Source organism: Enhydra lutris, unplaced genomic scaffold, assembly GCF_002288905.1.
Source record: "Enhydra lutris kenyoni isolate GAN:26980312 unplaced genomic scaffold, ASM228890v2 scaffoldscaffold40, whole genome shotgun sequence".
NCBI classification, from domain to species: Eukaryota; Metazoa; Chordata; class Mammalia; order Carnivora; family Mustelidae; genus Enhydra; species Enhydra lutris.
Window position 1 is genome coordinate 10,692,300 of NW_019154124.1, and position 144,179 is coordinate 10,836,478.

General features: G+C 35.4%; 1 protein-coding gene across 2 annotated transcripts; it reads right to left on the bottom strand.

The window, feature by feature from the left end:
* Nucleotides 1-44,335: 44,335 nt before the first annotated feature.
* Nucleotides 44,336-119,956, bottom strand: LOC111155271 (hepatocyte growth factor). Of its 2 annotated transcripts, none has more exons than XM_022515396.1 (18): nucleotides 119,658-119,956; nucleotides 112,746-112,911; nucleotides 108,442-108,554; nucleotides 106,837-106,951; nucleotides 101,262-101,404; nucleotides 95,329-95,449; nucleotides 93,858-93,976; nucleotides 78,770-78,944; nucleotides 76,083-76,210; nucleotides 71,559-71,661; nucleotides 66,968-67,101; nucleotides 61,704-61,742; nucleotides 60,419-60,515; nucleotides 57,557-57,631; nucleotides 56,633-56,779; nucleotides 56,017-56,123; nucleotides 55,786-55,931; nucleotides 44,336-45,664 (listed from the first exon to the last, which is right to left on the bottom strand). In XM_022515396.1, the coding sequence occupies exons 1-18, from the start codon at nucleotides 119,743-119,745 to the stop codon at nucleotides 45,488-45,490; spliced, it is 2,193 nt and encodes a 730-aa protein (XP_022371104.1). In that variant the 5' UTR covers nucleotides 119,746-119,956; the 3' UTR covers nucleotides 44,336-45,487. The 2 variants fall into 2 exon arrangements, with proteins under 2 accessions (XP_022371104.1, XP_022371105.1); XM_022515397.1 differs by having other exon boundaries at nucleotides 45,488-45,664; nucleotides 101,262-101,389; nucleotides 119,658-119,906.
* Between the last annotated feature and the right edge of the window lie 24,223 nt (nucleotides 119,957-144,179).

Sequence of the window (144,179 nt, forward strand, 5' to 3'; positions counted from 1 at the left end):
ATTGTTAGATCTTCTTGTTGGACAATTCCTTTGAATATGATATAGTGTCCTTCCTCATCTCTTATTATAGTCTTTGGCTTAAAATCTAATTGATCTGATATAAGGATTGCCACTCCTGCTTTTTTCTGATGTCCATTAGCATGGTAAATTCTTTTCCACCCCCTCACTTTAAATCTGGAGGTGTCTTCAGGTTTAAGATGAGTTTCTTGTAGGCAACATATAGATGGGTTTTGTTTTTTTATCCATTCTGATACCCTGTGTCTTTTGATTGGGGCATTTAGCCCATTAACATTCAGGGTAAGTATTGAGAGATATGAATTTAGTGCCATTGTATTGCCTGTAAGGTGACTGTTATTGTATATTGTCTCTGTTCCTTTCTGATCTACTACTTTTAGGGTCTCTCTTTGCTTAGAGGACCCCTTTCAATATTTCCTGTAGAGCTGGTTTGGTATTTGCAAATTCTTTCAGTTTTTGTTTGTCCTGGAAGCTTTTAATCTCTCCTTCTATTTTCAATGATAGCCTAGCTGGATATAGTATTCTTGGCTGCATGTTTTTCTCGTTTAGTACTCTGAATATATCATGCCAGCTCTTTCTGGCCTGCCAGGTCTCTGTGGATAAGTCTGCTGCCAATCTAATATTTTTACCGTTGTATGTTACAGACTTCTTTTCCCGGGCTGCTTTCAGGATCTTCTCTTTGTCACTAAGACTTGTAAAATTTACTATTAGGTGACGGGGTGTGGACCTATTCTTATTGATCTTGAGGGGGGTTCTCTGAACCTCCTGGATTTTGATGCTTGTTCCCTTTGCCATATTGGGGAAATTCTCCCCAATAATTCTCTCCAATATACCTTCTGCTCCCCTCTCAGTTTCCTCTTCTTCTGGAATCCCAATTATTCTAATGTTGTTTCGTCTTATGGTGTCACTTATCTCTCGAATTCTCCCCTCGTGGTCCAGTAGCTGTTTGTCCCTCTTTTGCTCAGCTTCTTTATTCTCTGTCATTTGGTCTTCTATATCGCTAATTCTTTCTTCTGCCTCATTTCTCCTAGCAGTGAGAGCCTCCATTTTTTATTGCACCTCATTAATAGCTTTTTTGATTTCAACTTGGTTAGATTTTAGTTCTTTTATTTCTCCAGAAAGGGCTTTTATATCTCCCGAGAGGGTTGCTTTAGTATCTTCCATGCCTTTTTCGAGCCCGGCTAGAACCTTGAGAATCGTCATTCTAAACTCTATATCTGACATATTACCAATGTCTGTATTGATTAGGTCCCTAGCCTTTGGTACGGCCTCTTGTTCTTTTTTTTGTGGTGAATTTTTCCGCCTTGTCATTTTGTCCAGGTAAGAGTATATGAAGGAGCAAGTAAAATACCAAAAGGGTGGCAACAACCCCAGGAAAATATGCTTTAGCCAAATCAGAAGAGATCCCAAGTCGTGAGGGGGGAGAAAGGGGATAAAAAGAGGATCAGAAAGAAGAAAAAAAAAAGAAAAAAAAAAAAAAAGAAAGAAACAATTAAAAAAAGAAAACCAATAAAGAAAAAATATAAAAAGGAAAAAAAGAATATATATATTAGATAAACTAGTTAAAAAACGTTAAAAAAGGAAAGGGTAAAAGTTAAAAAAATTTAGCAGAAGAAGAAAAATAAATTGAAAAAGAGAAAAAAAATTAAATTAACTGCAAGGCTAAAGAATCATGGGGAGAAAGCCATGAGTTCCGTGCTTTGCTTTCTCCTCCTTTGGAATTCCGCTGCTCTCCTTGGTATTGAAACTGCACTCCTTGGTAGTTGAACTTGGTCCTGGCTGGGTTTCTTGATCTTTTGGGGGAGGGGCCTGTTGTAGTGATTCTCAAGTGTCTTTGCCCTGGTTGGAGTTGCACCGCCCTTACCCATGCGGTCTGAGTAATCCGCTCGGGTTTGCTTTCGGGAGCTTTTGTTCCCTGAGCGCTTTCCGTAGAGTTCCGGAGGGCGGGAATGAAGATGGCGGCCTCCCGGTCTCCGGCCCGGAGAGGCTGAGAGCCCGGGGCCCCACTCCTCAGTGCGCCCTCAGGGAACAGTGCCGATTTACTCCCGTCACCGAGCTGACCGAGCCTGCGACTGGTTCAAGGTAACCCCGAGCTTAGAGCTCACTCCTTGGCTCTGTCTCTGTAGCCGGCTTCCCTGTTCTAATACCTGTAAGCTCTGCGACACTCAGACACCCCCGATCCTTCTGTGACCCTGCGGGACCTGAGGCCACGCTGACCCTGCGTGGGCTTCACCCCGGTTAAGCCTCTGGAGCGATGTCCCTCAGCGGAACAGACTTTTAAAAGTCCCGATTTTGTGCTCCGTTGCTCCGCCGCTTGCCGGGAGCCGGCCCCTCCCCCCGCGGTCTATCTTCCCGTCGCTTTGGATTCACTTCTCCGCCAGTCCTACCTTTCCGAAAGTGGTTGATTTTCTGTTTCCAGAGTTGCTGTTCTTCTTCTCTTCGATCTCCCGTTGGATTTGTAGGTGTTTGCAATCTTTAGATAAGCTATCTAGCTGATCTCCCGCTAACTGAAGTAGTCTCAGCCTGCTACTTCTCCGCCATCTTGACTCCTCCCCCGGGAAACTGTTTTCTAAACATCTTCTCTGCCTTCCTGTGAATGACTTTCCCTCCTTTGTAATCCCAAACCTCTACCTTTTTCTTTAATTCAGTATGTTAAATAAGCCTCAATTACCTGACTGCCCTTTGAGTCTTCCTATCTCATATGGGCTCTGCCATATGTAATTTTAGTCATGTTTCTCCTATGAATCTGTCTTATGTCAATTTAATTATTAGAGCAGCCAAAAGAACGTAGAAGGGAGGAAGGAAAAAATGTTTCCACCTCTACACAAGCTAATTTATTTCACTAATACTATATCCAAAAGGAAGATCGTATATACTTGGATATTGACTTTTAAAGTTCAAGTCTTTTTTTTTCCCTTAATTTTGTGTCTCATCATAGTTCCCAAGCAGATTTTAGCTATAAGTACAGTTATTGGCAATAATATATTAAGATTAATTGCTTATATTAGACACCAGAAGATTTTGTAACCCTGACCCACATACCAATTAGCTGAAAACTCTGGAAAAAAAGAAAAGAAAAAAAAGGTCAAAGAAAAGAAAGGATATATTTCAACTAATTAATAAATTAAAAGTTAAGGATTATTGAATAAATTATATGACACACTAATCTGAATAATTTTGCCATTCTAATGGCAAGGGGTGTGGGAGCAAGGATATCCTGTCTCCTTCAAGGTCCTTCTATGTGAACTAAGAATCAAATTGACATGAGACAAATTAATAGAAGAAAATCAAATTTAAAAGTGTATTTATGGGGAATCAACACAGGCATGGAAATTCTAAAGACCCTCAGGCAAAATGAGGCATGTATGTTATCCCAAACTAAGGAGTAGGGAGTAGGGCCTGGGACTTCAGAGAAAAGGAATGCAGTTCACAGAACAATAAGAGCATATGTTTGTTAATTAGATGTTTGCCCTGCTGTACAGATGGGTCACTCAGATAAAATTTATCTCTGCTAATAACACTTATTGTGGGAAAGTCCCCAATTTAGATTCTTTTATGCTGTGAAGGGAGGAGCAAAAGTTCTTTGTGTCCGAAGGGTTTCAGTTCCTGTCAACTCAGAATAACCTTCATACCCACATGGCCCATTTGGGGACAGCCTGCCCTTGGCCTCTATACTAAATAGGAATGAAATCAACATTAGCTAGTAATACCTTGACATTTTTAGCATGGTAATGTAGATACACCATTAATCATATGCCACTATGTCTTCACTTTGGGACATCATGCTGTTACCCAATGATCTATCACAGCTGCTTACTCAGGAAATGATTGGGTAAGCCCTAGCACACTGCCCTGGCCAACTACTCCATCCTGGGGAATCCTGAGGGAGCTGGACAAATCAAAATCTTAGCTCCTGGCTGGTTCTGCCAACATCGTTGCCAAACAAACTTGGATAAACTCATCACAAGAGAAGCCAATAACTCAAGAGACCAGGGTTTGGAAAAAAGAAAGAGAGAAATTTATTTTGGGTGTCACCAGCTGGAGGAGACATCAGGCTCAAACCTTAACAACCGACCTCTCTGCCAGCAAAATGGCTACCTAGAGTTTTATAGGAGGAGGTTCAGAGGGGTACATGGAAGAGAGCAGACAGAGAGCAGGTGATCATGGGTGGGGGTTGGTATGTGTTCCATCCATGATCACGGGCAGGGAAAGGAATATGTGGGATATGGTCTTATAGGCATTCCATTTCTATTAGGGCTTTTCTGGCCTAACTGTTGGAATGGTCCCATCATTATAATACATCTTTGTCAAGGTGTCAAGAAAGTGCAGTAAGAAATAAGCACAATTAGTTAAATTGTCTTGTCTATTTCTGGTTTTAACTGTTGGGGCTCGCTGATAACTCTTTGTCATATCATTATTATATACTCTGTTATTGGCCCTGAACCTAGGTCAATTACTGATTGGAAAGTAATATCCCAATACGAGAGTGCCCTGCGTCTGGGGACCAGCATTAACTTGGAGTCTGGTTGAAAGCACTCAAAAAGAGCAAAGGATCGTGGGGGGAAATTGTGGGAATCGGGCAGTTAGGGACAGGGGCTTAAGTCCCCAGACCCAGGACAGCCTCCCCTGGCGCTGAGCCAGAGAGAGTGCGGTGGAGAAATCAGGTCTTGCTCCCTGAGCTGCCAGTGCGCCGGAGAACGCATGGGGTCCGGCTTCTGTGAGGGGCTGGGGGCCTCACCAGATGGCAGAACGCCGTGGGGTGCTACAGAGCCTGAGATGCGCGGACCCCACACCCTCCCCTGAGAGAGGTATGCACAGGTGCCAGCCCAATGCTCTCAGACCCGGAAAGACCAGGCACTCCCAGCCCGGGCCAGCAGGAAAATCTCAGTATGCGATTGCTGCTTGGAACCTCTCTGGCAGTCTGGAGCTGCCCAGACAGCCGCCAGTGCCATGGTTTTGGGTACAAGCAGGAGATCCTGCATCCCCAGGGACCGCAACTCAGAACCTGCTCTGCCAGCAGCTCTGCAGCACCCACAAGGGAGCAGACTGAGGCTTCTCTCTGAGAGGGAGGTCGGGGTGCAGTTTGCTTTCCTCTAAACCTCCAAAAACCATCAAAAGCTGTCAAGGCGAGAGAGAAAAAAACAACAAACGAACAAACAAACATAAAAACCTCCAGAGAACAAAAGCCTGAAAAACCAGTTTCCCCTTGAGGGGGGTGGGAGGACTTAACTCAGGGAACATCATTGACTGAAAACCCACGTGGCAGGCCCCTCCCCCAGAAAACCAACCAGGAAAGAAAAAAAAAAAAGATGACAAGAGAACAATCACCACTACTTCATAGATACAACTTTTATTTTTAACTCGTTCCCACTATTCTGGTTCATTTTTTTTATATATAGATAATTTTTTAACCTATTTACCATCACAGTGAGATGTCCAGTACATCAAATTCCATAGTAACCTTCTAACCTGAACTTTTTGATACATACACCCATGTTTTTCTTTTGCTTTTCTATTTTTTTAATTTTTTTTTTAATTTTAGTTTAGTTTAGTCTAGTTTATTCTTTTTTATTTCTATTTTCTAATATTCATATAGAGTTAAACTTCAAGGTAACCCCCTCTCCCCAATCAGTGCTACCCCTATAGGTAAACCAATTTTTAATCCCCCTTTATCTCGGGAAAGTTGAGTCCTTTAACAAAGATATCAAGATACATCCAGGAAGAATCAAAATAACCTTCCTCACCCACACTGAGAATTTATAACCACTCTCCCATCTTTTTCTTCTGCCAGTGTTTCTGTGTATTTGTGTTTGTCCTGATAGTATATAAATCTTATAATTGGGGTTCTTTTTGATGAGGTTCTTCCTTTTTTTGCTTATATATATATATATTTTTTTTTTCTCTTGCCATATACTTTTATCAGTCTTTTTGTTTGTCTGTTTTTGTTTGTATACTTCATAAATCTTACCTTGGGGCCCATTTGGGCTGAGCCTTCTCTTTTATCTTCCCTTTTTTTCCTGTCTCTCTCTCTCTCTCTCTCTCTCTCTTTTTCTTTTTCTTTTCTTTTTTCTCTCTTTTGGGTGGGGAATCCTGGCTCAGAAGAGTTCCAGAGTGCACCTTGACAGCACCACAGTCGATACATCCAGCTACATCCGTTCAGTCATCTCTCACCAAAATGACTAGAAGGAGGAATGCCGAACAGAAGAAAAAAATACAGAGGATGGGCCTTCTGCAACAGAGCTAATGGCTATTGACATAGACAATATGTTGGAAAGGGAATTCAGGCTAACAATTATCCAGGCAATAGCTAGGTTGGAGAAAGCCATGGATGACCAAACGGAATTGATTAGGGCAGAACTGAAAGCCACCAGGGATGATGTTCACAATGTTAGGTCAGAACTGAAAGTCACCAGGGATGATGTTCAAAATGCTCTCAATGAGTTCCAATCTAATCTAAATTCTCTAAAAGCTAGGGTAACTGAGACAGAAGATAGAATTAGTGATCTGGAGGACAAACAGATAGAGAGAAAGGATCAGGAGGAAGCCTGGGACAAACAGCTTAGAAGCCATGAAAACAGAATCAGGGAAATAAATGATGCCATGAAACGTTCCAATGTCAGAATTACTGGAATCCCTGAAGGGGAGGAGAAAGAAAGAAGTCTAGAAGATATAGTGGAACAAGTTGTCCATGAAAATTTTCCCAATCTCACGAATGGAACCAGCGTTCATGTACTAGAGGCAGAACGGTTTCCCCCCAAGATTATAGATTCTTGAAAGTCCTCGAGACACCTAATAGTAAGAATGAAGAATTATAATTGCAGGCAGACCCTCTTGAAAGCAGCCAGGACAAAGAAGCTCCTTACGTACAGAGGAAAGCCCATCAGAATAATGTCAGACCTATCCACAGAGACCTGGCAAGCCAGAAAGGGCTGGCAAGATATATTCAGGGCACTAAATGAGAAGAACATGCAGCCAAGAATACTTTATCCAGCAAGACTGACATTCAAAATGGATGGAGAGATAAAGAGTTTCCAAGACCAGCAAGGCTTAAAGGACTATGCAATCACCAAGCCGACACTGCAGGAAATATTAAGGGGGGTTCTATAAAAGAGAAAAAATCCTAAAAATATCATTGAACAGAAAGATAGAGACAATCTACAGAAAGAAAGACTTCAAAGGTAACATGATGTCAATAAAAATGTATCTATCAATAATCATGTGACTGGCCTAAATGCGCCCATAAAATGACACAGGGTTGCAGATTGGATAAAACGACAGGACCCATCCATATGTTGTCTACAAGAGACCCATTTTGAACCTAAAGATACACCCAGACTGAAAGTGAAGGGATGGAGAAGCATCTTTCATGCCAATGGGCCTCAAAAGAAGGCCGGGGTAGCGATTCTCAATCAGATAAATTAGATTTTACACTAAAGACTGTAGTCAGAGATACAGAAGGACACTACATAATTCTTAAAGGGACTATCTACCAAGATGATCTAACAATTGTAAATATCTATGCCCCCAATATGGGAGCAGCCAATTACATAAGAAAACTGTTAATCAAGATAAAGAGTCAAATTGATATGAATACATTAATAGTAGGAGATCTTAACATGCCTCTCTCAGTAATAGATCATTGAAGCAGAAAATCAATAAAGAAACAAGAGCATTGAATGACACATTGGACCAGATGGACCTCATAGATATATACAGAACATTCCACCCTAAAACAACAGAATACTCATTCTTCTCAAGTGCACATGGAACCTTCTCAAGAATAGACCACATACTGGGTCACAAATCAGGACTCAACTGATACCAAAAGACTGACATTATTCCCTGCATATTCTCAGATCACAATGCTCTGAAACTGGAGCTCAATCACAAGGAAAAGTTCAGAAGGAACTCAAACACCTGGAAGCTAAAGACCACCTTGCTTAAGAATGCTTGGATCAACCAGGAGATCAAAGAACTTAAACAATTCATGGAAACCAACGAGAATGAAGACACTTTGGTCTAAAACCTATGGGATACAGCAAAGGCAGTCCTAAGGGGGAAATACATAGCCATCCAAGCCTCCCTCAAAAAAATTGAAAAATCCAGAATACACCAGCTGTCTCTACACCTTAAAGAGCTGGAGAACCAACAACAAATCAAACCAACTCCACACATAAGAAGGGAAATAATCGAGATTAGAGCAGAGATCAATGAAGTAGAAACCAGAGATACAGTAGAATGTATCAATAAAACTGGAAGCTGGTTTTTTGAAAGAATCAATAAGATCGATAAACCATTGGCCACACTAATCCAAAAGAAAGGAGAGAAAGCCCAAAATAATAAAATTATTAATGAAAAGGGAGAGATTACAACGAACACCAAGGAAGTAGAAACAATCATCAGAAGTTATTATCAACAGTTATATGGCAATAAGCTAAGCAACCTAGATGAAATGGATGCATTCCTAGAAAACTATAAAATCCCAAAATTGAACCAGGAAAAAATTGACAACCTGAATAAACCGATATCTAGTAACGAGATTGAAGCAATGATCAAAAACCTCCCAAAAAACAAGAGCCCAGGACCTGACGGATTCCCTGGGGAATTCTACCAAACTTTCAAAGAAGAAATAACACCTATTCTCCTGAAGCTGTTTCAAAAAATTGAAGCAGAAGGAAAACTTCCAGACTCTTTTTATGAAGCCAGCATTACCCTGATCCCCAAACCAGACAAAGACCCTACCAAAAAGGAGAATTTCAGACCAATATCACTGATGAATATGGATGCTAAGATTCTCAACAAGATCCTAGCAAACAGGATCCAACAGTACATTAAAAAGATTATCCACCATGACCAGGTGGAATTCATCCCTGGATTACAAGGATGGTTCAACATTCACAAATCAATCAGTGTGATAGAACAAATCAATAAGAGAAGAGAGAAGAACCACATGGTCCTCTGAATTGATGCAGAAAAAGCATTTGACAAAATCCAGCATCCGTTCCTGATTAAAATGCTTCAAAGTATAGGGATAGAGGGAACATTCCTGAACTTCATAAAATCTATCTATGAAAGACCCACAGCAAATATCATCTTCAACGGGAAAAAGCTTGCAGCCTTCCCTTTGAGATCAGGAATGCGACAAGGATGCCCACTCTCACCACTCTTGTTCAACATAGTATTAGAAGTCCTAGCAACAGCAATCAGACAACAAAGAGAAATAAAAGGTATCCAAATTGGCAATGAAGAAGTCAAACTCTCTCTCTTCGCAGATGACATGATTCTTTATATGGAAAACCCAAAAGACTCCACCCCCAAACTACTAGAACTCATACAGCAATTCAGTAACGTGGCAGGATACAAAGTCAATGTACAGAAATCGGTGGCTTTCTTATACAGTAACAATGAAAATACAGAAAGGGAAATTAGAGAATCGATTCCATTTACTATAGCACCAAGAACCATAAGATACCTGGGAATAAACCTAACCAAAGAGGTAAAGGATCTGTACTCAAGGAACTACAGAACACTCATGAAAGAAATTGAAGAAGACACAAAAAGATGGAAGACCATTCCATGCTCTTGGATCAGAAGAATAAACATTGTTAAAATGTCTATACTGCCTAGAGCAATCTATACTTTTAATGCCATTCTGATCAAAATTCCACCAGTATTTTTCAAAGAGCTGGAGCAAATAATCCTAAAATTTGTATGGAATCAGAAGAGAATTGCTAAGGAAATGTTGAAAAACAAAAATAAAACTGGCGGCATCATGTTACCTGATTTCAAGCTTTACTACAAAGCTGTGATCACCAAGACAGTATGGTACTGGCATAAAAACAGACACATAGACCAATGGAACAGAGTAGAGAGCCCAGACATGGACTCTCAACTCTATGGTCAAATAATCTTTGACAAAACAGGAAAAAATATACAGTGGAAAAAAGACAGTCTCTTCAATAAATGGTGCTGGGAAAACTGGACAGCTATATGTAGAAGAATGAAACTCGAACATTCTCTTACACCTTACACAAAGATAAACTCGAAATGGATAAAAGACCTCAATGTGAGACAGGAATACATCAGAATCCTAGAGGAGAACATAGGCAGTAACCTCTTTGATACCAGCCACAGCAACTTCTTTCAAGATATGTCTCCAAAGGCAAAGGAAACAAAAGGGAAAATGAACTTTTGGGACTTCGTCAAGATCAAAAGCTTCTGTACAGCAAAGGAAACAGTCAGGAAAACAAAGAGACAATCCTGATATCCAGGATCTATAAAGAACTCCTCAAACTCAACACACACAAAACAGATAATCATATCAAAAAATGGGCAGAAGGTATGAATAGACACTTCTCCAATGAATATATACAAATGGCTATCAGACACATGAAAAAATGTTCATCATCACTAGCCATCAGGGAGATTCAAATTAAAACCACATTGAGATACCACCTTACACCAGTTAGAATGGCCAAAAATAGGAATCAACATGTGTTGGAGAGGATGTGGACACTGTTGGTGGGAATGCAAGTTGGTGCAGCCACTTTGGAGAACAGTGTGGAGATTCCTCAAGAAATTAAAAATAGAGCTTCCCTATGACCCTGCAATTGCACTACTGGGTATTTCCCCCAAAGATACAGATGTAGTGAAAAGAAGGGCCATCTGTACCCCAATGTTTATAGCAGCAATGGCCACAGTCACCAAACTGTGGAAAGAACCAAGATGCCCTTCAATGGACGAATGGATAAGGAAGATAGATGTGGTACATATACACTATGGAGTATTATGCCTCTATCAGAAAGGATAAATACCCAACTTTTGTAGCAACATGGACGGGACTGGAAGAGATTATGCTGAGTGAAATAAGTCAAGCAGAGAGAGTCAATTATCTTATGGTTTCACTTATTTGTGGAGCATAACAAATAGCATGGAGGACATAGGGAGATGGAGAGGAGAAGGGAGTTGAGGGAAACTGGAAGGGGAGGTGAACCATGAGAGACTATGGACTCTGAAAAACAACCTGAGGGTCTTGAAGGGGCGGGGGGTGGGAGGTTGGGGGAACAAGGTGGTGGGTATTAGGGAGGGCATGTATTGCATGGAGCACTGGGTGTGGTGCAAAAACAATGAATACTGTTATGCTGAAAAGAAATTAAAAAAAAAGTCTGCCATGATTGAATAGTAGTAGCTGATGAATTTGCATCCTATTCCCCTTTCTAAGTATGTCTCTTGTTTTCTGGACTCTAGATGACCAGGCAGCAGTCTACTTGGATCTTATTGGATGCATTTTCCCCTTGGAAAAGTTTCCCCAAAATGTTTTTTGTTCAACAGTATTTGTTTAGATCTTAAAATATTGTGAGGAATGAAACTCATTACTACAAGGATTTAGAGAATAGTATGCCTTACTTTAAGCTATGTTTTCTTTATTAGAACACTTAGAACAAATTCTTTTCTGGTTTTGGCATCAAGAAAGCTCTGTCTCTTCTGAGTAATTTTTGAGACTAAACTATATGTCTACCTATATGTTCCTCTTTGAGTTGTTAGGAAGCTTTAAAAAATGGCTTCGTCCATTTATCAAGCTATTATACGTCTGAGGCAGAGTTTTGTATATGTTTTATGTTGGTCTCAGCTATTGGCTAGGAATGCCTGGGGCACTCACTTGGGCCTGTACTGCTTGTGGTGAGTCCCCACAGACAGTTCTCAAACAAAAGACAATGTTATGGCTAGACCTGCCCTTGTGGTTCGTATTACTCTTACAAGATGGACTTCAGCAATAACCATCACAGAACTTTGAAAAAAGTTTTATTACTCACAAATTTTGGAGGGTGCACGGTACACTAAGTGTCACACAGTAGAATGTCATGGATAGAAATTGAGAGGCTTTGACCTGGAATTCTGCTTTTATTGGGGTCAAGGGTGGGGTGCTTAGGATTTTGTGGGTTTACTTTTTAATTGGTGAATTTAAAATCCAAGAACAAGAATTATAATGTGGGAATGGGAAAGTGGGGGTCACTCAAGGGGTAAATTATCTAGGTCATCCAAGGCTTTCTGAAAGGGACTTCATGGGTGTGGTGGCCTGGTTTTTTATCTAGTTGTATAGCTGGCAGTGTATTTATTTGAGATGGATGCCTTTGAAATGGATGCCTCTGCAATCAAAAGCTTAATGTCAAGCACTTTACATTATTATCAAAACAGCTCATTGTCACATTTTTTTTTAAAGATTTTATCCATTTATTTGACAGAGATCACAAGCAGGCAGAGAGGCAGGCAGAGAGAGAGAGAGAGAGAGAGAGGAGGAAGCAGGCTCCCTGACAGGCAGAGAGCCCAACGTGGGGCTTGATCCCAGGACCCTGAGATCATGACCTGAGCCGAAAGCAGAGGCTTTAACCCACTGAGCCACCCAGGCGCCCCTCATTGTCACATTTATACTACATTACACCAACCTCATCTTTGCTAAGAGTTAATGTCGTCCTCATTTTCTTCCTTTGTTCTTTCTCATACATTCTCCCCCTACCGCCTTGGGGGTAGGGGGTCGCTCCAAGGGGCGATATCACAGATATAGTCTCCATCATAGGAGTAGTGCTCATAGAAATTGCCTCACCCCAATTACAATGGCAGCAATGGCCTGGAGAAAGCTGCCAGATAGAGCAGAGTCCTCAGAAGGCCCTGGTGAGGAGAGAAGACATAGAAACCTCGGTGATTTAGTCTTTCCTGGAGTCCAACCTGGGGGAAAAGTGAGAGAGAGAAAGAGAGAGAGATGGAGTCCAAACAGAGCCAGTGTGTGAGAGGGGCAGGAGGCTTGGGGACCTTCAGCTTCTGGGCTGGGGCTTTGGGGGGCTTTCAGCTTCTGGGCTGGGTTTCAACCTCTGCCCTTCCCTGAATTCATCCAGTAGATGCTACATTGTTTCTTATAAATAAACATAATGACTCCAGCCAGCTCAGCCAGTCTGGCAGCTAGAAGCTGGATGCGCCTGTGTGGGGCTCTCACAGAGATCCATTATAACCTCCCCTTGCTCTGTTCTTCAGAGGGGGCCTGACCCCAGCAGACTGCACTTCCCAGCCTTACTGTGTTCAACCTGTGGGAGGCACTTTTGGAAGACTAGCTGGAGTCCAGAGGATGAAAGAAGCCCCATGTCTCTCTTTCTCCAGTCATGTTCTAGTGACCTTTCTTCCCTGTGGCCCTGGTTCCTGCCAGACTGACCTACGATGGGTCTAGCTCCTGTAATAAGAGTCCAGTCCTTACATCCCACTAACACAGCCTTATCACATATTCTTTCATTTGAGGATGGCAGCTGCTTCCCACTGTTGCTAATTTCTGTGTTGCCTCACTGTACCCTATTTGGCCACTTTTTTGGGTTATCACCTGCATAAACAATTTCTTCTTTTAAATTTACTTTATTAAAACATGATTAGAGCAATTTCAATTTTCCTGATAGACCCCAATAATTATCTTGCTGAATTTGTTGTATTTCCATATAAGGTAACTTAAATCCTGTTGGAACACAGCAGAATCTGGATAGATAGGGAGAGAGGAGAGAGGAAGATGGGCAGTACTGGAAGGAGATGGGGTAATGGTGGGGGGAACAGAGAGACAGAGACAGGGACGAGGTATTTTACACTTGGTTATACATAGATTCCTATGGTATAATTGTTTTCAGACATGCATTATTAAGACTGCAATTCATTCAGGTTTTTAAATTCATTTTTGTTTTCTTCATATTCTTTATGAGTTTGTTGTGAAAGAATGTTAAGAAATCTAACTCATGAAAAGAGTAACTGTTTTTGCGTGATTCTGAAAGTAGCTGCAATCTTATAATACTTTCCATTTCTCATTTGGATTTATTTTCAGCATTCTTCAGTCTTGCCTAAAATAACATTTCTTGCTTACATACTCTTACACTTTGAATCAATTCAAAAATTATGTGCAAAATCTGAGTTTTTCAAAGAAAGACACACTTGTTTCTTTTTAATGTCATTAATATTAATCATTCCTAGAAGTTCCTGATATTAACATGTGGGGAGTATAATGGAGATATTATAAATCTGTTTAACCTTAGAGCAACCTAACAGCTGTCTTGTTCCATATGTACTCCAGACATTTTTTTTCCGAATTCTTTAATGAGACATACTTGTATTATTATATATACATGATTTTAATGCTTTGTTAGGAGTTTACATTTTTTAATTTTTCTTTTTTTAACATTCCTTTCTGACATGCCATATGTCAAGAAATAACATGTGATATGTGAGTTGTAACTCTTCAGTAGCAGATGTACGTCCATCGGAGACCTTGGGTTTCCTTTTGTTAAATATTTACGTGACATTCACACCACAAACTGCCTGTCTCAACAGGCAGCACTGATTTTTTTTTCTCCACACAAATCTTTATATAATAAATATATTGACAAAGGCAGCTACTCTCCATTTGCTAAATAATAATTATCAAACTAAAAATCGGCAGTTATTACAAATTATAATTTTAAACTTTTGAGACAAAGACTCTCACCTCTTTTAAAGCAAGGCTGAAGTTTTGCAGATTACTATTTAATAATTATGGTATGTAATTGCAATGCAGAATTTCTTTCTTTTTTCACAATGCATGAATTTCTCTTATCTCAGTTTACTCATGATGTATACTCCACATCTTCCACTAAGATTTTGGAAGGTATAAAATTAAGTATACAGGAAAAGGGAAAATGAAATTAAAGTAAGTTTAAGACTACAGATAAAGGAGTTGTCAAGCCCTAGAAAAATGAAGTACCAATATTAAATGATAATTAATTGTTATACATTTCTTGAAAATTAAGTCCAAAGAAAGCGAATACTGTATCATTCACAAAGTATACTAATTCACATGTATATATATATATTTTTTTTCCCCAGAATTCAACTGGGAATTTACCTTCTATGATATTTAAAAATAGAGTACAAAATATCTTTAACTACAACAAAGTTATCTTAAAATTAATTTTAATTATTCCAGTGATACCTATTTAACTTACATAGTTAAATTTTCCAGAAGATAGAATCACTGCTTTAATGGAAATTCTTCCACTTAATAGAAATTCTATGAAGTGGAGGGTATGATACTAAATCAACATAGAAGACTAAGACATAAGGTCCAGACACTTTACTTTTTTTATGTACTTTTACTTAATACTGGAACAGAACTTGGAAAATGTAGTAAATAGATAGTTAAAATGTCCATTAGGCTGTCCTCAAATGTCAGTGTCTTAAAAGAGCCTCTGGCAGGTATTGGACGGCAGTCAAGACATGATTGAATTCTCTAATAATTATATTTCATTTAGATATGTTGCTAATGTGAAATTAATATGCTATATGTAACAGAGGCAAGGGAGAGAAGGTCATTGTTCTACTTTAAATTTTTAAGAATTAGATTTTTAATCTCAAAGATAATTCAAAATTGTTGCTGCATTCAGTGTCAGTAGTTGGATGTAAGTTTGTACTCAGTTAAGAGCTTTGGATCTTCTCAAGTGCTATGAGAAAATGTCAGAAGTATGAACTTTAAACCACGGAAGATACGACAGTGTGAAACAAAAAATTAGGGAAGTGTTAGTAGCTCTGTATATAACTCACAAAATGTCTAAATTATACAAAGAAGTTTATCAGGCCATGATGAATTTAACCGTAAAGCTGAAAGAGTTTTGGTGCTATCATTTAAAGTCTATTGATTTTAATGTTGGAGAACACATACAGAATACAACCATTTTTTATTTTGTGGAATTGATACTGAGATGCCTTTGTAGGCATCCATCAGTCATCAAGCCCATTCTCAACATAAATCCAGTAGCAAAGGGCTGTTAAGTATGAATGATAATGTTTTATTTTGTATTTTTCATGGAGGAAAGGCATTTATTCAATGCACTAAAGTATCAATTATAGATTAAATAGTAAAAAGATAGGAAATAGCCATTTGACAGTCATTTAAAGTTGGGTTTTTATCTGGGTATAACTGATACAGTAGTATAAGCATAGAAGATAACTAGTTAGGATTAAAAGAATAAATAAAAATTTGTACAGAGGGAGGAGAAAAGAATAAGAAAATTAATATCAATGTTTAAAGAATCATATTGCTCAATTGTCCTATGTTAGCTAACTCAGGAGTCTAGTTCAAGGAATTTCTGGGTGTTACAACTATTCAGAAGATAACAATTAGTTTGTAACATTTCCAAGAGTAGTTATGGTTTATATCCAAGGAATTACATAGTAACTGATAAAAAGTACCTTTTTCTATCAAGCTTTAACTTTGAACTGGCTTGAAGGACTAAGAGTATGTTGGCCAATCCACTGGGTTGGATGAAACTCCTTTTTAAACTAACTATATTTACTTATAATTTACTTGCAGTCCACTTCCAGTTTTTCTCTCCCAAGATCTATTCGTGATAAAGTAATATGTGTACTTTTAATGCCTACTGAGAGTGTGATTATTCAAAGTATGGAGGCAAAATCTTAAGAAAAACCAAATCTCTGTGTTTTGGGAGAGATGCCACAATTTAAGGAGGAGAATTACTTTAACAGCTTCAGTATTTGTGGTAGTAAATCTTAAAGACTTCTCTTTAAGGAATGATTCTAGCATTCTTTTTCTCACATAAATTTAATTGTCTTACAGTCAGCTTTCAGTTACTTCTGGCCAATCCTACTGGATCAGAGTGCCCTACTACTTCACTTCTATCTCTTGTCACTAATAATTTGGTTTGGAACAATCATAACTACGAATGCACAGTTGGGCCAAGAAAAATATTTCATAATTTTTAAGTAGTGGTGTTACTTAAATTCATATATTGTGTGTTTACTTCTATTCTCTGAAAAGTGGGACCACAACTAAAGTACAATACTAGCTGCAAACTCTTATTGAAGGATTGTAGTCTAAAGAACAAAAGTGAGGCAAACTGATAAATTTAACCACATCAACTATGAGAAAGATTGGCTAGGAGGTGAAGCAGCTAAGTTTACACAAGAAAACCACTAAAGTTAAAGTTAGAGGTTATTTTAAGGTAAACACATACACAGTGCAGAATCCTCACATTACAAATTTCTAGAAAAATGTAACTCTAATTCTAAAGTCAGTTCTGAAGTTAATTAAAGATAAAATCTATGCTTTTAAGCCAAAGGTGAAAGAGTTTGAAAGTACTACAGGAATTTGGAAGTCAAGTGATTTCTAGTCTCTGAAACGACAGAAAAATGATTCCTAGGTATAGGCATACCTCATCTTATTGTGATTTACTTTATTGTACTTCTCAGATACTGTGTTTTTTTAAACAAACAACACTGCATGGAGCTAGTCTGTCAGTGCTGTTTTTCCAATAACATTTTTTCACTTCGTGTCTCAGTGTCACATTTTGATAATTTGGGCAATAGTTCAAGTTTTTTCATTATTATTATAATATTTGTTATGGTAATTGGTGATCATATCTTTGGGGTTATTATAGCAATTGCTTTGGGGTGTCATGAACTGTGCCCATATAAGATGGTGAACTTAATCTATAAATGTTGTGTGTGTTCTGACTGTGCCCCTAATTAGCCATTTCCCCCCTCTGCTTTGACCTTCCTAATTTCTGAAGTACAACAATATTGTAATTAGGCCAATTAATAACCTTATAACGATCTCTAACTCTTCAAGTGAAAGGAAGACTTATACATCTTTCACTTTAAATAAAAAACTAGAACTTATTAACCTTATTAAGGAAGGCATGTCAAAAGCTGAGAGAGGCCAAAAGCTAGGTCTCTTCAACCAAATCAAACAGTGAGCCAAGTAGTGAATAGTTCTTGAAAGAAATTAAAAGTGCTACTGCAGGGAACACACAAACACTAAGGAAAGAAAACAGCATTACTGCTGACATGGAGAAAGTTTTAGTGGTCTGGATAGAAGATCAAACCAGCCATAATATTCTCTTAAGACAAAGCCTAACCCAGAACAAGTTCCTAACTCTCCTCAATTCTTTGAAGGCCAAGAGAGGTGAGGAAGCTGCAAAAGAAGTGTTTGAAGCTAACAAAGGTTGGTTCAGGAGATTTAAGAAAAGAAGCCATCTCCACAATATAAAAGTGCAAGGTGAATCAGGAAGTGCTGATGTATAAGCTGCAGCAAGTTATCCAGAAGAGCTAGCTAAGGTAATTAATGAAGGTGGTTATATTGAAAAACAAATTTTCAATGGAGATGAAAAGTCCTCTAATGGAAAAAGGCACCATCTAGTTCTTTCATAGCTAGAGAGGACAAGTCAATGCCTGGCTTCAAAGGTTTGAAGAACAGGCTGACTCTCTCATGAGGGACTAATGTAGCTGGTAACGAACACTGAAGCTAGTGCCTATTGACCATTCTGAAAATCCTAGGGCCCTTAAGAATTTCATTAAATCTGCCTGTGTTCTGTCAGTGAAACAATAAATTTGGATGACAGCACCATTGTTTGCAACTTGATTTACTGAATATTTTAAGCCCACTATTGACACCTCTCTCTCAGAAAAAAGACGCCATTCAAAATATGATGGCTCATTGACAATGCAGCTGGTCACCCAAGAGCTCTGATGGAGATATACAGCAAGATTAATGTTGTTTTCATGCCTACTAATACAACGTCCATTCTGGAGTGCATGGATCAAGAGGTAATTTTGACTTTCACTTTGTATTATTTAAGAAATACATTTTGTAAGGCTCTGGCTGCTATACATAATGATTCTGCTAATGGTTGAAATAAACTGAAAATCTTCTGGAGAGAACTCATCATTTTGGAAGCCATTAAGAACGTTCATGATTTGTGGGTCAAAATATCAACACGAACAGGAGTTTGGAAGAAGTTGATTCCAACTTTCATGGGTGACTTTGATGGGTTCAAGACCTCAGTAAAAGAAGTAACTTCATATGTGGCAGAAACAACTGGAGAAGTAAGATCAGAAGTGGAACCTGGAGATGTTAATGAATGGCCGCAATCTCATGATAAAATTTCCATGGATGAGAAGTTGCTTCTTAGGGATGAACAAAGAATGACATCTTTGATTTGAGATGACATCTACTCCTGGTTAAGATGCTATGAGGATTGTTGTAATGACAACAACGGATTTTGAAAATTACAAAAACTTAGTGGATAAAGTAGCAGGAAGATTTGAGAAGATTGAACCCAATTTTGAAAGAAGTTTTAGTATGGGACAAGTGCTATCAAACAGCATCCCATACTACAGAGAAACCATTTGTGAAAGGAAGAGTCAATTCATGTGGCAAACTTCGTTGTCTTATTTTGAGAAATTGCCACATTTACCATAACATTCAGCAACCACCACCCTAAGCAGTCAATAGCCATCAACATCAAGGCAAAAAGATTTCAACTTGCTGAAAGCTCACATACATGATGGTTAGCATTTTTTAGTAATAAAGTATTCTTAAATTAAGGTATGTACATTTTTTAGACAAAATGCTATTATACAGAAGAGTATACTATAGACATAACTTTTATATGCTATGGAAAACCAAAAAATTCTTTTGACTCACTTTCTTATGGTATAGAACTGAACCTGCAATACGTTCATATATGCCTGTTAATACAGGCATATATGGTTTAAGGCAATTTAGCTTAATTTACCACTTGATCTTAATATGACTTAGTTAATATATATACATATATGTTTTTTTAATTTATTTCTGAAGAAAAATAACTTTTGTTCAACTATGGTAATGTTCTCTTTTGTCTTGACAAAGAAAAAGAAAAGAAGGAAGAAGCAGATCAGGAGGGAGGGAGGAAGAAGGAAAGAAATTTGTTGTGTTAATGAAACAACTTGAAAACATACTGGATTTCATTATATATCAGCCTAGTATTTGTGCAAATGAAAAATTTGTTGCTAAAATATCTCAAAAGGTAAACACAAGAATGAAGGAAAGGAGAGGAGAGGAGAGGAGAGGAGAAGGAAGGAAAGGAAAGGAGAGGAGAGGAGAAGGCAGAAGAGGAAAGGAAATAAGTCAATTTGTGCCTGCAATTCAATCAGGAAAATCAGAGCAGTGAGCTAATTAGAGCCAAGGATAACAAATTGAAATGACAATCTTAAAATTTAAGATATACACTTCTGGCCCTCCTAATGCAGAAATATTTGTTTATTTGCTGCCTTCATCACTGTTAAGATTTATCTTTTTCTCTTCTTCCTTGGGTTTCTTTTTTTCTTTTTTGCAGCCCTTCTGAAAGGAAACAGATACTCCACTCTTGAATTGCCTTCCTCCAAGGAGTCAAAATACACTCTAAGAACTTTCTGGGGGAGCTCCTGTTTGCTGGAACATAAATTAAAATCCAGCAAATGGATTTATCAATTGTTACAAAAATTTTTTTAAAAAGATGCTTATAAGCTTAATAGCCACAACAACATTAGCAACACTTCTTTGATCATAATAATAGCATAAACTGGACATTATTGCAATAACCATCTTAGTTCCAAAGCCAAAGAGCTTAATAAAATGGCCTTATACTTACAACAGATAAATGTGCCTTATAGCTGCATTTACACTTGATTGAAAGCTACATTGAATTATATGCCATTCTTTGGAGAGAATTTTACTTTTAGATTTATTTTTTGGAAAAAATCAAACAGCTGCTTTTAGTTTAAATTGTTTACTCTTGCTAAAAGCGATGGCAGTCCAGAAACATTTTTCTATCAAAGTTTATCTGCACTTGTTAAAGTTTAGATAAGAGACTGCCAGATTTTCTGCTTCAAAAGAGATAAGAACAAATGTAACCACAGACACTGCTCATTTATCACTAGTGTGTATGGTTTTACAGAACAAAGTAAAAATGTGTCTATCTCCACTAAGAAACAGGATACATTTGAATTACACCAAGAAGGAAACATCAGATATTTAATTTCAAAAGATAGTGGCACAGTTTTTGTACAAGAGGAGAGAATAATTCATAACTAATAAAATAATGAATTTTTAAAGATAAAGTTGATAAATTAGTTTTGAACTTCATTACACTCAGGTGTTTTTTAAAGGTTTTTGAAGAAGACAGTGTTTTAAAACAGTCATTTATTTTTAGTCTATTGCTGAGGATTAAAGCATAATGATTTTTTTGACAGAAGAAGATTGCAGATTTGTTGATATCTACATAGTATCCTTTTTCTCAGCCACTAACATTTACATACACTTAAATAAATTACCGAGAATTATTAATTATTAGAGACAAAATAATTCTTGGTAATTATTGTGTAGATGGTATAGTCTAGCCGTGATGTTAAGCACAGAGGATTAAAAGACAACAAATAAAGAATTCCAGAGGGAGGAGATGTCTTTAAAAAAATACAATTAATCAGAATGTAGTAAGGTAGGGATTATGGCAGAAAAATAAGTGATCAATTTATAGATAAGGCAACATTCATGGAAAGAAAGACATTGAATCTGGGACTTGGAAAATAACCAGGACTATACCAAATAAAGAATGAAAAAAGGAAAGGTATTCTGTTTAAGGGACATAATCAAAGGCACTGAATCATAAAAAGATATTAAGAGTTTGGGGACAAAATATAATGTGACTTTTACCAGGTGCTGAAATGGTCTGGTGGGAAACAATGTAGGAGATAGAGATTTGGGCCCGCTAATGAAGTTAGTTTAACTGAATCTTTGGCAGTATAGCACGGTAAATTTCTGTCATGGCAAATAGGCCACTATGGCTCAAATATCTATCTCAACAAATTGAGAAGAGTTTTTCACATCACATCATACCAAAAAGTTTGTATTTAACTTTAGTCAAAGAAAGAATACTGAATTTAAGCTAGGAAATAACACAATGAGATCTGTCATTGGGAAATTTCTATGATACTGTAGAGTATAAGAATGTGAAGGAATTGAATTGCACAAGACCAAGGGCACATTAATTTGGCCTTCCTCCCCCTTTAGTAAAATCACATTTTGCTTTTTTTCTGATTCTGGGAGCAAGGAGCATCCTAACCTACCTTGGCTGTTTTAATTATAGTATCCTTCATCTCTGGCTATGGTGAAAGGGCCAGCGATAGGTACAGATGCCTTGCAGAAGAAATTTGGATTTCCCCCCAGATTATTATTATTCTTATTCTTTTATCAGTTGCTGCTAGGAAAGAATTTACTTTCATTGTAAAGACAAAGCTACTTGCAACCTTAGAACCAGTCCCTGTGGGAAGAGCTACCTGAGAATTATAGATTGAAGCTGAAGAGAGGAAGAGAAGGACTCATTCCCAGTAGAGTTATATCTTCATAGCCAGTCTTCTCTGAAAACAGCCCCATCCCATTTCTCAACTTTATGTATGTAACTATAGCAGATCGAGTGTGAAAATGGCACCCATTCTTCCTCTGCCTTTACCTGTGCCCTTTGCAATGTGAATTTTCAGTCCTTTTCATTAAGAAGTGAGTCTATTTCTCCATCTTTGAACTGGGATAACCTTGTGACTTGCTTTGGCCAACAGAATGAGGTGGAAGGGACTGTGTGCCAGTTTTGAGCCTGGGCCTCAAGAGATATAGGGCAAGTTGTTCTCTTACAACCTTGCCATTCCTGTTAGAACAAACCCAGGCCAATCTGCTAAAGGTTGAGAGTCCACGTGGAGAAGAGCTGTGTCAACCTAGCCAGTTGATAACCCATCTGCCCCCCCCCAGCTCAGACTCACAAGCTAGCCTAGCCAAACCCAATTCCTATCAATAGAATTACTTGCCTAACTCAGAGTTGAGAGCAAAATACATTAGTGTTATATTCCCAATGAGATTTTATGATTGTTTCTGATACAGCATTATTGTCGCAGTACATAATTAATACAATAAGCTAATAAATGTTCCCTTTTTGAATAAGTTAACTGAATTTGAGATTCTGACATGACTAAATTGGACCCTAATATAACTGGTTAAGAAGGCACTTTAATACCTAGAAGAGAGTTCAAGCCTAAAAATCTATGGAGTATACAAGGCATTAATATTAAAAATCAGTCTGTGCAAGTTGGGCAGCCATTTTGGAAAACAGTGTGGATGTTCCTCAAAAAAATTTAAAATAGCACTACCCAGTGACCCAGCAATTGCACTACCGGGTATTTACCCCAAAGATACTGATGTAATGAAAAGAAGGGCCATATGCACCCCAGTGTTCCTAGCAGCAATGTCCACAATAGTCAAACTGTGGACAGAGCCAAGATGCCCTTCAAAGACAAATGGATAAAGAAGATGTGGTGTGTATATACTATGAAGTATTATGCCTCCATCAGAAAGAATGAGTACCCAACTTTTGTATCAACATGGACGGGACTGGAAGAGATTATGCTGAGTGAAATAAGTCAAGCAGAGAGAGTCAATGATCACATAGTTTCACTTACTTGTGGAGCATAAGCAATAACACGGAGGACATTAGGAGAAAGAAAGGAAAGGTAAAGTGGGGGAAATTGGAGGGGGAGATGAACCATGAGAGACTGTGGACTCTGAGAAACAAACTGAGGGTTTTGGAGGAGAGGAGGATGGAGGGTTAGGTGAGCCCTTGGTGGGTATTAAGGAGGGCATGTATTGCATGGAGCACTGGGTCCATAAACAATGAATCTTGGAACACTGAAAAAAATTAAATTAAATTAAAATAAATTCAAGCCTATTCATTCAGAATGAAAAAAATAAAAATTAAAAAAATAAAGTAACTAACTTTATTTTTGTGATTGATTCTTCCATGCCATGTGAAATAATCCTCTGTACTACTAGTGGCACAAGAACAACTTGGAAAAGAATACCATCCATCATTATAAGTGTAACAAAACAGAAAAGATAAACACTAAGAGAATCACCAAGGCCTGGAACTAATTGGGTAATGGTGGTAAAATTAATTAACTTTATGTTGGACACTTTGTATACCCTGAACACAGTTGCAAGCACTTCACCCTATAAGGATTTTATTACTGTCCCCATTTTATGGAATTATATATGGGAAATAATGTATAGAATGTAATAGGTTGATAGTCAGTTTTCTCATACTATTGGTTTTCTCTAAAGACTCAGGTGGATAAAATTTAAAAACCAAGATTATTATGAATAAGCCAACATTTATTAGGCACTTGTGTATTATTATTGGATGTTTTAATGGGATTTTGATGGTATTTACTGATATTAAGTCTAGGCAGAAAGAAATAACCATATTTCTCCTGCTCCTAAAAACTAACCTCTTGTCTTCCACGACTATGTGCATTTCCCTGTGGAATTATTCTTAGTGAATGGCAACAAAGTGAGGATTAAAGTGTCCATTGAGACAGGATTCCATAATCTCAAGGGAGAGCTCTGGTGAAACTGAGCTGGAATATATAGTTTGGGCTTACATTCTACCTTCTGCCCACCTATCTCCCCGCCACCCCCATTGGTAAGTAAATATTGGTTATCTATGCTTTGAAAAGTACTAGAATTACAAGATTGAACATAAACCTCTCTACCTCCTGGAGTTTATATTTTTTTGTTAGAAGAGAGACAATTAACAATTAAGTTAGATTTTTAGTCTGTTGGATGATCATAAGTAGTAAGTGGAAATAAATAAAGCAGGGAAAAACAATAGGGAAAGCCGGAAAGATGGAAATACAGTTTGTAATAGCATGGGCAAGAAAAGGTCTCATCAAGAGCTTTGTACTTTAACAAAGACCTGAAATCATTAAATAACTGAAGTAAAAGCATTCTTTGTAGAGGTAGGCTGAGAACTGGAAGGCTCAGCTAGGATCTTAACCTGCAAAGAGGAAGAGGGAGAGAAAGATCGAAACAATGACAACCAACCTTTAAATTATAGTGAGTCCATTTGCTGGATATTGTGGTTTGTGATAATTTGAGCTCTGATCAGTCAGACCAGCAACAAGCTCTTCATTGAAGAAAGCCAGGGATGGGTTTAACAGAGGAAGGCATGGCATGAGAAAAGGGCAAAAGTTCTCCCCAATGCTAGTCTTCAATTATTGATAGTGAATAGAGGATCTTTGTACAAATAACTCAAGTGCGTGCCAGATCATCTTCAAAGGATTGCTTTTTCAAGCTGACTTCACTGTGTTATCATCATGTATGCATCTACTTCACTCAATTCATTGCTGAAATAAACCCAATACTGTGCTTAGATACAACAGCTGGTTTCTAAGTCATTATGGAATAATTGGACATTTAAACATCATAATAATATAACTAATCGCTATTTTGTTAGAGCTCACTCATTTAAATGAAACTTATTTTTAATGAAGGATTGACTTTCAGTTTAAGAAATCAGTATTTCATTGGAAAAAAAATTTTATGATATTATAAACACAAATCCAAAGTAAAGTTTCTCATCAGTGGGAGGCAAACTCCAAATACAAGATATTATTGAAAGGAATTTCTTGTATCTCCCGCTGGAAAGACTTTGCTTCTAAAATCATAAGAAATGGATGCTTATAAAAATTAATCAAAAGACCCTCAAATTTCAGTGAAATCCAGTAAAAGAGACACCAGCATGACTTTCCAATGTTAACTTTACCAGAAAGACAAGTTTATAAATAGGTAAGGTGTGGCTATCATGAAGCTACAGCAGGTTCTTGTGCCTTTAAAGAAAGGTCAGAGGAGTCTTCCACCCATCTTCTTGTGGCTAAGAAAGCAGTACACATGATTTGGACCTAAAATTGTGGTAAACTCTGGCAATATCTGTTGGCTTCTTTGAACTGTTGTACAGTGAAAAGAGATGTCTATCTTACATTCTCACCTTCTTCATATCTAGAGGGGAAGAGGCCACAAAAGTGAAAAGGTTTAGACCATGATTAGTATTATCCATAAGATACAAAAATACCCTCCCTTCAAAGATGCAGATTTACATTAAATCTGATCAACATTCTCTTTATAGGTTTGGTAACTAATTCTGTGGTCAGTGTTAGACAGTGGGGGAGACAACCTGAAGCCTTAAACCCAAATCTTACTTTCCAAAAGTTTGTGTTCTAGTGGAAATATAAACATAATTGTACTATAATATGATACTATGATATGTATCGTGGTAAAGGCATGTCCAAATTACTTTAACAGATCATAGTAGAAAGTGATTACTCTTTGAGGAAGTTTAGGAGGGCTTTCCAGAGGTGGTGACAATTTAATGGGATGTGAATGTGAATATGAATTCAACGTTTGTAGAAAAGAGGTGGGGTAGCATCTGAGAAAACATGCAAAGTTGTGAAACAATGTGTCTGGTTTGAATGAAAATTAGGTCAGCATAATAGTCGTATTGGGAAGCAGGGTCAAAAGAGTTTGGCTCTTAAACATTGTTGATGATTTAAGACTAGATCCTTTAGAGAATTTGAAGCCATTGTGGTACTTAAGTAGGATTACTAAATTTTATTTTTAGAAAGATTAATTTTGGAGCAACGTAAAACAAATATAAGTGACATTAAATGGTATAATGGAAAGAATAAAGGAAACGTATTTATGGAGCCATGCTCAAATACTTTGGCAACCATTTATCACCCTTACTTTTTAATCATTAGAACCACTTTTCCCTCCATTTGGTAAAATGGTAGTATATCATTGCATGTCATATAATCATCTATCATCATATCAATTTTGTACAATGACAACATATCTAACTTGAGTGATAGCTGGACAAGGTTCATATGGTAGGTATCCAAAAAATATTTTACCACCAATGGTTTTATTCACAGGATTACAAAGATAAAGAATAATGTACATTTTTATACATTTAAAGTTCCTACTATTGACTCTGGCACATATGACACAAATTTTTCATTTCCCTTTCTTTTTATGTTTAAATGGAAATAAGTGTTTATTAATGTTAGTTTTATAAGAAAAGGCAAAAAAAAAAAATCTCATTTTGAAAGTGCCATAAGGAAATCTTAGGGATTAAGCAGTGTGATTTTTTTTAAATGACAAAAATAAAGTTATGTGATGTCCATTCACACCAAAAATAATAGTTTTCAAATGGAATGCTGACCTCTGTATGGACCACTGAAATATAGAATGGCTTCAGATATGATGGAGAGAAATGGCCTATAAAGATGATCATGGAAAGATGCACATGACATAGTGTTGAACATGCAAAACAGATTACAAAATAATATGTACAGGCTGATCAAATTTTAGAAACAAATATATATTATTATAAATAGAATCCTATTTGAAAGATCTATGCCAGACCATTGATATTTCTATGATGATGTGTTATTTTCAATTTTAGCTTATAGTGTTATATTGTTTGGCATTCTTTGCATTTTTCATAGCTATAGGCATGTGTTACATTTTTATTATGAACACAAAACTTCGCGATGCATACACACATACACCCCTCAACAAGCTATTTGTTTATTGTGCACCAAGATAATACACGAAAGATAGTATTAAAGAACAAAATACCAGTTCCTTCTATGCAGTGACCTAGCTCACAAAAACCCAAAGTGGAAGTGGTGGCTCTACGTTCATGAAGATAAAGCTGACGTTGAGAAAGTCCAGGCGAGGGTAATTGAAGAGACACACAGAGGTATGCCTCCACTCACGTGTGGTTACTGACTACCAACGCTGCTGCCGTGCACTGACAGCAATCTGTGACGCTCTCAGTTAAGTAAATAAAGATAAATCTCACCCTTTATTCTACGCAGAATGAGAAGCAAAGGTAGTCAGGGACTGAGGTGATAGATAGCATAAAGCTAAACTTCAGTATATGGCACCTACAGCCGCTCAGAGACTTTTTGGAGAATCCAGCTAGAATTAAGAAAGTTCGTGTCATTTTCAAGTGATAAATTGGAAATAGAAGATTTTGAAATGGCTTAATATGGAGTCATAAAAATTTTTATTCTACGTCACACAAAAAACGTTGGCAATGGTAAAGGGAAAAGTGCTATTTTTCATGTAGAGGAGAACACAGATTTTCTCTTCTAAACACTTCGTGAACATTTTGCATTTGTATATATTATGTTTTCTACTTAGATACACCCAAGAGTGAGAGAGAACATTTGGAAAAATACAAACTCAAATTACCTGCCAATCCAATACTTCATGTTTAATTTATTTTCTCCCGCAACTGAATCTTGTCCTTCTAGGTTCAACCATAACACTGTCTGCCAAACCCATTACCCCTATTTTTATCTGTGTTAAATGTGGGTACATGCATATACAATTTAGTAAAGGAACAAGAATAATTTAAAATCACTTGTCTATCATCTTATCATTATAGATGCTGCCATTTTATTTTATTGCCATTCTACAGTTTACTTTCTCACTTTTATTTTCACAGTAAGCACAAGTATTTTATATGTAACCTCAGCAATGTAACATGTTTTAAAGGCAATAAAATGTATCTGAGTTTGTACTATACATCACTGTAAAGCTGGATATCTACATTTTGTAGTGTTTAAATATTATAAAATTACTTTGATAAACATAGTTGCATTTATTTCCTCTGTAATGTAATTATTTCCTTACACTAGGTGAATTAGACTTCTTGGTCACAATCTCAAGAATCAGTTATAATACTTGTAATAAATGAATTCCTGATACCACTTACCCTGCCCTAAACCAGACTTGCTTATAGAGTAAGTGGCAGGTCAACTGTAATCAACATGTCTTCATTTGAAGTGTTGGCCAGGGTGCCTGGGTGGCTCAGTGGGTTAAGCCTCTGCCTTCGGCTCAGGTCATGATCTCAGGGTCCTGGGATCGAGTCCTGCATCGGGCTCTCTGCTTGGCAGGGAGCCTTCTTCCTCCTCTCTGCCTGCCTCTCTGCATACTTGTGATCTCTCTCTGTCAAATAAATAAATAAAATCTTTAAAAAACAAAAAAACGAAGTGCCGGCCAGTCTTAATTTTAATTTTGGCTCTTATGCGGAAGTAACATTTTTTTCTCACTCCATAGAATCATTTTTTTCTATCTCTATTGTCATAGGATCTTAATGCATATTGTGTGCTGGTACTTACTGACCCTCATGTAGGAATTGTAGTGTATCTTAGTTGTAATCCTCAGAAGCATAATTCTATTAATCAAGATAGGCTAGGTATAGTAATGTCATGGTAATAAACAACATGAATATCCTAGTGATTTCTCAGACAAAAGCTTTATTTCTTTTTACCCCACATATCTACTGCTATTGGAGAGGGCATGGAAAAGGCCATTTTCAGAGCTAGACAGACTAATATCTAAAATCTAGCTACTCTTGGAAGCCAAAGCAGAAGAAAGTGTTCCTGTTATACTCTATGAAGAAACTAAAATATATGAAGCCAGAAAACCAACTACTAGTGATGCTCTGATGACACTTAAATTTTCATATGTAGTTGATGGAAGTTTAAATTCATGCAACCCTATTTTAAAGGCAATTTGATTATATGTGTAAAGAGCTTCAGAAATAGTCATCTCGGTAATCCAGTAATTCCTTTTCTGGGGCTTTATTTTTTCCTCAAAGATTTTATTTATTTTTTGACAGAGAGAGACAGTGAGAGAGGGAACACAAGCAGGGGGAGTGGGAGAGGGAGAAGCAGGCTCCCTGCTGGGCAGGGAGTCCGATGTGGGGCTCCATCCCAGAACCCTGACATCATGACCTGAACCAAGGCAGATGCTTAATGACTGAGCTTCCCAGGTGCCCTGGGGCTTTAAATAAATGGAGATTTCAACCTGTTTGGTGGATCTGTTTGCTTCAATGAAATAGTTGGAACTTTTCTTCCCCAAATTGGGAAAGTATCTTTTAAATGGTATGATTTAAATTTTGTTATATGAAGTATATGAAATTTATTCAAGGAGTCCAAAGGACTGTCAAAGACACAGACAGTGATTATGGTCGGTTATGTTATTACTCACGAATGTTCCCTCCCCCTCCCTGAGGAAGGATTACACTGTCTGTCTCACAGATGCAGACTTGGCCACATGACACACACTCATCAATGAACTAAATGCAGAAGTGATATGTGTTGCCTCTGGGCAGCAACTTTCAGTCCTTTCTGCAGTGACGACTGGCCGTGGTCCAGACTAAGGCTTTTCTATCAAGCTGAGTAAGCAGAGCTTCCTAGTACATTTAGAAAAGAAAAATCAAATAGAACAAACCTCCTAACCAAGGCCTACAAAGCTCTCCATATACACTCAGGCTCCTGTCTACCTCTGAACCTCATCTTCTACTACTCTTCAAACCTTCCTCTAGACACCAAACCTCTTCATCACTTTCTTTCACCAAAGCAGGGGCCACTCCATGTCTTTTATTTGCACGTCCCTCCCCATGGAGCGTGTTTTGTTTTTTTTTTTCACCCTTGTTATGTTTTCCGTCTCTACTCAAATATGATCTTTAGGAAGATGTCTTCCCTGATCATAGATCTAAAACCTCAGGTTATTCTTCTGAATTATCTCCCTACTCTTTTATTTTCATTCCTAAAACAACTGTTTTTTTATTTTTAGAATTCCTTTACTTGTTTACTGCCTTATTATTCACTGCTGTGTTCTTAGTGCTTAGAAAAGTACCTGACATGTAACATCTGTTCAGTAAATACATGCAGGTTAAATTAATTAACAAATATTATAACTTCGAGAATGGCCAAGTTTTACATTCTTACATTAATGGTTTGTTGTCTTGCTGCAAGGAATTTCCATAAATATCAATAAGCAGAAAATGAATTAACTCCTTGAATTATATATTTGAAAACCGGGAAGACAGAACATACAAATACAGCAAAAACACTAGTATAGGGGCGCCTGGGTGGCTCAGTGGGTTAAAGCCTCTGCCTTCGGCTCAGGTCATGATCCCGGGGTCCTGGGACCGAGCCCCGCATCGGGCTCTCTGCTCATTGGGGAGCCTGCTTCCTCCTCTCTCTCTGCCTGCCTCTCTGCCTACTTGCGATATCTCTCTCTGTCAAATAAATAAATAAAATCTTTAAAAAAAACAAAAAAAAACCACTAGTGTATCTATCATTATAGATATTTAGCTATTTCATCCTGATATTTTAAAGAATGTGAATAAAGTACTTGTCATGGCAAAGCAAAATAAAAAATCTGTGGTAAAGAGCACAAGTTAGATGCAGTTCTTTAATAGTTATCACCACACCTGGTATTTAACATTCCATTAATTTTTAGGTAACAGGAAGATATACAGATTGTTCTGAAGATGAAATTAGAAATCTATACTCATTTCTTAGTATAGTGGCATATAGAAAGCCCTCAAAAATATTAACTGTTATGTATTATCTTTAATAAATATGTTTTAAATTTTGGGTATATAACACACCATTATGTAGAAGTAGATTAACTAATAAATATTTTCCAAATAAAATGTCTACTTAAAAACGAAAAAGTAGACATTACGTTAGATATACACTTTAACTTAAGAATTTGGCCATTGTAAAATAAAACCCCCTTTCTCATAAGTACATAGAATCCATATAGGAAATTCCCATGGAATAATCAGGCTTTAGCATTTTTAGTGTTTTTTTTTAATGTACTGCATTCTTTATCACAAGAATATAAATATGTTAATTTAAATTGAAACATTAGTAGAATATGCTTAAAATGTACTATTCCACTTTCTGCCCTGCATAAAATCCAGCTCTTTCATAACTATCAGTATATCTTCAAATCACGAACATTACTTAAAATATTCATGATGAGATAAATATAATTTTGTCTTCCTAATTTTAACAAAATATTGTTTTGATTTTTTCCTGTCTTCTTTAAAACTCATTGATTCATTGTACATTTTCTTCTCACAAAGTATACAAAATTGGTTACAATAAAAGTATACATGACAATAGGTAAAATACATTTAAGCATAGGGAAGGAGGAAGAAGAAATGACAGAGGGCCCCCCTCCCTTTAGTAACGCTTCCTGGGAGAGCCTTGGCCGTAATTTGGTCACATGGCAAACTGCGCTGAAAGGGTCCCTGGGATACATGGCCTCTTAGGCTCTACGTGCCCAGCTAAATACTGGGGATTTTATAACTAAGGAGAAAGTGGGGAATGGATTTGGGGGAACACTAGCAAACTCTGTGATAAAGGCGATTTATACCTCTGTGGAAAATATTTAAGTCTTTTTTCCCTTCGTACTATTCACAATTGTTCACAACTTTAAGGAAAATACTTAGCACGTAACGTTGCACTGTCCTTTCAATATAATGCTACTATCACTAGGTGAGTTATAGAATTATATCAATACTTGCTTTAAGTACGTATTGTAATAAGACTAGTTTGTTATCTCCCCACACTGTTGCTACAAGGAAAATAGGTTCTTTAAGGATATCCCTCTAAAAACAGATGGAACAGATCTAGAGCAGTGTTTTGCTCCCAGACAATCAGGCTGGCAGGAACTGAACAAGAACGTGGGATCCAGCCAGCCAGCTGGTTGGGATAAAGGCCAAAAAGAGGTTACACCTAGGGTCAAACTCAAAAACTTAAGTAGGATATAGCAAAGAATGGAGATGGGAGGCAGAACCATTTCAGGAAGACAGAACATCCCTAACAAAGTTATCAAGGCAAGAGACAAAGGAACAAATGAAAAGAAACAAACAATGAAACAAATCACTGTTATTTCAAGCAGCTAACATGGTATTTCTTTGTCTGAAGCACAGTTAGTGAAGAGGGAAGAGGTATTCAGTGAGCTCTGAGGTCACTAAGAGGCTTGGGGTCTGTATTCTGGCAGATGGAGAGCCAAATAATGACTGGAGGTGTGGGCTGCATGTTTCATATGTGTCTTTTCTGTAGATCACTGAAACAGCACAGACCATGATGGTTTCAAGGAGAACCAAAGTGGATTTAGCAGTTTAGGATACTGAATCAGTCGAGGAATATAACGAGGGCTTCACCCAGGGAAAGAGGTTAAAAAAGGAAGAGGAATGATGATTTTCAAAGCATAAATAGGCCCCCAAATCCGAGGACCCAGCTGTCTGGGCTGAGAAGTGAGAGAAGGATGGGATGGATCACTGCTCTCACTCTAGTTTCAGTCCTTTCCAGATAGTGCTGCCACCACTGGAATACAAAACAAAAACTATTAGAGGCAAATCAGTTTAAAGGGAAACCACATGACCTGGCTTTGGAAGAAATTATTTGAAATACCTATTGGACATCCGGGTAGAGAGAGGCATATGGGTGTTTGTCTTTTTGAGTAAAACCCAGGAGAGAATTTTGGACTCTAGATACACTAAACTCAAAGCATAACACTGTAAGAAAGTTCCAAAAAATTCAATTGACTTAAATGCATGTAACATTATTGTGCAGCTAATAAAAACAGTTTCTTTTTCAGTTTGTCTTTAAGAAGAAATCCACAAAAGTCAGCTTTATGCAACTGTATACTTTTAACTACATGCTAAAAAGATAAAACTTTAAATGAGCAGAGACCACATAACAACCCTGCCTCTTCCCCATCAGAACCATTCGTGAAAGAAAGACGCTACAGTTTCCAGACAGGATCATTGGACTAAGGTGGGTTTTTTATTATGTTTTTAGACATGTAAATATCCTGAGAGCGCTCATAATATTCCAAGGTACATAGAGACAGCGTTTAAAGATTCAAACTGATGGATGTAGATGGCTGAGTAATATACAGGTCATGTGTTTAATATCAGGAACTGTAAATACTCTTTAATAAGCTTTAATCCCAACGTGTAACCCCAAATTTGGGAAAATTAGAGCTACAGTTTCAAAATTGCACAATCACAGTTGAGGAATTGTAAGCAATTCTAGTCTTCAGCAGATCCAATGTTCTAAAGCTATTTTGAAAAACAGAATCATCTCTGGGTCAGGAGCTCTTGCAGATTGCTGAATTGGTTAGCTCCAGCAGGTTTATTTCCCCACAGGTTGAGAAGGCTGGTCCTAACATCGTTCCATTTTTGCGAGAAAATTAATCCTCCAACTTGTCCTTAGAAGGCTTCTTCCCAGTCAGGGATGGGGTCGGATCACAAACTACAGAGGGGAAGGAAGCCAAATGACATCTCCTTGGCTCGCTCCTTATGGAAAAGTCTGCTAGATCTCTACCTGGGATTGGCTTTCTCTGCCAGGCCTTTGTCCACATCCCTTTAGGCTATAAAGTAAACTGGACCTCACTTCTGCTTGGGCAACATTTTAAGTTTTTTGGTTTTTTTTAACTATTCTTGTATAATTCTTTTTAAGTACTACTGTTCTTTTGAGGTTTTGACTCTTACGTTCTTTACATGTATGATCTCAGTTTAAAAATAAGAAATAATAAAACCAAGGTGTTGAATTAAAAAAAGGAATAGATTTTGTTTCCAGGACTAGTTCTGCCTCTAGCTGTGTGACCATGGACAAGTCATTTGTCTCATCCAATTTTCTTTTTTTTTTTCCTTCTGTAAATCAAGTAGGTGATTTTTAGCATGTCTTTGAAACTTTCAAAACCTTTGATTTCATGTAATATAATGCAAAAAATAAATAGGTAAATCACATTTTTTTTTTTTTCTGGGACTGAAGTGGCCCTATGTAAAAGATTATAATAATGGCCTTGGAAGGTGTTTCCCTCTTTCATAAAACACCCTCGAGTATCTGCAATAAAGGGCAGGCACCATTACTTTTTTCTTTGCTTCAGAATAAATTCTGGGATTGTCTCACCCTTTATGGGCCCCCTTTGAATTCTTACCATGCTATATGTTTTTCTAAATTTCTTACTATTTCTATCTCACAAGCTTGTTGCTTTCCTTTGTCAATAGCTATATCCCTCTCTCCCGCCGAAGATAAAGAATCTTCCCCTTCTAAACTAGCCCCTTCACCTTCCTAACCTTCAGTTCCATAGTAATTAATATTACAAGCAACTCATACTTTAGCTAGTCATATTTGAAGGTGAGGAGGCCATGGTCCTATAGTTGATGCCTCACAGAACTCTGGGCCAGGCGTACTTGAAAAACAGTTTGACCTCTGAATAGCTTCTTGTTCATATCCTGCACAGATGATGGCAACGTTTTCTTGTTTAAATAAGAGTTTCCCTGTTTCCTCTACTTTTCAGGAAAATAATTAAATTAAATGTTCATTCAACAGAATGGAAGGAAAGGGTCAAGCAGATTTAATATAAAAATATGCCCAAGTACGTTCTTATTACAAATTATTTGAAAACTTCCTTTTCTCTAGAATGGATAGAGTTATAAAACTTGTCTATGTAACAATGTAATGATGATTAAATGACATAAAACAGAGCCTGGCAAAAAGAAAGCACTGAATAAGCATTATGTATTATTATTATTAGATCATCTTCAAATATAATTAAAAACTTACAATGATAAAACATCAGTCTTGCACTAGCAAAAAAAATAACCTTTATAATTTCATCTTAAAAAATTGCTAGTGTCTCACCATTTGAGAAGTTATGTTATTCTCTTGATAATAAATGTATAAACCTCTCTCAATCTACTAAAAGTGTCATAAGTTTCTTGGGAATGCGAGAAAGAAGGAGCAGGATTTAGAAGATTAGGAACCTGGAAAAATTGAACAAAGAAAGGGGAAGATGAAAGAAAGTAACTCTAAACTTAAACAATTAGTAATGCAATGATGGAAGTATTCAAAAAATAGAAAGATAATATTCACATTGCCAGGATATAAGACTACAACAATATAGAGGATTAAGGAAAGATGAGCCAAAAAGCTCAACCAAATCTTGCTGTATGTTCCAGAAGCTCTTTGCACTTCTCAGTTACCACTTCCACGTTCTTGTTTTGTGCTTGTCTCCCACACTTGTCTGTATTTATAATGAGGGTAGGGACCAAGTTTTATTTATTCACTACCACATTTCCAGTACCTAGCACAATCATAGTAAGTGATTAATAAATATTTGCTCACATAAAACAAAAGTGTATGACAAAAGCCGGTAGAAACCACCTTCCCAACACTACCATGGAAAGAATTTGAAGATATTACTATTTCAGTAGTGAATAAAATTGAGAGATTGTATATATCATTATATTTTGGAATTGAACAGAGAGGGGGACAAAAGAATCTTGTAAGCAGATAATTATTGATAATTACTGATACATCCATGTAACAAATATTTACCATGTAGGGTTTAACCAGTACTAAAGAGAAACGTGTGAAGAATCTAGACCTAGCCCATGTTCTCATGGAACTTACTGTCTGACAGGATAGGTAGATAGATAGATAGATAGATAGATAGATAGATATTTGATTAACTGAGGTAAATGTTCTGAAATAGAAGTGTATCATACTTTCAAATGTGCAGTGTGTAACTGGGTCAGGAGAGTGGGTGGGGGGACAATTGGTGACATTTAAGCTGAAGGATGAAATAGGCATTAGTCAGCTTGGGGAGGAGGCAATTCCAGGCAGAAAGAACAGCAGATGCAAAGCCTTCAAGGAAGGAAAGATACTAACCTAGTCTTAGGATGGAAAAAGTCTGAAATAGCATAAGTGTAGTGGGCAAAAGGAAAAGAAGTGATGGATGAGTTGAACAGTTGAACAGTCAAGGATAGTCCATATGGGTATCAGTAGGCCAATGGGAAATCACTGAGGGATTTTAAGCACTAGAATGACATAGCTCTATTTTAAAACATGTATTTTAGAAACTGAATAGAAGATGGTTTGGAGCATATATGAAGAATTGTTTTCATATTATTGTAGTAATAAAGGCAAAGGAGAATTGTGGCTTGGGTCAGGGAAGAGCCACTGGAAATGAAGACATGTGAATGCTGTAGCATACATTCAGGAAATAAAATCTATCTCTTGGAATGTGTTTGGATATAGACAGGGAGAAATAGGTAAAAGGTAAATAGGTAAAAACTAACTTTCTGGATTCTGGTTTGGGTAAACCAGAATAACGTGCTTTTTATAGAGTAGAATATTGAAGGAGGGAAGGGATTGATGTTTAGTTTTGGATACATTTGGTTTAGACGGTGACAGCACATCCAAGCAGTGCTGTCAAGGAGATGGTTAAGGTCTTGCCTTTGTAACTCCATCTGGTGCTCCAGTTCTTTCTATTTAGCTGCCATGCCAAAGTTCCGGCCAAGTTCACCTGTAAGTTTTGGCAATGGAAAGATGCTGAAGCCCTTGAAGCTGAGAAGAGCGTTATAATGCATTAGAGAGGGGGAATTAATACAGAGAAAGCTTTGTTTTTCTCTGTTACTTTGAATCACAGTTAAGATATAATTGATGAAGGCAGCAAATAAAAAAGGGATGGAGAAAATGAAAGAATAAAAACAGAATATTGACTGTGAATGCCAATGATCTATGCTCAGACTCTGTGTTTATTTATTTTAGGATGAGTCATTACACTTGGTGATTATGAGTGGATCTGGGAAATGCAGATAGTTATGACTAAAAAGGAAAGAAGGTAATAAAGAATAATGTTTTAGATCTTTTTGTTGACTTTACTTTTGGGTCACGTAAAGACCCCCAGAAAACTTCCCCACAGCTCCTTCTTTTCCCTTCCCTTTCCCCTTTTCATTTTCTTTTCTTTTACAAACTTTACTCATCTTTTTCCTCCTTAGCTCTCCCATTTCCAACTGGAAATTTCAGCTGATGAGGGGACATTGTGAGGGCTAGTAACACGTGAAAATATTACAATTTTTTTTTTTTTTTTAGTTTTGAGAGGGTGAAGTATCACCTTCATATTTTTGTGTCATCAGCTTTGTTTTTATGTTAACAATATTCTTTTAGATCTTTTTTTTTTAGATTTTATTTATTTATTAAATAGAGAGCGAGAGAGTACAGGCAGGGGAGCAGTAGAGGGAAAGGGAGAAGCAGAGTCCCTGCTGAGCACAGAGATGGAGGTGGGGCTCCATCCCAGGACCCTGGGATCATGACCCAAGCTGAAGGCAGATGCTTACCCATCTGGACCACCAGGCACCTGTTATATTAATAATATTATATGAGAGGTCAAATAGATGGAATAAGTCAGGAAAAATATGCCTTAACTTTTCCTAAGTGTCTGAATTTTACTCAAATTGAGTATAGAAAAGCAAAAATTTGCCAAAGGAAAGATTGCTGGGAGATTTTTCTTTAGAAAAGAAAAATCGTTGTAGATTATGAAAGACAATAGAAATCTCAAACTATATAGTTACCACTGACTCCTATTCGGAAAATAAATACATTAATCAAGTTTTCCTGGACATTATTTAGCAAATCTGTTGTGCTAAATGTGTAACTGTTGTCTACATAATTTTTTTTAATTTTATTTATGTGTCAGAGAGAGAGAGAGCATGAGAGAGCACAAGCAGAGTGACAGGCTCCCGGGTGAGCAAGGAGCCGGATGCGGGACTCGACCCCAGGACGCTGGGATCATGACCGGAGCTGAAGGCAGCTGCTTAACCAACTGAGCCACCCAGGTGTCCCTGTCACCTACATAATTTTAAGGGGATTCTGAGGTACAGCAGATTTGAAGAATACGCCATACCATGCTCTCTCATGAAGCTTCAAAATACCTATGATCATCCAAAGGTCCTTGAGAACTCTGCAACAAAGTATCCCAGCATCTCTAAAAGTTATTCAAGCCCCATTTTGTCTCCATTACAGCTTTAAAGTGTCCTGCAAAACAGTATTCCAAGAGACCAGTTTGGGTAAAGCTTACCTGAGTCATTGAAGATTTTAAGAAATATCCAGAGTAAGAGCTTCCATGAGTTCATGAATGAGAAGGTTCTGCTTAGTACATAAACTACCTGACTGAAACATCAATCTTATTTCCCTAAATTCTTACTCTCTTAACTGGAAGGACTCTTTAAACAACCAAAGTGCACCTTTTCCTCTCTCCTCTAAAGATTCTTAATCACTTTTATCATTTCATAGTATCAAATTTTCATTATTTTTCTTTTATAGACTATAAAGTCTGTTTTAGGGTATAGTCCTATCTTCTAAACTATCGCTGCATTTGAATTTTAGCCACTTTAAAAAAATCAGAGTCCTGAAAACTGGACAATATCTTTGTAAAGCTTCAAAAATATATGAAAAATATGAAAATCCATCTGCCTTTTCCTTACTTCATTTCATTGTACTGTGTTCTCCAAGTTGATTTCTCTCCATTAGGAAAATTCATCAAATGAAAACCTTTTGTTAATTAAGTAACAATATTGTGAAACTTCTTGATGCATAGCAGATGGCATATTTGCACATATGTAATAAGTAGATTATTGTTGCCTCAGAATATTTTTGCAATCATTGATACAATCCTTTCCCCCTCAATGTTATGACATCGATGCTCTGTGGAAGAAACTCAGATGCAGAAACATTCACGGACATAATCAAAACTGTATCAGGCTGTATGAAGTAAACACCTCCATTCATTAGCAAGCTACAATCTACTTCTCCATTTTTACTTTTAATGACCACATTTACAAATATAAAGGTATAATACTCTTCAGATTTAACAACTCCTCTTTTTTCCAACTGTGTGCTCTGGTGTGTAAAATACAATAGACCATTGAAAAATAGTCCCACTTACTAATTCAAATCTAAATATGAAACCCTAAAATTCTTAATCCTTACTGAGATTTGCCTAATTTTTACAAAAATTGCACATCTCTGTGTAATACTGATAAACCTTCAAAAAAAGGGTGGTTTATAGAATACTAATAATTGTAAAATATCCATAGAGTATCATAGCAGGTGAACCACTGTGCAAAATAAAGAATATACAAATATTAATAACAAGACATTGCTTATGTCTCCGAGCAGCTCAAACTGGGTGGAGGCAGTTTGCACGTTAAAAACAAAACCGAATAGGGACGCCTGGGTGGCTCAGTCAGTTAAGCCGCTGCCTTTGGCTTGGGCCATGGTCCCAGGGTCCTGGGAGAGAGTCCCACATTGGGCTCCTTGCTCTGCAGGGAGCCTGCTTCTCTCTCCTCCTCTGTCTGCCACTCTGCCTGCTTATGCGTGCGCTCACTCTCTCTCTCTCTCTCTCTCTGACAAATAAATAAATAAAATCTTTAAAAACAAAACAGAATAAAACAAAACAAAACAAAATAAATCTCATGCAGTCATAGGAAGACTCTGATAACAAATGGAAAGGAACCATCAGCAAACCCAGCCTAGAGCTGGAAAAGTAATGACTTCTAGATAAAAGGTGTTGAGGATGGATTCCCAAGAGAAATTATGTGACATTTAAAGGCTGAGGGTATTAAAGAGAAGCTTGGTATTCACAAGGAATGTTTGAACACAGGCATGACGTTTACTCTTTTTTAAAGATTTTATTTATTTATTTGGGGGGGGTGGGCACAAGCAGGGTGAGTGGCAGAGGGAGAGGGAGAAGCAGGCTCCATACTGAGCAGGGAGCCCTTCCTGGGACTGGATCCCAGATCCCTGGGATCATGACCTGAGTTAAAGATAGAGGCTTAACTTACTGAGCCACCCAGGTGTCCCATGGCATGAAGTTTAAAAGTGAAGACATTTATGAAGTGAAATAAAATAATGAAAATAAAATGACTGGTGTTCAGGAGTATTTGAGAGAAATGAGGGCCCAAAGTCAGTTTGGAATTAGCTATTAGGTCAGACTGATAGGTTTTGTTTTGTTTTGATGTTCTTCTCTATCTTTTTTAAAAGCATAAAATAATATATATATAATCTATAATCACACACTTCTTTTGAATTATTTCCTTTGCTCAGCATTTTCTGTCTTGCTTAGATGTGCTTCAGGCAATAACATATTCTTCATAGGACTATAAACTTTAACCAAATTACTACAAATATTCTTTTTATATTGAAGTTACTTTTAAATTTTGGCTCTCCTAAGCAACACATGCAGTTGAGATATTTGTAAATATAAAGAACCAGATAGATAGATAGATAGATAGATATAGACTGTGTAGTATAACACTTTTAATCTGGATTTTAATGAAAGGGTTTCAATTTGGTAAAATGACATAGAAAGCACTTTTAGGGTTGTATAGATTAAGGCTGGTGCCTGTGTCAGAAAATAGTGAAATAGAATAGCAATGAAACTTCTGGACTAAAACTTTGAGGGAATGCAAACTTAGTTGATTCTATTCAGGACTTTGACAAATGGGGTAATTAAAGCATTACAATTTATAAGAATAAATAAATAAACTATAATAAGAAACCAACAAAAATATTGTCTAAGTTTTATTTATTAGACCCCATATTTACCTAGCTTGCTCTTTCATGCCTGCTCAAATACCATCTCTTAGAGAACCTTTCCTGGAGTATTCGACTTAAAACAGCAGACTATATGTTTAGAATGGAATAGAGTCCTTTAAAAAAAGAAGAAAAAGAGAAAATTTAGAAAAATCATCAATATATGTATTTAAAAATTCTTTGATACTGCTACCAGAAATATAGATACCATAACTGAATAAATGCATTTATTCTACTTAGATAATAATCATTAGGAAGAGAAGATACTATCAAAGGTCTAGAGTTAGATATATTAATCATCAACCGAGATAGGTATCTATGCCAGAAAATTAATAGTGCAACTTTTTTGGGGAAGAGACAATATAACTTGAAATAATCAATAGTGTTATAGAGTTCTGTTGGGTTAGATCAATTAATAATTTGTTCTTCCAAGCTTGCTTTCAATTTGAATTAGGTGAGTCTGTTGGATTCACATTTATTCTGAATTTAATGATTATTTTAAAGAGGTATAGATTGATTAATTGATTAATTGGATCATTTACAATTACTTTTGTGATACATAGTGGTAATGGTAAGGGAATTTAGATGATCCTTCATGACAATATTTTGCCTATATTAGCAAGTTATATCACAGCACCATTCTAGCAAATACGAAAAGAACTAAATAATTGTATATTACAGTGGGAGAAATCAAAGTGCATGGAGATTAATGGTTTAGCGAAGACCACTGATAATGCCATGGATAGAAGCTGGAAAAAAATAATGGCTATTTGTCTTAGTTCTAGTATTTCTTGCAACAAAGTATATGTAATTTCTGTCAGTATGATCCTTGTTGTTTTCTGCATTAAGTCCTAGAGCAGATTCAAACATGTCCATGTAGATAACTTTAATAAGAGAAAGGAAGCATTTTGATAAAATATTTTTATTATTATTAATAACAATAATATAATCATGGTTATAAAAATAGCAACTTTATTAACTACAGAAACTTTATATACAAGTCATAACCACAGTGTTCCCTTTTTGGGTAAGCATCCAGCTATACCACTCTATAGGCAGCTTATCAATTTCCTATTTACACCAAGACAAACAGTCATAACATCCACAGTATTCCATTTTCAGTTTCCTAAAGACAGAAACTTTCTGTGCAAATGGAAATGAACCTACTTAAATTTACACTGTCAAGGTTTGGGGGACCAGAAAATTTTAACTTTTTTTTTGTATTAGTAAATTCTTAGTATGAAACTCAGTTGAACATTGAAGGAGAACTTCTTTTTGAACTTCATTGTGTAAAGTATTTACACATAGACTATGTCTTTTTATTCAAGTTAACTTTATCATTCAAATGAGTTTGTCTATAAATATGGGGTAAAATTAAATGTGATATGTGGAAACTTGATTTACTATCAATTTAAATTTTTTTAGTATGAGAGTTTATTAAAATTCTTTACCTCATGATTTCTATATTGCAGTACTAGTATCTCTTTTAAAAAAGAAAGAAAATATTTAAAAACAAGAACAAAATGCTGACAACAGTTTCTTACTTCTTGACAGTGCTTTTTTTTTTTTTTTTTTTTTCCCTAAGAGAATGTTGTGGCTATAACATTCACTTTGTATAGTACCATTGGTACCAACAAGAAATATTCACAGGAATAAGTGAAATACAATTTTGCTATCACATGCCATTATTGTTTATTTTTCTTGCCTTCCAGTGTCTCACATTTCCCATAGTTTGAAACACTTAGATAGCAAGCAAGAGCCTATTAATGCTAGAGACTGACTCAATATAAACCATTTTACTGAGGACCTGCCCACAGCAAATAGGTAAAACTCATTACATATTTTACAATAAAATTAAAGAAGTATACAAAAGGATTATCATCCCTTCTGCACGGCAGAGGCATTATGACAAATATTTTAATTTTATGTTACTATTCCTGGCAGACATAAGAAAATGTCCACAATTACAACAGCACATAACCATTATTCAAACAGCCCAAACAAAAAATAACATTGAAACTTCTAGATTAAAAGATCTGTTTGTCCATTACTCAAAATACAATGGATTTTGGATAAGTTGTAGTTTTCATTTCTTGTCATTTATTAAGAAAAGAATGATCAGGAAATAGTATTTTTCTCCAGAGAAAAATGACATGATTATTCATTGTCTTACCACCTAAAATTGCATGGATCTTGTTCATCTTGCTTTTACTGTCAAGTGTACTGATCTCCTCTTATTACAAAGGGAACTTTTCAAAGCTAGGACTGCTTTGTGCACCATGTCTGATGTTTTATTGGTGGTATGTTTTAATAAAATGAAATAAATGGAAAACATTTATAAAATGGAAATAGAATGGAAAACATTGAGTTCAAAATATCTAAAAAGTTAGCTGCATCTTGTATCTATTCCTATTTCTCTTTCCATGGAAATTTAGAAAAAAGACAAGAAAGAAATATCTTAAAATGTGAGTATTTAGATATATTAGAATTTCATAAATGTTTTACAAATATCATTAATATATGATTTAATCAAATTTTACCATTTCGAGAAAAAAACTGAAAAGTTCTTTAATTTGGGGACAATATACCTTTGAAATTTCTAGTGTTTTTATTAAAATGATATATCACATAAGGAAAGAAAAATATAATCAAAGAAGATAATGTGGACTGACCACTTTTTAGATCTTTCTTTACTTTCACTGTTTCTTGATATCAAAACATATTTTATTATAATATGTTCAATTTGTATGGCACAATTTGGATAGATATTCTGGATTTGAATAGTTATTTCTGGATTTGCTCTGCTGTACTCTCTGGACTAAACTTTCAAGTAAATTTAAGAGCGTTTTACTCAAGATTGAACAGTGTCCTATGAAGCGTTGAGCATTGTTTGGATCTCTGGTCTTAATTGATATCATTCAAGAGAAACAAATTAGAAAAATGGGAATACTGGATTGGAATCACTCAAAAAATTATTTTTAAATTTGTACAAGGTGATTTTGTGAAAATTCACAGCCTATCCTATTAGACCTTGTCTCATTTCTTGACAAATACAGGATTTTTAGTTGATCATGCCAAATACAATAACAAATATGATATTTTTGCATTATGAGACAATACAAAATTTGAACGAATATTCCCCTTGGCATTTGAAAGATTTATGTAAAATGAAATAAGATAAAATGGAGAAATTTTCATAAAATATTTCATTCTGCAGATTAACTCCCCTTTAGAAAATAATTGAAGTCAGTTTAGACAAGCTAGTTCCTTTCCTTTCCTTTTACATTTTTTTTTTCCTTTACTTGAGTGAAGTTTCATTAGGCTAAAAAACTTTTAGGTTGAGATATGTATCCTGTTTTTTTTCTTCAATATATACTTTAATTCCTAGTTTGATGAAAGTCTATTTACAAATCTTTGGAAACATGGAAATTTTCCTCTGAAATAATTTTTAAAAATTTAAAGAAGATGAGCTACAAGCCAATCACAGCAGCAAGTCTTAGAATTAACCTACTTAAGTACTTTTTTAAGCTTCAGTTAGACAATTACCTAAGAATAATAAGGAAAATACTTTAGGAAAGTAGATCTAAAAATATTTTGCATAAATAAGGGTCCCTAAATTTAAAAGAAAGAAATAATACTAATACACATAACCCTCTTCCCTTTAAGAATTAGAAACTACACAATGACTAGGATGATAAATACAGTTAAACACATAGATTAGGTGTTACTTAACTTTGTGGGTCATGCCCACACCTTAAATGTCAACCAGTAGAGAGGTCATCTGCAGATTACATATACAGAATGAGTTGGTCACTTCTTTCTTTCTCCTTTCCTTGAAATTTCTACTGGTCTTTATAAATTTCTCTTTTTCTCTTAAGGAAAAACTACAGGAACACACTTTCAGAATATTTAGAGGTTACATTAGATATACCATGATTTGAACTCTAGTGCATGCACATGTGTACCCAGGTCTGCATAGTTGGGCACATGATTTTGTAGGAAGCATATGGACCAGTATTAGAGGGTACACAGTGAAGAGAAATGAATGAAATATAATGTATGACATATGAAAGGTAATATAATTTAATATAGAGTTACAAGTTAAGGACAAAGGTATAAATTGTCTTCGTGAGGTTAAAATAATGTTTAACTTACAGTTTATTCATAAACTAACCTTGGAAAGCAGCGTAGAGAGATTAATTGAACTTTTCCATAAATCTTTTATCATCTAGCAATTATACCTTTGCAGTTTTTAATCCATTCAAGTATCTTCAGGAGATATGTTACTACACTTGCATGTACCTTAATTCACTTCAACATTTACAAAATAACACTGACAAACAAAACAACAGAAAACACCCATAAATATTAATGAGTATCTTAACAAACATGACACTCAAGTAGTTGTCTTAGGATTGCTTTAAGTGACATTTTAATTCCATGTTCTCCGAAATCTTCATGTAAAATAGAATTCTATTGATTGAAGCTTCAGACAAAATTCCATCAGCTATGACTGTGGTATCTTATAAGTTAATATAATTTTGTGTATCCATTTTGCATAATATGCTACTCGGACAAAAATGCCAGGACGATTTGGAATGGCACATCCACGACCAGGAACAATGACACCAAGAACCATTCTCATTTTATGTTGTTCACAAACAAGTGGGCCACCATAATCTCCCTAGGAAGAAGACATGCAACAATAAAAACAACCAAAAAGTATTATTCTAGAAATAAAAATTAATAGTTCATTAATATTTCCTATACAGATTTAGATCTCAAATATACACATATACAAAAAAGGAATAGCTGCAACTGAGATATGAAGACATAAATAGATGTACTAGGCCATTGGTCATCTTTTTATTGAATTACCCAAGTCAGACTGAGAGAAGTACAGAAGTTCAAAGTGTTCTGTCATGTGGAGTATTCCTTTAATAATGACTTATCTAGGGGCACCTAATGGCTCAGTGGGTTAAGCCTCTGCCTTCAGCTCAGGTCATGATCTCAGGGTCCTGGGATCGAGTCCCACATCGGGCTCTCTGCTTGGCGGGGAGCCTGCTTCCTCCTCTCTCTCTCTCTCTGCCTGCTTCTCTGTTTCTCTGCCTACTTGTGATCTTTCTCTGTCAAATAAATAAAAATTTAACAAAAAAAAAAAAAAAAAGAATGACTTCTCTAGGGGTGCCTGGGTTGGCTCTTGATTTCAGCTCAGGTTGTGATCTCAGGGTCATGGGATCAAGCCCCACATCAGTCTCCACACTCAGCATGGAGTCTGCTTGTACCTCTCCCTTTGCTTCTCCTCCTGCTTGCACACACACACTCTCTCTCTCTTTCTCAATTTAGTTAATTAATTATTTAAAATACATAAAAAAGAATGACTTGTCTTATACAAAATATCCACTCATCTTTTTTTTTTAATTTTATTTTTTATAAACATATAATATATTTTTATCCCCAGGGGTACAGGTCTGTGAATCGCCAGGTTTACACACTTCACAGCACTCACATTAGCACATACCCTCCCCAATGTCCATAACCCCACCCCCCCCTCCCTCCCCGCCTTCCCCCGAGCAACCCTCAGTTTGTTTTGTGAGATTAAGAGTCACTTATGGTTTGTCTCCCTCCCAATCCACTCATCTTTTAAAATGTTTTTTCTTTGTTGAATGCAGATACATTAACACAAAATAAAAGATAGCTATTTATAAGGTAGGCTTTATATTTATTTTTATTTTCCTCTGATGTTCAAAATATGTTCAATATAGACAATTTAGAAAATGCAAAAAATATAAGAACTTTTGTACTCCACCTATAATCATACAGTTTTAACTATTAAATTGCATCAAAATTTCCCTTATTCTGAAGCTTTTTGCTTTCCTTCCTTTAATCTTGTCCCCAAAAAATTTTTAGAAAATTAAATATAAATCATAATTGATAAAATAATTCTATTTACTGTTTGGAAATTATGTTTGGGGGCATAAGGAAAGAATATTCCTGAATTTACTGTTGTATTTGTAGTTAACGTAATTATATTTATGTATTTTTTTTGTCTCATACCCCCTTTTGTAGAAGGTAGCTCCTAATTTCATGACATTTTTTTATATGGTTACCTTGTTTTATCATCACACACAGATAGACGATAGATGAAATATGAATAGATTGATAGATTGATTTGTGTGTATATTTTTATAAACATGTATACACTAATGCATATTATTATATATAATCATTACAAATACGCTGCATCATTTTCATGCACCATGTAGCCTTCTAAGATTGCAGTGACTGACTTTTGGCATCCTTTTGTGAAGAAGAGTGTTTGAGACAACCTTAATTTTCTCCTAACAGTGATGTGATCAATGAAAATGAAACTACTATAGGATTTACTTCTGTAACACATGTAAAGAAGAGCACTATCAGGACGCCTGGGTGGCTCAGTGGGTTAAGCCTCTGCTTTTGGCTCAGGTCATGATCTCAGGGTCCTAGAATCGAGTCCTGCATAGGGCTCTCTGCTCAGCAGGGAGCCTGCCCCACCCCTGCCTGCATCTCTGCCTACTTGTGATCTCTGTCTGTCAAATAAATAAATGAAATCTTAAAAAAAAAAAAGAAGAGCATTGTCAACATTGTATGATGGGGAAATCAAGATGGGGGTGTAACAGGAAATAAAACAGTAAGGGAAAATAAGTTATTCTAAGAGACATATAAATTATGACACATAAGTTAATAAATCTGATTTAAAAAAAAATACAGCAATGATTACTGATACAAACTCTTTAAAGCAATTCACTTTGGCAGACTTTCACCAAATGTGATCCTATTGCTATTATACAAACATCTGGGAGGTCTTCTTCAAGTGTTTAGATTTCAGTGGCTTCAAGGATTATATTACCTTTTAAATATAAGTGATTAAAAAAACATAAATGCATTTTTGAGAAGTGGCAGAATCAATTTAAAATTATCTTGCCAGTATGGATAAAAATAACGAATACATGATACTGCAATAAATAATTCAATGCTAAAGTTAGAAATCTAACAATGTATAAATGATAAATCATATTGTAGGCTATTCCTGATGATCAGTTGTCAAAGCATTTTTAGTAATGACAGTAGGACTGGATAAGTGCATAGATTCTTAAATGATCTTAAAGATTGGGTTGAGCTCAAAGCTTTGTATTTAAAGGGCTCTTAGTGTAAGTAGGTAGCTAAGTAAGAAATCAATCAATTAATCAATCATTCTTCCAGCAAATTTTCAGTTCTAATAATGAATGAAGTAATACTGATTTACTGGGAAAACATCATACCTGAAAGTGGTTATACACAATCTGTTTCTAACTACGTCATTTTATTTATTTTTTTTTCAAAGATTTATTTATTTGACAGAGAGAGATCGCAAGTAGGCAGAGCGGCAGGCAGAGAGAGAAAGGGAAGCAGGCTCCCTGCTGAGCAGAGAGCCCGATGTGGGGCTCGATCCCAGGACCCTGAGATCATGACCCGAGCCGAAGGCAGAGGTTTAACCCACTGAGCCATCCAGGTGACCCCTAACTATGTCATTTTAAAGCAGTTTTTAAGACTCTTTAACTTATGAAATGTATTTTTTTCAGGAATAGAATCTCAGACCAATATATATAGCACATGCATGGAAATACGTATTTATGCTCCATATTTATTTTCCTACATGTCAAAAGAGATTTCACTTTTTATTGAACTCATTCCATATCTTATCTCACATAGTATTCCCCAACTCCAAAGCTCCTAGGCTTGGAGACTGTGTCTCTTATATTCAAAATACATCTAATCACTCCAATCAAAAGACATAAGGTGACAGAATGGATAAAAAAGCAAGACCCTTGTGTATGCTGCCTAGAGGAGAATCATATTAGACCTAAAGACATATGGAGATTGGAAATAAATGGATGGAAAAGCATTTATCATGCAAATGGAAGTGAAAAGAAAGCCAGGGATAGGAATACTTATATCATACAAAATAGACTTTAAAACAAAGACTGTAACAAGAGATAAAGAAGGACACTATATAACCATACAGGGATGAATCCAATAAGAAGATAGAACAATTGCATGGAGCACTGGGTGCTCCATTCATACAAACAATGAATCATGAAACACTAAATCAAAAACAAAGGAGGTACTGTATGGTGTCTAACAAAGCATCATAAAAAATTGTAGATTTTTATGTACCTAACATGGGAGCACCCTAATACATAAAGCAGCTAATAACAAACATAAAGGAAGTAATTTATAGTAATGCAACAATAGTAGGAAAACTTTAAGACTCCACTTACATCAATGGATAAATCATCCAAACAGAACATCAACAAAGAAACAGTGGCTTTGAATGATACAATGGACCAGATGGATTTTACAGATATATTCAGAAAATTTCATTCTAAAACAGCAGAAGTCAATTGCACATGTGACATTCTCCAGAATAGATCACATATAAGGCCACAAGGCAAGTCTCAACAAATTCAAAAAGATTGAAGTTGTATCATGCATCTTTTCCAACCACAACACTATAAAACTAGAAATCAACCACAAGAAAAAAATCTGGGAAGACCACAAATATATTTAGGTTAAATAACATGCTGCTAAACAACCAAAAAATCAAAGATGAAATTAAAAAAAAACAAACATGGAGACAAATGAATATGAAAACACAGTGGTCAAAAATCTTTGGGATGCAGCAGAAGCTGTTACAAAAGGGAAATTTATAGCAATCCAGGCCTACTTCATGAAGCAAGAAAAATCTCAAGTAAACAACCTAACCTTATACCTAAAGGAGCTATACAAAGAGTAAACAAAACCCAGACCCAAGGAATTATAAAGGTTAGGGGAGAAAAAAAAAATAGAAACTAAGCACACAATAGAGCAGATCAATGAAACTAGAAGCTGGATCTTTGGAAAGACTAACAAAATCAATGAATCTTTAGCCAGACTCATCATAGAGAAAGAGAGACAGAAGGAAGACTCAAATAAAATCAGAAATGAAGAGGAGATATAACATCTGACAATACAGAAATACAATTATAAGAGAATATTACAAAAAATTATATGCCAACAAATTGGACAACCTAGAAGAAATGGATAAATTCCTAGAAACATATAAATTTCCAAAACTGAATCAGGAGAAACTAGAAAATTTGAAAACAGACCAATTACCACCAATGAAATTAAATCAGTAATAAAAAAAAACTCTCAACAAACAAAAGTCTGGGACCAGAAGGCTTCTCAGGTGAATTCCACCAAACATTTAAAAAAGAATTAATATTTATTCTCAAACAATTCCAACAAATAGAAGAGGAAGAAAAGCTTTCAAATTCATTCTATGAAGTCAGCATTACCTTGATATCAAAACCAGATAAAGATGCTACAGAAAAAGAGTACAGGCCAATATCTCTGATGAACATAGATGCAGAAATCCTCATCAAAGTATTAACAAACCAAACCCAACAATACATTTAAAAATCATTCACCATGACAGATTTATTCCTGGGATATAAGAGTGATTCAATATTTGCAAATCAATCAACATAATACATCATATGAATAAGAGAATGGATAAAAACCATGATTATTTCAATAGATACAGAAAAAGCATTTGACAAAGTACAACATCTATTCATGATTTTTTAAAAAAACCTTCCACAAAATGGGTTTGGTAGGAACCTGCCTCAACATCATAAAGGCTATCTATGAAAAATCCATAGCTATTATCATCCTCACTGGGGAAAAACTGAAGCTTTTCCTATATTGTTGGGAACAAGACAGGGATGTCCCCTCTCACCACTGTTACTTAACATAGTACTGGAAGTCCTAGCCACAGCAATCAGACACAAGAAAGAAAAAGGCATCCAAATAAGCAAGGAAGCAGTCAAATTTTCACTATTCGCAGATGATGTGATATTCTACATAGAAAACCCTAAAAACTCCACTAAGAAACTACTAGATCTGATAAATGAATTTAGTGAGGTCACAGGATACAAAATCAATGTATAGAGATCTAATGCCGAAGAGGTTACTGCCTATGTTCTCCTCTAGGATTTTGATGGATTCCTGTCTCATGTTGACACCTTTCATCCATTGTGAGTCTGTCTTTGTGTATGGTATAAGAGAATGGTCGAGTTTCATTCTTCTATACATAGCTGTCCAATTTTCCCACCACCATTTATTGGAGAGACTGTCTTTTTTCTGCTGGATATTTTTTTCCTGCTTTGTCAAAGATTATTTGACCATAGAGTTGAGGGTCCATATCTGGTGTCTCTACCCTGTTCCATTAGTCTATGTGTCTGTTTTTTTTGCTAGTACCATGATGTCTTGGTGATCACAGCTTTGTAGTAAAGCTTGAAATCAGGCAACATGATGCCCCCAGCTTTATTTTTCTTCTTCAACATTTTCTTAGCAATTTGGGGTCTCTTCTGGTTCCATACAAATTTTAGGATTGTTTGTTCCAGCACTTTGAGAAATGCCAGTGGAATTTTCATCGGGATGGCATCGAAGGTATAGATTGCTCTGGGCAGTATAGACGTTTTAACAATGTTTATTCTTCCAATCCATGAACATGGAATGTTTTTCCATTCTTTGTGTCTTCTTTGAATTCTTTCATGGTGTTTTGTAGCTCCTCCTTTACCTCTTTGGTTAGGTTTATTCCCAGGTATCTTATGGTTCTTGATGCTATAGTAAATGGAATCCATTCTCTAATTTCCCTTTCTATATTTTCATTGTTAGTGTATAAGAAAGCAACTGATTTCTATGCATTGATTTTGTATCCTGCCACATTACTGCCACACTCATTGCTTTATGAGTTCTAGTAGTTTGGGAGTGGTTTCTTTTGGGTTTTCCATATAAAGTACCATGTCATCAGCGAAGAGAGAGTTTGACTTCTTCTTTGCCAAATTGAATACCTTTTATTTCTTTTGTTGTCTGATTGCTGTTGCTAGGACTTCTAGTAGTATGTTGAACAACAGTGGCGAGAGTAGGGATCCTTGTCATGTTCCTGATCTCAAAGGGAAGACTGTCAGCTTTTCCCCATTGAGAATGATATTCACTGTGGGGTTTTCATAGATGGATTTTATGAAGCTGAGGAATCTTCCCTCTATCCCTATACTTTGAAGCATTTTAATCAGGAAAGAGTGCTATATTTTGTCATTTTGGGACTTCATCAAGATAAAAAGCTTCTGCACAGAAAAGGAAACAGTCAGCAAAACAGAGGCAACCCACAGAATGGGAGAAGATGTTTGCGAATGACACTACAGACAAAGGGCTGATATCCAAGATCTATAAAGAACTCCTCAAATTCAACACACACAGAATAGATAATCATGTCAAAAAATGGGCAGAAGACATGAACAGACACTTCTCCAAAGAAGACATAAAAATGGCTAGCAGACACATGAAAATATGTTCACCATCATTAGCCATCAGGGAAATTTAAATCAAAACCACACTGAGATACCACCTTACACCAGTTAGAATGGCAAAGATTAACAAGACAGGAAGCAACAACTGTTGGAGAGGATGTGGAGGAAGGGGAACCCTCTTACACTGTTTGTGGGAATACAAGCTGGTGCAGCCACTTTGGAAAACAGTGGAGATTCCTTAAGAAATTAAAAATAGAGCTACCCTATGACCCTGCAATTGCATTACTGGGTATTTACCCCAACGATACAGATGTAGTGAAAAGAAGGGCCATCTGTACCCCCATGTTCATAGCAGCAATAGCCACAGTCACCAAACTGTGGAAAGAACCAAGATGCCCTTCAACAGACGACTGGATAAAGAAGATATGGTCTACGTATACAATGGAATATAACACAGCTATCAGAAAGGATGAATACTCAACTTTTGTATCAACATGGATGGGACTGGAGGAGATTATGTTGAGTGAAATAAGTCAAGCAGTGAAAGTCAATTATCATATGGTTTCACTTACTTGTGGAACATAAGGAATAACATGGAGGTTATTAGGAGAAGGAAAGGAAAAGTGAAGTGGGGAAAATCGGAGGGGGAGATGAACCATAAGAGACTGTGGACTCTGAGAAACAAACTGAGGGTTTTGGAGGAGAGGGGGATGGGGGGTTAGGTGAGCCCTTGGTGGGTATTATGGAGGGCACATATTGCATGGAGTACTGGGTGTGGTACATAAACAATGAATCTTGGAACACTGAAAAAATAAAATTAAATTTAAAAAAAAGAAATCTAATGCATTTCCATATACAAATAATGAAGTAGCAGAAAGAGAAATTAAGAAAACAATCCCATTTACGATTGCACCAAAGATAATGAAATACCTAGAAATTAACTTAACCAAGGTAGTGAAAGACCTGTGTTCTGAAAACTGTAAAACAATGACGAAAGAAATTGAAGATAACTCAAAGAAAGGGAATGACAGTCCATGTTCATGGACTGAGAGAACAAATATTGTTAAAATGTCCATGCTACACAGAGCAATCTACAGATTTAATGCAATCCCTATCAAAATACCAACACCATTTTTCACAGAACTAGAAAAAACAACCAATCGAATTTGTATGGAACCACAAAATACCCTGAATGGGCAAAACAATTGAAAAAGAAGAATGAAACTGGAGGTATCACAATCCTAGATTTTAAGATATACTACAAAGCTGTCATAATCAAAACTGTATGGTACTGGCAAACAACAGACACATAGATCAATGGAATGAAATAGAAAATTCAGAAATAAACCCACAATTATATAGTCAATTAAACTTCGGCAAAGGAGGAAAGAAGATGTAATGGGAAAACGACAGTCTCTTCAACAAATGGTGTTTGGAAAACTGACTACAGGCAAAAGAATGAAACTGGACCACTTTTTACACCATACACAAAAATAAATTCAAAATGGATTAAGGACATAAATGTGAGACTTGAAAGCACTAAAATCATAGAAGAGAGCACAGGCAATAATTTCTCTGAAATAAGCCATAAGTCATTTTTTCTAGCTATGTCTCTTGAGGTAAGGGAAACAAAAGCAAAATATAAATTACTGGGACTACATCAAACATCAAAATAAAAAGCCTTTGCACAGTGAAAGAAACAGTCAACAAACTAAAAGGCTACCTAATGAATGGGAGAGAATATTTGCAAATGACATATCTGATGAAGGGTTAACACCCAAAATATATAAAGCTTATATAAATCAACACCCAAAAAATAAATAATCCAATTGAAAAATGGTCAGAAGATAAGAAAAAACATTTCTTCAAAAATACACAGATGGCCAAGAGACACATGAAAAGATGCTCAACATCACTTAACATCAGGGAAATGCAGATCAAAACCACAAGATATTATCTCATACCTGTTAGAATGACTAAAATTAAAAACACTAGAAACAGCAAGTATTGGCCAGGATGTGGAAAAACAAGGAAACCTCTTGCCCTATTGGTGGGAATGCCAACTGGTATAACTACTGTGAAAGACAGTAGGGAGGTTCCTCAAAAAATTAAAAATAGAACTACTGTATGATCCAGTAATTCCACTACAAGGTATTCACTCTAGAAATATGAAAACAGTAATTCAAAAAGGTATATGCACCCCTGTTTATTGTAGCATTACTTACAATAGCCAAATTATGGAAGCAGCTCAAGTGTCCATCAATAGACAAATGGATAATGAAGATCTGATACACACACACACACACACACACACACACACACACAGAAATATTACTCAGCCATAAAAAAGAAAGAAATCTTACTTTGCAGCAACAAGGATGAATCTAGAGTATAATGCTAAGTGAAATAAGTGAGTCAGAGAAAGACAAATACCATATAATTTCACTCATATGTACAATTTAGGAAACACAACAAAGAAAAAAAGACAAACCAAAAAACAAAACAAAACAAAACAAAAACACCCAGAATCTTAACAATAGAGAGCATACTGATGGTTACCAGAGTAGAGGGAGGTGAAATAGGTGAAGGGGATTAAGATTACATGATGAGCCTTGAGTAATGTGTTGAATTTTTGAATCACTATATTGTATAGCATAAACTGATATAACACTTAATGTTAACCATAATGGAATTAAAATTTTGAATAAAAATGTAAAAAAAAAGTTCTCAACTTCAGAAATAATTTTAAAAGCACAAAATGTGCATAAAATAACATAGATACAATTTAAAATATTAAAAAAACATGTAGAATAATGGTTTAACAGCTTGTCTATGTAAAATAAAATTTGGAATACTGCCAAGTTGAAAAAAACAGTTGCCTAACAAATGAAAATGTTCAAGCTCTTAAAGTCACCAACTTCGACCTTTTGGTTTTTTAAAATAGAATTCGTTTAAACCACACACACGCACAAGCGCACACACACTGGCTTAACCAAAAACACATTTAAAAGTTTAAAACCAGACATAGAGTTCATTTAGGCAGAATTTGGGAAGATCTGATAACTTTAGAAAACATTAGAAAAATGCAAGCTATTGTATCAAACTGCATATTGGATACTTTTTTTTTTTTTCATATTGGATACTTTTAATTTGAACAGCTTTCCCCTAGAGTTCTGGTTGTATTAGTTTATTGCCTTTCTGAGAGACCAATATCATTACAGCTTGCCGATAATGAAATATGGATTTTCTTACTGTTTATTTAAAATAAGTGTACAAGGATAACGAAGGGAGTTATCTTTCCCAAATTCTCTTTATTAGTAGAGAATGATTTTTATTTGAGAAAAGTGGACCAAACACACACACAAAAGAAACATAAGTAGCTATGATATTTATTATATACTTCTTAATTTTTAAAAAATGCTCTTTTTACCTCACATGGTCCCGAGGCAATGTTTTCAGCTCCAGCACATATTTCAGATTCATTCAGAGTCACCTTCCCTTGATGGTATTGGCTGCATTTCTCATTTCCCATAATATAGAGATGTGCTACTCGTAACAGACCATCAAAGCTGATGGCTAGAATGGGATAAAAAATGTACAGTTAGAATTGTTTTAAATAAAATAAGTATGATATTGCCTTATCCTTTTAAAAATAGCTTACATCCAGTATACCCCCAGCCATAAACACTGCAAGTGGTTTTTTCAGGAATGGTGCATCCATAATTAGGTAAATCGATTGTACTAACAAAATCATCCAGGACAGCAGGCCTGAAAATAGAAAATACAATGGTAAATATCTTTGATTGAATTCAACACAAGATTAACAAATTAAAATTTGGTGTTAATTTTTAATATGAGATTAAGAGAGAATAAACAGTCTTATTTCTTAAGAAAAAGAGAATGTCTAATATACAATGTATGTAGTAGAGGTAAGAGTAGGTAGCAGAGAAATGAGTCACTTCCTTGCTAATATTACTTGCTAAATGGTAACTGCATTTTTTATTCATTATTTTAACTATTAAAGTTATCAAATGATTATTCACTAAGTTTTGATTTTAGAGCAGGCTGATCAGACTGTTGGTCAAACTTCATTTATTAATTTTTGAAAATTTTGAAGATGACTCTCTTTTTCTCTATACACACACACACACACACAGGACATATGACAAGCTTTTATAATATGTTTACATAAAAGAGAGAATAGCCACATAGCTGAAGAAAAAGCTTCACGAATTCCACTGTAGCTTAAAAATGCAAAACAGTCTCAAGCAACTAACCTAGCAAGCTTCAGTAATACCAGATCTGATCCTTCAGGCCCGTATACCAGCTGGGAAACATTTAGAACCTGTTTGCGTTTCTCATCTCCTTTTCCATGGACATCATGAATCCCAAGCCAAGCTTCATAATCTTTCAAGTCTTTGTTTCTAAGTAAAAAATTAAAATGTAAAATATAATTTTAAACTGGGTGATATTGTTCACACATATTATTATTTCAGTTTATAAGGGCAGATAAATAACCTAAATTTAAAATTTGAATCAAAGCATAATAAAGAGCAACACATTTGTTATGGAGATTCTGAATGCTACAAGCACACAGAAGCAAAAAGAGCCTTTAAACTGCTCAATTTTGAAACAGCTATTTAAGAAAAAAGAAAACCTTTTGATTAGGCTTAAGAGTAAATCATATTTGAAAAATTTTCAGGTAAAGCACATTACATGAATTATAATTTTCTGCAGATTTTCCTTCTTAACTTGGTATATGTTTGATTTGTCAATTAGGATTAAAAATTTATACTAACAAAATCAGTGACCTTGATGAGAATCAGGAAGTGAGCTAACAAATGCTCCCTCCCTAACTTTCCTTAGGCTAATTCTCATTAAAAATTATTCCCAGGATGTCTGCCTACCCATACAGCATGCAAGGAAGAAGTTGAGGAAAAGTTATTTACATAATTCTAGCAAAATTAACCCCCAAATGAGAGTAATGCCAATTGTGGAAAGAATGGAGCAGGAGTATCCAGTCGTAAATATCCATTACATCAAAGGAGGCTTTGTAAACTAAATCTAAAGAAAGAAATTAATTTATTCATCCCTTGTGGCTGAATCTGTTACATGAATACACATTCTAAGCCTGAAAGCTAAATGGAAGCCCGACATATTTTTAAGTGCTCAAAACAAATATTGGTTTCAGAAACACTTACCGAGAAGGGAAACATTGTCTTGCGGTAAGAATCCAACTTTCCTTTATCAATGATCCTCCACAGATATGTTTATTTCTATGAGAAACAGAAAAGAGAAACAAGTAACATCTGTGTGGAAAGGGTGCCTGCCAATTAATGCAAAACCTATGGCTCTGTTTGTTAAAAAATAAGTGCATTTGGGAGAAAAATGTAGAAATTAACTCAACTAGAATAAAGTGAGTAATCCTTTGACTGAAAGGATGATATTTGTGATTGTAGCATTAGCATTTTTTTATAATGTGATTACGATTTTAGGAAATCAACTTTATTTTTGTATAAGGAGCCCTGTCACTACACACCAACATCCATTTCCAACACGCACGTTCACATGTGTGTGTCTCTATCCTTGGGAGAGCAAGTATGTACTACAAAAATAGAATAGTTAGGGGTGCCTGGGTGGCTCAGTTGGTTAAGCAACTGCCTTCGGCTCAGGTCATGATCCTGGAGTCCTGGGATCGAGTCCCACATCGGACTCCCTGCTCAGTGGGGAGTCTGCTTCTCCCGCTGATCTCTCTCTCCTCTCATGCTCTCTCTCTCTCTCTCTCTCAAATAAATAAAACAAAATCATTTAAAAAAAAAATAGAATAGTTAGAATAAACAAAAAAAAATCACAAAAGAACAACAAAAACAACATGGTTTTAAATTCAGTGTCTGATTATAAAAATGCGAATCTGAGTTTTTACATAAACTATGAAAACTATCTGATGGTAGCAATACATATTTATACACTATTCCCTTCTTAATTACCATTATTTATTTTTGATACATTAACTTAGAACATCGCTGAGTTTGAGTAAATTTGTTCAGCTTAAAAGAAGCAATATAAAATTTCGTTTATAAAATTAAAGCAATTTTGTAAATGTATCATCTAGGAAATTATAAAATATTTGTAGAGAATATAAAATACTAGTACATTTGTTTGATCATATCCTAAATCTGTAGATGTATTATTTTTTGGCAGAGAAATGGAAAAAGCACAACTTTTCACAATTTTACATTTCCAAAGAGTACAGATGTTCAGTGCTTCAGAGGGTAATAGAAGTTTCCCAGACTAAGACCACAATTATTTACGGCCTGTACCACAGAGGAGGATGAGATTATATATCGAGTTTTAATTTCTGTTCCTCTCAGTAAGTGTTTTGGAAGAATAACTAACCAGCTGTTTTTACTGAGGACTTGGATTTAAAAGAAAAATATACTTATCTAAAAGTTTATACTACTCTAATCTGATGTAAAAGAGTTTCACCTGCTCCTCAAAGGATGGAGACTTCCAAAGGAGTATTCTTATACATTCTCCCGTGGGTAATAAAAAATTTAGAAGTATATGCTTTTTTTTTTTTTTTCCCTAGAGTCATGAGATTTGCAAAGAATCACTTATTCATTCAGATATATGGATTCCTGGAACATTTTCTTTCACAAATAAAATGAAACACTCTTCCCCCAAAGTTGGCAGCTTTCATTAAATCTTTATATTTCATAACTGGCTGTAATATTCTGGTGAGTTTCACAATTCTGTTTCAGTACTACACACCTAGGACAGCTACACCATAATTACCGACATAAATATTTGTAAAATTTGATGGGTTTCTCCTTGCAAGAAGCATATATTAAAAGAAGTTTAGACCATCTTCTACCTGGTGTCTAAAGTCTTATGTATGTTTATATAAAAGGATATAAACTCCGTGCTTCTTAAGAATTGGCTTATTCATAAAATCCAAAATTTCAAGTTGTCTTTATTCTAAAGGTCACTGTGGAGTTTAATTGTAGCAAAAGATGTACTTTCTTTCTCTACTCTAGGAAGTTAGAGGTAAAGGAACAAAAAGGGTCACCAAATAGAGCAGATATTTGAGTTAGTATTTGAAGAATGAGAAGGCTTTTGCAGGCACAAAATATGGAGAAAGAAAGCTACAACATTTAGTGGGAACAATAGCTTAAAGGTTTGGAGGGAAAAACATGGGGTATCTTTAAAACAAGGGATAATGTGGTTTGAATTCAGGTGTATTTGGGGTTAAGTTGTATGATGAGTTTGCAGTAGAGACAGAAACAAAGATACTTTAACATTCTGATTACTATATGGCGTAATATATGTAGTATATAGGAATTTGTAAGATCAGATTTTAACTTAACTCCTATTTTCAATATTTAATTCTTCAAACATAATTACTAATCTTAATTTTTGTATAGGAATATATTGTGCAAAGTGATATTACTGAGAACATATCTTTGATTCTCAAGAGCATTGAGACATAGACAACGAGAATTTTTTTATCCATACTGAACAGTATAATAGCAGGGCTAGTCAACTATCAATATAGGTTGATATACCATACTATCAGTATAGCATGTCATTTTTTAAAAAATGATAAAATATTCTAGAACTTAAAATTATTGTTATTTTCATTTGAATTACAATGAAAAAATAGAAATTAAAAGCAAATGTAAAATTTCTGGTACGATTATGCATGAGTGTGTTAGAAAGTCAAGTCATAATATCCTAGATTAGGAGAAATAATTACATGTGTATTACAACTATTACAGTGATATTAAGGTATAAGTAGTTTCTCTGTGTAGTTGTGTTTTCTCAAACACTCTGAAGCATCACTTGTAATCAGAGACAGTGTCATCACATATGGGACCTCATGAACATTTAAAAAGGCACTATCTCTGAAGGCACATATTGTAAAATCCAGGGATGTTCAGCAAGCAGAATGTGGTCAGTCTCTTCTTGTGTCCCACTCAAATGGGTGCTTACAACCATCTTGTTGGAAATATGACTTTTGCAAATAATCCAAACACATACGATTTGTGTCTATTAATAATTACCTGTATTTCAAACTAACCATCCATCCTACATTAGTTCGCGTTGGAATTCCATTTACAACTCGTAATTGCTTTGTTTTGGCACAAGATATTACAGGATCTAAAAAGAGGACCAAAGATAAATAACATTTTAATAAAACATTTTGAAATAATCAATGCCTCTCAGTTTCTTAAAAGCAATGGTAATTAAAGAAATGTAACTACTGTAATTTTGTCAGTACATTTGGGGGGAAAGAAGGTAAGTATTAAGACTGGAGTGTCAAAGCAGGCCTAAAATGTTTGCTATGCTTATCTAAGGAGACAAGCAACATAGAAAAATGAATTAACTCTAGGTATTTCCACAGTGACAATGATTTTGCTCACCAAGCACTGAGTATAGGCTCTTCAAGACTAACACTAATTGTATTTCTTTCACAAATCTCAATATAAAATGAAACAATTGTATTTACAACAGTTATTTCTAAATGTCAGTGGAAATCAATAGTCTCAATAAAAAAAGTATTTATTTTTTTATTACTCCTGAATTTTTATGTTAAGAATATAGAGCCATTTTGAAACAGCTTACCAACATTGTATTTACTGAAATTATATCCAGATGACATAATTGTTATGTCCAAATCATTATATCCAAATGACACAATACCAAATTCTTTGGAGTCAACTTTTTCCTGACCCTCCTCCATATTCCTTGCCTTATCCTTTCTACTCCTGTGCATGGTCTAAAATTTCCATTTGTTTCTTCAGCCTGGGACACAGGAGGTGGTCTCTTAAGTCAAAACACTTGAGTATCTGCCTTCGGCTCAAGAAGTATGTGAAAATCAAAAACAAGCAGCTCCAAAGATTTTCTTAAATTGAGGATTCACTGAACCTCTCAGTTTGTATCATCTTTTACCTAGTGGATCATTTAAAGAGCCTTAAAGATAAAGTAGGATAGACACCCTAAATAATTTTCCGACCTTCTGATTTTATTCTTTCTAACTTTAGCATCCTGATTTAATTTAAAGGATGGTGAAAATCCATTACATACATTTTGTCCAAAATGACAAACAAGAGAAATGCTCTTTTCAAAGTTAAATATAACATCCTATATTTTCTGAGAATTGAATTTTGATATTCAGTATGTAGTTGCCTTTGTAACCTCTTTTACAGAAAAATTAATAAAAACAAATAGATTAACTTATTTTTAGGATAGAAGTTAATATAGTGCAATTTTTCCATGAAGAAAATTATGACATCATTTCTGACACATAGAGAGTCAAATAAACTATAATTTTAAAAGATTACTTACGGTCTAAATTGACTATTGTAGGTGTGGTATCACCTTCACCTATAAAAATAAATTTATACACATATATGTTTCTGTTATATAGAGACATACATATACATACATGTAAATACACAAACATACATATTTCTGTTATATAGAACCAAAACTATATATTGAAATGCAGATGTTTGCTTGGGTCATTTGTACAGATTTACTGTAATTTGGGCACCTTTTATTTTTTCTGAAAATTACTTTTATTTTTTAATATGGTTGAAGATAATTGAAACATCATGTTTCAGAAAACTCTTCAAGAATTCTAGAAGGTAGAAATCAATGTCACTAATGGAAAAAGAGGCATAACAAAATATAATTATGTTTCATTAGAATATTTAAAAGATTGTTTTTTCCATACTGTAATAACAATGTATGAAAAAGGAGAACTAAAACCTCATAACTTACTACTTTTTCATAACCTCCCTACTGGGGTTTAATGGCTGCAAAGAGAAAAGCTTGGAAGATGCTAGGATTAGAAAATACTTATGCAATAATGAATGAGGCATAGGACATTTCCTGTAGTTTAATGTCTGTCTGTTCAGAATTGATGGTATAGAGTTTAGTCAGGCACTGTTTAGACCCAGCTGGTTGTTAATCCCTGGAAATGCCCTGAGCTCAAATAAACCAGCAACAAAACAATAATGGCATATGGATTCATTTGTAATACATGCAAATTTGATTGTTATTTATGGGGAATCTCATGAGAATTAATACATGCGAAAGAGCTTTTATTTATGTTCACCTTCCAGATCTAGATATTTTAAATGAATAAATGTAAAGGAAAACATATAAATTTCATCATTTCCCTTTCCCTTTAGCGTAGCCTGGGGGAGGGTTCTGTCTTAGAGTCAGCAGAGGTCAGTGTTTCAGCTCATACTACAAATTAGGATTGAGGCCAACTATGGTCATTAAAACATCAAGGATATTGGTTTTTCCATTCAAATCAATTACTTAAAATTCTAATATTAAAAACTAGATATTTATTCCTTCTGGTATTGTGATGAAGAAGACTAGACTTCTCCTTAATTGTATATCAGGTTTTCTATTTCTAAACATCAAATTAATAGGTCAACAAAATATTTCATTATTATAATTTACTACAGTATTTAAATTTAAAAAATATATAGATATTGTATATTTGGGAATTTGATAATTTATAGTTATTTTATACTTAGATATTTTTCCTTTAAACCAATATTTCTTATACTTTAGAATAAGCTGAAATATCACTTGGAATCAGATTTCTAGAGATTCTGATTTGGTGGCTAGATTATGAGTTTTTAAAAACATTTTAGGTTCTTCTTTTGCACACTTTGAGCCAAACTTTGGGAAACTGCACTCTAGGACTTTGCCATTTTACCATCAAATACTATTCTTACTTCTTTTTGCCCCACCGCAGTACTAAAATCTGAAATTTATATATCATATATATATTTATCATGTATATGTCATATATATATGATACAAATCTTCAGTATTGATTCAATTTAAATTTGAAGGGAAACATATCAATAATAAAACTTTTACCTGTAGAAGTGTAGGTAAATGTGTGTGTCTGTGTGTGTGTGTGTGGGTGGGTGTTTATATGGCCTCAGAACCAAATATGAGTTCTTACTAAAAAAAACTTCCTTTAATGTATTCTGAAAGTTTCAAACAAATTCAGAACATTATGGACATCACAAATTTCTCCAGGCAGGTATCTATGTTCCCATTTTCATTACATATTTTAATGTGAATATATATTTGTTAAATTATTATAGTTACATAAATGTCTCTACACTGAGAACTAACCAAAGGAAAAAAATATTGTTTCTATTGCTGTATATTTAGCATATTCTAATATGGGGCTTTGCACACAATAGCCACTCAATTTAAAATTATTAATAAATGAATAATAATGCAAACTGAAATGAAAGTTAAGTTGTCCAAGGCAATTACAGTGAGAGAACTGAAATTCTTAACCAGGAAGTTGAAGTTGAAGCTCTTAACCACTACACTCTAAGTATTTAATACTGAGTATTTTTCCAAGATCTACAAAGTGTGTATGTGTATAGATTAATATATAGGCATTTCTATAATTTTATTTTTACATATCTGATAATCTTTAAAATGTATGCTAAGTAATACTCTGTAAGCATTTTTTTAAAAGAAATAAAAACTTTTATATGTTTTATAATACAAATGTATAGTGTGAAAATGATTTAGACAGCCTCTACAGTTAAATAAATAAGAACTCAAATCTTCTAAAGATAAATTTTATTAGCCTTTCACCAGCAGGAAAGTGTAAATAAATCCTGGCTATAAATATTATTTAGAAAAATGACAGTATAAAAATATTTATTGAAATTAATGTTCAGAATATATTGAAATAAAAATGAGTTATCTGTAATAACATTTAATCATATGCTAGTGACACTCTGAAGTCTTCCAATAGCACATTACTAACTTTTAATTTTAAAATGTTAGTTGAAAGTATGTTTTGAAAACATTTAAATTATTAGAGTCCTTTGTCAGATTTATAAACCAAATCACAGTTTGATTCTACAAGAGCATTTTTCTGTGTCTACATGCAATAGAACTGTCTTAGAAATTGGAAGGGGAGGTGAACAATGAAAGACTATGGACTCTGAAAAACAATCTGAAGGGTTTGAAGAGGTGGGAGGGTGGGAGGTTGGGAGAACCAGGTGGTGGGTATTAGAGAGGGCACGGATTGCATGGAGCACTGGGTGTGGTACAAAAACAATGAATACTGTTATGCTGAAAATAAATAAAAAAATGATTAAAAAAAAAGAACTGTCTTAGAAGACTGACTTTTTTTCCTTCTTCCTAGACCATTGGATATTTTATTAGCCTCCATTATTCTTAATCATAGATTAAGATTCACAACTCACAAAAAGGTACCATCAGGTAAAGCTAATATTTATAAAAAACAATCATTTAATCATTAAAAAGATATATGTCCCAGAGAGGTAGTAACTTTGCTTTGTAGTGTTAAAACTAGAAATATATCTTTTAAAGAAGAACATTTTCAGGACCTATGCAAACCCTAATATGAGAAAAATAGAAAATTAGGAACACATGAATTATTGAAAGGCTATGATTACAGCTGATGGAATAAAATAATAGTATGATATGCTATTTCTTTCCAAACCTATAAGGTGTTTATTTACCATTATATAAATAACTTATTTCTTCAAAATAGGTTGGGAATTTCTGAGTCTTAATTATAGCCATACTAGATGAAGGTCATATTTAAGAAGTTTGCCTTTCTATGCTAAATTTTCATGAAACAGGACTACTGTTTCCACTTAAGGTGAGAAATTACCTCTTTAATTTGCCATAAATTATGTGTTTGTATTTCATGTTTTAAAGCAAACACCATTTCTTCAATCTAATCTTTTTAAAATCGGTACTTCTGTTCCTATTGTCTAGGTACTTGCTACTAGCTTTTCTCACACGAAAAACATTCTTTTAATTTTATTAATAAACATTCTTTTAGTTTTATTTATTTAGTTGGTTTTTAAAATTTTAATCCCAGTATAGTTAACATACAGTGTTACTATACTAGTTTCAGGTGTACAATATAGTGATTCAACAGTTGTATTCATTACTCAGTGCTCATCAAAATAAGTGTACTCCTTAATCCCCATCACCTATTTCACTCATCCTCCCCATCCACGAAGAGAAACATTCCTAAATAGGAATCCTATTGAACTTATGCAAATATGTCCTTTTTAGACAGGAGATAGTTTAACATAGTGTTTAAAGATGTTTGTTATAGGGGCACCTGGGTGATTCAGTAGTTAAGCATCTGCCTTGGGCTCAGGTCATGATCCCAGGGTGCTGGTTTTGAGCTCCACATCAGGCTGCCTGCCTTCAAGGAGCCTGCTTCTCTCTCTCCCACACCCCCTGCCTGTGTTCCCTCTCTTGATCTCTCTCTCTCTGTCAAATAAATAAATAAATAAATAAAATCTTTTAAAAAGGTATTTTTGTTATAAACACAGAGCATGAGATATGTAATCTAGTAAAATGATCTTTCGCTACTGACACAGCTTTCTAATAAGCCTTTTTCACTCAATATCATACAGAGGATATACTCCCATCTCAATATATATTATTCAGTGGTACTCATTGGGGATGACTTTGTTCCCCAGGGGGACTCTTGGCAATGTCTGAAGATAGTTTTTGGTTCTCATGACTGGAGGCAGGGGTGGTTTAATTGACACCTAGTGGGTAAAGGCCAGGGACACAACCAAATATTTCATAGTGCATAGGACAGCTTCCTACACCAAAGACTCCTGCAGTACAAAATATCAGTAGTGCCGATGTTGAAAAATCCTGAGACATTTCTCAAAATTGACTTTCAGACAAGCTTTCCAATTCACAAAGTAGCACAGTATTGAAAGATTCTGACTATCCAGAACTTCAGTAATATTGGGCATTAACTATTCTTTTCTTATTTGCCAACCTGATTGGTGAAAATGACCTTATGCTACTAAAATTTCACTTTTTCTTACTATTAAGCTTTAATGTATTTTATTTGTTTATTAATTATACTTATTCTTGAAGATTTATTTTCTTCATTTTTCTCCTAAATTATCTCATTTTTTCTTATTAATATTTAGGAGCTCTTTAAATGAGGCATATCAGATATATATATTTTATGTATCTTTTACTTTACACACTGATACTCTTTTAAAAAATCATCTTCAAAAGAAATCATCTTTGACTCAGAGATATGGATGGGATATTCTAGGCTCTTTGGTCTTTGGCTAATGCACTGAGAAGAAAGCGAAAACAACAGTATCTCAGGTCTGTCGATGGGTCTGTTACTGGGTGGGGGCTTTGTTAGAGCTCTGCTATAGCTTGAACAGTTAGTATTGGGAGGGGTGTCTTTTCTGGTGCAGTCATATTAAAATGATGGCCATTTATTGCTTCTGGATTTCAAATGAGGATCGTCTGAGGAGGAAAATCTTCTTTAAAAGGTCAGCAGAATGTCTCCTTGTCTACAGGAGAGATGAAGAAAGGGGCGCACATGCATGCGTGTGTGTGTGTGTGTGTGTGTGTGTGTGTGTGTGTTGTTGTTGTTGTTGTTGTTGTCTGGAATGCATCCCCACTTTAGGATTGATTCCAACCCTCCTATATTTCCTCCTCTGAATGAGGTATCAATTTAAAGGAGATTCAGAGTATTTAAAATATTTCACCTGAAGAAGGTCATTAAAAATACTCACAACGAGAAATAGGACAATAATCCCATGGAATGAGAGGATTTCCTGTGTAACACCAGGGACCATGGGCATCATCATCAGGATTCCGACAGTAATTCTTATTCAGCTTACTAGCATCTGGTTCCCAAAAGATATGCCTGCATAAACAACACACTCTAAACATCACAAGATGCTCACTGCGTCCAACAGAAACAAACTGTCACCAAGAAGATAAAATCCTAGCACATAACTTTCATTATAGATACAACACAAGCTTCTATTTGGTGTGAATTTTGGTTATATTATTTTAGACTTATTTTGTTGTTCTTCCAGCTTGGAAGCATATTCTCTACTCAGAATTATGAAATAAGGCTACAAAATTTGCATAGATAAAATGATGAAATATTTTGTGATTTTGCTTCTATTTAATAAGTATAGTGGCAAGGTGAAAACCAACATCCCTATGCATAGAAATGGAGAAACACTGCCAGAGAAAGAGCAGATGACAAAGAAGATCAAGGTCATAAAATACATAGAAAATGCAAGCTATTGCAAAATCATTTTTCATGTTTCAAAAACATAAAAAGCATTACTAGCAAAATCATGACAGGACAGAAAGATACACTAAAAATTAATAATAGTGTGCTAATGAAATAATTAAAATCTAAACTTTCAGTGATTATATAGTTACAATATGTGAGTTTTTGACAGTTAACTGAGTAACAGTTTCTCACTTTACATCTTAAATAAGTTTATTACAAAAGGAAAGCAAAAATACTCTTATTTTATTAGATCATGCACAGTCATAAAGTATCAGTATTTATTTTGATAAGATTAATAAAGCCAAATTCCAAATGGCCATCCTGACCAAGTCATGAAAACTACACAAGTAACTGAATTGTTTTGGATTATTAATTATGACCATGCTTGAATGTAACTAATGGGTCATTTAAAAACTGGAAAGAGCTTAGTCAGGTAAAGTTGGACTATCTTTCCAAACTCAGGTTCATTTCCTAGACCAATAACAACAGCAAACACAAATAGGACTTACTATGTGCCAGATTCTATTTTATGTGATTTACATATATAACCATAGACCAGCCTAATGAGACTGGCTCTAAGATTATGCTAATTTATATTTGATGAACTAGAAATCCACAGAAAACAATTTTTCTGAAATCACATGGCCTATAAGCAGTGGAGCAGAGGTTTGAACAAATGGCTCTTTCCAGAATCAGTGTTCAAACCACCATTCTGTACAATGTCCTTACCCAATTGCAGTTTATTCTTAAACCAAAATGGTACCATGAGACTTAACCATTCATCAATTCACTGCAAATTGTTTTCAAATGACTTTCAACTATTTCCGAATGTCCAACCCAAATTCCATGAATTAAGAGTTATAACTATGAGTTCCCTAAATAAATATGTAATGTATTTCCAATTGTATGTTGATAATGTTTAAAAGGGGACTCTGAGATGTTTAAGAAATCTTTATTTGTTGTCCTTACTAATTTGTGAGGTGTAAATTCTTCTGCCATAAAAATATCAAGTTTCTAATGTCCAAATCTTCAGAGATTTCTGAAGGCAGAGTCAGTATAATCGTCTCTCACAAATTCATAAGAGCTAGAGCCACCAAATAGCAGTGTTGAAATTAACATTCAATCTTCATCATGCTAATTTTCACTTAAAATTCTGTAATGATCTTAACGCTTAAGATAAAATCCAAAGTTCTTAACACAGCTTACAAGGCTGTATATGGTCTTGCTACTGCAGAGTTCCTTTTCTATGGACATTAACCAAATTACACTATCTTTCTCCCCCCACCCCAAAAAAAAGATGGGGGTTGGTGGGGAGCAGAGGGAGAGGGAGACAGAGAATCTTAAGCAGGTTGCATGCCCACTGCAGAGCCCAGCACTGGGCTTGAGCTCACGACCCCGAAATCATGACCTTAGCCAAAATCGAGAGAGATGCTTAACCATCTGAGCCACCCAGGTGCCTCCAAAACACATATTTAAATAAAAAGACAAATGACAAATGACAAATTTGTTTTAGTGATGAAAAATAAGCAGAAGATAAGAAATAGGTGATGGGGCGCCTGGGTGGCTCAGTGGGTTAAATCCTCTGCCTTCAGTTCAGGTCATGATCCCAGGGTTCTGGGATAGAGCCCCGCATCCGGCTCTCTGCTCAGCGGGGAGCCTGCTTCCTCCTCTCTCTCTCTCTGCCTGTTTCTCTGCCTGCTTGTGATCTCTGTTTGTCAAAAATCTTAAGGAAGGAAAGAAGGAAAGAAAGAAGAAAGAAAGAAAGAAAGGAAGGAAGGAAGAAAGAAAGAAAGAAAGAAAGAAAGAGAAAGAAAGAAAGAAATAGGTGCCAAGAGCGCTTTCATTATATGTGAATTTAAGCATAATTTCCATGTGTTTGAAGGGAATTTATATATACATTTTTTTTTGAAATCTCAACGTGTTTTGTTCATTAGTTAAGTTTTTTGGTCCTTAACCTTTTCGTTTCCAGAATTTTTGTATATTAAAAATATTTTCTTTTTATCTATAACATACCTGTTTTTTTCAACCTTACCAAAATTATTTCTGATTTTCAAACAATTCAATCTTTGGGCTTTGGAGCAAGCTACTTTTTCTGCCTTACGTATGCTCCTTCCACACTTCCTTTGACAAACTTCTACTTAACACATATGTTCTAATTAATTTCTCTTTCTCTAGGAAGCCTTCCTGACCATCTAAGTCTAGACACTTATTTGCACTCTCATAGCATAAAATATGCTATTTTTCATGATTTTTATAATATGGTATGGATATTTGCTGTTGGCTGGCATTCTGGAGTGTGAGATCCATGAGGTTAGAATTCTCCATATCTTTGAACTCCTAGAGCTGCAGTGTCCAAAACAGTAGCTACTAGCCACATGTGGCTACTGAAACATTGGTATGTGGCTAGCCCAAATAGAGAGGCACTCTAATTTGGTTATTTTGTTTTAGACTTATTTTGGTGTTCTTGCAGTTTGGAAGCATATTCTCTACTCAGGATTATGAAATAGAGCTACAAAATTACCATAGATAAAATGATGAAAAGTTTTGTGATTTTTATTTCTATTTAATAATTAAAATGGAATTATAGTAGAATTACATTCTAATGAACAGTTACAGTACTATTTATAATTATGCATACTAGATCTTGAAGACTTAATATGAAAACATGTAAAAAACTCTAACAATTTTCATATTGAATACATATTGAAATGAAAATGCTTTTTGAGACAGTTAATTAATAAGAAATATTATCTAAAATAGTCTTGCCTATTCATTTGTACTCCTTTAAATGTAGCTATTAGAAAACAAAAGTGTACATTCAACTTACATATGTGAAATCTGTATTTATGTTGGAGAGCACTGCTTTAGAACTATCACTGTTTATAAAGTAAATTAATTGAAACCGTATCATCCACTAGTAAGTACATTTTGGAAGAGAATAAAGTTAAAATTAAAGTATGACTAGAGGCAAAATAACTCAACCTCTCGGAGCCCTTAAATTCTTTTTCACACAAACAGAAATATCTTCTATGTAGGATTGTGATGGCCAAATAAGATAATAACTCACATATAGCAACATGGCATAAGTGCTTGATCATATGATACTAACCTTTTTCCTTCTATTCTACTGCATAATCTATTCTGGGATTTTGGAAAAATTCAGTTTTTTGTCACGAGTATGTCTCAGACATTTTTAGTAATTTCAAACACGCTAGCACTATTGCTAGGTGGAATGGCAGACATATTTTTCTCTGAATATGTCCAATGTCAAAATCTCTAATTCTCTGAAATATATAATTTTTTTCAATTACATATAATACCTTTCTTTAGTTGTAGAAAAATTTAATTACGTCAAAATAAAGCTATACCAGGAAACCTGTTTCTATAAGTTTTTAATAGTTAAGTGGATATTTAAGGTATATATGTCCATGAAGATGGTCACTTACTAATTTTTCATGAACTGATGTTAATAATTATGAGAACACAATCATATAATGTACTATTTGAAATACTAGATATGCCACTTAATTTGCACTGTCTTATCAAGTTATACAGTTGTTTTTTCAACATGACCATATCATCCTTGAAGGTGAAGCCAAAATGTATGCCCATTTTTTATTAATGTCTCCCATGGGCACCTACCACAGAACACATCGTAAACATTCAATAAAAATGTTCTAGATTGAATTGCTTATTTAAAAGTTTGGGGGCACCTGGGTGGCTCAGTCAGTTAAGTGGCTGACTCTTGATGTCAACTCAGGTCATGATCTCCAGGTCAGGCTCCCAGTGGGGAGTTTACTTTAGGATTCTCTCTCTCCTTCTGCCCCTCTCGCCTCCCTGCTTTCTCTCTCACACTCTCTCTTTCCCATAAATAAATAAATCTTTATAAAGAAAAAAGGTTGTTACATGAAGGGAATACACTAAGTTGAGTTGCACAGAAAAACAAATCTAATGTTTTTATTAGCTTACTATAATGTATAAGAGAAATGAAAGAAATGGCAACTTGCATATCTGAATATACTATCTGCTATTATCACTACATATTATGTATTGAAAGAAAGATATTTACACACCTGTGTAAGTCTTCCATGTTCTTCTCCCACATCGAACATGTTAGTCCAGATCGGGTTTTGGATAAATTGCCCATGTAATTTTTGCCATTCCCACGATAACAATCTAAACATAAAATATATGAAAAGGACTAGTGAATACAAGGAAGTATAGAACAAAAACATTTATTACAAGCATGCAAATTCATGAAAGTCAACATAAAAGTTGACAACACACTCTGTACAAATCAAAGATACTCAAATATTTCAGATTAAAGTGTCTTTATTTTCAGCCAAATTTCTTCTTCCTTAAATAAGGGTTTATGGATTTCATTACAGATTTTTAAAATAATCAAAGAAAAAATTAATGAGTGGCCCTTAGGGATACCAAAGAAATGGGAATTTTTAGAATGACATATATATTTCCCAACATTTTCTTTGGAAAACTTTTCTCCACAGAAAAGTCACAAGAATGATACAATGAACACTCATATACTCGTCACATTTACTGTGTTTGGGTTTTTTTCTTTCACGAGATTAACATTCTGAGTCACCCAAGCCAGCTGTTTTACAAGTGCCCTTTAATTCCATTTTGTCTGATTATTCTCTCATGATCAAAATCAAGTTAAGGACAGGATTGGGGCATAAAAGATAGATTGTCCTTTTCAGAGCATTTTATCTCTTGACATCTGATATTAGTTTGTTCCATTGTTGGTGGTGAGTTTGATAACTTGGTTAAAGGATGTAAAGGAAAATTGTTGGGACTTCTGAGACTGAGTAAGTATCTTCGTTCCGAAGAAATTTTCATAAAATGGCTTAAGCATACTGTGATTACTTTTGCATGAATTAGTCATTACTAGGCTGGTTTTAAAATAGTTGTTTTTTGGGCATCTGGGTGGCTCAGTGGGTTAAGCCTCTGTCTTTGGCTCAGGTCATGATTTCAGGGTCCTGGGATAGAGCACTGAATTGGGCTCTCTGCTCAGCGGGGAGCCTGCTTCCCCCTCTCTCTCTCTGCCTGCCTCTCTGCCTACTTGTGATCTCTGTCTGTCAAATAAATAAATAAAATCTTTTAAAAAAAGTTGTTTTCCAACTTCCTACATTTCTTTATTGATTATCATTTTTCTGCAAATAAGAGTTTTTCCTTCTCTTCTACTCCTTCCGTGTAAGTATTCTATTACTACCACTGGTGCTCCTGGAGCCACTGCTGCTACTACTACTAATAGTAGTGCCTGCAGTAGAAGTGGGACTATGCACAGAGACTCTTATGGCCTCTTTGTACTTGGCATGAGAAATAATCTATTCCTGTTGCTCATTCTGTTGCTCAAAGTTATTCCAAAGTTAGCTGATGGAAGCCACTTTAAACTCTGACTTCTGTGCCTTTTACTGTGTCCCATGTGGTTTTTTCACTTTTTTTTTAATGAGTAATTTATGTTTTATTAAACATTGATAGAAGTGTCCATATTCCTAATTTTAAAATAACATGAAAAAGAAGTCAAGTTCTTCCAAACATATTGAGTTGCAGTTCTATATTTAAAAAGAAACACTGTTCCAAATTTTAAATTAATAACACATATTTAAAAAGTGACTACCTATTAAACATTCCTGATTTTTATATGACTGAGGACTGTAGATTTGGGCATAAAATGTTATCTACAAATATACATCAAGAGTATTTCTGTTTTAAACTTGGTAAACCGGACTCCTGGGTGGCTCTGTCGATTACACATCTGCCTTTGGCTCAGGCCATGATCCTGGGGTCCTAGGACTGAACCCCACGTCAGGCTCCCCTCTAAAACCCTCAGTTTGTTTTTCAAAGTCCACAGTCTTTCACGGTTCGTCTCCCCCTCCAATTTCCCCCAATTCACTTTTCCTTTCCTTCTCCATGCCCTGTTGTCCTCTATGCCCTTTTATTTGAATAAAGGCTATGATATATATATTTTTTTCCTTCTTAGTAAAGTTTTTATTTTAGACTAGATTTAATTTATAGGAAAGTTGTAAGTTGGTACAGAGAGTTCTCATATACCACACAGTTTTCCCTACTTTTAATATTTAATGATATTAAAATGATAGATTTTTTGTAACTATTGAGCCATACTGATGCATTATTAACCGAAGACAATAGTTTGGCCTTCATGGTCTCAGAAATATCTTTAGTTGTTAACCTAATATCCTTTTTTGTATTCTAGGATTCCACATTTTACATTATATTTAGTTGTCATGTTTGCTAAGGCACTTCTAAATGTTGCAGTTTTTAGACTTGCTTATTTGATGACCTTGTCACTTTTGAGGACAATTGGTCAAGTATATTTTTTTAACATTTTTAAAAAGATTTATTTATTTAAGGAGGCAGGGGCAGAGGGAGAAAAAGAATCTCAAGCAGACTCCCCCAAAGGGCACAAAGACTGACATGGAGCTTGATCCAACTATCTCATGACCTTGAGATCATGACCTGAGCCAAAATCAAGAGAGGGATGTTTAACCAACTGAGCCCCCCAGGCACCCCAGGCAAGTTTGTTTTGTGGGGTTTTTGTTTTGTTTTGTTTTGTTTTGTTTAATGTCCATTGGTTGGGTTTGTCTGATGTTTATCTCATGATTAGATATGGGCTATAGGTGTTTAAGAGGAAGACATGAGGTTTCTTTTAGCACTTCTTTACTCGATAGTTAAAGATATTCCAGCCTCATCTTGTTCTTTTCTTGTCCCAGGCCTCCTGGAATCATCAGTGTCTCCAAGAGACCTTTATTTGTTTTACAGTTGAAAAGTAAGCAGAAGATAAGAAATAGATGCCAAGGGTGCTTTTGTTATATGTGAATTTAAACATAATTTCCATGTGTTTGAAGGGAATTTATATATACTTTTTTTTTTTTTTTTTTTTTTTTTTTTTTTTTTTTTTTTTTTATTTTTTTTATTTTTTTTTTTTTTTTTTCCTTTTTTTTTTAGTTTCCAGAATTTTTATATATTAAAAATATTTTCTTGGGGTGCCTGGGTGGCTTAGTGGGTTAAAGCCTCTGCCTTCGGCTCAGGTCATGATCTCAGGTCCTGGGATCGAGCCCCGCATCGGGCTCTCTGCTCAGTAGGGCACCTGCTTCCCTTCCTCTCTCTCTGCCTGCCTCTCTGCCTACTTGTGATCTCTGTCAAATAAATAAATAAAATCTTAAAAAAATAAAAAAAAAAACATTGGTTTCAACTTTATTTCCAACCAACCTTTAAAATCTGCCAAAGAACAGTGAAATTAACTGAAAAGGGACTCAACCTCTCTTCCCTCTACAACTTTTAACAGTTGCTCATGAAAAATGGCACTGCAGAAAAAGTTAAAGGATGGAAGAAGTATGTATAGAATAATAAATCTATGAAATGGAGCTTTAAATTTGGCTTGGGCTTTTTAGGATGATTTGTGACTAACCATGACCATCATAATTAAATTTATGGCCAAGAATATGATTATTTAAAAATCATAACCCTCAATTCATTATATACTAATAAATGCCCAGATTCCAACATCATCATTAACCTTTGACAAATGATTTCTTTTTTAAACCTATCTCAATCTACTTTTCTCTACTGCTGCTCCCTGAAACAATGATCTTCAATGGCATCTATGTTTCCCAGTACAATGGTGATTTATCCCAAACCCCACTGCTATACATTATCTCCACTGCTGACCCCCAGGTCCACATCACTCTCCTCTCTTTCCTGAATTACTGAAACAGCCACACAATGAATTCTCCTGTTTGGGAGAAGTTGTCAAAAGTTCAAAAATTATGGCTGTTTTCCATAATGCACCCAGAGTCATCCTGTTAAAACTTAAACCAAACAGATCATCTAATTTATCTTTTCGGAACCATACAATAGAGTCCCTTCTCTTTCAGAATAAAAATGTAAATCCTTCCAATTCCTCTAAGGCGTATGCGATTTTAGTCCAACTCTTCTCTAACCACATCCCCTGTGACTCTACCCCTTGCTCTGTACCGGCCACAGTGATGTGACTCTAACCCTTGCTCTGTACCGGCCACAGCGATGTGCTTGCTATCTCTTTACCTTTCAAGCACTGTCCCATCTCATGCCATTTGCATTTGCAAGTTTCCTCTACCTCAAATGCTGTTTACATGCTGCTTCTTCCAGATCCTCCTTAAGTATTCCCTTGGTATGTCAGATCTTCCCCATACCATTAAAATATGAAATAACACCCTGTCCTCTAACCCTGGGGCATTTTTCTCTCTGGCACTTATCACAAACTAACTCATTCCCACTTCTATTTTGCTTGTTTTGTTCCTGTTTTCTGTTTGCTGGAGTTTCTGGCGTTCCACAGGAGTCAGAGAATTTTGTTGTGTTTACTAGTATATCCCCAGTGTCTAAAACAGAGTCTGACACTAGTATAAGCTCAAATAAATAAGTGAGTGTTGAGCAAAAGAATGTATAAAAGAAATGCAACTTCAGACTTGGTGATTTTGTTTGAGAACTAGCAAAACTAGTGCAACAAGAAGTAGGTCTCTCTTGAGGCATTTCCCCTGAATTTAATCGTGCCCACCCTGCAAAATGTCAGCTATTACCTTGTCCACTTGACACATCACATTTTGGAATTTGGGAGCAGTAGCCAACTCGGATGTTTGGATCAGTGGTAAAACACCAGGGTGACTCAGCCCCATCTGGATTTCGGCAATAATTTTCTCTTAGGTCCCTATTGAGAATAAGCATGTTAATGTAAATTGCCAGACTTCTTATAAATGGTAAGTTAGCGCTATTAAATTTCTAGAATCCCAGAATGCATGCATGTTTATAAATAGAGTTCTAAGTTTTAGATTTAGGATAGTTACAACAATTTAGAATTCAGCATACACAACTGACATTGCCCACATTACTGAAATAAAGGCTGTCAGATGTCAGTATTCTCTTCATTGCACAGGCCTGGAGTTCCACACAAACACTATTGCTTCATGAAAGGGAAAAAATAGTACCACTTCATTTTTCTCACTCATTCTCAACACTCAGACTCTCAACTATTACAATTTTTAAAAACTGGCCTATTATTTATTATGTTTTCACGGCCCATATATAATGTAGAAACAACATCTATCTCTCTTTGCTGAAGAAAGGCTATTATGAATAACTGTTAACTATTCTCATTTAAAAATGGGAGTTCTACTTATCCAACATTTGATACAAAAAACCACAATAGCTATTTCTTCCTTGAATTCTGTACTTTTTTTTTACTTAATTTGCTGCATAGATTTCTCTGCCTTACAAAGTATTTCTTTATTGATTCACAAAAGTTATTTGAAATCTTTATAAATATTTCTATAAAATGAAGGCCTTTATAATACAGAAAACTTAACTGTAGAATAAATTGTCAATGTAGTAAATGTACATCCTTTATTTTAGCAGTGATTTAATTAACACTGAAACTTTTCAACAAGGAAAGAGTCTATACTAATATTCTCTATATGTAAAAGAATTTTACCTTAACATAGGGTTCACATTAAATAAAATGTGAACTTCATTATTTACTCTTCTGAAAAGTGTTCTTTAATTTGAAACAAGCGTGGGTTTTCTCCTCATAGACCCCTGCCTAGTAATTTAACAAAATCAATATTCAATATATTAGAAACTGCCTTATATATATCACTTAGGTCCAATAAGAAGTACTACAATTTTATTAATACCCAAGTTCACCATTAGAAATGGAGAAATTTTTTAAGGAAGAAACTTGGGTTTTGCTGTAAAATCAACAAGTTAAGAGGTTATCTAGTCAAAATAGGTGCTGACACAAACTGTGTTATTTAAGATTATGAGAACAGTGATTGCCAATAGTTACAGCCACTGGACAGCAAGTGTTCATAGTAACAACTCATATTAAAGTCATTAGTTTTCTTATAAAATTATTAAATTATTACGATAAAGATAATCTTTTATTTCAATTAACTAATTTGCACTTACATTTTAAAAATTTATGATGGTATAAAATATGTGCATTGAGTTTTACATCAAGTTTACACAAGTTTGCTATTTTAGATGAATAATTGCTTAGTTAAATTCTCTTGAAAATTTGTACATATACAATTTCTTACTTGAGTATTATTACCAGTCATTAGAAATTAACAAAATATGTGAATGGCACTGACACTGTCTTCTCTGTTTGTCTTAACTAATCTTTTGTCATTTTCTTTGCTTTCTCTACTTTGGTATTTATGTCTGAGGTGTGAAACACATGGGTCAGGAACAGAGAGAACTGCTATGAAGAATAGGAGGGAAGCAAACTTACAATGACAAGTAAATAGTTGTTATTATAAAATAATGAAAATATAATAACGTGAATATTTACTATCTGAGCAAATACATTGAACTGGCTAAAACAAACAAACAAAAAACACTTATAAAATATCCTCTCTCCAGTGGATAGGCCAACTAGTGCTCATACTTCCCCATCTTGAAATGTTAAGCTCTCTTATTAAAAGCCAATTATATAAAGCCAATATATGTTATTTATAGGTGCTATTTCAGCAAAGCCACTATGAATGGCACGTGTGTTATAAGTTTCAAAAGCAATCATTTTATGTTCCTCATAACAAGGCGGACAATTTAAAAACACATGGCATCGTGGCTGTTCTGTGTAGCAAAAGTCAAGTGGTGAAAAAAAACAGCCACAGAGAAGGTACATAACAGCAATATAATTGATATTCAAGGGCAGTTTCTTTGGCTTGATTCATCTAAACAATTGGTTTACTTTCCCACTCTTCAAAGGAAATCTGAAACAGCAGAAAACATATTTAAAATTTTAAAAAATAATATTACTTCAAGGTCAAAAATGTATCAGTTTACATTGTTGAGTGAAATCAAGGATGCCTCTTCTTGTGAAAGAAAAAGTATGTAATTTCCCTTAAAATTAATGTGAAATATTAAGAAGGCACTAATTTGAAACTTGCCTGGTTATCATTACCATTAATGATTTATGAAAGGCACCAGCAAAATCAAAGCTGTGATCAGAAAACTGGGGATGTGTTTCCCAAAATACAGTACATCAACCATCTGATTCAAAATTACCTAGAGTGTTCATTAAAATGGATATTTGGCCTCAGACCTAAGGAATCAAAATATCTGAGTGGATGAATCTGCCTTTTAACTCAATTGTCCCTAGACACACTACAGTTTAAGAATTACTAACACCGAAATTCATTGAGTAATCATTCCACCTCATTTCCTGCAGAGTCTACTGAAATGTATATGTGCCTAATATACTCACTTGCACTTGAAATTTTCAGGAGTTATGTCATGCTGGTGAGGATACTGGGAATCCCAACGCTGACATGGAATTCCATTCCAAATAGTACTGATGGTGCCCCGGTAGCCTTCTCCTTGACCTTGAATGCATTCAGTTGTTTCCATAGGGACATCTGTGTCATTCATAGTACCATGAGCTATTGGTAAGAAGAAATATTAAACTTGAGTAAAATCTTTTAATCTGTCATTTACCTCTTAGTTTTAATTTGCATATGTATTACTAGAGTTTTCTGTCACACAGGTTTTTATAAAAATTGAGGAGAATTAAAATTCAAGTTATCATTATTGCTATCTCACTCAACCTAAAGGAATGAGTTACTATGGTGGACTCAACTATAGGATTTCTCTGCTCATGAGATAGAATGTTCTAGCTTGGCTTGACATAGACTAGTTTGAAAGAACATCATATGATAGCACTTAAATTTCCTAGATCTATCCACTCATTGATTAATATTAGATGTAAAATCTTTCTATTTATTAATGTTTTTCAAATGTGTTTTTTAATCACTTTTCTTACTTTAGAAATTGAAAAACATCTATTAAGTAATATAGTGACCACATAGGGAGATTAAAAGGTGCTATGTTGGGGCATCTGGGTGGCTCAGTCACTTAAACATCTTCCTTTGGCTCAGATCACAATTCCAGGGGCCTGGGATGGAGCCCCATATCAGGTTCCCTGGTCAGCGAGAAGTCTCCTTCTCCCTCTGCTCCTTCCCCTGCTCATGTTCTCTCTCTCTTTCTCTCTCAAATAAATAGATAAAATCTTTTAAGAAATTTAAAAAAATAAATAGAAAGCACTATGCTATATGTTTGGCCATAAAAAAGTGAGAAAGGGAAAATTTGACTAGAGAACAGTTATTTTTTAAATCAATTTATCATTATTACCATCCCCATTCCAATTTTCTTTTCATTCAAACACTAAAATAGTATATTTTTTGAAAAAATTCTTTAAAGGCATTTTACTTCCGTGTGGCACTATAACTAATATATGCTAAAGAGACAGTATTTCTTTTTGCATTTTAAGGTTATTTATTTATTTATTTACTAGAGAGAGAGAGAGAGAGAGAGAGTGCTGGGGGGGTGGGGAGAAGGGACAGAGTGGGAAGCAGGCTCCCTGCTGAGCAATGAGTCTGATGTGGAACTTGATTCCAGGACCCTGGGTTCATGGCCTGAGCTGAAGGCAGACACTTAACTGACTGAGCCACCCAGGTGTCCCTAGACAGTATTTCTGAAATGACTCTATAGTTAATCCTAATGAGTTTGTTTAAATGCATATAAAAGTTGGTAATGGTATTATCCATGATTTTCCTCTAGTATGATAAATATATTCTAAGCTGGTGTCTTAATTTTTTAATCAATTTTTTAGTATTAAAAGAAATCAGCTATTCCTAGGCAGAATTATCTCCTGTTTTTTTTTTCCTAGTCCAAATACAATTCTTACCACATTTCATGCAGATCAAAAAATCTCCATAACAAAGTAAGAAAAAGTACAAACTTAAAATTTTACTACAACTTGGACTTTCTCTTTAGTCTTTAATGTTTATCCAAACAAAAGGTAACTGAAAACTTTCTAGAGCAACTAAAATTCATACACTTTCTCAAAACATACATAAAAATATTTATGATTCAATAAAGTCAATGTAAACTCCCCAGTTACCTTTACAATCTAAATGGTCATTAAAGATATCCCTGGATAAAACTCAAACTGACATACTCTAATACAATTTAGGATTTGAATAAATGCCTTTGATTCATCCATTCTGGAATTATATGTATCATTTCCCAAAAGAAGTCAGAATTAGACATGCCTTCAGAGGCTAGGGATGTCTATAAAAGTGTTCCATATTTAATAGTGTAAGTTCTTTTTAAATGGATCCTCAATTTCATTTAAATGTATTTCTTTCTGGAGTGCGTGGCTGGCTCAGTTGGTTAAGTATCGAACTTTGATTTTCATTCAGGTCATGGAATTGAGCCCCACGTGGGACTCCATGTGCAGTGGGGAGTCTTCTTGAGATTCTCTCTCCCTCTCCCTTTGCCCTTCCTTCTGCTCACATATGCTCTCTTTCTAAAATAGATAAATCTTTAAAATTAATGAATGAATGATTAATAAATTAATTAATTAATACATAAATACATACATACATAAATTTCTTACAAATAACTACTCTTTATGGCACTTACTGTTTTATTTCATTCAACTCCATGCAAACTAAGTGGAACCTAAGTTTGGAGTTATTCTATGAAACTTACTGAAAAAGAAGGAAGATTAATTAATGACCATGTCAACCACTGGAATATGTTGTATAAACGGATTTCCATATGTTGCCCTTAAAATAACTTTTCTTCAGTTCCATTTAAAATATATTTTTATCTTATATATCTACTGCAGGCAATGAAAATTTGGCCCAGAAATACCCTAAATTAAAAGGAACTTCAAATGGAGATAAGCAAAATGTCCAGAGAGTGATCCACAGAGTGGTCATTGACAGTTGATTTCTGAGAGTTAATATATACTGATATTGGTAACATATCAATTCAGGAAGAACAAAATTTATTGGCCTGAAGAAACGACTTGTATAGAAAAACTTAGTGCTAGTTAATCAAGTCCTTTATTATTTTAATATTTAAGTTCTTAGATTAGGGGCTTCTGAGTGGCCCAATTTCTTAAACATCTGCCTTCGGCTTAGGTCATGATCCCAGAGTACTGGGATCAAGTCCCACAGCCTCTCCCTCTCCCTTTGCCCCTCCCCCTGCTCATGCTCTCTCTCTCTGTCTCTCTCTCTCAAAAAAATACGTAAAATCTGTAGAAAAATAAAATAAAGTTCTTAAATGAAACAGAAAGTAAGATAGATTATACAGGTCCTCAGGAACTATATTTTATCAAAACAAATGCCACCAAACTACTATATTTCTGATGATTTAAGTTAACTGTTAAATGATTTGAAGATACTGGGTGTATGTGGAGGGGAGCATCTTTAAAGGGTGATAACTTTAAAACAGTTAAGAGATCAAACTTGTACTGACCTATTTCATATCTAGTTACAAAACTATGATGTAGAAAAGACAAAAACAAATGTCTTCAGCAACATATCAATTCATTACCTTAACATTTTAAGAAGTAAAGTTTATTCCCCCACTTCTGGGGCACAAGTTCCTGGGAAGCAAACTGAGTTAGAATTTAGAACCCAGACAAAGGGAGGAAGGTCAGAGTTATGGCAGCCAGAACAAAAGTACTTTAGTTAATCTTCTTAGGGACTACTTTTCTGTCTTGGGTACTTCTACTGTCTCACTTTCCTGTGTATTTGTGTGCATTTGGTTTTATATGTTTATTACTGACATATTTTTCTCAACTATTACTGTGACATTGTGAACATATAATCTAAAAACCCAGTCTTGGTGAGTTTCAGGGTCAATCAGGGCAGCCTTTGGCTAGATGTGGGTCCATCACATCTCACCGAGAACATAGCTAGAGGCTGAGCCCATGAAAGATTAACATGTTCTGCTCTTTGGACACTACAATGTCAATTTAAGATTAAAAATCAGATATTATTTCTAGAATTGTTTTTATACAAGAGTAATTGGATTTACAAAGTATTTTTTCATAAATATCTTTATTAAGGCAACATTTTATAGAAATAACCCATGATAATTAAAATTTGAAACACAGAGCCTTAAACTCAAAACAATTTAATTGCATTTTTTAAAATAAAAGGACAGATAATAAACAAATATTATCATAATTCATGAAGAAATCAATACCTAGGAAATTCGGTGACTAATCACATGTTCATCAGAAAATTTGAAGAGGAATCATAAAATTTTAAGGCTAGTAGAAAGTGAACATTTTCCTAATTTGATGTAGAAGTTTTCAAATTTTAGGAGTATCTGTGAAAAGTAATATCTATATTACAAAGTAATATCTATATTATAAAACCCTATGTAAAAAAAAACTTGAATAAAAATATTGACGAAAATATTTCACTATTGATTCATCCACTAAAATTCCAGTGTCAAGTTCAGAGACCTACCTGTTGATACTAACTTTGCACCTCAACTACAGAGGTCCCCAACAAGTTTCAATTGAAGATTTTTTCACTGCAATCATAAAATCATCATTTGGACAATTTTGTTGAACAGTTTTTTTCTTGAATTTCATTAGTATAATTTAAAATCTTTGATATAAATTTAAGGAATCACTAAATACTCACTTAAAGACAGTGTAAGTTAAAATGAATAAATAAAAACACAAGCTTGGATTTGTTTTAAATAATTGGATTATTTAATAGATTCTAATCTTTTGGTGGAAACTTGAACCTTTTGAAATTATAGAAATTACACAATACAAAGAATTACTGCACATTAATAAAAATAGAGCATAGTACAGAATAAATAGAACTTTTTATTAGACCTTGCTATAGGCTGAATGCTTGTGTCTCCCCCAAATTCATACCTTGAAATCCTGTTACTGGACAAGAGTAATTGAATTAATGTGATGGTATTAGGATGTAGGGCTTTTGGTGGGTGATTAGATTATGAAGGCAGATTGTTAATGAATGGGATCAGTGCATGTATAAAAAAGATACCACAGAACTCCCTCACCCTTCCACCATATGAGGAATCTCCTGGCACCTTGGTCTTTGATTTCTCAGCCCTCAGAACTCTCAGAAATAAATATCTGTTGTTTAGAAGCCTCCTGGCCCTTGGTGTTCTGTTACGCAGCCCAAAACAGGCCTCAACAAAATATTTTAAAAATCTAATTAGTAATATTCTTTTTTAACTTTTATTTTAATAAGCATCCATAACTTTGAAATATATAACCTCAAAGAACTTGATGTTTTAATTCATTGGAAATATTCCTTATGATTTTAACTATGAACTAGCAGTACTGAGATAATATTTTTCATTAACTAAAAAGTGCCCTCTGAAGTTAGCATGTCTGTATTTATCCCATTTGACACTCAGCTCCTAGAAGTGACCTCATAAACAAAAACTGCATGATTTCTGGTGGCAATTATAGAATAAAATGAAAAACTTCATTATATTATTTGAATATATTATCTGATGAGGATCATGTGAATGATTTTTCATAGACCATTTACCTGTGATGCAAATGTTTCAACTCTGTTCCCTACATAGGTAGTTCATACTCAAACAAGATGAATTATTCTTGAATTGCCATAAAATAGACTCCTTTATCTGTCCTACTGTATAAATAACAAAACTTGGTGCAAAAACAAAACAAATGTTTCATACCAATCAATTTGGGAAAAACTATTAAATCTGGGGGAAAGCTATCCCTTTGGACTTAAAACTTTAACATGGGACCTAAATAAGAGAAGATTTTGAAGTGTCTAGTGCCAAGCAAAGTGTTAAAGAAGCACAAGAACATCCCTAAATATCAGCGGACATTGATCAAGTTTAGCCAAAGCAACATGTGTGTATCTTCATATACACAAACATTTTTGCAAGTATGTCTACCAGGCACACCGAAAATACTAGAAACACAAATAAGAGAGTTCCTCACAAATAAAACATTTGTTCAAGGCTGTCAGTAGTGACTACCTTTTAGAGCAAGTGCAAAAATAGTTATATGATCCTTAGTGGCCTATGAATGAAGAAATGTTTTTCTTTGATGATTGACACAAAATGTTCTATTTGAAACTGCTTTACAAAGAACATGTGTTACTGACAGTTTTCACTGTCCTTTCACAACATAATCAAATACCATGGGTGCCTCTTGGAACATTCATTTCACTTCATTGGTATGGATGTGTAATGATGATTGCCATAATATCTGGTCAGGAATTTCAAAGTTTGAATAGATTTTTTTGAAAGAATAAACATGAACTGTTATGTAATCCTTTAGATGGACATCTTGCCACTTAACAAAAAAACCACTAGAACAAGATGACTAAAAAGAAATATGATCCATTTTCTCGGTGAAAGTCTAGCCAAATTTTTGCTGAGATACCACACAGCTCTGATGGAGGTCTGAGAAAGGCAACTGGAGAATATGAGTGCATGTGTATGTTACAGAGAGCCATGCCCAGATCTCATAACCTCTACATAACAATTAGTAAATCCTTGCAGTTACAGTCCCCTTCTCCCCACAAATTCTAAATTTCCCTGTCACGGTAAACTATTGCTGTTCTTTTGCCTATAGCTAAAAACAAGTAGTTCCATAGACCATTCGACAAATACCTGATTATTCCTTGGAACACTTCAGCCCAACCTAATCTATTCCCACTTCAGCTACTGAAGAGCAACTGAAACATAGGGTTCGCTTTAGGATGATCCCTGGAGACTGAGAACAGTGTGTAAAGCTATTCTCCCATCAACAGACTTGTGCTTTTGGGTCCACAAATGGCAAGATCAGGCTCAATGAAAATTTAAAGAGCTTCTTGTTTTAAAATTGACATGGGAAAGTAGTATAAAGACCTCCAAAGTACAAACCTCAGATTGGTTGTACATTTGCTTTCCATGTGAACCTAGAATTCCTATCTGAAACTTTTCCTTGGACTTTATCCAAGACTTTTCTGGTAGAAAATGCTCAAGAGACAAGACTTTCATGAAAGGTCTTCAATTCTATACTCTTAATCCTTAGAAGATGACTTGAAAAAGACCTCCAAGTATAAGATCTGTCCCTTGAGAAAGGGTGTTGATGTTATTGTTTTTTCCTGACTCAGAATCAATGAGATTTTATGTCTATGAATCTCTTCTAGCCTTGGATGAAATAATAAAATACAGAGAAATATAGGCTTTCTTTAAGAAAGAAAATAATTAGCTAAAATTATTTTCCCAACATGTAAACACACAAGGGTACATATTCTCTTAAAATGACACCAATGTACATTGGTTACTGGAAGGAAGGATTCTTTTATTTATTACCAGTGGCAACATGCCTGTATTAGTCTGCTTGGATCACCATAACAAAATACTATAGATGAGGTGGCTTAAACAATAGAAATGTACTTCTCGCAATTCTGGAGGCTGGGAAGAACAAAATCAAGGTGCCAGCCAGTTTGGTTTCTAGTGAGAGCTGTCTTCCTGGCTAGCAGATGGTCACCTTCTTGCCATGTCCTCATATGGAGAAAAGAGAGAGATCTCTCTCTTACTCTAAGGCTACTCATCCCAGCAAATTAGCATCCCACATTTATGACCTCATTTAACCTTAATTACCTCCTAAAAACCCTATCTCCAAATATAGTCACATTGGGCATTTAAGGCTTAAATTATGAATTTGTGGTGGAGGGGCGTTGCATGGTTCAGTCTATAACAATAGGCTGAATAGAAAGATATCAAAAATCTGCCTTGGTCACATTTCTGAAATGAAGAGTTGTCTTATGGGTATAAAGTTTCAGTTGTTCAAGATGAATAAATTCTAGAGAACTAGACATTTCTATAACATAGTACCTATAGTTAACAATACTATATCATATACTAAAAAGATATCAAGAGTAGATCTCAGGTTAAGTGTTCTTACACATACTTAAAAAAGTGGGGGCCAGGCAGGAGGAAACTTATGGAAGTGATTATTATGTTTATTACCTTGATTTTGGAGATGGTTTCGTGGATATAGAGCCATGTTCAAACCCATCAAATTGTATACATTAAATATGTTGAGATTATATCAACTACACCACAGTAAGTTGTTAAAAAAATTAACGAAATGGTTCTGGGCACTTATGTATCTAGAACTTAAAAGGAAAAAAGAAAAAAGAGGAAGAGGAAAATAAGGTAAAACATGATGAAACTTGTCTATTTTTTGGTAAAGAAAATGCCATTGAGACAACCAGCAACAAATGAACAAAAGTAGCTCAGGGAAGCGTGAAACCTTAGGATGAGTTGAGGATATAGGAAGAAACCTTCCTGGGTAGTACTATGTCTAAGAAAAGCTAAGTTGTCATATGAAAGAAAATCTAGAACCATAGAAAAAATTCCAGGAGATGCGCTCGTGCACACATGCACGCACACACACACACACACACACACACACACACACGAAAAGCTACCATTGTGTAGAAATAACATTCATTCATTCAACAAATCCCTGTCATGTCCAAGGCAATGTGCTGACACAAAAAAGAGACATGATCTTTGCTCCGTTGGAACTTAGAAATTTTGATAGACTTATTAATCAAATAATTTCAAAATCAAAGGTAAGGACCAGACTCTGAAAAGTACTTAGAAGGAGAGGTTTATGGTGGTATAAACATATAATAAGGAATTTGACAAGTCAGAGAAGTCAAATGAAGAAATGATAACTGAAGAGATCATAACTGAGTTAAAATTTGAACAATAAGTCGCTGTCAACTGGGCAGGGAAGGATGAAAAAAACTTTCAAGGCAGAGGAGATGGCAGGGGTAAAGGAACTGCAAATGAGAATGTGGAAAAATGAAGTACAGGAAGTAAGCTATTCTGGCTGGAATAGACAGGAATACTATACAGTGGTAGTATAGAAGGTGGGAGATATGGGTAGGGAACTAAAAAATGGCTTTGTCTTTGTTCAAAAGGTTTTTTGTCTTTGTAAGGTTGAAGTAAATCATTGAAGCATTTTTACTTGGGGGGGTGTGTGTGTGGTGTGGTGTATTAAGGATACGAAATGATATACTCAGATTTTTATATCATTCTGTTTGTAGTGTGAAGAAGGGAGTAAAGGGAAAAAAAACAAGTAAATATGGATCCAGCTCCTTTCAGAAGGCCATTTAAATATTCAAGACAAAAATAACACTCTTTTAGATAAAGGAGACAGCATGGGAGTGATGGCCAGATTTGAGAGGTACATACAAGAGAAACTGACAAGTCTTAGTGATGGGCCCAATGTGAAGAGTAAAGGAAAGAGCATGTCTAGGATTATTCTAGGTTTTTGGATTTTAAATGTAATGGTGGTACCAGTCGTACAAATGAGGGTTGAAAAGCAGATTAGACCATCCTACAAGATAAAGGAAGAATATCAAGAACAGTGATAGATGATGGAAATCTCCAACTGGGTGAGTCACTGGTGGTAAGAAGTAGAAAACAATTGGAGCAGCCAACAGGTATATGAGAGTTAACGTATATTCTTTTTTTTTTTTTTTTAGTTAATATATATTCTAATGGAACCACAGCCTATTTTTCTGAAAAACATAGTTATTTTTAATTTTAAATATGTTGTATTTATTAGCATCCAATTAGATTACTATTTTAATGAATTAATATTTTAATTCATATTTTAATTTCCAATTTTATAAATATTGATTCATATAGTTCAATACATGATTTGGGGTTCTCAATAATGGTAGAGTGTAAAAATATCTTCAGTCCAAGAAGTTTGTGAACAACTAATTTATATAATCAATTAGATTTTCTATGACATATCAAACAAAAGACAGATTTTCAATTTCCAGAGAACTATTTCCACTTTAGAAAAATATAGTTACTCCCAACAAATATTATATCTCTTTGAAAAGTAGTGAACTAATCTATGGAACAAACTATTATTCAGAATACAAAGTGATTATAGAGGAAAATCATAAGAAAATCAGTACTTCATTCAGGGGCTATACAGGACTCCCAATCTTGTTATATATTTGTAATGTCTTAAAATTCCAAATACCTGGAAATCTGTTAAAAATTATATAGCTAGGTAGACCCACATATGGATGGTGCAGAGCAAAGGTCACTCTGTGCAGCACATGTGAAACATGGTCGTGGAATTTTTAAGGGAGAAGATCCATGAAGACACCCGTGCCCATTAGCTCCTTCAGGCCAACGTCTCAGAGTTCCATTTCATCCAGTTCTGCTCACTCAACTCAGATGTTGTCAGGATAACTTGGTGAAATGACTCCCTCTGTGAGACTCAGTGAGCCTACCTCAACATGGAGATGAGAGACTTGACCCAAAATTCTGAATCAGGTGACTCTGACCCCTGAAACGATCAATTGCCTTCTACATGCTCCTGTTGCCTGAGAAAGAAGCCTGGTAGAGGAGGAAAAAGACAGAACAGGAGCCAGAAATAGGATGACATTCAGGGGTGGGGCACAGAATTCTCTCAGGAGCAATGGGAATGCCTGGACCCTGCTCAGAGGGCCTTGTACAGCGATGTGATGTTGCAGAACAAACAGTAGGAACCTGGTCTCTCTGGATGAGGATAACTAGCTTACAGATGACAGGATCTACCCTTGGGTATCTACATTTTCCCTCTGTGCCTCTAGGGAGCCCCTGCACTGATTGACTGAGATAGAAACCTTATTGACTCAGAAATAGAAAGCTTGCTTAATAGCAGCATCTGGACTTGAAACTTGCACCTTCTTCAGATGACCAGCTTACTTCATTCCACAACAGGGGTGGCTCCAGAGCGTAAGCATGCTGAAACCTTATGGCAGCTATAACGCATCCAATTCCCTCTTTTCTACCCCTGTGCTTTTGATTGAGTAATTCTTAGAAGAGAACTGGATATATGCATATTATACTATTCCGGATGCATTCAGAAGGAGGCAATCTGTTCATAAAATTTTGAAACCGCTTCTCAGCTTTCTTGAGTATAACTGTCAAATAAAATTGTAACATGTTTTTAAAAGGGTACACAGCCAGAATATTTGTGAGCGGTTGCCATTTGCGTAGAAATCGCCTACCGTGTGGGGGGTAACTGAGAAGGCCAGTCCCAGAACCCTGAGGCCCACATTCACTTTCAGGGATGTACTCACTGATTATAGGATTAAAAGATTGGAAACAAAATGACAGGAACAAATTTGTGGTTCATTCAGCTATTTAACAAATAAAAGGAACAGAACAAAGTATTCAAAACCTCTACTCTGAAAGGGCTCTGAATATGCCCATGTCAAGGCAATATCAGCTTTTACTTTACTAGTTAGAACCAATGCTCTGAAATTCAAATTTTATATAAAACTTGGAGTGTTTTGTTCACTTCTATATCCCCAGAATCTAGAAAAGGGTTTCAGGTATAAGAGCTAGACAGTAAATATGTACTGAATAAACCCTATGGAAAAGGGGCCACCGATCTTTCTTGTGTTTTCTGTGTGCTCCCTGGAATTGCTGCTCTGCAAAGGTTTTGGCTGCCATTATGTACTTAGGATTTTGCATGAGCTTCAGAAGAGACAGAACTTAGATGTGGTCTGAGCACAGACATCAAGCACATACACTTCGACATAAGAAGGACTAAACTTTACCTTTCTCCTCAAAGTTACTTGTCTCTTAAATATGCATCATCTATCTAATAACTTAAAAAAATATTTGACTTTCCTCTTTTCCTACCTTCACATCCAACTTGTCATCATATATTGGACACCCAAGCTCTTCAATATTGTTCACATCCTTCCTCACCTTGTTATTCTCACTGCTTGTTGCATTAATTCACATGACTGAATTAATGCAGCCTGTTCAAATCAGCTCTTCTCAGACCCACCTGCCTCCTTCCTCAGCCCTCTCCACACCAGTTACTGGGAATATATAGTAATTCTTCTGGTTCAGTGGTCTTTAGCTGGTGTTAATATTTTTGGTTTTGCTTTTGTTTTTTGTTTCTGTTACTAAAAGAATTTTTTTTTAAGTATTTAAGTTCCCTCACATGTTTTTAAGTTGACATCTACATTTTTATGGCTGCGAAAGATGTGATTTCTAGCATATGTTAACTACTGACATGTTGAAACCAAAAATTTTATATCACACTTTTATATGTGTGAATGGACTCTAAATACTGGAGTGATTTGAGACCTACCTGTTCCTGGATAAGTGTACATTATCAAGCTCTTTTTCTCCTTGAATCATTTTTTATTCCATTCTACTTTACTCATGGAATGTTATTTGAATTTAATGTATTTTATGCTGGAGAGACCTATTCTTCACCCTATCATACTTTTCTGAAAGACTTTTATATTTCAAAATTATTTATTTACATTTCTTGTGACCACAGAATTCCAAGAGATAAATATGAATATACACCACACACGCATATACACACACAAACATATATATGCTGGATAGAGTTATGTAACACTACTGCATAAATGATAAGCAGCATGAATATATAGTATTTTCAAAGGTCTCTTGGTTGAGTGTCACCAAGGTTTTTAGGACAGTGCACCACAATAAAATTCAGGAAGGATGGGCAGCTTGCCTTTGTTCAGTAGGTAAGAAAGGGAAATTATGAATGGGAAGGAAGGATTTTGAACTTGACTAACTCCTTAGTAACACATGCACTTCAAGCAGAAGATTTGGGGCGAGAATTCATACGGAAGTAAAAGAGCTAGAATTTGAACCTCTAAGTTGTTCATGCCCACAGACCCTGAGGAGAGACTTTGTGTTCCCCTGACTACCTGGATACCAATTTGGAGACTTCTGTAATTAGCTAATGCCATATATCAAAAGTGAAGAGATTTTGCAGGTGTAAGTAAAGTCCCTAATAAGCTGACTTTAACTTAATTAAAGGGAGTTTGCCATGGATGGTCCTGACTTAATCAGGTGAGCTCTTTAAAAAAGGATGTAGAGGGGCGCCTGGGTGGCTCAGTGGTTAAAGCATCTGCCTTCGGCTCAGGTCATGATCTCAGGGTCCTGGGATCGCGTCCCACATCGGGCTCTCTGCTCAGTGGGGAGCCTGCCTCCTCCTCCTGTCTCTCTCTGCCTGCCTCTCTGCCTACTTGTGATCTGTCTGTCAAAAAAAAAAAAAAAAAAAAATCTTAAAAAAAAAAAAAGGATGTAGAAGTCAGAGGCTCAAACTAACAGAAAACTATGCTGTTGGCCTTGAAGAAGTAAACCTCCCTATTGTGGAGAGAGTCATGTAGTAGGAAGTATCAGACAGTCTTTAGGACCTGAGGACCTCAGCACTGCAACCCAAGAAACTGAATTCTGCCAACAACCAGTGAACTTGGAATGGGATGCTGAGTCTTAAATGATACAGTGTGGCAGGCACCTGGGTCATGGCCCTGTAAAGTCCTATGCAGAGAACCCACCTGAGTCATGCCTGGACTTTTGACCCCCAGAAATTATGACATAATAAATATGCATTGTTTTAAGCCACTACGTTTTTGGTAATTTGTTATACAATGATAGAAAACTGTTACACAGTTAAAACCATCACCAAATGTCTTGGTGTTGCATCATAGGCTGTACTGTAAATGTAGACCAAAATATTTGGAAGCATATTCATAAAACATTATATCATAGTCTTTCCAGAATTGCAGAATGTCAACTTTAATTCATTTGAATAAAAATGTAGTCTCCATATATGATTTTACAAACTAAAAGCCTTGTCGTAATGAAATATTTCTAAAATATTCCCAATGTTTAAAACATTATTTTGTTCTTAACTCTATAGGTTTGGCTCACAAATTCTACCATCCTTTCCTTAGAATTAACATCCTATAAACATCATCCTCTGTTTAGCAAAGTCATCTGAATCATTGCATGTTAGTTGCATAATTAGCCAACTCTTCTTTGGACAGAAAAGAGAAAGAAATCTATCTAGTAGTGACGAAGTGTCATACTTATTTTATTTCTTTTCTCTCACAACATCTTTTAAATAACCAAACACTGATTGGTAAATGTATAGAAGGACAACAGTAAATGTGCAGGTGAGCACGCATGTGAATGTGTGTGTATCTGTGTGTGTATTTATACAGATCTTATTCCAGAGACAATTTATAAAAGTATGAGTACCTAAAACACACACACATACACACACCCAGAATGGAAGGGAAACATGGTTTATAGTACCTAAGTAGTCTATAACAATGGAAAGCTTAACAAGATTTTAAAAGTCAGTGAGTGGAACTAACCCGATCTATACAGAGAAACACTGTCACAGGAGTCATCTTTTATTTTAAGGGACCAAACAGATGATTCAGTTTCCTTGGAACATTGTGTTCACGTCGAGAGCCTACCAGATTCTGCAGTTACTTCACATATGCTAGACACATCCTCTTTTTATGGGCTTTATTTGAGTTGTCCAAAACATTTCCTTTTATTAGCAGGTCTAAGTGGGGAGAGATTTACTTTGGCAGTATCACAGTGTGGATAATATTGAATTAAGTTTGTTCAAAGGAATATCTCCATCAGGCTGTACTAGGAAAATATGCAAATGCCTATCCCTACCCTCAGAACTGTCCACTTATCATTTAGCCTGCTGGCACCTGATCCTATGTAAGTTATTTGTCTTTATATATCCATATATATGCATATCCTTATATTATCAAGCCAATTTATAATGTAATTATACCTTACTAAACTCATGTGATTCTACTGGTCTTAAAGCATTTTAGGATCCAGCTGAAAAAATAAGACTTGTACTCATAGAAATAAAAGCATGGCCAAATCTAATTATCCAGAATTATTTCAAAGAGTAAAAAAGTGTAAGTTAACCATGGAGGAGAGGACCAAGTATACAGATTTAAAAAGCTACCACAAAGCAAGTGAAGACAGAAGGTTTTATCAGAAATTCAGGAGTGTTGAGTAAAGGCCAGTACATAGAAAACAACCATAGCGCAGATAGAAGACAGGTTGGAACAACACAGGCTGTGGACAAGGCAGACAGAGAGGTGGGGTCAGCAACTAGAGATTAAGGATGTCTGTGAGAATCTTCCAGTAGACTTCTTAGTCTTCCTTGCAACTCTGCCATTCACCAAAAGAGGTTCACCGTCACTTGACAGCTCATGTTATGTCTGGGGAGGAACGGTATGGAAAGGATACCAGGTTGGAAAGTAAAAATCTAAGGTCCTTGCTTTTATGGCCCTAATGACATTAGGATACTGCACATATTCCCTGATCTTTTTCTCCCTCAGTGGGTTTTTTTTTTTTATAACATGAGAATGTTTAGGCCTTCACTGTAATTATAAATGTTTTCTGTATATATGTTCACTTGCATATTTATCTCTTTCAAAACAATGACTCTGAAAATTCCAAAGATTTGGGTAGAGTTATGTAACACATTCTTAAAATATTAAAACCTACACACACTAAAGCATCAAGTAAAATAGCTGTTAACCTGTCTCACTAATAATCGCCTGCTTAGACCCAGTCTGTGAGAGGAAAAGGAAGCAATAAATTTGACCTTAACTTACCGCACATTTTAATTGCACAGTACTCCCACGGGGTGTCAGGGTCAAGAGTATAGCACCATGGCCTCGGCTTGCCATCAGGATTGCGGCAATAATTATCATCAAAGCCTTTGTCGGGATATCTGCGAACCACACCAAGAAAAGTGTCATGTAAATCTGCCTGGAAACACCACCCACCCTTCAGTTCACAAAATAATGTTCGACCTAGCTTGGCTACTACTAGATGGGGGAAGAAAAGATTTCCTGTTGTACCTTACGAAAACTGCTATTTATCAACTATTGCATCTGTTAGCTTATGTATCTAGTAAGTACAGAATACATCCCTTTTGCTGATAAGTTAGGTCCATTTGGTACCTGTCCACCAGCTGAGGTCCCAAACTGAATCCTCTTCTCACAAAGCCCAATTAAGGACAGATTACATAAACATGATCTCAGGTAGAATGCTCATTAAGAAAAGGGGTCCTTTTCTGAGGATGGCTCAAAGTTCAAACTGAAAGTTAGGTTCCAATAGTTCTGTTACTAATGATAGCTCAATTTTGAAAATAGAGCCCTTCTAGGTCATACCCTCTCCTCCACCATGGCAAGAGAGAAACTCCATCACACCAGTCTCTCTATACCTTCCTCCCTTTAAATTAACAAGGTCCTGAATTGGTGACTTGATTTTAATTGCTACCATATTCCTTCTGCACTCACTTAAAAGACAAGAGATACACTTAAAAAAGCCCCAAAACACATAGTTTGAATTTAAGAGAACAACAAACAAACAAAAAGAAAAAAAAACGCCTTTCAGAAAGGTGGGGATAAAGCTTCCCCTATAATTATATTTTTATTCTTTATAATAAAAATAAAGTAATTTTTTACTAAATATTTCATATGAAATTAATGAACCAAAGTAGACATATTTTTTAAACCATTTTATCTCAAAACCCAATCCTGAGGAGAAAAGTAGATTTGGTGGCATGACTTCTCCAGACTGGCAATTCTAAAATACGCTAGGATAAAGCAGCCAAAGAATTGTTTGCTTCACCTTGCATTCCCTTCCTATGGGCATAACTTACGTCATGGTGTCACACATGTGACCCCACTTTACCCAGTCACTGAAGATGTGGCTTTAGAAGGACATTAGCTTGTATCTAGCAACAATGCCTCCTCCCATAGCTTGGACTATGGTCATTACTTAATGAGCCTCTGTCTTTTTCCTGCCATGGAAGAGAAAGAGGAAGCTTCTGTTAGTGCTCCCCTTCTGCACCCCACTGATGCTCCTGTGTTCAGGACCATTATGACTTCAAGGGACTCAGTCTACTCAGCAGACACCAGTCAAATGTGTAGCCAGCATTCTCATATACTTCATAAGTCCCTTCGCCCCAAGGCTATCCAGAAAATTTAGAGAATTTCTAAAGGCAGTTCATCATGGAGCAAATAAATGCCAGTTTGTAAAAAGAATCATTGGAAGGATGATTTGGTAATATTTTACCTTTCTGGCAAGAATTTGTGCCGGTGTGGTGTCTGATGATCCCAACGCTGACAAATCTTGCCTGATTCTGTGTGATCCATGGGACCTCGATAACTTTCCCCATTGCAGGTCATGCATTCAACTAATAAAATTAAAGTATGGCATGTTAATTGCTTCTGACAGAAATATCAAGAACACCACTTTTCCATTGAAAGAACATTAAATCATCTCTTTAGCAAAAAGATTTTTAGAACAATTTATGTACCACTTTAATGTTGAATTGGGGTCTAATGTCCATGAAGAGTGACATAAAATACTCCCTACAGAGCTCTTCATATAGTTTACATGGTATTTGTGTAGTTAGTGTCATGCATCTTTGCCATAGTACCAGGACGCTACCTTTCTAATTTTTCAATGGCTGTCCAAAAAGCACCCAGAAACTGGAAATATAAGACAGGCCCTTGAGATCTACCCCTTCCTGGTCTAAAATGCACAGAATTTCAGTGTCTATACTGAGAGTAGAATAATTCTCTTCTCTCAATGTACCTCAAAACACATAAATAGGAAATACACAGTTTAAAATGAGTACACATCATGCCCCTAGGTTTAATGCCAAAATCAGGACCAGGTAAACTTGAGAGATCAACTTCAAACATAAGTGTGGTACTATTCAAAGAACAGCGATATTTTAAAAGAAATCATGGCTCCTTTCTGTTCCTGAGTATCCATGTTGAATAACTGGGCAGCCTTACATTCTTATCTAGACTCGGATAGAAGATGACCTGCTATTGAACTCCTTGTACTCACTGTCTTTAAAATGTATAAGCTCGTGTAATTATGCAGGATCCCACTGATGATTCTGTGAGGTTAATTAATAGTTCTCCTCTGGCTGGCCTCTTATGTCACACTGAAAACTCTGAATCACATCAGCTAGCTGAGAATGAGACTTCTCAAATGGACAGGTTGATTTGTAGCACAGCAGGAATCCTGTGGAATAAATCATTGCTTGGCTTCCTTACGAATCCGGCAAACTTCCCCAAACACATCATTTGTATCTTGTGACTACTGACCATCTAACTTTAGCCAAAGCAGAGAACAGATATAAATGTTTAGCTTTATCCGTTGGTATCTGGCCTAATAGGTATTTGTAATAATTTGGGATATAATATTAGAATAATCACTTCTGGACCTTTGATTTTTATAACCTAATAGAACAGTAACTATTAACTTTCTGAAATATAAGACCATTTGGCTTGATCCATCTACTTCTTTTAATGTAGCTTAATCTATGAACAAGACAAGAGATGAATTCAGCTTCTTCTCATTCAATTCTGAGATTCCCCAGACTACAGTCAATAAACACCTGAACTATAAATGAGAGGTGCTCTTTTTGGCCAAGGTCATTTCCACAGTAACATGTTCGACATGGATTATGCATTATCACATCTCAGCTTTCCAGTTCAATGGGGTACAGATTTATTTAGTTCCCTTCTTCAGAAGAATGCAAGGTTTGATATCTTCACAGAAAATAATGTGGCATTTATCATTCTTTGTTCTTTTGTACTGAATGAAAAAGTAGAATAGAATACTATGGTCACATGTAAGAAATAAGTGTCCACATGTTCATTCTCTAGCCTTGTATGGTACACAGGAATCAGAAATATATCTTTGTCTCCTTTAGCAGATGCAAGTTGGTAAGAGTATATCCCTTTCTAATGAGAGTGAATTAAATTATTTTCTGCAAAGCAGTATTGTGGGGATTATTACAAAACATTTTTCCTAAGCTTTAGGATTTTTAATCTTCTTAAGGGAAAATACTATACAAATTAAACAAATGATTCTATAAGACAACTGCTTTACAAGAATGAGTGTGTTAGATCACTGCTACTCCAAACCTCAATGTACATCAAAGTCACTTTGAGATCTTGTTAATAAACAAATTCTGATTCAGAGGATCAGGACGGGGGCATCCATCATTAGTTCCCAGGGGATACTGATGTTTCTGGTCCTTGGAATTCACATTGAGTAGAAAGTGTGTGGATAATTCATTCTACTCTAGAAGTTCTAAGTGTTTGTTGATAATGGCTTTGTAGGAGAGAATGGATTTTACTCAGATATTGAAGGGTGGATGGATTTGGATAAGCTATTATGGAGCAAAATAAAACAAAATGGTACAGAAACATAAATTAGTGTATTATGTTTATAGCAAAGTGAAGAGAGAGTTATGGATGCAGTTGCAGACCAAAGAAGATTTTTAAAAATAATAAAAGTCAGCAAGAATAGCATCAGATTTTGGTAGGCAATGAAAGTTGTTGTTGGGGTGGGAATAAAATGTGTCCTGTGATAGAACTGAGATGATAAGTATATTATGGTTATAAATTCTTTGATTACTCAGTACTTTTAAAATATAAGAAATCATTTGACCCTTGCAATGAGGAAAACAAGGCTTACATAAGTTTTAAGGGACTTACCTAAAACAGAAAATTTCAGACTTGTGCCTGGAACACGGACCTTCTGACCTCAGTCCAGGGTTCATTCCATTCTTCCTAATAATCTTTTTGTCTCATGTATTTTAATTTGTTTCTTATGCATTCTGATTGGTCATACTTTTAAGATAGACTCTTAGCAATAATTTTAGAAAGTCAATCTTCCTGCCTTTTCAACATTGTCTTCATTACCCCCTCTGCTTTCCTATTCCTAACAGTAGGTTGCCCTGTTGTAGTCTCACCTATTGGAGGATGGGGAGAAGGGGAGCAAGTAGATTGGCCATCTTACTCGGGCTGAAAATTTTGTTGTTTCACTATTCCATCAAGCATCAGGTTTCTAGTAAAAATTTCCTCAAGAAAGCCAAGTTTTAAACTCATAGTCACTTTTCAAACTTCCAGAATTCTGTGAAGGTTCTAAGTTGTTCAAGCTCAGTCAAGCAGTAGGAATGGAAATCAAGTCCATCTACTCAGGGAGGTAGGTGAAAGTATGATCTATATAACACATAACATACAGTATGATCTATAGAACACTGAGGATCACCCCTCTTCCTCTATGTCCTTTTGCCTTTTTTTTTGCCAGTGTATTTTCCAATGGTTCTAGCAAGTTCATCCTTTTAAAAACAAAACAAAACAAAAACAAAAAAACAAAAGCAAAATACTGTCCCAGGGCACATAAACTCAAACTAAGTAAATGTTTCTATTCATAACTAGTTTTCTTAAATATACCACTGGCCTAAACAAAAGTAGAAAACTATATTAACTACACATGAATTATAATATGAATAGTATTCATTCAACATCTTTCTTATCATACTAACCAACTAACTCAAAAATTATTGTGTTCTATTTTTCTCAATTATAAAACTACAAGTGATTTGAGTTTACAGACTAAAACAACTATTTTGAAAATATCTCTCATAAAAATCCATGCTGGTGATTACTTCAGCAAAACTGTATGTTTGAAATATGGATAGTTTCACAAACCCACATTTATAAGTAATCGTTTTATTTAAATCCTTGTTTTTAAAAGTCCTTCTCCACAGAATATGAAATTATACATATAAAGTTATAGCAGTATTATTTGGGATTTTAAATGTAAGTTATTAAAAATAATGAGTATGACTTAAAAAATGTATTTACTTGAATATTTGGCAGTCATTAAAAGAGACATCTGTTCCAGTAACTGGTGATTGCTTTGTTCTAAATCCCAAGCAAGTGTTAAAGCAAGAAATCAGATTTTAGATACCTCAGTTTGTCATATTTGAATTAAACATTAGTGCTATTATTTTCTTTACATAATTGTGTAAGCTTCTAAATGTGATAAAAGTATTCATTTTCTCTTGTAATGCTTAATATATTTCAAAGATTAAATTATGAGAAAATAATATTAATCACTGGATATCAGAAATACTTCTCTTATGAACCAAACTTTCAGATAAATTTCAGATGACAATTTAGCCAAGAGTTTAATAGAGTTACAAAAATTTCAAGAAATACATCTACATTATTTTGTATATTTTGTATTACTCATTTTAAAATAGCTCTGTTTTTCTCTATTAATGTATTGACAGTGCTTCTTATTTTAGATCCTCTTCAGTAAAATCCTGCTAACGCATTATTCAATATCGTGTGAATTTAAATATCACAGCTCAATTCACGCTCCCTGAAATATGTTTAGCCTATAGGGCAGGTGTTGGCTCACTCTTCTCACAGGAGGTTATTCAACTACCATCAGATTTCTAATTACTTCCAGAAAAAGCCTATCTGCAACCTTTAGTGCCATGGTGATCAATAACATCATATGCCATTAATAGTAATGAGCAATGCTCTTTTCTAAGGGAAATATAATAACCTCAAATTATTAAAGGATAATAGAGATGTACATTCTAATGAGATGTTGATAACTCGAAATAAGATTTTTCCAATTACTTCTTTTCTAGCATGATTATTCTACGTTGTCTTATCAGTCCAGATCTATGCCAGTGTATTTTGATGAAGTTTCTTGTAAACCAGGGTTGAGACATCATATTCCCACACGAACTAGGCAGGTAACATAAATGCTCAGCTATTTAAAGTTCGACCAAATTACCTTCCCTTGAAAATACTTTCCCAGGTCAAAAAAAAAAAAAAAAAAAAAAATCACTAAACAAAACTCCTTGCAATGACTTTCAACCTCAGAAAACTGTGATAGTGGAGAGCTCCCCCAAAAAAGTAGGGTTTTTCCCTTCCATGTGTAAATTTAAAGCAAGTATTAATTACAGATTTATTCATACAAAACAGACTTGTTCATAACGTTATCACAGATCAGTTTATTATTTTTAAAAGAGAAGAAAACAACGAAGAAGTTATAGTGAACAGAATATGATATGGAATGGAAAGTAAGAATTTACAAACAGAGATGGAACTGGCTCTAGCACATGAAGTCAAGAATTTTAAATAACAACAGAAAACAAATTCACCTTCTCCATGACAATTCGCTAACAATGGCCTTTTTATGTGATCAATATCGACCTAATATTAAATGGATATTTATGGAAAAAATAGTTTAAAAAATTGGGTTAATAACAAACAGGTAAGATATTTTACTATAAAAAATTGGACAGCGTCCCAGCCGCCCTCTACCCCCAAGTATTTCAAAATCCGACTAAATTTCTATCAGAACTTAATCCATGTTTCATTTGGATTTTTAGAATTTTAGTTTCTGACAGAACTGAAAAGCCAGCTGTTCAGTAGACAGGCAACTAAGAAAAGTGAAACCACATGCATTGCTGAAGTGGTTACTCTTCCTTCTTGTCAGGCCTTCAGTTTTCCAGTGCAAGAGTGAGGGCAGGGCCCCTTTATGCTGTGAGGGGAGGTAAAAACAGACATGGCCTTAGGGTGCCTGCCTTCAAGACAGCGTGGGCTCTATGGCTTTGATCTCTTCAGGTACTATTCTCAGTGGTGTGTAGTGTCAGTCTATGTATCAGATTTGCTTTTCACCAGAAGGCACACAACCCGATCGAACTTCCAGCGACCCCTCCCCATAGTCTCTTCTGGGCTCATATACTCTGGCCACACCACTTCCGGGTAGGTTTGACAAAATTTCTGCAGAAGCAGGTGCTGGATGAATAGAATTAGCATTACTCTTAAAGAGCTAAGCTTCCTTTGGCTCCTTTCAGGTGACATGTGGGAAGAGACTGTGAGGTATGTGAACTCAAGACAGTAGGTGAGGAAGCCCAAACTTTTACTCTCCCCAGAGAGATGCCTCAGGCTCCGTTGAAATTCAAACTGATAACCCCTTTGTATTAATCTGATGAAAATCAGTTTTTAAAATATCTTGTAAAAATGCTCAAATAATTATCTATAGTTGCATTTGAATGAACAACGTATTTATTACGGTTTGATTCATCTCTGTTAACCTTTAATGCGAGTTGCAGTTCTACAGAAAGCGGGAGCAGAGTGCCCCACACGGCATTCAGGTTCATTTACCTTCTGAACACTGAGGAATGTCACAGACTTCGTAGCGTACCTCTGGATTGCTTGTGAAACACCAAGGTCCCCCTTCTTCCCCTCGAGGATTTCGACAGTAGTTTTCCTGTAGGTCTTTACCCCGATAGCTCGAAGGCAAAAAGCTAGTTTTAAAATGATAATCATTACAGTATAAGAGCATGCAACTTTATTTTGGGCCTGTTAATTTTACTCATTAGTGGGCAAGTTTTTCCTGAAGTACAGAAATCCTTTATTCTACCTCAGACCTCCATATCTATTAACTTGAACTCTATCATTCTCATCCACCCTTAAGATACTTAAATTTTATAAATATTTACCTGACCAAATTCCCATATTCAACATCATTAACAATGACTAATCTCTGGAGTAGCTAATAGCCAATCATTCTAGAACCTAACTGACATTGTTCGAACCACAATTTCAAAGCTCCCCTCAAAGATAGCACGTGATTGAGCAAGGCCACGGAGGAGAGAATGGAAGAAACACTGCAGTCGACCTTGAAATCTCACTATTACACTGCTTATCTGAGATAATTACTTGTTTATTCCTCTTCTCATGAAGAATAGCCCTCTTTTTTTCTGCCCAGCTGAGAAACAGGTTGATGAAGTGACACAAACAAAAGATCTAGAATCAAATTAAACCTGGATTCAAATTTCAGTTCTCTCTTTGACTAACTGGAGACCCCAGCAGGTAATTTAGACTCTCTCAGCCTTTTAGCTTACCTGCACACGGAGTATAACCGTAACTTACAGCATCCTATGCTTTTTAGGGTGTTTTTGAGAAGTTCAAAGAGATGACAGAGTAATCAACATTCAATAAATGCTACTTATTATTAAGCTCACTCCATTTAGTAGTGTTTACCCTGTCACAGTGAAAAACAGAATTATTTATTCTCTTCAAAAAATGAGCAATCTTCACTGCAACTGGGGTTTAGTGGATTAGTGCTTCCAGACTGTGTTTGTAACAGTTTGCCACTGGGTACAGAGACTATAATGCATTGCCTTCTTTTGAAATTTGTAATGCCCTAGTTATAGTTTTATCAGCATAGAGTATTTCAACACAAAATCAGAAAAATCCAACGGCTTTTTCATTCGTTTGTACTGCTTGTGGCATTGGCCTCAATGATGCTTTCTTCTGCTGGACTGATTGCAAAAAAATCTTGTAAGGAAGAATATATACCGTGGGTGACGCTAAACTTTTTTTGAAAATCCAGTTACATTTTCGATACTCAGTTCATTATTGCTATAAAGCTTTATTTGTACTCTTAGTATTTCTGAGTTTTGACTTATACTTCTAAGTGAAGTCAAATGTGTTTCTGATCCATTGAAACTTATTTAGACATCATTGTTTTTTTGTTATGTTGTGCCACAAAATGTATACGGATGTGCGCTGGGTACCCAGAAATATTTCACAATGACATTTTTTCATTTGGACATGAAATATGCCAAAGTTAAGTCCTCAGAAAATATAAATTATTGGTTAAAAAAGTTAAGAGACTTACTACTAACCAAACATTTTCAAGGAAACTAGTATTATAAATATTATGAAATTCCAAAATGTCTTTAGATAGAATTTATATCCTTACTTCATTAGAATTTTAAATGTGGGGAAACAAAATTAAACATCAGGCCATATCATTGACGTAAATTGTAATACAATTAACGCTAATTATGATTTCACAGTTTCTAACAGTATTTAAATTTTAAAATAAAAAGAAGGCATTTTTTTATTAATTTTGGCCCTTTTATTCCAGAATAGCTTAAGATACCTTTTGTTTGTTCCACTGCTTGAAATTTTCTTACAGTTTTGCCAGTTTTCCAACAACTTTTCATAATAAATTTCTAATGAAATACTCATTTTTCTGACAGAATCAAAACTGACTTTTACTTCAGATTGTTTTTTGTAAAGAAATGCATAAATTTATCTAAGAAAATGCTCCTATAACTCTATTTTATGGAAAAAAAAAAACTTGGCATAGTAGAGTAGAAAGAATAAATTATTGCTAATCATAAAATCTACATTGTTGCCCCAAAAATAACACTTGGCTGCTTATATGACACTAGTCTTTAGTCCCTACCTAATTTATTTACTCTTTGCTTTTCACTTCTTCACTTATAAGATATATGGCGTGAATTTATTATAAGGTCCTTTTTGCTATTTTATGTATTGAGTTTACTTAGAAGAAATTAAATAATGGATTTAGTTAAAAATCAATGATTTTGGAGTAGACCTTTGTTGTATACACACACACACACACAAACACACAAAGAACACATATACCTTGCCAGTGGATTTGTAAAGCTAAAAAGAAGCTGTAAAGAAGTAGTGAATGAATCAGTCAATGGTTTAGTAGTAAAAATACAAGTAAGAAGAGAGAAAAAGTAGAAATCAAAATAGATATGGCAGAAATATGAATAAAATTTTCTCACTGGGGGCACCTGGGTAGCTCAGTGGGTTAAAGCCTCTGCCTTCGGCTCAGGTCATGATCCCAGGGGACTGGGATCGAGCCCCGCATCGGGCTTTCTGCTCGGCAGGGAGCCTGCTTCCCTTCCTCTCTCTCTCTGCCTGCCTCTCTGCCTACTTGTGATCTCTGTCTGTCAAATAAATAAATAAAATCTTTAAAAAAAAAAATTTCTCACTGGAACTAATAAAATTCAACTGAAAAGGAAAGGTGCTGCTTTCCATGATTCTATGTCAATGCATATGAAATTCCTTTTTAGGACATTCATGACAGTCTGGTCATCTCTTTCTTCATCCTTTGGTGTATATGGCTTTTTATCCAAATTAGCTGATTTTCTTTTGTGTCCTGAGGTATAGCCTTCTTTTCTTTAGCATGCTATTCTTGGCCAAGGGATGAAGCCAGCCCTGCTCTTTCCACTTTTATATGTTCATTCAACCAATGTTGAATTACACACAAGTCCTTTGCCAGTCAAAGGCTCTGTAATAAACTTTTATTCACATATATACTATTCGTGGTTCTTTGTCATTGTTAGCAAGACTTTAAGAGAGAGAAGTAAAGAAATATTTAAAGCTTAGTAATATCATCATATACTTTGAATTATAAATTGGTTCTCCTGGGTGCTAGTCACCTTTTCTTTTCTTTTAATATAAACTGCATTTATGGGAAACTTGATCTATTCCATCATCTGCTTCATTAATGAATGCTGGTGGCCAGTGAAGGATATAGATGTAGATATCGAGTCACCTGATTTTCTGGTTAAGCTTCTATACTAATTTCATCATCTATCATCATCTTCCCATTAAGCTACTTGTAAAATATTTCAATTTAGGAGTCAACAATAAATCACTCTTCCAGACAGATATATGTATATTTTTTTCCATTTCTCATAAAGTTAATCTTTAGGTAACACTTAACTTAAAAGTGTAAAGTTTTCATGCAGATAAACCAATAATCTGCTACTTGATAAAATTTAAGTGTTACCATTGTTAAACAAAAAAACAAACAAAAGAAGATTTGATTAATATACAAGATCTTCTCAGCCCTAGATCTCTATATCACAAGGAAATGTTTGTTGATAAAATAGCTGATTGGACTGGGAAGCCAGTTCCCAGGGAGATCTATTTCACATGTACTCTTCTCCCACAGAATCACAATCATAGAGAATTTGGGTTGAAATAAGACCTCTACTGGGTCAGTCCAGTGCACTCAACTAGGGTAGGATTGATTTCAAATGCTATTCCTTTGTTCATGAAAAACTTAGATTGATCTATTTAAATAAAATCTTTTCCTCATATGGTGTCATGGGAGTCACACCATGCAAATGCTTATGAGGGAAGAAACCAATTATATTGGATTTTTTGCTTTGTAATATAATGCTATGTTTCAGAGGTATTTCTGTGTTATTGTAAGTAACTAATATGGGGCAAAAATTAGTTGTTTTCTGTTATTAGAACCCTGTAAACTAATCAGCTTAGATACTTACTAGCAAGTGTTAAATTAGGCCAGAATCACAGGTTTGATTCCAGTGTGGAGCAACTAACTCTTTTTCTTTATAGATGGGACAATTAACTCATATCTGTTTATAGAAGTAAAATCATCTTGCATAATTATGCCCCTCAAGAATGAATGAAATGATGGGGTGCCTGGGTGGCTCAGTGGGTTAAGCCTTCGGCTCAGGTCATGATCTCAGGGTCCTGGGATCGAGCCCCACATCAGGCTTTCTGCTTAGCAGGGAGCCTGCTTCCCCCTCTCTCTCTGCCTGTCTCTCTGTCTACTTGTGATCCCTCTCTCTTTCTGTCAAATAAATAAATAAAATCTTCAAAGAAAAAAAAATGAATGAAATGAGATAAAAAAGTGAATTAATCAAGGCAAAGTCATCAACATTATTGCAAAAACAAGTCACAGTCTGTGTCCTACTACTCAGTGTTTCATGCTCTATTTTATGTTAAAAACACAGGTTATACAGTGACACTGGCTGGGTTCACAGTCCGGCCAGAGCACTTACTAGTTGTGCATGACCTTAAAAAGTTCCTAAGGCTCTTTGTTCTTCAGTTTCACTGTATATAAAACAGAATTAATAAAACCACCCACTATGTGGTTCTTGGGGGGATTAAATGAGATAGGCAAGATAGACTGCTCAGCAAGGTACTTGGCTCATGGTAAATTAGATCTTCCAATGCACTTACTAACCAGGGAGAACTGTTTTAAACTTAGTTCCTGTCCAAATTATTTGTGAAATAAATCCTGAAAAACTGGGACTAAATTTAGTTCTTTAGTGAGTATTAGAAATCTATGTTTCCTCCATGATGATTAAAACTCTCAGACTAATGAGCCCATGGATGCTGTGTTTACTCATCTTTAAATAGAATCCATCTGTTATAATGAACACAATTCTTCTCTGCAGTGTAGACATTTAATTTCCAAGCAATGAGAAGTTTTCTCAAGTCATTAGGCAATAGGTAAAATGGGAAAGCTGGTCAGTCTCTGGTATGAGTTATTAGCAGAGGTTCTCAGTTTTGTCTGTACTTTGGAATCATCTAGGGAGCTTTAAAAAACAAAATGCCAGTGCATGGGTTATTCCCCAAAAAGATTCTAATTTAATTGGCCTGTGTTGATGCCTGGGTGGTGAGATTTGTTAAGGGCTCATAGAAGGTGATTTTTAAAGTGTAGCCAAGGTTGTGTACCACCATAGTTAAAGTACAGTCAGGCTCTGGCTCAGGCCAGAATCTGATCCATCATTTTTATATCAGGGTCAACCTCTCCACTCCAGCTGCAGAGTGCTGTACTTTCTGGAAGGCAAAGAAAGGAGGAGGAAAAATTTTTTTTTAATCACCTTTTCATCACTTCCTCACCAACACCAAGATGTATGAGCTGACATTTTTGAGGTAAGATACCGTTAGGCTTCATCTTCATGATAAATTTATTCATCTTTGAATCTCAGTCATGAATTCACGTAATCCTTGGCTTAATGCAATTCAGCAAAATTGGCCATTATTATAGAACCGTAGGATTATTCTGAAGGACTCACAGGAGATTGCTAACACACATGTAAAAAAGAAAGGTTCTACCCTCTTTTTTTCATGCTTTTCTTACCTGTGTTCATGAGGGATCATGGAATTCCAGGGCTGGCATTTGATGCCACTCTTAGTAATAGATACCGTCCCCTTGTAGCTACCTCCTTTACCAATGATGCAGTTTCTAATGTAGTCTATCAGAAGAAAGCAGGGAAAAATTTTATAACTATGTGTAACATATATTATATATATTTAAAAAGAAAAAGAAAATTCTATCCAAATCTTTAAGTATTTAATGTTTATAAGTCCTCTCAAATCATACTGACATTTCTTGCCTACAGTTTCTACTATTTTCAAAACAATACATTTCAGAATAATACAAAACAAGAAAAAGACTTCTGAGAAGTTTTAATTTTATGACTATATTCCTGGATAACAGCAGAGATTAGTCTATGTACTTAATGTAGATTAGGCCATATACACAACTGGCCAGGCAAACTTAATTTGGCAGAATGATTTGCTCAAATATACATACTATTTTAAGAAAATGTTAAAAATAAAAATTAAATAATATGTAAAATCTATTCAATTCAAAGGGTTACTTTAAGATAATAAAAATAACTAACTTATCTTTATTTTAATAAAATTGTATAGGTTTTTGTATATGCGTCTGTGTGTATGTCTAAGTGACAGTTGTATTACGTTGGTTCTTATTTTCTATATTTTTGTTAACTATTTGGCTGCAAAACTATAAAGCAATTCAATTTAAACAAACTATATATTCCTATCAAATAATAGTATATACAGTTACTAGCAACCTAGAAAATTAAAAGATGATCTTATACTAGATCATATATTATGATTAGGATTTATATGTAAAGATCATCTTATTTTCTTTTTTTTAGGATTATCTTATTTTCTACCATAAATTAATTTTAATTTAAGTGTCTATGTTTTTAACAGGGAGATATTTGTGTATATTACCAAATACTCAAATTTAATGACACAATACAATTTAAGAAAATACTTAACTTGAAATAAATACTATTATCATAAATATAATCCATAATTATTATTTCATGTGATAAGAGATTTATTTTGTAAAACTCATATTTATTTAACATTCTCCAATTATTTCCTTGATATAAATCTGCTTTGGACCAAAGTAAATACCTGTGAATATAGTATCAGATAAACAAAATAGACACATTAATAAATAATATGATGTCAATTCTTCTTTTAAAGATTTTTAAAGTATATAATTAGGAAAAGACACAACTAATATTTCAAAATCTCCACATTTTATTATCAGCAATCACCACCATGACAGATTAGTTACCCAAAGTTTTTAACATTTAAAATACTATGTAATAAGATCAAAATATACTATAATATAAGGTGTTTTAAACTATTAATTTAAGGTGGCACTTTCTAAAATGAACATGGACAACATCAGTTCTAGGATATGCTCCTAGAAATAAAGAGGGAAGTTTGGGAAATACTCTCTTTAAAATATCATATTGAAATAGTCAAGACACTAGTATACTCTGTCTTAAAGGACTAATTGACTGCGTAACAGATCCAGCATATAATAGAAAAATTAGTGGGAAAGAGCACTGTGACAGAAAATTACATATATTTTATGCTTTATATTGTTATGAAATATTTAGGGAGAACCAGTTACCTTTGTTTTCATAGAGATCAAATTCATGACCAAACTCTTTTTTCACTCCACTTGTCATGCTATTGAAAGGGAACCAGAGGCATCGTTTCCTTGCTTTATCAAAAACAAAGGCCCTGAAAAAAATATCTAAATGAAAAGAAGGAATACTACAATTTATACAGTTTTTAAAGAATGGGTACATGATTTAACCAAGGAGGGCAATATAAAAGAAAACACACAGTTATATATGCTAATAAAAACATGAGTGATATTTGAAACTACCATTTTGAAGGCCAAATAAGAAAGAACAAAATTAAGTTTTCATACGTGTAGATTTACATATAAGAATACTATTTAGATATGTTCTCGTTACTTTAAACAATGTGTAAAAAAATGAAGTCTTAAACAAGCAAAATCAATATATAACACAACTGCCTGGATTATTTCTGAAGACTTTTTTTGTAAGTACACAGCAAGTGGGAAGATTTTGTTTATAAGTGATTATATCTGATATATCATGACTAATTCCCAAAGTTTGTAATTGTGTAAAGTACATTCTAAAAGGATATTTCCTAAAATGTATTAGACAAACCACAGTCCAGGAGATTCTCTTGGCAAAAGGGATCTGAAATCAAATGTCTGTAAAATTTTGCATATTATATCCCTTCTTGGTGAGTTATAAAACATGGAAGCTTATTAAAGGCTATGAAAATCTTGTATCAGGATCAGTGTTTATGTAAAGCAATGTTCCCTAAATAGACTTGCTTGCTAGGTATTTTTAATTTAAAAAATCTATTAATATCACATTGCATATGCTCTTGATATATCTGTCTTGAAGAAAATTACTAAAATGTGTCACTCCTACAATCATCATTCCTATAGCTAAGTACGATATTGGGTTTTGTTGTTCACTAAAAAAAGTCTCTCTAAACAAAATGATAAGTAGGAAAAAACCCTTAACTGAGAATAGTGAAGAACTTGATAAAATTTTCAACATATTAAGTGTTACCATGTCTTACAATGTAGAAAATGAAGTGGAAATGTAGAAATGTATAAACTGAACTGTTTACCTTCCTTTAAGAAATGGTATTAAAACTCCTCACTATGTTTGTGCTAATTACAATGCCGCCACCATTAGCTTAAGTAACTAATTAAAAGAAATACAGATTTTCTAAGAATAATGATTTTTTTTCATTTCTAATCCATATAATATCTTTTAAGAACACATATTTTTCTCATAATTTTAGATATTCCAAGCTAGTCCCTTATTTCTTAGTAATTGCCAACTTTTAAATAATTTTAAATACGGAGAAATAACTTTTATGAAACATAAAATATGTCATAAAATTATTTAAAGTATTTTACCTATGATCTCATATTTTTATATAGTACATTTTATTCAATATCCAAATAACTTCAAAAAATTATATGCATAAACTTTGAGCTTTGACTTACACATTGAAGATTTGAAATATCTAACTACAAGAACATCTTACAGCTGAAATTGTAATTAAGAGCAAATCATAAAAAGTATATTTTTGCAGCGCTGGCAGGTAACTTCAGAGGATTGGCTATTAATAGACTTGAATTTTGATCTGGTGGACTGTAGCCTTATGCAATACATGTTAAAGTCTCTATAATGTTATTATAGCATGCTGGGGGTGTGTTAAATGACTTTGAAGGCATAGTAATTAGAAAAAGACGACATGTAAAAAAACTAAACAGACATCTAAAACCAAATGTTAAAGTTACAGTTGCTACTTTACTTCACATCAAAATAAAGTTGAGCCACACATATATAACTACTTTTCTATGGATAATATGGCTTTGACATGAGAATGCCTTGGAGGTGACTCATGAGCCCCATCAGGAACATGCAAGATTTGTTTCCATGAATACACACAGGCAATTCCATCTGACAAGTGGGTAACCAAGTTTCCAGTTTGCTGACTTGACTTCACCCTTTTTGCTCATTCCATTACAATGCCATATTCTCTCAGAAAAGTATTTCCTTGAATCACTTCATGCCTCCAAATAAACTGGATCCAAAAAGCAGATTCTAGAGTTGCATCTTCTTTTAAGTTTGACTTTAAGAGTCTTTATCTTATCCTATTTTAATTATTATATTCCTTTCAATAATTTACTTCGTCTAGTTTCTAGTTGTTTACAGCAGGTAGGCAATTCCAGTACCAGTTACTCAGTCATGGGTGGAAGAAGAAAGCCTCGTATTTTCTTCTCTTGAGTCAAGTCATGGATAGCAGTTTTCTGAGGAGCTTAGAATCAGGCATTCTGGTCCTCTTTCCTACCCAGCAAAAAAGAACTTCGATCTCTGTAAAATCAATATTGTTGATACCTTCTCAGGAGGAGATCGTGTTTGAGAATGTTCCACCCCTCACCCACTGAATCACAGATGTTTTCACACAGCATTGTTGGTGTTTTCCAAGCACTTTGCATATTTGCCATTGTCTTTCAATGACTCTAGTCCATTTAACAAGCCTGCAAAAAGATCCTTTAATTCATTAAGAATCTAATTTCAGAGTATCACAATATGTCCATTCAGTTCTGAACAACCAATGTATTTAGTGATTGCAAATACATGTGCATATATATAGACAAGTGAGAAGGATGACACATTTCTGGGCAGAAGAATTCTTTCTGTACAAAGATATTATACATGTGGTTTTCTGCACAGTTTGCAGTAAATTTGAAGGCTAAATGTAACTCAACCAGAATATAGTAGGAAAGTATGAAACCTCATATACATGGGATATGCAAAGATTTGTAATCAATTTACATGTGTTCTTTAATGCAGCAAAATCATCCTAGTTCCTCCTAAATAAAACATAGGGAAGGTTTTTGTTTTATTTTGCTTTCTAGAGATAAGGCTGACTAAGGTGAAAATGAAAAGATAGTAATACTTTCCTTTCTCATGGATTCAGGACACTGTATTTTCAAGTTCAGAGTTAAAAATAAATAATAAGATGAAGTTCTCCCATTTCCCTTGCCCCACTTTCCCAAGCCTGTGAGGTGAGAATACAATAAATCCAACCTCCTCAATTGTCAGAATATCACCATAAATCTACACAGCTCTGATGTTGATTGAGAGTAGTTTTCTCTAATTTATTTTTAACAATCTCAAGGCACGAAAGTCAGGAAAAGAAACAGAATTATCATAGGAATATACTTGCAAAGTCAATTCCCCACTCCACTTGCCAGGAAATATCTCCCTGAAAGTGGCAGTTTGGCAATAAAAATACTTTCAGAGGAGCTGTAAATGAATAAAAGGGAGATAGTCTGCCTCCACTACATCTGTTGAGGACCTCCTCTGACCAGGTCCTTTCCCCCAGGCCCGTAACACTCATTTCTCTGAAAAAGGTAAAATGAGATTAGCATCGCTTGCCACAGCATTACTAAAATGGGTTCACATTACATGTCACTGTCCAAATGCAGTAGAGTAGAATTCAAAACTGAAAGGATATCATGCACACTCCTGTAAAAAACAGAATGAAATAGGGAATAAATGGGTATAAAGTAAATGAGGGGATGGAAATGTTTACAAAGAAGAATGAGGATTGCATTTTCTTCTGGCAATTCAGAAAATTATTCACATGCACGAGTCTCCTTTGTGGCCCAAAACTCCCAAGTCTTATCCTTGAGATCATTGGCAAAGTAGGAAGGAATTCTTCCCTATGAGGTTATACAGGGAATTTCAAATGATAAGAAAACCCTCATTTGGATCCCCTCATACCTCTTTGAATCTTTCTTTACCTTTCCACCTGAAACTTCATCGTCACTACACCGAACTCCTTTGGAACAGCCTTTGCTGCTGACACCAATCCTTCTATTTTTTTTTTATCTAATTCTTTCAACACCTTTTATTTAAATCCCTAAAGACAATGATTCAAGTTGCAGTAAATTCTGGCTCTGATCCAACTTATATTCTGAAAATTCCTTCACTCCTCTTGCAAGAAAAAAAAATTTACTCTGAATAGAATATTTTAAAATGTTGGATAAAAGGCAATCTAATGGAATTTTAGTTTCTAAAGTCCAACCGTTCATAAGATGAGAAAACACAAATTCCATAACCAAAGGCACTCTGAGTTCTAAACGATACCTGTATATGTGCTCTCCTTTACTCATATTTCCATCAACTTAGAGCTACATTTTCTGTTATAATGAGTTAAGACCAAAGTCAAACTTATGCTTTTAAGGGCAAATTACACTGAATACAAAGGAAAAAAAAAAACAACCCAAAAAACCCATGATGATAATTAATAGATGCTATATTTGGATAGTTATCCTAAGAACAAAATGAAGCAACTTACTTGCAAGTGAATGGTAGTCCTTTATTCCTAATACATCTATTGGCACATTGGTCTGCAGTGTTCATTTTTTTTGTTTTTATCTTCAGTAATGGGTCTTCTTTAATTAGAGTAGTCTTTGCTGACTTTTTGAATTCATGAAGTGTGTTTCTTCTTTTCTTCTGTCCTTCTATTAATAATAATAATTTTTTTAAAAAAATGGAGGAAAAGCTTTTAAGGCTCATATAGAAAAAAAATCTCCTTAAGGATCATCCACAAGATAGTGATTTTATCTGAGAACATTCTAGAGCTCCAAGGATTCGGGGTGAAGTGAGGTGGGGATTGATACTCTTGGATAGTTAAGAGCAAGAGAAGAATATTGTAATCAGTGAAGAATAAGTAACTTGTCGTATAGGGTCACTCAACTACATACTTTAAAATGAAATATGCTTTTAAAAATTAGGACAGAGTTCACTCTACAGAAATAAATGACATGATATTCTCCAAACAGTATGAAAGCAAATGCCCAGGCATATCATATCATGCTCTATAATTAAATTTATCATTTCCTTCTACAGTTGGTCTTTATGTAAGTTATAGTATTAATTAGATAAGTCAATTCAATTACACGTGAGAAACTTCTCACTAAAAATGGTGCAATGGATAAATTCTTATGGCTCGCTTTAAAGTATTTCATATTATTCATATTTTAGCCCTTCTCATTTCCTACAGAAGTGTTTTCTGTGCTTGGGGGCACTATTTTTTAAGTATAACTGAATTGTTTGTCTTGAAATTAAGCCAAATGCTATAAATCAAATGTATGTAAAACTTCAAGCTTTAATGTAGCAATATCATTTTTCTTCATGAGTGTATTCTACAAGGCCCCTAGATAGTCTAGCACAAAGCCTCCTATTAAAAATGGGAAAAACAGAACTAAAACATCCTAAAGGACTTAATCTTATAGATGACTTTAGAGTATCAAGAACTACTGCTTCATTCTTGATGTGCTCAAAGTTACCTAGTTTCTAGTGATGGTTACCATCTTCAAAATGAGGATCAAAATGTCTAAGAGACTGCATCTGTTTTACAATAAGGATGGGCATGATTGTGCCTCTCCTCTGCCTGCCAGTTCTTTTGAACATCCTTATAACAAAGGCAGCAATAATATATTCATTTTTAAGATGAAAAAGCCAAGACACAGGGAAAAATTAATTGCCCATTTAGCAAACCTCATATGAAACCCAGCTGCCTCACTTCAGAACCCCCAGCCCCCACTCTTTAACAGTCATGATGCCATCTTTTAAAAAAAATTCTAAGTAGGTAGAAATATGGCTTATAAATATTTTCTGAAGATCCGGTTCAGAGCTATCAGTAGAGAAGAAACTTGGATGCTCGAACAGGAAATGCATTCCTGGTCTTTATATGTGGTGAAATGTGCCACGAAAAGAAGGTGAAAATTTTTGTGCAGAAAACTTGGAAATATGGCTAGCAGAGTGAGGTACAAACAATGGCATCATACCCTCAATTTGCCAGCAACCACTGGCTCCAGTTGGTTCATTAAACATGCAGATGCTATTCATTAATGTCCAGCCTAACCTGAAGTCCACAATAAATAAAAGAAAACATGAAGTCCTCTAAATTTCTGGTCCTCTGTAAAACTCTACAGCACAACCACCAAAAGACTGGTACTAATTTCTGTAAAAAAGTTTTCATTTTTAACTTTTCTTTGCCCTACAAGATGGAATGGCCATGGTAAACAGATATAATTTAAAAGACATTTTAACATAGAAATTCATTCAACCAAATAATCTATCAACATGTTATTTATTGAGTGTGGAGCAAATGACTTGCATAATGTTGGCAGACAGATGATAATTCTAGCATTCTTACCGACTCGCCAAATGACTTTGTTGAATTACCTGAAATGCTAATATACCGATGACTCAGTCTACTAAAATGAAAGTTATGTTATATTTGAAGCTATTTAAATTATAATTATTAAGTAAATATTTAGACATTAATTTGGATAAAAATGTTATGAATATGCAAAGTTTCAGCTTTGTTTTTGAAATTCCATTCTTTAATTTCTGACATAGAGAAGAAATTGTTTTTCTCCCAAGCAAAGAAGTGGTATAGTTCTTTTCACATTTTGGTTTCTGCCACAGAACCATGTTAATGGAAGATATGTCTCTGCATTAGGAGTTTCTTCCTTTGACCGTAGTGCACTATATCTTAAGTGCTGTGAAGTGTTTCACAGAATAGTAATCATCTGATTTCCTATGTAAATTGGAGTATTTCTTAGAAACAAATAGTAGTTTATGGATGCTGAAAATCTATTAAATAAAACTATATAGAGATATGTGGGTTATATACATATATATATTTCTCAAATAAATTCTAACTGAATTTAACTGAATTCTAAAAATATAGAATTAAAATCGGCCTGATGAATAATGTGTTTATTATACATAACTAAATGTGAGAGAAGAGCAGAAAACTAAATTTTAAAAGCCTGAGGCAAACATTAAATTCAGAAATGTATTTTACTAATTAGCAAATAAAACAGAACCCCTTGTGGATGCTCCGGCTTCTTGGCTCAATACCATGCAATATGAAGGCAAGTATTGAAGACTACTATAGAGAAAAGAGGTCTCTGTGGGATTGTTCGTTGTGTTTAATCCTACTGATCCTCAGTTGTCCTATTGAGATGTGTTAATGTGTGACTATACCTCATAAAAGTAGTCTAATTCTTACTTGTTGATAAGTTTTTCCATCACCTCTTTCATCTAAAGATCAAAAAGCATTCAGAAAAGCAAATAAATCTATGATTTCCCTTTACTAGATAATAGATAGGATATAATAGATAATAGATAGGAGTGAAAAGCTTGTATGGGGCTACAGAGCTAACCAAAGGCAATGGGAACCAGATACCAGAATCCTCTTTTCACTATTTATTTCTCATGATTTAGAAGCTTTCCTTTATAGTTTAGTCATTTCTACTGGGTCAGTAACAAATTACTCAAAAATGTGAAGTTCAAGCTCGTTGTACATCATGTAATCTAGGCATCTATAAAACTAATTTCTTCTTCAATAAAAGAAAAATTTAAACAGGCGTCTAAAAGACAGCATGTCAAAATAAAACTCCTTTTCTGAAAAGATTTCCAACTTTTTCTTCCATATGTATTAACAACTGATGATTGTTTTACTGAAAACAGTTAAAAGATCAGCTTAATTTGGGAAGAAACTAACTAAAACAAAAACAAAAACAACAACAACAAAAAAAAAAACCCACCACTTTGGATCAGATTTTTCCATTTGTGTGTGTGTGTGTGTGTGTGTGTGTGTGTGTGCATAATTATTAGTTGAAGTTTAAAAACAAAATATTGAAATGAAATCAAAGGGTGAGAGATCACTGCAACTTTGTCATGCTTTCTTGTACTTTAAATTACAACTCCTTTCTCCTCATCTCCCAGTATGGGAAAACATTCTGGAAGCTATATTTCCTGAAGAACCAGAAATCCCTGTTTTAGAGCTGAAATCATTAGGATCTTAGTGAAAACCTACAAACAGAAAGTAAGGTCAAATGTATCAAGGTGCTTGAAGAAAGACACATTTCTCCCTCTGGTCCCTGGCTTCACACTCATTTCTCTCAGTACCTCATATATTTTCTTCTCTGTATGGACTAACCACTGACTTCAAAGGAAAATCGTGCAAGGAAAGGATTTGCAGGGTGTGGAAAGAAGCAGGAATCTGGCTCCACATATTCTGAGAGACCTACCCACATGATTAGTGATTAACAGCTTGAAGTGGCAAGATGTTAAGATGAAAGTACACAAATAATTAATGGAGGGAATGGTTGTGACTGGAGATTTTAGCCTTCCCAAAGACAAGAATCATAAATACTAGTTCACAGTTTCATTGCTGTTATCTAGGACTTGGATTTCCCAGTTGGTATTTGAGAAGTAAGCAAAATAATCCCTTCCAAAGAGGTTTATACAATGAAGTGATAGTCAAGGTGTGATTCAGGGCCTCCCTTCTTCATCTTAATTCAGCTTCCTTGTTCAGGATGTCGTTGTCACAGACATTTCGTCCTGGTCTCTTCCCTCACCACCTGTTTCTGCCAACAACTCTCCCTCCATGCGGCAACCAAAACAACCATGCTGAAGTACAACTTAAGTCAGGTCTCTTGTCTACTCTTAAGATTTCCAACTACTACCCAAGATGTTCAGAACAGTTTGGCACAATATTCATGCTTATGCATGCAACCCTATCTCATTTTTCTAATCACAGGCCATACTACTCAGGTGCTCAGTACACCAGTCGCACATGGTTACCTGTCCTCATACTTTTCACCTCTATGTCTTTGGCCACTTTGTGTTCCCCCGACTTCCGTACTGACCATACTATTATCCATTTTTTCATATTCAATTTGGGTACCATATTTCCCCCAAATTTCTTAAGCTAGAAATGAACTCTAAACCATAGTATTATAGTATTTCTAACACGGAGATTTTCATATATTGCTTAGCAAAATGGATTTTTAAAAAGCAATTTCAGTTGATTTCACTGTTTCTGGCTTCAATATAAATAAAAGGGCAAAAAAAAAAAAAAAAACAGCACATATTGCCTTCTCATACATTTGGGTAGGAATCTCAGCTCTATCTCTTTACCATAAGATAATTAAGGTTGTTAACCTCAATTTCCCCATGCAAAATAAGTTGAATACTGCAAATCTTATTAGAGTTAGATAATTTCTTTTTTAGGACATTGTCCATAACAGTTGCTTAACAAATGTAGGTTTCTTTCTCATTTGTCCATCTTTATATTCCCACAGGTTCCTGGACATTAGATGCTTACTTAGTGCTTCTTTTGGTACAGGGAATTGTATATCTGTTTCCAGTGTAGGTGGAAGTGGATGGGGGTAATTCTATGTAGATCAGCTCCTCCTATAAGGATGGCTTGGATCCCCTATTTGCGTATTTCTTAAGAAACGTTGCAATAAATGATCTCCATAATACATTCTGCTTATAATTGATTGTCACCTCATTATAGTATCCACTACTTTTCTAACATTGTATTATTTTGCAATATGTACAAGTGTAGACTGATAGGATAAACCTAAAAGTATAACCAAAGCAATTAACAACAACAAAAAATCCTAAATGTTCAATGTTAGAGGATATAAAAAAGGACAAACTCTGTATGTTCTAAGGACTATCCATGGTCTCCATTTTGGAGAATGTTATTAAAAAAAAAAAAAAAATCCATCAAAATAAACTTGCCACCCAACCTAAGCCAGACCCTTTTTTGATGACAATTTTAGCATTATGCACTTCAGGAATTATTCACAGCATATCTGTAATTCCCAGTTGGCCTTGCCTTGCCTGCCAGCACACTCTTGGGCGGCATTCTCCCTATACTCAGGAAACGCAGTCATTTCAACATTAGCCAAAGTGAAATATAATTACGAATGTATATCTCCTGCCAAAACGTCGTAATGCATGCCAAAAACAAATAGACATTGTCTATGGTTGATCTACCGTTTGGGTTTTCCACATTGTGTTTCCCCTTTGCATTAGCAAGATGATTTCAGGTAACCATACTATACTTCAGACCATCACCATTTGAATCCTTAAAAATGAAAGCCCTCCAAATATTAGCCATGATTTCAGTTTATGCTCAACATCCCCTAAAATCAACAATGCCTTATGAGAGTTCATTTTAGCATGACACACCTCAAGCATGATAACCTGCCTGATTGAACTAACTTCTTTTCACCTCTTTGGAAATCGTACCTACATGTTTTCAAACTGGTCCTTCCTGCACACTGTTGTTTTTCACAAGGACCACTTTACAAAATAGAAGAAAGCCATGTGGGTAGAATGCTTTCCCTTGTCATTTAGCAAATTCTCGATGTTTTCAACCAGGGTATTACATCAGAAACTGATCAGAGCTCTGATAAATTTCATATTTAGCTTATCTCCAAAGATATGGCCAGTCCTCTGGTTTGTATTATGAAAGGGCCATGTCTACCATGTGGGCATTTGTTCCATTCTTTTATTCCCTCGTGCCTACCCATGGTGCTCACTACCTTCTCCCATTGGCATCTCAGCCACTACAATGATAGTACAAACAAATACAGATGTTTCCTCTTGCCCTGATAACAACAGAAAACTTCCCAAAGCGGCAAATGGAATCTCTACACTTCCAGGAAGGTAGTACGAACTCGCCAGCAGTTCCTTCCCAACCTGTAAATTCGAGGGAGAAAATGGGAGACTGAAAGGAGCCGTTCGCCAGCTTTAATCAAAGTCACGCAGTTTGTGCCTCCCTTGCACTGCAGTTTCAAAGGGCAGGCATCCATACCCAGACAGAATGAGATCTCAGAAGAGAGGCTTTCTCTTTCATTTTTATGACATGCATATCTCCAGAGTTTAACCTGCCTTCTCCAGATGAAAACCTGTATAAAGTCATCATTTAGCCCTGAAGGTTGACTGAGTGACATGGGGTAGAGGAATGTCATGGCAAATAATCCTCTGGAAAGAAGGGAGTCCCTGCTGTACTGACAGTCACTCTCCCCTCTTCAAGCCCAGACCTTCTGTTCAGCTTTAAACTTGTCCAAACCCAGCAAAATTTCAGCCAGCGTTAGCACTTCATTCCTGCCCCACAGTCCACAACCAGGAGGCTAAGGGGGAGCCTGGGCTGGGGTTGGGGAGGAGGACACATTTGGGGGGGATGTTAATTATCATTGTAAATGATTTGCAAACAGAAAAAGAGAATATCAAAAGAAAGAGCCACGAGATGTTTAAAAAAAAAAACCCATGCCACACACTGAGTTAAGAGAGGATGCTGAGGCTGGGGTGAAGAGGGTGTTAAGGAAAGGAGAGGTTAGCAGGAGAGAGTTAAAGGAAGACTAATAAGGAAGAAGAGAAGACTAACCTGCATAGGGGATGGCGATGGGAAGCAGAAGGAGATGGAGGAGGACATGCTGCAGCAGCAGGACTGGCAGAAGTTTGGTCCCCCACATGGTGCTGCCGGACGCGCTGGCGGATCCCACTGGACGAGATGCCTGGCTGAGAGAAGCCTGTTCCGACTCAGTGCCTAAAAGAACCAGTCGGCTCTGAGCAGCCTTTTATTGCGATGAGCTAAGTTTGTTGTGTGATTAACTGGAAAGATCTAGGTCTGAACTCCCTCTTACGGTAAGAAACTGTTTAACAACAGCCCTTACTCTCTTCCACCCCCTTTCTCTCCTCACTAACTCCCCCCCCCCCCCCCCAACAACACCAAAGAGATCCCAGGTCCCCACCCCACCCCCCCAACGCTGCTTAGGAAAGAAACTTACAAAGAAAAGGTCACCTGGCCTGAGGCCAGCTCAATTTGGAATCTCGAGCTCCAGATCCCTGTGACTCCTAACCGAGTAGGGAAGGGAGGAGCAAGGCTCAGCCCAATAGCTAAATCAAGGCACAGGCAGAGGACCAACTCGCTAAATTTAAACAGGAAAATACATGTGTTTACATGTCTCTTTGGGAAAAGAGGAAGGGGAAGCAGCAGCAGAAGAAAGCGAAGAGCTGCCTTTCAGTCAAATGTGCTTTAGCTTCTAATCTGTCTGGTTTCCCTGCTGGAGCAAAGTAGGGATTCAAAACACTGACACAGGTTCCCTGGAGTGGGAGAGACAGGGAGGGAGGAGGGAGGCAGGCAAGGAGGCAGCCAGGCAGATCCAGCCCAGGTAAAAGGACCTTAGTAAGAAAAGATGTGGTATTGTGGGGTAAAAATAAACAAGCTACAGACACCCACTGTGTCAGGTAAGAAAACTGCCCCAGCCCAAAATGCTCAGAGCAGGCAGCTTCTTTTGGCAGCTACACTAACCTGTGCAAACAACACAAATGTACCTAAAGTGCATCAGAGCAACTTGCCTGATTTGGGATCCGTGATAAAATCTGGTCATGTTCTCTCTTAAAATATCTAAGAGATTAGGATTATCTGCTGCCCGTCTCTGACAGATAAATGCAGCATGGGCTATGTGTCCTTATACCACACGCACGCACGCACGTATGTCTGTATGATGCACGTACCTTCTAAGACTTTAACTGGAAATCTCTCAATCTGTTTTAATTCCTAAATAATGAAAGTGCCTCTCTTCTCCAGCTCCATCCCTCTGAATTAACCCACTAGCCTCCCAAAATCTAAACAGAGAAATAGAGCCATTGCATGGGGAGAGTGGAAGGAGGTGGGGGGTGGGGAGACTCATGTCTGCAGAATCTGTCAGATCATGGCTCAAACCTTTCCTTTTACTGAGAGGATTGATTTATCTTTGCATCCCCAGGTGATGCTCTGACTACTTCAGGCAAGAGCTGACTTTATTTGGAATGGCTTTGGGGGGATAGTTCCCTGTGCATCTCTGAGATGGGCACAAATGGGAACCAGCTTTTCTGTTGACAGAGGAAGAGAAAGTGGGCATGATGTGAAAATGACTCTGGGGCAGTGTGCAGCTGCACAGAACTGGTAGTGGGCAGAATTAATGCCATCCACACAGAACTGCCTTCCCTTCCAGTGCGGCTGTCATTCCTCCTCCTCCTCCAGCTCCACCCACCATCCCCCCTCCAGAAAACACCCAAGTTTAGGATAGCAAGAGAAGCCTGGGATTAAGAAAATTACTTTTCAGTTATCTACTTTATAGTAACTTCTCTTACTGTAAATCCTCTTTAATCATTTTCTCCTTATAAAAACAAAACCGAGCAAACTGAAAAATCGTTTGGCAGCCTCTCCCTGGTGTCCCAAATATCCATGTTACTGTCTTTTTACTTTCTGATAGGCTTTTTGGAAAATCTCAATTTCCGTGTATTGCCTGGCCGTGATCCTGAAATGCCCCACAGCATCTCTTGTGCTCTATTAGGGATTCAAACTCTTTTTCAAAGAAGCTAGATTTTGCTATAAGTAAATACTCGTAGGTAAAGAATAAAGGAGACCAGTGTTTGTTTTTTGTTTTTGTTTTTGTTTTCTCTCTCTCTCTCACAGAAAGCAGAATCAGGGCTCTAAGCATGATTGCAATTATCATTATAGGCTTGGAGCAAAAGCCATCTTGGATAAGAGATTTAGAGCACCACAAGGAAGTTGAATAAACTTATTTAATAGGTCACACATTTTCACAATTTTTATTGTCACACTAAATACAATAAACACTTAAACCTATCTATAATTATATGTTTATATTTCTCTTTTGACAAGTTATTTGGTTTCTCTGTGTTAAAATGATAGCTAATATGCGTTGAGCTTTTAGTATATGCTGGCATTGGGTCCAATGCTCTTTAAAATTTGTCTTATATAATCCTTACGATAAACTCATAAATAGAAAGAATTATTATAATTCCTATTTTATAGCTGAGAAAATTTAGGTAAATTATTTCTCTCCTAAAATAACTTCCGAAAGATCCCAAAAGAACAAAGATCCAGGTATGAGACTCAACGAGTTGGTCATAGCCCATAGAATGGAAAAATTTCTGTAAGTCCATGAGAAGAACCACCTGTCTTTTGTTTAAGATTATAATCTCCAAAATTAGCCCAGGATGGAACATATAAGAAATGCTCAGTAATAAGCTACAAAATAAACCAATATATAAATAACTTAAAATCTCCCTAAACTATAAAGAAATATGCACATGAAATAAATTATTAGTTGTGCTATTATTTCACTTTGTCCTGGTAACACATTCCCTTTGTTCTTTCTAAGTTATAGTAATGATGATTTGCCCATCCCTTGCTCTCACTTTTATACTCTTTAAGTGTTAAACTGTTTGGAAAAGTCCCCCAAAATGTGTCTGAAAATTTTTTGATAAAACAGAGAATCTTGTAAGGAGAATTTTTAATTGCTACACCCTGTGTAATTACTTAAATGCAAGTTGAATACTCATTGCCAATATAATATCATTTTAAATCGATGATAACTTTGAAGTCTCTAATAAGCCATATAAACTAGATGGATTGATAGGAAAAAATGTACATTATTATACTTGCTGTTTTAAAAGGTTGCCCATAGTTTTAAAAAATTATATTTTCAAAAGCCCCAAGTTTTCAAGCACAAGTGATATTGGCATTTGTATACATGGGGAAGAAGCTGGTGTGACTTTGTGCTTTGCAGACCACTGATGAGTTCTGTGCTCTTGGACAAGTCATTTCATTTTAACAAATCACTTAACAGTGACTGGCGTGCATGGTGCCATTCTGTTTGGTGCCTCTACTCTTAGACCCAGTTGAGTCAGATACCTGGTTTCAGGTCCCAGCTATCTCATGAAATGAGCCACTAATTGAGAAAATTAATTAAGCTCCTTAAGCTCTGTTTCCCTACCACTAAAATGGGACACTATGTGGTAGATACTGTGCTAAACATCTCACAGGTATTATCTCACCTACCAATCCTCCTATCTGGGGGAAAAAAAAAGAGATCTGTATATCTAACAGGTATGTATTTCTATTGTCACTGACTTATAAGTAAGGAAACTGAGATTTGGAGGTGGTGTGTAACTAGCATTCGGTTAAACTGTTAATAAAGCATGACTTGAAGCCACAGCTGTCCAGGTATAAGTTGCCACATTGACAGAAATCCAGATTGAGAGATTTCCAACATCCTTCCCAGCTTGAAAATGTGATTATTCTACTGAATTCTTTAGGAGTCACCATACTTTTATACAATTCTTACCTCCCACATCTGAGAAAGAGGCACCTGTGTAATTTTTGGTGTTGCTTATCTTTCCCATGCCCATATTTTCTTATTCTTTCCTTCCTTATTTGTTACACCTTCTAATTGGTGATTTGTCATCTATAGGACTCACCACTGAAGAATTCGTGTTGACTAACTTTAATGTAGGAAAGTATTGCGAAATTCATCGTCATTTGTATTAATTTTCTTTATATAATATGGTTCATTTCAGAGCACGTATATAAAATGTTGGTCAACACATTAATTCACCTTGGCCTAAATCCAAGGGGCAATCATCTGAACGTTTGTGTTCCCCCAAAGTGCAAATACTGAAATCCTAACCCCCAGAGATGACAGTATGAGGAGGCAGGGGCTTCGGGTGAAATCCTCATGAACAGGATTAGTGCCTGTAAAAAGAGACTCCAGAGAGATCTCTCGCTTCTTCCACCTTATGAGGGTACAACAAAGCACCATCTGTGAACTAGAAAGCAGGCCCTCACAAGACCGAATCTGCTGGTGCCCTCATCTTGAACTTTCAGCTTCCAGAACTATAGGAAATAAATGTCTGTTGTTTGTAAACCAGCCACTCTGTAGCATTTTGTTGTAGCAACTAAGGACTAGGACATGCGTATCTTTTATAGGAGCTCCTCATGAAAAAGGAATATATACTCCAGGGACAGAAAATGGCTATTGGGTAATTGCTATACAGAAAACAAAATTTAAAAGTGTGTCTAATGCCTAACACCGAGTAGTAGTTCAACTAAAATGTTGGATCAGATAGATAACATTTTTAAATATATGAAGCGGAATCAAAAAACAGAACGATACAAGCAGGTGTGATGGCATATTCAACTGAAGAGTGGGTACAGTGATCACACAAAAGCCTACATCTGTACTGTCAGTCTGAAGGCCTCAAGGCATTTATGCTTTCATAAATTCCAATTGAAATTAAGTAAAACTAAAACTGAACTTTAAAGTTGCGCTTTGTTCCAAATACTCAATAGCTAAATGTGTGCGGCCACCAGCTCTCCTGGTGGACGATGCAGATAGAGACTTTCATCATTGCCAAGAATTCTATTAGATAACGTTGCTCCAGTCTAAGATGGTTAATATAAATGTCATCTAAATGTGATTACAGGCTCAATGAGAGGGGCACGGCAAGGCAATGTTAATGATAAAAGAGGATACCAAAGAGTAATCTGTATACTAGTGACATTTCCTCTGAAGTTCCCCCCTTTCTCTCCATTCCTACTTCACACAGTTTGAACATGCCTAACAGGACTTCAGTTACTTCGTCTTTTGAACATAGAGTAACAATGACTGAAGACAGCTCATTGTTTGAAGGATGAGTCCAGCACATAGTATGGACACACGCACAGAGAAATTGGCCAGGAGAAAAACTTTTTAAAATAGGGATTTTTAACAAAACTTCTGTCTTCTAAGGAATCAGATGCAATCTATACTTTTGAGTAGAGGGTCCTGGGAATGTGGCAAGTCTTTGCCTATAACATTAAAAAGAAAAAATGAAAAGAAAAGAAAAAAAAAGACCTGACTGAAAACAATAGACAGGACTTAAGGATGAATTATAGGCGTAATGTAAACTTTTTTTTTTTTAATTCAACATGGATTAACCACTAAAAAGACTCTAAAGTTTACTCAAGCAAATCATAGACTCATCCACTCACTCATGACTTTTGCCACACTCCCAGGAAATCTGTTGCAGAGGTTGTGGTGAGACCACAAAGCAACATCCAGGGAAGCGACAGTAACAGTTAAAGTATGTCATCACGAGGTAGGAATTGTCAAGTGAGTTAAAAAGCAGGGTTATCGGGTGCCTGGGTGGCTCAGTTGGTTAAGTGACTGCCTTCAGCTCAGGTCATGATCCTGGAGTCCTGGGGTGGAATCCCACATCAAGCTCCCAGCTCCATGGGGAGTCTGCGTCCCCCTCTGACCTCCCCTCTCATGCTCTCTCACTCTGTCTGTCTCTCTTTCTCTCTCTCAAATAAATAAATACAATTTTTTTAAAAAGCAGGATTATCTTTCTTCTAGAAATATGTCATATCCACTTCAACAGAAATCAGCATTTTTTTCCTTGCTGTTCACAGCAGTAGCATGGCGCATATTAAAAGAAATTCTCCAAAAATCAAAAGGACAGTCCTAACTAGAGCTGTTTCTTGCCTTTTGGGAGTAGAGAAGATAGGCATTGAGAACACCAGGAAATCTGAGCTAAAACTAAACTCTATGATGCTGCCTTTCGGTTTTCTTTTCTGAGCCACGAGGGGCCATTCTCTGAATCCAGGGGGCCTAGTTAACTAACACTCATCACCTTGTGCTTAGAGGCCAGCTTTTATGTATTTCCAGGTGTTGGCTGCTTTGTTAAATCTGCAGTGCCCCCAAACTTATAAAGCGCAAGCATTCCACACCTGGTATGCTGGGCACTGGCATATTAGTAAAATGTATGAATTTGGGGAATCGATATCTTTTTTTCTGAGTTGAAAATCCAACGAGGATAAAATCATTAGTGTGAGAAAAATGAAATATTCATGATAAGACCCTTTTCAAAGCAACTGTTTAATCCATTCATTGAGCATCTTAAAAGCCACATAATAAAAGCGAGGTTTCCCTTTTATTATATGTACATGTTGCATGTTTATTGTGGTCTTGGGGATATCTGAGGGCAACTCCATTTACCAGATGGCACTCAACACCAGGAATTACATTTCAAACTTGAGAGAAAAAGGCTTCACCTGGTGAGGCACTGCTTTTGTGTGAATGTGTATGTCTATATATGCGTAGGGGTGTGTGTGGGGGGGAGGGTTCTTTATAATATACTATACTTTGTAGCATCTGGTATGTTGGACCTACTCATGAATTACTTAAAGAGCTATTTAATGCTATGATATCATTGTCCCATATAACATAAGGACTTGGTAATTTTTTTGAAATGACTAAATTTATATCTAGTTTGTTTGTTAAAAGACCGTATGGTTTAGGTTTTTTGTTTGTTTGTTTGTTTTCTTTTAAATCTTACACTTAAGTTCCTAATCTGTGAGCCTGGGACTTCTCATTCTAAATGGTGCGGTACTTGGCCGACTTCTTACCTCTCTCGAGTTTGGGTGTCTTTGTACTTTCTAGCCATGTAATGTTGAATATGAGGAGGCAAATTATGGTTCTTGAAACTGTCTATATTCCTTAATTAATCTTGCTATATTTATATGCTTTTATAATTCACAATAATGTTAGGAAAAAAATAGCAAAGTTATGGAAATTGCCAAGCTTAAAGGACAGATGAAGTATGTTGCTCAATGTTTTAATCTAATTCTGAAAAAAGAGAGAAAAATGAACTCTAGAATGAACAAAATATTCTCACCCTGCAACTCTAAAACAGAATTATACCTCGTATATTGACTAGGTGATGACATTTAGCAGAACACCCACAATGAAGAACACCAGATTATAACTATCTCAAACTTATTTTTTTCTTTGCCCTGATAAAAGAAAAAAATGTTCCTAGAGTTTTCTGAATCTCTTTCACATGCTTCGTTTACTTATTTATTTATTTTTATGAGTAAGAGAGGTTACAGCCTTCTCTTCTAAAAGTAAATAAAATAATTTCTTTAGCCACTTCTGTCCACCCCCAAGAGAATATACTTATTCTAACATTTCTTAGTTTAAAGTCATACTAATATTTTTTCCAGGTTTGGTTTTTTTTGTTTTTTTTTTACTTTCCTCAGAAACAAATTTCCACCTCCCCAAAGGTCTACGTGCCTTGTGGTTACTCAGCAGCATCCCAAGAGTTACTTATCAGAAGAAAACATTGTGTCTTGCTTAATTTTTAATTCAGGATTTTTGTACAATATATAGCTTTAATGCCCTGTGATTTAATATTTCTCATTATGAATTTATTTAATTTTCTTATGCATACAAAAAGATAAAGTCAAGGCCCACTGCTTCAAACCCTAAATAAACCACTGACTAACCAAGAAAACCTGAACAAATTAATTCACTTAACTCCTCTGAAAAATAATTATAACAAAAGTGTGACAGTGATTTATAATTATATTTATTTTATAATAATCAATTATGTTAACGGTGGTTAATAGTCATACAAAGCATGTGGGAAATATTTAGGAACATAATACAATTTTAGTTATTATTATCCTTATTGGTACTGAAATATTTAAGATACTCTTTTGGTCATTAATATCTCAAACAGAAAATACCTAAAGTAAAAACGCAAAGTGATGACATGCGTTTGGCATAATGATATTAGGAAACCCCCTAGTGTTTAACAGCTATTTAATCTAAAATTCCATTATTATTTTACAATAAATTTTGAGTGACACTAACTATGAATTTAAATTTCCAGATGCATCACTGTATTAACTAATCTAGAGAGGCAGAAAAAGTCACAGAATTCCATGTGATAAAATATTGCTAGTGAAAAATTGTATATAAGTAAAACTTTGATATTTTAAAATGTAAAAATTTGGGGCATGCTTAACTTTGCATTGGCATCTTGCCTGGCTTCATGCCATTACAATAATTTTCTTGAAGTTACATTAGGGAAATACAACGTCCAGAAACTCATTTGTGGGCTTTTTTTCCATTAAATCAGTTAAAAAGAAGACCGAGTATTGACATGCTCCATCCAAAAAAATCCTTATTGACTCAATTTCTCAATAATAAAATATTAACTTTTTCTTATATCCAAATAATTCAAGCTAGTTCCTCATTTTACATTCAAGTCTATAAAGTAAACAAAGATACTGTCCACCTTGCAGTTTATAGCAAGTAGAACATCTTACTGACTATTAAAAGTAGGCTCTGGGTAGGCTTTATTAATTTTCCCCTAATATACCCAAAATGTGTGATGTTTGTCTTTAAGCAACATGACAAGAGAGTAGGAAATTTACCATTTAATTTTATGCACATAAACACACATATACATATACACACATATGAATCATCAATAAAATCTTTTTGTCAAAACCACCCCAAACTACTCTTAAGAACACCAGTTTACCAGCTAGTGGACTATTAGATTTTTAAGTGACCCAAAGTCTGTCAATTTACAAAAGAAGAAACTGAAACTGAAAATAAAAATCTACTTTTCTAGAACTCTCAAAGACCCCTATTCTCTGACACACATCTTTAGACATTGATTTAAGACAAAACCCAAGATCCATGTCCATTGATGCTCTAATGAAATTGATTTCAGCTCTAAGAAATACCATCTTAATAATATATCATTTTTCATAACAAAATTTAGGAGCTATTAACATGCATTGACATTAGAATTTATTACTGATAGTTAAAACAACACCCAAGAATATATTTATGAGCATATACTAAAATAAATTCTAAATTGATATGTTTAAGTCTTTTGACTTGGAATCTTTTGACTTCAAACAATTAGATATTTCTGTAACCATACCCAAGCTCTGTAAATTTATGTACAAGTGCTATGTATTTCCTAAATACAGCTCCCTTATATCTTTAATACATTGCTTTATGTATCTTTCTATCCATTCATTGATTCAAAACATTTATGGAGCACTCTGCGAGGTGCTAAAGATACTACATTGATTTTATATGTTGTGGTAGGCAGAAGAATGGCCCCCAAAATGCCCCTGTCCTGGTGGCTCCACCCAATGAATGTCACCTTACAGAGCAAAGGGACTTGGCATATGTGATTAAGGTTAAAGACTTTGGGGTGGGAGATTATCCTGGGTTATTAAGGTGGACTCTACCTCATCCTATGAGTCCTTTAAATCAGAGAACCTTCCCCAGCTGTGTTCAGAGAGACCTTGCTATGACGGCTGAAGAAGGGTCAGAGAAATGCAAATTGCTGACATTCCAGATGAAGAGAGAGGGCCACAACTGAAGGACTGGGGCAGCCTCCTGAAGCTGAAAAAGGCAGGAAGCAGATTTTCCCTTAGAGTTCCCACAAGGAACGCTGGTAGGCCATCATGTGCATTTTTTCCTAGGGAGACTCATGGGAGACTTCTGACCTACATGAACAAAGATAATAAACTTGCATTGTTTTAAGCCACTGAGTTTGTAGTAGTGATTACAACAACAACAAACATCCACCCATATGTGTTGTCTTAGTTTTCTGAGTAGTTTGTAAACTCGTTAAAGGTAGAAGTTAGGCCTTACATTTCTTTGTATCTTTCAAATTATTTATTTCTAGCTTTTCACTTAGTAAGCACTCAAGAAATCTTGACTGAATGATATAATAAGGAAGTTTGAAAAAGTTATTTATACTGATTAAGTCGTGATCGCAGTCTTAACCTCGTAGTGGTTTCTGTCTCGTCCTGCGCAATGATGCTGCCCCAGAGAAGCATTTTGCAATGTGCTGTTTATTCAAGTAATCAGGAGAAAGTACAAAAATTACACTTGACATTGCAGGAAGATTAGCAAACAATAGTGCTGTTTTGAAAGACAGAGATCTGTATCTTTGAAAGGGGAAGTTGCAAAACTGTCTTTTCCTTTATCTGTTCAGATTCCTAAGGAAGGAGGATTTTACAGCTAGTATTATCCTTGTTGGAGGTTCTTTTATAAGTCTGGCGCTCCTCCAGTCCAAGTTTATCTGATACCCTAAGGCTTCCCAGAGGCTCCTCTGGGATCCAAATCCAAAATTCTTGAGCAAAATGTAACTGAAAAATTGATGTAACAGTGCAAAAAATTTGCCAAATAATTTATTTAAGAGGAGCAGAAAATAGAGGAATTACACAAAGTCTGTCAACTACAGATGGGTTTTGCTAAAAATCCTGGCCCACATCCTCTAGGACCTGTGGGTATAAAGTGGGTAACTGAAAGTATTTTTATCCGCCTCCCCCCCACCGTATTGGCCCATTTACTATTTCTTGGATGACTGTTGTATTTACACATCTTATTACAAACATAAATCATATGTTAAAACCTACTCCAATTCTTGCACCTGCTGGGAAATGACATTAATAATCTCTGAATGCCCAATGTACTAATAGATATGAGGTCATACAAGGAAATAGGAGATATGCTCTCTCCAGCCACAGTAGAAATGATCTTCTACCAGTAACCCTAACAACAATAACCTGAGAGAATTGCTAAAGCTATATAAATTTATTTCATGGATTTTTTTTACATTCCATTTTGCATTTCCATTCTTTGTATTACATTTTTCATGATTTTTAAGCTATAAGTAGAACTGAATTTATTATCTTTCTTTCTTCCTCAAGTATCCTTTTGATCATTGTGATGGCTAGTCAGTACTGTTCATCTGATTATAGTTTCTGCAACCTTATTATTTTCACTATATTTTTTTAATTTAAAAATAACTAGAAATACCATCTTCATTAATTCATCTTCATTAATGTGCCTGGGAAATCACCAGGTTATCTCCCTTATTGATTTTGCTATAAGTAACTTAAATGCATCAACTCTAGAGCATAAATAATAATAGACATTTATCAGAGCACCGTTTTAAGCATATTCCACATTTTATGTCTCTTAAGTATTTTTGTATATCTTCATGACAAACATATGGATAACTATTATTATTACCCGCACTTCACAGATAAAGTATTGAGGTTACCTGTATATTTTTAGTACATGAAAATCTAGGATTGGTACCCAAAGTTATGTTACTAACCTCCAACAAGAAAAAAAAGAAGAAAGAAAGAAAAGAAAAAGAAAAAAGAGTAAAGTACTGCACAACAGTCTACGACAGAGGATAGAGTTTTTCCTCTAATTTAAATTTGAATTATACGTGGAAAATGGGGAAATTTATTCCTTAGCAATCTTCTTGACTTCTCCATTTGGTCGGTGGCAGTATGGATCAGTCATTTCTCTTAATCAAAACGCAAGACTTCCCCATGCCCTGTATACATCTATATCACCTTCCACTTCTTCTGAACCCTCCTAGTGATTAGTTCTTTGGACATTGAAATAAAACATCGATTCTAAAATACTAGTTACCCATTGCCACAAGCGACACCTTCAGCTAACAGTCACTTATCTTCTCATATTTCTTCGAAGAAATCCACAATCATTTCAGGTAGTGCTTTCTGCTGTTGATCATTTATACCATTGGAAATTCTCCTTCATTCATACTAATCCGAAATCTACCACCTTATAATTTTCAGGGATTTGGTCCTGATTCTGCCTCTCAAAGACAATTACTATTCCCTTTCAAATAACGAATATGTGTACCACTTCAAGTGATGGACCTCATCTTTGTCCTTTCAACTACTTACTTTCAGCTCTCGCTTATGTTCAAATGCCCTCTTAAATCACTAAGTTCAGAGAAGAATGAACACCATCAACATGATCCAAGCTACACAGAATAGAACTCAACTTATCTCTCTTCAGGAATTAAAAACTAAATAGATGTCAATTGGATTCAATCCTTTTAACGCAGAATCTGCCATCTATTGACAGGCTATTATATGTCCAGAACTGGGCAAGATTTTTATATAACATCATACCATTTAATCCTCATAACAACCCCCCAGGGTGGGTCATGTGAGGAGCAAAGCATACTATTTCTGCCCAGATGCAAATTTTCTTTCCCCACATTTTGTACAGTGCGGTCTCTCAGTGCCCACCCAGTATCACTTCTTTAAGCAGCCTTGTGAAACTTCTCTTATATATTTTGTGGATATTTAGGAACAATAAAATATAAAATGTACATAAATATATTTTATAGCAGTATTAAAACAATGTAGTAAAACTATTCCCACATAATAAATCCTCATAAATGCAGTAATTTTAAAGTGTTATTTTCTCATGTAACCCATTCTTTAGCTCATGCTTCTAAGGTTATGTCAGCCCATATATTTACATATAATTTGATTATGTAATATTTACAGATAAATATTTGGTCATAGAATTTTTACTTTTTTTTTTTTTTGAAGTTGAAATCCACCATGAATAGAAAAAAATACATATTGTTAAGGAAAAGCGTTTGGAACATAAAAATAAAAACACCTATACAAAAAGTACCCATAAATCACAAAGAAAAGCCTTTGAAACATTTACCCACTTTCAAAACCAGAGACCTTGTTTTTCAACTAGAATAAAATTTAATTATGATACCATTAAGATCAAGAATAACTGTCCAATAATGTGTTTTAAATTAACTAAATGACACCTTACACTCCTTTCACATCTACTCTAGGAACCCCTGATCTTCATAGTTCACAAAAATATAAACAGACTTGTCAGACCTCACTAAATTTATTAAGGTTTGGCAGAATGCCTATGGGGGGAAAAAATCATATTTCAGAATAAAGTTTAAAATGAGCAAGAAAAATAACCTCTTGAAAGCTAAGCAGCAGAGTAAAGCCGATTGCAGCTTACTGGTAAAATAATGAGTTCCTTTAGTAGTTATCTGTCATATATTTACCATTCTTTTTTTTTTTTTTTTAAATAAAGTTCTAAAACAGATTTACTGCAGACTGAGTTCTGCTCATTCTGGCAGATGTAATCAAAATCTTACTGAGGTAAATATGGGTCGAGAAAATGAGGGAGCAAGATGAAGATAAGGATATGAGCTAGATGACGCTGTCTCGTACCCTGAAGCCTTCAATTTGTTTTCACCTGCCCTCGAGTTTATATAATACTTGGTAAATCACCCTTATATTATGTGGGCTTATCGGACTTTAGGGGTAGGACTGTGGCTACTTCAAAATAATAAAACAATGGATAAAATATTTCATAATATGTATAGAAATAAAATGCATTTAAATTACCATCCTTTAATTTTCTTATAAGGAAATTAAGAAAATATTAAAGAAAAATGAATGTGCTTATATGAAAATGTATTCACAGATTCAAAATGTATAGGGAAACTACAAGTAGCAAATTCACAGATAGTCCTTAAAATAACTGAGTGTTTGATGGGATTATTCTCGAAGGGTCATCTCCCCAAAGCTGTGTTTGCTTTTTACTTACAAAGATTTTGATACTATTCATTCAGGATTTCTGGTGGTATAACATTTTTCAAAGACAAACCCATTTTAAAGTGTAATGACTCAGTATATTTGATTTAAGAACAAAAAACTTTTTCAGTAGGGTATAAGTTACCCAAGGGCTTATTAATGTGGTGCATTAATTATCTTCATGATTAACGTAATTTTCTGCTACTGTAGTTAAAAGTGTGTGTGAGAGTGTTATAGTCCCATAAACAGAGGAGATGGATTTTTCAAAGGGATCTACGATTTAAACTGATTGTTTTTAATGACAGGAAGGAAAACAACTCCTGAAAAACAACAACAACAACAACGAATTGTTATATAAATTTTTTATTTTACTTTAATCCTTGAAATAAAAACAAAAAGAAGTCAGTGTTCTACCTCCTGTCAGATATATCATAACAACAAAGACATTCAAGAGAAAATAGTCAAAACTCAAACAAATTTGAAGACTAAACTATTAAGTATATAATTACCCCATGAGTTACAGATTAAGTGTAGGTTTCACTAAAATAAAATTTAAATGGTAATAATTAAAATGTAATTTTAATTTTCCGCCAAACGAAAGATTGTTTTCATTTTTGCTAATCTTTTCCAGCTATTGAACTACCACTAATGTTACACTTAACTCCAAGTAGGGCCGCTGATTTCAGAGGAAGATGGTAATATATAACAGGCCAAATATTGTGCTCTGATGTAGAAAAGGGCAATTCTACTTAACTGTGAGGATGTAGCACATAGTATTATACTCTCTTCTACTCTTATTATATATTCATTATGTTATACAAATGTGACATAAAAGCACATGCAAATTTGTATTAAAAATATTACCATAGGAAAACTTTAGGAATGTGTGGGGCCAAGAGCAAAAATACTATAAATTAACTCATGACTCATATTTGAATAGAACTAAGAGTTAATAAATGAGCATCTAAGTAAGTCCTACATATTTTTTTAATGATGTCTGAAATTAACCAGCAAATTACATTTTAATTTTTTTTCATCCTATACCATAAATGTTCACCAGGAAGCACTGGTGACAAGATAGACAAAGGTCTCTGGTGATCTGGAGATGATATTTTGGTGGGGAGAGACAGCCGACAAGTAAATAAATAATGACAAAGATTATTTCAGATAAAAAGTGCTATGGTGGAAATAAAGCATAGCAATGTGTTGGAATGGTGGGATAGGTAAGGATGGAAAATTTAGATTGGTCTAGGGAAGACTAAGCGGGAGAGGTGACAAGATAGTTAAGACCAAAATATCAAAAGGAAATAGTTCTGAAAAATGTGGGACAGGGAATTTCAGGCAGAGGGAACAGCAAGTATGATTTTAAAGTTACACTTCCAGAATGTGCTGTCATCTGACTTACCCTCTCAATAATTTTCAGTTATCTTTTGGCCATCTCAGTGAATATTTGGACATCAATTCAGAGTCCCTTTAACAGACCAACATATTAACTTTATTTTAAATTTGCCAACCCATTTAACTTGAAAATGTTTTTGATGACGTTACAATGTTCAGATCACCAGGTTCAGAATCTTGAATTAGCTGAGACCTTTTTCAGGAAGCACTGGCCATTATTCTTTTAAGATGCTCTCCTATCTTTCTTCTTGCTTCCCTGGATGGGTCAACCTAGACCAGTTAGGTGATTTCCTTAAAACATAGTTTCTCATGTGTAAAATAGAGATAAAAATTATATGCACTCCTAGTGGAAATAACATGGTTTTGGGAAAGAGATAGACAAATTTAAAATGTGGTCCAGCACTTGCCAGTATGACATCAGGAATGTAGACAACCTATTTTACTATCCCTCACCTTATAGAGAGAGATTCCACAAAATAAAAATGGTGTATTTGCTTCACAAAATTTCTGTAAAGAATAAGGGGAACCTAACAAATAATTAATGAGTGCCAAGTAAACTGTCTTTTCCTTTTTGACTGTGGAACTAAAGGAATTAATATAGGAAAGTACCGACGATGTAAAACACTTTGTCAATTTTTTGTGTATGTTTTTTGTCCCCCTTATATTCCCAGTGTCACCATCTGATACAAATTCTCATCTCTTCCCACTTAAATTTTTCACTGATCTTTGGATGCCAAATAAAAAATTCAGAATTCTTCTGCCTTTAGCTTTTTCATGCCAAGCAAATTGGAATTGGGACATTGGAGCATACAGCCTGGAGATTTTCTCTAGAATAGGTTATAGGAGACAGGAAGTGTAATGAGGACAGAGTCTTGGCAGTTAAAGTGCCATGTGATTCTTGCTCCACTACAGAATTCCCTGGGAATGAGAGTCGAAGTTCAGGGTAAGGTAGAAAGAGGATTCCAACCACTTTATTAGAAGAATTTTCTCCATTAAACTGTGATCTCCTGGAGGTCAAAGCCAGATCTCATTCACCTCAATACCACGGGTGCATAGCACAGTTTTTAGAACATGGTACGTGCTTAATAAATGCAAGTATTTATTTTCACATGATGCTGATATAGTCAAATGAGTCTTGAAATAGGAGGGGGATAGATCACTGAATATAAAACCATATAAAAGACTTCATCACAGTGCCCATGATTGAGTTTCTAAGGGTGCAGAGGTTTACATGGAAAAATCTTTGACTCCTGCCTCCAGGTGACTCGAGTGACTGGTTGTCCTGAAAGGACTATATTTGATGAGCCAACTGGGAAGGGAGTCCTCTCTTAGTCCTGTAAACCACCCCCACCACCCATGATCAGGAGCCTAGCTGCTTCTTCTGCAGACTTAGCCAACACAGTGACTATAATATAAGAGCAGGTCCTAGCCCTCAAAGAGCAACAGAAAATCTCTTTTTGAAGCTATCATTCCCTGCACTGGGAGGTCTAGCAAAGAGGGTCTTTTGCTGTGGTTGCTATATTTGTTTTCGTTTTCGGTTTTGTTTTTGCTTTTGCCTTTTTTTTTTTTTTTTTAACCAAGTTCAAGGCCAAAGAAGTGTATCGCCCATAAAGTAACCCCAGAACTTCATGCCAGAGGAATTTCTGACAAAATGAATGGTTTCAAGTGCAACAGCCTGCTACCAAGTTCCCAGCTTGCAATCTCCCTGGAATCTGAAGTCTTGGATTAGCCCCCAGCAAAAAAGCCCCTCATTCTGATGCCTCTGCCATCCCTATTGTCTGCTCCAACCCTATGGACTCTCCAGGCTGGGCAAGCTAATTTGGACAACTAGATGTGTGCTCATACTCAAAAGCCATTTTGTTCTATTCCTTCCAAATATATTTTTAAATGAAACTGAGGAGAAAGTAGCAAAGCCTCTTTAAAAACCCAAATTCAAACACAGCAGAAGGAACACAGGAAGTTTTACTGAGTAATTGAAGTGATTACATGCAAAGCACTTTCCCATAATCAAGGAGTTTCAAAGGAGGGTAGAGGGTGATTGACAGTGTTGGCCACCCTTGAAACTACATCCTGATTGGAGGAAATAATTACAAGCAGGGAGAAAGAGACCAGTACTCTACATTTTCCTTATTTTCAGATCTAATCTGGAAGAGGAAAGGCAATGGTAAAAACTAATATTTCAAAAGTTTGGAAATCTTGTTCTTGGGGAATAAGAAAGCAAGAGACCCGGCTTATACCCACACAGATTTTCCTCCTCCCCCACCTTTATTTATTTACTGAACACCTATTATGCTCCAGGCTGTGGGAAATATCAAAAGATATGACGTCATGAAAGCCATCCTTGTGAATTGTGAACTCTAAGAAGATAAAAGGTGTCACTGGGGATACTAAATTTTTAAGAAAAGTAATTAGAGCCAAGGGACAAACTACAATGCCAGATGGAGTTTGCTTCCTATCTGCCAGGATGGACATCCACATACACATATGCACTGATAGGTACAGAGCAATTTCAGTTGAAGCAGGCAAGGGGCCACTTGACTCCAAGAATTTCAGAGCTCCAGGAAATCATTTGAAAACCACTGGGCTAGAAGAAAGTATTCATGCGTTTCTGTTTCCTACTGACAGTTTGGCCCCTCAGAAAGATTCAGGCTCTTTTCCTGACGTCTGTGAAATGCTTCCGCCTCCTTCCTTCTATCTTGTTCTTTCACCTTAGTTCTTGATCTTTTTTTTTAATTCCAAAAAAAACAAAAGCTTGACCATCTTCTCTGCAGATTCCTGGATTCACACTTATCTTTTGATTTCTCCTATTTGCCTGTAGCAGCTACTAAAAATACGGTATCTAATTTGTACATTTTATTACTCATTCAGTGCATGATTTTATCACAAGCCCCTAAAAACTCATGAGATAATTCTCTACAACTTTTGGAATACTTACCACAGTGCTCAGTCTTTGGAGTCAGGTTTAGAAGGCTTGAATCCCGGCTCTACCACTTAATGGCCATTGCCTGTAAGTAAGCTACTTACCAGTTCTCTGCTTCAGTTCTTCAATTACAGAATGGTCTTAATATTAGTATTTTCCCTTTATAATTGTTTTAAGTGTTAAATAAAATAATGAGTGTGTAGTGTTTAGCATAGTGCCTGGCACATAGTAAGTACTTGATCAATCTCAGCCACTATTATTATCAGTATTATATTATTTTCTTAGGAAAGGCTTACAAAATGGAATTCTGTGGAATAAAAACTAGAAGAGGTCTATGTTTCACATTCTTTCTCAAGGAGAAAAATCGAAGCTTTTCAGAATGCCACCCATTCACAAGAATGCATTGCCAAAGCCAAATGGGAAGGGTCGAGGAAATACTGAATGGAACTGGCTAAGCAGAAAGTGTATTAGACTAAACAATAAGCTGGGTGGTGGAGGGGGGTAAGGCATTCATGAGAAAGCATTGGCTTTGAAATCCCTGGTCACCCATGGTCAAGTTGGATGAGCAGAACATGATGTGGCCCAGCTGTCCTCCTCTCCATGCTCCTTCCGTGCTGCCAGACTTTTTTTATGATAGGCGTAACACCAACAAGTATTTAATGCTACCTCTAAGGATTCTGACCCATTTTATTATTAAATCATTCTCTAAGATCTTTAGTCGATTTTGTAAAATTAATTATAGCTACCAGAATTTAATTGGTCTAGAAGCAAGTACAGAACTTGGATGTTTTGAAAGACACACAGAATCAGCCCTCTTGGTGTAAGGCTGGACCTCTTAGTCCTGCTGTGTGCCTTAGCTAGTGATATAGAGAGTGAACCATCAAATCCCGAGCAAAACTTTAGATTCTACCAAAGAGAAAAAAATTGTAATATTTACAAAACGAAATTATTTTATGAAAGGTACATTACACAATGAAACACCTTTAAAGGACTTGCTTTAACCATGTTCGTGTAAATTTTTAATCTCGTAAATTTGTCCAATTTGGTTGACATTCTCTGAGCCATCTTGTTAACTAAAATACGTTGGCTATTTGTCCAATACCATCTTGTGTGTACAAAAAGCTACTTTATAAATAATTGAAATTTTAACTACTCCATCCTGTATGTGACATATAAAATAAAAGCAAAATGTTGAATCTCATTAAAAAATAAACTGTATAAATTGTATAATCCACTGGAAACATTTATGATCACACAAGTAATTAAATTACCTTAGACTCAACATGTAGTGATCATTTTGAGGAGCAGAAGAGAAGAGATAATATTTTTAATTCTTCAATTATTCTCCTTATTTTAAAGCCAAAGAATCATAGGATAAAACTAAGCCTTTCATTTCACATATATTTATTAAACTCCTTCTACGGCCCTGAACAGTTATAATTATCTGGTGTACAAAAAAAGTTACATGCATTTTATTTTATTATATATTGTGTGTGTGTGTGTGTGTGTGTGTGTGTGTGTAGCAAAGAGCTCTTTGCATGTGTTTCATATAGAACTCTATAGAAAGTATATAACTCTTTTCTGGTGCCATAAATTTCTTAGAACATTTTACCCATTTAAGAATTCAAACAACCCAGAGAAATATATATTATCTACCATTTCGTTGATGAATAAACTGAGACTCAGAGATGTCAAATGAATGCCTTAAAATCCCACAGCTATTAAGTAGCTATAAACCTAGCCAATCCAGGGTGCCTGGGTGGCTCAGCCAGTTAAACACCTGTCTGTCTGACTGCTTTTGACTCATCAGGTCATGGTTTCAACAGTCTTACAGTCCTGGGATTGAGCTCCACATGGAGCCCCACATGGAGCCTGAGGTCAAGCCCCACACTGGGCTCCCTGCTCAGCAGGGAGTCTGCTTCTCCCTCTCCTACTCATCTTCATGCTCTCCCTCAAATAAATAAATAAATTAAATCTTTAAAAAAAACAACAAACAAACAAACAAACAAAAACCCTAGCCAGTATGCCTCCACAGAAGATGGATGAAAAGAAGAATTCTAACCATGGCAAGAACTTTTGATCAAGAAGAAAACCAGAACATTGAATTTGTTTTTGCCAAGTTCTTGGCTGTTTGATGACAGAAAAGAAATTTTTCTTTCTTCTGAGTTTAAACAACAGGAGTTTATGTTCAAGAGAAACTTTTTTTTTTTTACAGATTTTATTTATTTATTTGAGAGAGAGAGAGCACAAGCAGTAGGGAGGAGCAGAATCAGAGGGAGAAACAGGTTCCCACTCTTCAGGGAGTCCCACACTGGGCTCAATCCAAGACTCAAAGATCAAGACCTGAGTCAAAGACAGACACAACTGACTGAGCCACCCAGGTGCCCCAAAAGAAACATTTTAATCATTACTTATAAAGCTGATTTCTCTCTGGTTCTTGAATCACTCTTGCATTGATAGTCTACTTGGGAGAGGCTTCGATCACAACACCTGGCATTTATATAAAGTTTATGAAAGATGGCTTTTTTTTTTTTTAAATAGTAACAACAGTCCAAAAAAAGAAACTTTTGGAAAAGATTCTTCAGCTTGGGTTTGAAATGTTTCTTGTTTTATCATTTCTCGGCCCTTGGGCTAAGATCAAGTGCATTTTTTTGGTTGTTGTTCATTACACCAAATTACTTCCCAGGCAACGAGGCAAATATTGTTTTGTCCATTTAACAGATTAGAAAACTGTAGCATAAAGAGGTCAGGAAACTTGCTAATTCCATTACATTGGACCAAGATGAGACTAAAAGCCAAGTTACTTCATTCTTATTTCAGCGTTTTTCAGCCACTCCATGCTCCTTTCTTACATCAAATCGTAGTGTAAGCACTGAGGAGTGTATAGTGGATAATGTTGGTAGCAGATAATGTTGCTGTCCCATCCAGTGTTTGCCCTTTATCTGCCTACCCACTGGGTGATTTTACTTTCAATATCCAGCTCCTGTGACTCTTCTTCTGAGGGTGACTGCTAGGACTTGGGAATTTTTAGCCCTCTGGAATGGCCTAGAAGCAATCCTAAATGTACCTAAGCTTTCTTGCCTGAGAGAACAATGATGAAGCACAATCCAAACTTCAGAGTCCCCCTACAAGGGGGTGTGGCTGACTCAGTCAGGAGAGCCTGTTACTCTTGATCTGGGGGTGGTGAGTCTGAGCCCCACACTGGGTATAGAGATTCCTCAAAATAAATAAATAAAACAAAGTTCCCCCACAGCATCAGGTCAAAGCTGCCTCTTGTGGGATTTTGCCTATGATCACTCTGTTGTTTGGCCCTGTCCTGCCTTCCTCTTCTTTTGCCACAGTCCCCTGAGGGGGCCTCCTTAATAAATCACTCACACCTGTGTCCTTGTCTGGAGTTTGCCTCAGAGGAGCTGAATCTCAGACAGATGGCATTTGTTTATTATTGTTAATGTTATTGTTATTGTTATTATTGTCATAATAACTGAATTTTTGCTTTATGTACAGTCCCACTGCCCAAACTACTCTTGTGACACCTCCCTACTGCTCCTGAGAGCTAAATTTAGGTTGGCTACTACTGAGCACCATCTATGTTGAAATTTCGAAAGTCGTCCTAATATCCAAAACAGGGTCCAGAGTCTTCCTACATTCTTGCTGCCTCTCCTACTTATCTCTACTAGTGGAAATTTCTAAGGAAGAAACATCAGTCATTTTAACATTTTTAAAAATATTCTTCTATTAAAGTTGTTACCAATACCTAACTGTTCATACATTTTTTAGAATAATTTTTATTATTTTCTTTTCATTACTACTTAGTTTATATTCTCATCAGTTGCTTCTTGTCCTACTCTAACAATATTCTACATTCCCTCATAGTCTTCATTACATTCCCTTAAATTTATCCTACACCAGAATGATCTTGAGATATGACTATGTTATTTCTTTGCCCGAGGAACTTAAGGCTTTCTGGGGTCGGGGATAAAGCCCCATCCCAACTCAGCTGTAATCAAATCTCCAGTCTCATCTCATGACAAATTCCTCTACTCTATGCAGTGCCAAAACCAGTCAGAGTTACGGGCAAGCTTTATGAATGCACCCTGAACTTGACATGTGAGTGTCCGTGGAGTGTCCTCTCTGCCTGGAACACACTCTTTCTAGTTCATCTGGCTTATGCTCATCCTTTATCATCCTATTTTACAACCCAGCACCTCCACTGAATTACATTCTCTGTCTTCACCAGACAATAGTTCTTCCCTCCTCATTTGTATAATGCGCTGATTACAATATTTGTCACATGGTTTTATCTACGGTGTGTCTGTCTCTCTCACTTTAGACTCTTCTTAGATCCTTAAGGGCGAGGACTGTATTAAATATCTTTGTATTTTCAGTTGGAGTCACAGAATAGCTAAACAAAATATGAATGTTAAAAAAACAAATGATAGATATTTTATGAATAAAATACACTTATTTTCTAAGTTTTCTACTAAGTCTGAGGTCTGACTTACAGAACTCTGCTAAGTTACTTTCCTGGATTAGAAGTTGTCCAACCCACATTCCAATTCCAAGAAGCCCATTAACAGTGTCCTTGATACGTATGGTTCACTTACAATGTACTTGGACACAATGTTCTGAGTTTTGTTTCCTTGTCTGCAAATGAGTATAATTATATCCACTCCACAGATAATATGTAAAATAAGCAAATGACAACAATAAAACTCAAGACACTAATCAGCTTTTACCAATGCAGATGTTACTGTTGGCACTAAAGAGTAACAGCAAGAGAGGCAATAACCTTTGAGAGTGTGCCCACTGCAAGGCCATTTCCAGGAGAAAAGATTTGTCTGTTACACTGAACAAACATTCTTTTTAAGGAGATCTCTCAGTCCGCATTTCAGTAAACAGTGGTCATCTTAAAATGTTAATGAAAATGCCATATAGTGATCTTTCAAAGGACAAAAAAGCATACTTGGTCTCCAGAATCCTCAGTGACCTCTAATTACATCAGACTGAATCAATCAAAAAATTCCATTGGGTGACCAGTGGGTTGCTATAGATTTGACTGTTTCTAGATTTATTAGAAATAGCTTCTAGATTCTCTCATCATCTCATCTCATGAAAACAACATATTTTCATTAAAAAATAAGTTAAACATTGTAGGTTCTGTGTTTTGAAGTTTGTTTATGTCTAAGAAAATACCATTTGCTTCTAAATATTCTTTGGCTCCATGTAATTCTTTGATCCTTATAAGATAGAGATTGATGTGCAAACTGATATATATTGATTGCAATCAATATTTATATATGTGCTTTCTAAATCAAAATACATGAGAATACTTAAAATTTCCAGATTTAAATGATAACACATTTAGCCATGCCTATAAGATATTTCCTGTAGCCCCTACTTCTGATTTTTAAAAAGTGTAAAATATACATATTGACAGACACTTTTATTGAAACACCCTGACTGATCTCGATCTCTCTAGGTATTGCCCTAAAGAACTGCATTTCTTTGTTATATAAAAAATGCAAAAAATTTTCCAGTGAATTTTATAATGCACGTTGTTCAGTGAAGTTTATAAGATGGTACAAACGGTAAGGACTTTTATTTAAATTACTCCCAAGGAAATATCGAGATAGGTTAGAAAATAGCCAAGGCGTAATAGGAAATGTGTTTACCTTAGAACATGGTGTATATATATTTCCTTAGGGGTGGGAAAAATAAGCGGGAGTTATTTACTCCATTGTACTATAGCCCTATATTGAAAAGGTTCATAACAGACTTCCACTAATTAGACAGTGGCTGAAAAGAACCCTGGTACAGAATTTTAAATCCATTTAACCAGTGTTGGTCAGAAAATCTCCACCAGCACCAAAACACAAAATCAAAATGTAAATAAAGATCAAAGGCTCTGCACAGCTGGCGATGGTGGCCATCAATTCACACCAGGCCTCACTGAGCAGTTAGCAAAATCGTGGTTAATGGCTGTGCTGAGTGTCAGTGTCACCCCGAAACCAGTGTACGGCTGGAGATCAGGGAAGGAAAATGGACGAAGGGTTATAAAGAAGGGAAGCTGAAACTGCCAGCAAATTCACCAGGACAACCTTGCCCCACAGAGAACAAAAAATGGTTTTGGCTTTCAAACTTATTTTGCTCTTAATAAGCAGATTCGTTTTGCAGACAACCATTGTAAACTGTTTCTTGAATCAGTAAACATTTTATTCTCAAACAAAGCTACAGGGCATTATCAAGTAACCTTAAACAAGATCGGACGCACAGTTCATCATCAAGCTCTCTCTTTAAATCAGGCGTGCAAATTCCAAGTCCCTTGCTAGGGCTCAAGACTGAATTATGTCTTGCTTATTTAAACGAGGTTGCTTTATCCACAGACTCTTCATTCATGGAATAATGTCAAGGAGCATGGTGATAAATATGAATTAAATTCTTCCAGAATGAGATTATTATACAGAGCAACAATGGGTGGATCCCACAGTTTGAGAAGTAGAACATTTTCCCCTTGCCTTTAT

What these genes read in the sequence shown, in the direction of transcription:
- LOC111155271 (XM_022515396.1), bottom strand. Translation starts at nt 119,745, where the DNA reads ATGTGGGGGACCAAACTTCTGCCAGTCCTGCTGCTGCAGCATGTCCTC. An exon ending in TGATGTGTCAAGTGGACAAG is followed by an intron (nt 71,662 to 76,082) that starts GTAATAGCTGAC and finishes TTTTATGTTTAG; the next exon opens with ATTGTTATCGTGGGAATGGC. An exon ending in ATGGTTAGTTTGAAATACAG is followed by an intron (nt 57,632 to 60,418) that starts GTAATTATTAAT and finishes TGTTTCTCATAG; the next exon opens with AAATAAACATATCTGTGGAG.